Source organism: Dermacentor variabilis, chromosome 8, assembly GCF_050947875.1.
Source record: "Dermacentor variabilis isolate Ectoservices chromosome 8, ASM5094787v1, whole genome shotgun sequence".
In the NCBI taxonomy this organism is placed as follows: Eukaryota; Metazoa; Arthropoda; class Arachnida; order Ixodida; family Ixodidae; genus Dermacentor; species Dermacentor variabilis.
Window position 1 is genome coordinate 172,063,841 of NC_134575.1, and position 111,448 is coordinate 172,175,288.

The 111,448-nt window shown below is 48.4% G+C and overlaps 1 protein-coding gene, 1 non-coding gene and 1 pseudogene across 5 annotated transcripts; 2 read left to right on the top strand and 1 right to left on the bottom strand.

Moving 5' to 3' along the window:
- Positions 1 to 18,597: 18,597 nt before the first annotated feature.
- Positions 18,598 to 28,759, bottom strand: LOC142590805 (uncharacterized; annotated as a pseudogene).
- A 5,151-nt stretch (positions 28,760 to 33,910) lies between these two features.
- Positions 33,911 to 84,828, top strand: LOC142590727 (calumenin-A-like). 4 transcript variants are annotated; one of them, XM_075703157.1, is made up of 5 exons: positions 33,911 to 34,064; positions 40,806 to 40,942; positions 73,042 to 73,275; positions 77,134 to 77,420; positions 83,873 to 84,828. In XM_075703157.1, exons 2-5 carry the CDS (start codon positions 40,810 to 40,812, stop codon positions 84,140 to 84,142), a joined length of 924 nt encoding a protein of 307 aa, XP_075559272.1. In that variant the 5' UTR covers positions 33,911 to 34,064; positions 40,806 to 40,809; the 3' UTR covers positions 84,143 to 84,828. The 4 variants fall into 4 exon arrangements, with proteins under 4 accessions (XP_075559272.1, XP_075559273.1, XP_075559271.1 ...); XM_075703158.1 differs by lacking the exon at positions 33,911 to 34,064 and adding an exon at positions 36,879 to 37,142; XM_075703156.1 differs by lacking the exon at positions 33,911 to 34,064 and adding an exon at positions 40,050 to 40,198.
- On the top strand, positions 73,588 to 73,662 carry TRNAS-GGA (transfer RNA serine (anticodon GGA)). The gene has a single exon. It is a non-coding gene; the product is annotated as a tRNA-Ser (tRNA).
- Positions 84,829 to 111,448: the final 26,620 nt, after the last annotated feature.

Here is a 111,448-nt window from a genome sequence, read left to right on the forward strand (position 1 = left end):
TCCCTCAAGAAAAAAAATGTATAACAGCTGTGTCTCACCAGTACTCACGTACGGGGCAGAAACATGGAGGCTGACGAAAAGGGTTTTACTTAAATTGAGGACGCCGCAACGACCTATGGAAAGAAGAATAATGGGTGTAACGTTAAGGGGGATAAGAAGATAACAGATTGGGTGAGGGAAGGAAAGCAAGTTAATGACATCTTAGTTGAAATTAAGAAAAGGAAAGTGGTAGGGCATGTAATGAGGAGGAAAGATAACCGGTGGTCATTAATGGTTACGGACTGGATTCCAAGACAAGAGAAGCGTTCAGTGGGCGGCAGAAAGGTAGGTGGGCGGATGAGATTAGGTTTGCATGGACAACTTGGCCGCAATTAGCGCATGACCGGGTAGTTGGAGAAGTGTTATAGTGTTATAGTGTTACGTGGAAGCAGACACAACAGGGAAGCGTATTTACAATATATTTACAAAGAGAGCAAGCACTGAATCATATGGTCGAATGCGTGCATCAAAAGCGACTTCTTCATCGACGCTCCTATATAGGAATATTACCGTAACATTAATACCGACTGCTGAAGCACTGTCACACGGTGCTTGCGATGTTGTAGGAGAGCGATAAAGTTAAAGGCGGGATGCGGGAACAACGTCTATAACTGGTTAAACAGAGGGAGAGCAAGACTTGAGCAGGCTAATCTCGTATAGATAACCGGAGTATAATAACCTGGGATAACCCGGAGTAAAGATAACGTTGCGATGACGGGAATCACAGCGGTGCCTCTGGTGGTCTAGCGATATCGTAAGGCGATGGTGAGCAATCTGGCGTGCCTCTTCAGCTTTGGAAATGGCATTGCGGGTGTACTCAGTGCGGAAATGGTCGGCAGCAGGAATGATAGCGTCAAAAGATAACGTTGAGTCACGGCCAAACAGAAGATAAAAGGGTGAAAAACCAGCGGTATCGTGACGGGAGGAATTTTGGGCAAATTTAACGAAAGGCTACGCAGCGTCCCACTCTTAATGGTCCGAAGAGACATGCATAGAAAGGATGTCACTTAGTCTCCGATTGAATCGTTCAGTCAAGCCGTTGGTTTGCGGGTGGTGAGCCATCGTAACTTTGTATTTTTTGTCGAGCCGGAGTGGAAGGAGGTCATCGATAACGCTGGAGAGAAAGTAGCGGCCACGATCGGTGAGGAGCTGACGAGGGGCTCCATGATGTAAGATGACATCTTGTAGTAGGAAATCAGCGACGCCCGTAGCGCGACTGGCAGGGACGGCGCGTGTAATTGCGTACTGGGTGGTGTGGTCCGTAGCAACGGCAATCCATTTGCTACCAGTATTAGAGGTAGGGAAAGAACGAAGGAGGCCAAGACCAAATCGGAAGGGGTCAGATGGGACGTCAAAGGACTGAAGGACGCCAGCAGGAAGCATAGGTGGTTTCTTTAAGCGTTAGCACGGTTCATATGCAGCGATGTAGCGACGAACGAAGTGCTAAAGACCGGGACGACAAAAGCGACGCCGAACGCGATCGTAGGTCCGGGAAACTCCAAGATGACCAGCGGTTGGGGCGCCATGGAGTTGACCGAGAACACAAGCGCAGATGCGTAGGAACGACAAGCAACAGTTCAGCTCCCCTCCGTATGGACGATATAATGTAGCAACTTTAAGCACGTAGAGGCGAAGGAACGGATCGGGTACTTCAGCATCCAGCTTCTGAGTAAGCTCAAGATGGGATCACAGCGCTGTTCATCACGGATGTGGCTTAAAGAGGAAAGCGAGAGTACGCATGCAGGCGCGTCATCGGAGGCTTCAGGCGTATCCACGGGATTGCAAGACAGTCAGCGTCCCGGTGCAATCGGCCATAGTTATAACAGAGTAGGTGCATTCTTGGAGCCGCAATGCCCAGCGACCAAGACGCCCAGGGATCCTTAAGGGATGAAAGCCAGCAAAGTGCATGGTGATCGAAAGTGACGGTGAGATGCCGGCCATGTAAGTAGGGGCGGAATTTGCCCACCGCCCAAACGAGAGCAAGACACTCCCGTTCCATGATGGAGTAGTTCTGTTCGGCTGCGGAAAGAAGACGGCTGGCATAGGCGATAACACAGGCATGCCAATTCTGATGCTGGACCAAAACGGCGATGATTCCGTAGGCGCTGACATCAGTGCGTAGTTCTGTTGAGTCGTGGCTGCCGAAATGAGTCAGGACAGATGGTGCGGTCAGCGACGTGATGAAGGTAGGGAAAGTGGCAGCCTGTGCAGCACCCCAAAAAAACGAGACACCTTTCTTCAGTAAGTTTGTGAGAGGACGTGGGATTTCCGCGAAATTGTTGACAAAACGACGAATGTAGGAGCAGCCTTGAAAAGCTACGAACTTCCTTTGTGCAAGCCGGAACCGGGAACTTCTGCACGGCTCGAACTTTGTCAGGGTCGGCTCGAACACAGGTCGAGTCGACAAGATGACCGAGCATTGGATGCTGCTGACGTCCGAAGTGGCACTCGGTTGAATTAAGTTGCAGCCCGCGTTGCCAAACACAGAAAGAATGGATGAAAGTTAGTCGAGATGCGTTTCAGATGTCGGTGAAAATACAAGGACTTCATCAAGGTAACACAGGCAAATGGACTATTTAAAACCGCCTAAGAGGGTGTAAACTAAAGTAATGTTTAACAGTCTCGGAAGAGAACAGCAGTTTACGATAGGTAGCGAGGCACTGGAAGTGGTAAGGGAATACATCTACTTAGGGCAGGTAGTGATCACGGATCCATTTCATGAGACTGAAATAACCAGAAAAATAAGAATGGGCTGGTGGGCGTTTCGCAGGCATTCTCAAATCATGAACAGCAGGTTGCCACTATCCCTCAAGAGAAAAGTGTATAACAGCTGTGTCTTACCAGTACTCACGTATGGGGCAGAAACCTGGAGGCTTACGAAAAGGGTTCTGCTGAAATTGAGGACGACGCAACGAGCTATGGAAAGAAGAATGATGGGTGTAACTTTAAGGGATAAGAAAACAGCAGATTGGGGGAGGGAACAAACGCGGGTAAATGACATCTTAGTTGAAATCAAGAAAAAGAAATGGGCATGGGCCGGACATGTAATGAGGAGGGAAGATAACCGACGGTCATTAAGGGTTGCGGACTGGATTCCAAGGGAAGGGAAGCGTAGCAGGGGCGGCAGAAAGTTAGGTGGGCGGATGAGATTAAGAAGTTTGCAGGGACAACATGGCCACAATTAGTACATCACCGGGGTAGTTGGATAAGTATGGGAGTGGCTTTTGCTTTGCAGTGGGCGTAACCAGGCTGATGATGATGATGATGGTGATGATGATGAGGAGAAGGGTGTCCATCCATCATGCGTTCGAAGGTGGCCGGGGCGTTGCACAAGCCGAAGGGCATGACTTTAAACTGAAGGCCGTCAGGGGTAACAAAAGGGGTCTTCCCACTATTCATGCCATTGATGGCAATCTTCCAGTATCCTCACGGAAGGTCGATAGAAAAAAAATACTTCGTGCCGTGAAGGCAATCCAGGGCATCGTCTATGCGTCTCTCCAGCTGTCTCCATCGTCTCGAGCTGTCGTCTTCCTTTTTAGCAAGAACCGCAAGAGAAGCACAATGGCTGCAGGACGGCTTGATTATATCTTTTGCGAATGTCTTGTCGACTTCCTTTTGTATGATGTGGCGCTCAATTGATACCCGGTATGGCCGTCGGTGGATCGGATGGGCATCGCCAGTGTTTATGCGGTGCTTGGCAGCGCAGGTTCGATCCAGAGGACAGTCACAAAGTTCAGAGACGTCCCTATACGAGGAGAGGAGGCGAAGATCGTCTGCTTGATGGGGTGAAAGGTCTGGAGCGATCATTTTGTGCAGGTCAGTAGAAGACAGATCTGGTGAAGAAGGCTGAATATCAGCAGTGTACGAACGAGCAACATCAGTTGGAGAGAATGCCGAGATGACGTAGCCGTAGGAAGGCGTCAGCATAGCGAGGGAAATTCCCTCTGGGAAGACTTGCGAACACAGCCCGAAATTCAACACAGGAAGGCAAGCAAGATTGTCGCGTAGAGTTATAACATTGTGTGGAATACCAACACTGTGCGTCAACAGAACGGAAGGGATGGGAGCGAGCAAATAGTCACTGTTGAGTGCTGGTGGAGAGGCCGTAACAGAAACACAAGTCACGGCTTGTGGCGACAAACGGACGTGCTTGGCAGAACAGAGCCGGCTCTTGACTGCTCCAGGTGGATCAATTGCACTTTGTAGGTAAAGCTGTACATTACCAGCGGAACAATCGATGAGGACGGAGTGGGCGGATAAAAAGTCTAGACTGAGGATGACGTCATTGGAACGGTGGGCGAGGACGGTGAACAAAAAATTCGGAGGACGCTTGAGCTTCGCCTTTAAGAGTGGTACGCGATAGCATTCAAAAATCTCTGACTGCTTCTTACGCTTTCCGGCAACTCCAGTGTATGTAACCGTAATGTTTACCGGGAAACGCTGGCGGCGAACGCTATGTACGAAGACGGGCTTTCTGGCGGAAACGTGGTCTCTTGCGTCAGCCACGATGCCGCTGAACCGAGCGCCACCTGGAGGTGTTTCAAGGATCCGGGCGCGCCGCTCCGTGGCCTCCAAGATATTCGAGCGCCGGCGCGCGCAGGTGGCAGACGCCGTGGCCGATCTATGAATGGTAGAAACGGTCGAAAATGGATTTGCTTGAGTTGTCGCGTAACAGAATTATGCTTTCACATATATTCAAATTACAATGCGACTCTATCATGTCTGCATGTAGTGTGTAAGTCATACTTTAAAATTTTTTACGTAGTTTAGCTTGAGAAATTTAATTAGTTCTGTAACTTTCTTGAGCCACATGGAGGGCCTGGGTATGGGTGGTCCGAAAATCTTTTTGCCGAAACGACGTCCGACGCCGGATTTTCTGCGACACGGGGACCTTAACGCTGTCGCGTCAAAACAGGTTTCGTAGCCGGCAACACTAACACGTGCGTTACATAGACCAGCTAGGGTAGACGTACTACCGTCAGCTACACTTACAGCACGTGATGGGGCAGGCGTCATATATTAACTACTCACGAAGGTGAGAGCTCATAACAGAAATATGGGCGCCGGTGTCGATCAAAGCTGTAACAGGTAGGCCATCCACTTCAACGTCGATCAGGTTCTGATGGATAGGGAGCGTCAACCGATGGATTTGAGGCAGGTCGTAATAGCAGCGTCACCTCCAGAAGCTGCAGCCGTCAGTTCCCCGAAGGAGAACGCCGGGAGTACGACGGGGAACGGCGTGGAGAATGTGAAGGAGCAGGTCGGCGTCGCGGTGAGGGCGAGCGGCTCTACTGGCCGGCGGTCGTCGTGTTCGCAACAGATGTTTCTGGTTCAACTTGGATTGGCACCTGGTGCTGGCTTCGTGGTGGATAGCGGAAGCTGAAGAAGCTTGTTTGAGAAGGCGCGCGCCAAGGACTTCAGCAATGCTGTGAATGGGTCCGACACGCCCACATCGGAAGGAAATTGGCTTGTCGTGAGGCGTCCTTCACGCATTCGGATCGCAATACTTCGGAGTAGGACAATGGTGTTGGAGAAGGTCGAAGGTGGCTGAAGGTTAAATGTCAGGACAGTTCACAGAACAGATGATTTGAATGCCCACGTTTGCCAGTTCTAGACGAAAAGCGGATTGTATAAGTGATATGGTCGGTTGGGGATCATTCGGCTCCCCTCGCACGAATTGTGCGTGCGATGAGGCTTCGATTTCGCGTCCCTCAATCATAGTGATAGTCTCTGACGCTGAAAGCTATGGCGCTATACGAACGTCCTCACACGTTGCTGTCGCTGCCGTGTTCGGAAGTCGGGTGAAGTTGTGGGCGATGCGTCGGCTTTTGGCATCTTCGAACCGCCGACATTCAGCGAAATCTTGTTGACTGTCGAAGAGTCTTTAAATACTATCAGGTTAAACGCATTGCTTTCAGTACGTGCGCGACCTTATCGGCTTCTATCATCTCGGCGTCAACTTTTCGGCAAAGGGCCTGCGCATGCTGAATGTAGGTCAGGTACGACTCGGTAGACCTACGTCTGCACACGCGACGCAAGTTATTTCTTGGCGGCACGCTGGCAGCCTGCAGGTTGGCCAAACAACTAGCGAAGTGACGTCTTACATTTTTTAGGCTTGTGGGGCAGCTCCGAAAGAGCAAAAAAGAAAGGAAGGAGGTAGGGGTATGAAAGGGAACGGAAAAGAGAGTAGTCCACGCTGTTTTCCGGACTTTTTTTTTTTGTTACCTTTCATTAACCCTACGTCCTTCCTTTCTTTGCTCTTTCTGAGCTGCGCTACAAGCCTAAAAAAGTCGTGACATACCAACTCGCCCAGACTGCCACGCTTTTGTCTTACAAACACTCCGAGGGGGGGGGGGGGCTTGTGAGGAAATGTAGCTGAGTACGGAAGTGGAAGGGAGGAGGACGCCATGGTAAATGTTACAGCGAAGTAACGTGTGTTGGTGCATTATTTGATTTTTAAAATTGCCCAAGAGAAGTGCTCCAAAGCATTACATGCGGGCAAGGTTCAACGGAACGGTCATATATAGGCAACTTATTAACGCATGCAATATAATTACAAGAAACTGAAACTTTTGTTGCAACTGTTATAAAAATAGCACAGCTTAGTTGGAAATTGGTTTGTACTTCTCCAATGTTGCGCGATTCTGCTCTCTTTCTTTCTTGTGATTATTGGAAGTCATTCATGTTGATTGTACGTCGCAGTATGTGCCCTCGACAATACTATTACCTTAACTAGCGATACATTTATGCTGTAGACTTAAACTCCAAGTACAATTTTTCTTTCATTAATTAAATTGTTTATAGAAAATGTGTATAATTTATGTGCGTTGTACTGCTGCTACTGGTCGGGATCCGGGACCTCTGCAAGGCACCCATTTTTTTTTGTCATCATCTTAAGATTTTTTATAGTTGCAAGAAATAAATGCACGTTCAAATAATTGTTCCGGCCGCTATGGTTAACCATGTGTGATTGATAGAAAGGTGTGCGCATATTAAATACAGAAAGATAACTGACAGACGCTTTTTCATGCGCTTTCAGTTATTGTAATAGTAACTGGCAACATATATAAATATAAATATATATATATATATATATATATATATATATATATATATATATATATATATATATTTATATTTATATTTATATATATATACATTGTCACGTTGTAGTGACGGTGAAGAAGGCAGTAGCAAAACTGTAAATCACGAAGCTATCTTTTTATTGTGCGAACCTGGGCTAGAATAGCAAGGAACACTCGATAAACAACGGTATTAGAGTCGTTCGCGTTCGTCGAAATAGGCTCTGCGGATCGGACATGTTGGCTATTTATACATGACTCGTCAACGGTTCCAGCGTAATCGATGATGCTCTCGTAAGTTCTAGAATGTACACCAGTAATGCCATCGAACACAGAATCACATTACACGAGGCTTGGCGACAACACATAAATTTAGGCGCGACTTGCTCCGAGTGATAACCTTTAAAATTAGTTAGCTGCTGAAATGCGGTCACCGAATAGAGATAAAGGAGTATATATATATATATATATATATATATATGATGTTACGGGAAGGAAGAAGCGTGCGTCTATTTACAGATGGCTTTTAATGGCTGAGCCAACAAGCGTGCAGCAGTAGCGATAATGCTACACTCTTCGTCGTCTCCAAGGCCACCATCATCGTCCTCTTTTTCCCACATTACCAACTGTGACAACATACATACATACATACATACATATATATATATATATATATATATATATATATATAGACTCGTATACTTCTTTATCTCTATTCGGTGAGTGGGTGAGTGAAGAAACTTTATTGCAGGTGGCGAGGAGGCGAACTCGTCGCGCACCCGGCTAGTCCCACGTCGGGACCGGCAGGTCTAGCCCACCGGCCTGGTCGCGGGCACGCCGGACAGCGAGGATTTGTTTTTCTAGAGCGGGGCTACGCAGAAGCGAGTCCCACTCCTCCTTGATGAACTTGGGGTATGTCGACCCGCACTCCCAGAGCATATGGGCTAGAGTGGAGGTCTGCCCACAGAAGGGGCGGGCTTCGTCGCGATACACGTCCGGGTAAGCCTCGTGGAGAACGGAGAGACACGGATACGTGCTGGTCTGCAGAAGTCTAAGCGAAACGGCTTGCACGCTATTCAACTTCGGGTGAGGGGGTGGAAAGACCCTTCTAGACATGTAGAAGAATTTAATAATCTCGTTGCGAATAGCGGGAGCGTCCCTGTGGCCGTAGGAAAGAGGGGAGTCGGTGCTTCTTGCACAGGAAGCGCGGTCGGTGAGGTCACGCGCAGCCTCGTGAGCGGACTCATTGAGGTTTTGGGGAGCACCCTCGACCGAACCTCCGTGAGCGGGAAACCAGTGGATTGAATGATGCGTGAGAGCATATCGACTCGAGCTGTTAAGAAGACGAGCAGCTTGCTTGGTGATGCAACCCTTGTGAAAAGCCCTAACTGCCGTTTTGGAATCGCTATATATCTCGGACCCACGACCGTCTAGCAGGGCGAGGGCGATAGCGGCTTGCTTGGCGACTCCGGGGTCTGAAGTGCTAATGGAGGCGCTATTGGAAATCTTGCCGCTGGAGTCGACCACAACGATGGCAAAGGTCTTCCCATCGCTGTACTCCGTGGTGTTGACGAAGCTTGCTCTAATGTCTCGTTGCTTGATCTGTTTGAGGATGGCTGCTGCTCTGGCCTTGCGTCTGCCCTCGTTATGGGCGGTATGGACGTTTCGGGGCACAGGGGCCACTTCGAACTTGTCTCGAATGCACCTAGGGATCGGGGTACTGACCATCGGGAATCCCGCAGGGTGGTAACGCAGCTCTTCGAGGATGTGTTTACCTGCCGCTGCGGTGCTCAGGCGAGTGAGTTGCGCGCGTTTTTGGACTTCGGCAATCTCATCGGCAGTGTTATGCACCCCCAGCTTGAGGAGATCCTGGGCATGGGTCCTGACGGGTAGCCCGAGAGCCCTCTTGACCACTTTGCGGATGCGAGCGTTGAGATTGTCTCGCTCCGCTCTGAGCCAGTTGTGCATAGAAATTGTGTACGTAAATTGACATAGTACGAAGGCATTGACAAGTCTGAGGAGATTGTTTTCCTTCATTCCTCAGTGCCGGTTTCCTATTCTGTGAACGAGGCGGAAAGCGTTGTCCGTCTTTACGATGATCTTGCGGAGAGCCGTTCCGTTCCCGCCATTGAATTCGACAAACATTCCCAGGACCCGAATAACGTCGACCCTGGGTATCACCCCCACGTCACAAGTGCGAAGACTGATGCTGCTTTCGGAGACTGGCTTCCAATCTTTTGGTCTGCCTCCCTTCTCTTTTCTGTAAAGCAGAAGCTCCGACTTGGCGGGAGAGCATCAAAGTCCGGTGGGGCGGAGATACTCCTCGATCACGTCGATCGCCTCCTGCATGGATTCTTCGACTGTGCCCTCGCAGCCGCCCGAGCACCATAACGTGATGTCATCGACGTATATGGTGTGCTTGACGCCCTCTACGCGTGCCTACCTCTGGAAAAGATCAATCATACAGATGTTAAACAGTGTGGGTGAGATGACGGCGCCCTGAGGAGTGCCCCGCCCTCCGAGGGGCACATCGTCGGAGCGGAAGTCCCCAATGCGAAGCTTGGCCTTCCTGTCCGTTACAAAAGAGCTGATGTAGCTATGGAATCTGGAACCGAGACCCAGGTTTGAAATCGTCTTTACGATGAAGCTGTGGAGCACGTTGTCGAAAGCTTTCTCGAGGTCCAGACCGAGCAAAGCCTTGACGTCTCTGGAACGGCCATCCACAATCTCATGCTTTATTAGCTTCATTGCATCCTGCGTCGAGAGTCCGGCGCAGAAACCGATCATGTTGTACGTGTAAACCGCGTTGTCTTCGAGGTGCCCGTTGACCCTGTTCGGTCTCCTATCCTATCCTAGCATTCCCTTTTGGCTGATTTGAATATATATATATATATATATATATATATATATATATATATATATATATATGTTTGTATTGTTACGTGTAGAAAGACAGAAGGAAGAGCTATTTACAGGCTATTTACACTGTAGCCAGAGCACCAGGCCGACATTCGCTCGAGCCAAAGGCACAGACTCACTTCGTCGTTCTCGCGGCGGTTCGTCTCTCGAGCATTTCGCGAATAATATCGTAATACTACCCCTCCCCCCACCCTCCCCCCAGGTGGCAAAAGCGCCGTCACGGTGCTGTTACATATTCTAGGCGCGTGGAGAGGTGTAGGGCTTGAGTCGGGCGACGTGGACAATGCCACTGGTTGTCACAGCGGAGGACGTAGTGGGCGTGGCTAGAACGATTTCATAAGTGACATCGGTCACTTGGCGGAGCATGCGATATGGGCCTGTGTAACAGGAAAGCAGTTTTTTATAAACGCCAACTTTACGCGATGGTGACCAAAGCAACACGAGGGTGCCGGGCGCAAAATTGACATCATGGTGACGGAGGTCGTAGCGTTGCTTCTGTTTGCCTTGCGACACTTGTAGACGAGCGCGCACAAGTTGGCGAGCATGATCAGCATGGGCGATTGCATCACGGGTATAATCGCTAATTGAAGATGTGGTGGATGGAAGCATAGTGTACAGTGGTAGCGTCGGTTCTAGGCCATACAAGAGGTAAAACGGGGAAAAGCCAGCAGTTTCGAGACGGGAAGAGTTGTACGCAAAGGTAATGTAAGGTAGATCCAGGTCCCAGTTAGGGTGGTCGTCTGAAACGTATTTGGATAGCATGTATGTAAGGGTGCGGTTCAAACGCTAAGTGAGGCCGTTCGTTTGAGGGTGGTAGGAGGTGGTAAATTTATGCTGCATTGAGCAGGCGCGCATGATGTCGTCAAAGACTTTGGCCAAAAACGTACGCCACGGTCTGTTAGCAATTTAGGCGGAGTACCATGCATCAAAATGATACCATGTAGGAGGAAGTCCGCAACATCAGTTGCGCAGCTGGTCGGAAGAGCGCGGGTTACGGCGTAGCGAGTCGCGTATTCCGCCGCGACTGAAACCCACTTGTTTCCTGATGTACATTCCGGAAATGGGCCGAGAAGGTCCAAGCCGACACAATGGAAGGGCTCGGCAGGGATGTCGAGTGCTTGCAGCTAACCAGCGGGGAGCTGGGAAGGCTTCTTGCATCGTTGGCAAAGTTCGCAAGCGGCGACGTAACGTCGTACGGAACGGGCAAGGCCCGGCCAGAAAGAACGGCGACGTACACGGTCATAGGTTCGAGATATGACGAGGTGGCCTGCTGTTGGTGCGCCGTGAAGCTCTTCTAGAACGCTGGAGCGGAGGTGTTTAGGTAATACAAGTAGGAACTCAGAGCCGTCCGGAATGAAGGTTACGATGGTACAGAGTGCCGTCGCGGAGGACGAAGAGGCGTAGGGTAGCATCGGCCGGAGAGTGTTCTAAACAGTCGATGAGTGCTCTGATGTAGGCGTCACGACGTTGCTCGTCGGCGAAATGAAGCAGCTGTGATGCAGAGAATACGCAAGCAGCACTGGTAATATTGGAGGAGTCAGAGTCGTCAACAGGGTAACGCGACAAGCTGTCAGCGTCTTGGTGCAGGCGGCGAGACTTGTGCACCACGGAATATGAAAATTCTTGTAGCCTCAAAGCCCATCGGCCGAGCCGGCCTGTAGGATCTTTTAGCGATGAGAGCCAGCAAAGAGCATGATGGTCAGTGACTACGAAAAAAGGGCGACCGTAATGGTAAGGACGGAACTTCGCAGCTGCCCAGACAACAGCAAGGCATTCTCGTTCCGTAATGGAATAGTTGCGCTCCGATGGTGCTAGGAGGCGGCTTGCATAAGCAATAACGCGATCCTGGCCACGCTGACGCTGGCCTAAAGCGCGAGACACATGGTGCGATTTTGGGTGCGATCGGTCGTACGACCATTCGCATCGGCAACCGCACTCAACAGGTTCTCAACCAAATCCGCCGCACGCGGCGCCGAATCGCGCGCCGCGCGTGCGACCAACTTGCTGAATATTGTCGTGCGACTGCCGCATCGGTCGGGCGACCGCAGCCAATGACAGCGCCGGTAACGCGAACGTCACGGCCACGTCGTAGACCCGACGGGGCGGAGCCGGCGAGCGAGCGCCTCGCCGCTCCGATCATGTCTGTTATTTATCTCCCTGGTCGAAACGAAGGCCTCTTTCGCCGCTGACGGTGGCACATAAATAAGCTGCAATTTGTTTCTGACACGAAATAACTTATAGAATAAAGTGGCCTCGAAAGAGTGCATGTTATAAAACGTTGTGCGATATAGTAAATCGTTGGCGTGATTTCTAATCGGACGCGGTCAGCGCAGACGCGCCAGCAATCGTTTATACGAAGCGGCTCGCCTGACTGGCGTGTTTACTCATCGCTACTAACGGCACCGAGAAAACTAACCGTATTTTCACTTAAGAGAAACATAAATTTTCGGACATTGATTGTGCTGATGAATTTAGGCGCTTTATTACGAGCTGCGGAGGCATCGGCATGGGCCCTCGGCCTCGGATAGACGGCCGGCGAGCTAGGCCTACACAGTCTCCCAGCAATCGCAAGCTCTCCTGGCATGCTCGTTCGCATCCGTCGGCGCTAATGAAATCAAATGTGCTGCAATTTAAGCGTGAGATAACTGTGTACATGTTGTACCGACTAACATAGGTGCTTCGTTTTACGAGCTGCAAGCGATCGTGTCATAAGCGCGACCGGTGTCGGATTCGATGGCCGAGCGAGCTATGCCTGCCGGCTCCTATAGACATCGGCGGCTGTCCAAGGAGCCGTTACTGCTAACGCGGCCTTGCGGAAACACGTCTACAGTGCTTCCAATAGGCGTGTTTATATTGTCATCGTTTGTTTCAAACAAGAGAGCTGTGCAAATACGTTTGCTTTCACTTTCTGTTCGAAGTTATGCAGCATTCCGAACTTCCACCTAGGGGCGCCGGTTCTGGGCGGAGCTGTGTCTGGGAGTACCATGTGTCCCGAATCGCCGCATGCGGCAAGTCGCACACGACGCGCCGTGCGACAGATCGCACGGAAAATCGCACCATGTGTCTCCCGCTTAAGAGGGCGCCTATGACATGACCGCTGGCATCTCTACGCAATTCTGTTGGGGCACCAGGGTCGAAGTGGGCGAGAATAGGTGGTGAGGTTAGAAGAGTGACGAGACGAAAGAAGGCGGCAGCTTCCGAAGTACCCCACGAGAATTTTACGCCTTTCTTCAAAAAATTAGTGAGGGGTCTAGCAATTGCCGCAAAATCTTGACCAAAATGACGAAAGTACGAGCATAGACCTACAAAACTTCCAACGTCTGCAGCTGTCTTCGGGACCGGAAAGTCTCGGACAGCGCGTGTTTTGCCTGGATCAGGCTGTACTCCGGAAGCGTCAACAAGATGGCCCAGAAGAGTAATTTGTCGGTGGCCAAAACGACATTTGGACGAGTTAAGTTGCAGCTTCGCCTTTCGAAATACATCAAGTATAGTTGTGAGACGCCCAAGGTGAGTGTTGAACGTTGGCGAGAAGACGATGACGTCGTCGAGGTAGCAGAGGCATGTGCACCATTTGAAACCTTGGAGCAAGGAGTCCATCATACGCTCAAAGGTGGCAGGGGCGTTGCATAATCCAAACGGCATTACTTTAAATTGGTATAGGCCATCAGGTGTGATGAACGCGGTTTTTTCTCTGTCCATATTGTCAACAGCAATCTGCCAGTATCGAGAACGAAGCTCAATAAAAGAGAAATAGCTGGAACTGTGCAGGCAGTCAAGGGCGTCATCTAAACGTGGGAGCGGGTAGACGTCCTTCTTTGTAATGCTGTTCAGGTGACGGTAGTCTACACAGAAGCGCCACGTGCCGTCCTTCTTCTTAACCAACACTACAGGTGACGCCCAGGGACTCGATGAAGGCTCAATGATGTTTTTGTCGAGCATTTTGTTCACTTCACGTCAACGTCAAGAAGGTTTCGGTTAGTAGGTAACGTGAGCAGAGGATTTGAGGGCACGGTCAACAAGGCAGCTTCACCTCCAGAAGCTGCAGTGCCTAGTTTTCCGGCTGGGTCTGGGAAGCGATAGGCGCCGAAGAGAAGCGACGGGGTTGGGGCGAACGAGACTGATGGCGTCGAGGTGAGGGCGAGCGGCTGTAGCGAATGTTCGGAGCAGGAGCACCAGCGGCAGCGGGTTCACGTCGGGTAGTATAGGGAACAGAAGGTCCAAAGTTGCGGGGATAAGCGGCGGCGCATGTCCGAGGAGGTGGTGGCCATCGGGGGCGGCAGTGACGAGCGACGTGGCCGATGCGACCGCAGTGGAAGCAGATCGGCCTGTCATCAGGGGTCCGCCATTCGGACGGGTTGCGGCGAGATGTGACAGAAAAAGACTGCTGAGGACGAGGAGGGCAGCTAGAGAACTGGGGAACGCTGGGTTGAGAAGTTGAACACACGGATTTCAGATCCATGTTCTCAAATTCCTGTCTGACGACGGCCTGAATCATCGCAATTATGGTTGCTGGTGGATCGGGAGGCGTCGCTGAGAAAGCTGGCGAATAGGCGGCCTCGAGTTCGCGGCGAACAATACGGGTTACGTCGTCACAGGTCGTAGCCTGACGCGGTCCACCCTCACATGCCGACGTAACAGCAGTGTTGGGTAGCCGCGTGATGGGGTGTGAGAGATACGGCGGCTCTTAGCTTGTTCAAAGCGATGACATTCTTTTATGATGGCGTCGATAGTTGAGACGCTGTCGAAAACAAGCAAATTGGAAGCGTCGTCGGCGATGCCTTTTAGCACATGCGCCACTTTATCTGCTTCAGACATAGCATGGTCAGCTTTGCGGCATAGAGCCAAGACGTCGAGGATATGTAAAACGTACGGCTCTGTAGGTGTCTGAACACGAGATGCTAGAGCTTTTCTCGCGGCAACGTTGCGCCCAATGGGGTCGCCGAACAGTTCCCGTAGCTTTTATTTGAAATTGTCCCAACTAGTTATCTCGTCGTCATGCGTTTGGTGCCACACACGTGGGGTGTCGCCGAGATAAAAGATGACATTGGCGAGCATAATGGTTGGGTCCCACCTGCTTTTAGCGCTGACATGTTCATAAAGCTTGATCCATTCGTCAACATCCTGTCCCTCCAGGCCAGAGGACACACCAGGGTCGCGATGTTGGGCAACTGTGACGATTGTAGCAGTCGGTCCAGCCGAAGCCGTTGCAGAGGCGGGCTCGTCACCGGGAGGCATGGTGACAAGCTCGATGTACCGACCACTCCGGAGTTCCGTGGCGAGGACGGGGATCGCTCACCTCCACCAGAGTGTGACGTGTAGAAAGACACAGACGGAAGAGACTATTTACAGGCTATTTACACTGGAGCCAGAGCGCCAGGCCGGCATTTGCTCGCGCCAAGGGCACTGACCGACTTCGTTGTTCTCGCGGCGGCTTGTCTCTTGAGCATCTCGCGATAATATTGTAATACTATATATAGACCAGCATACTTATGTATCTGTATTCGGTGACCTATCCTATCCTGTCCCTTTTGGCTACTCTCATCCCCGTGGGCAATATATATATATATATATATATATATATATATATATATATATATATATATATATATATATATATATATATATATATATATATATATATATATATGTATATTGCCCACTGTCTGGTGCATTCGTCCATGCTCGGCAGAATGCGTGCTTCAGTGCGCCGCAATAGCGCGTCACATACAATCCCCCGCCAGCGAGAGCGCAGTCTCGGCGCTTAAGGAGCACACATAGCAGGATCTGCATCATGCAAGGCCTATGCATGTAGCAGCGTATACCAGGATTGCTTCGACGCCTGCTTCATAAACAGCAAGTACTCAGTCCATGAAACTAATTGATTTTTTATCTCACGTTTCGTTTATGGAATGTGTAGATGGTGTGAGTGCATTGTGGGGAAGGTGAAAAGGTGTCATCTGTGCTTTGTGCAGTCGGTATGCGTAAACTGCTCGAATCCCTTCAGCTTCTACTGAAATGTTTCTTGCTGCGATACTATAAATTGTAGTCAGGACAAAGATCTACTCAAAGCCATGTTACTAATGCATCTGTGCAGAATGTGTTTGATTAACAAGTTAATACTTCCACAGCAAGATTATGCGGATGCACAGCATATGGTGCTTGAAATGAATACATTCCGTAAAGGTGAACGACCGGGCCCACAATAACATACTTTTCAGCAGCACTGGAAGAAGTGCTGCTATACGTATCAGCCACATCAAAACTGCTGCTTGTCCAACCTATCTCCTCGGAGGCACCTCTACAAAGACGGTTCGGGCCCTTCCCATTCTGGGTGTAACATTCAGCTCTTCTCTCAACTTTTCCTCATATGTCACCAGCACTGTATCTAAGCATCGGCGCATTCTTCGGTTTATGTTCCATGTCTTCTTTTCCTGATGACCTGTGGTTTCGGAGCACTCTACACTTCTATCATTCTGTCACGACTTGAGTACTGTTCATCCTTTGGCACCACTCGCTGTGACTTGCACTTCACTGCATGTCATGTTAGCTTGGCTTGACATGAAATCCTAACTTCGCCTGCCGATAGCACATCACCACTTACACATTCAACTGGCCTAAGTGATCACGCAGTAATCCACGCCACAGTTCATCTCAAATTATCGCATCAGTAAAAAAAATAAGAAAACTATCACGCTCTACGATAAAGAAAATTACCAGGCCATCAATGCAGAACTAACAACATTCTGCAATTGGTTCCTTACAGACTTTTCGCGGCGCTCTGTTCAGTGTAATCGGCCCCTCTTTAAGAACAACATGCAAGCGGCTGTTGCAAAGCATATTCCCACCATTACCGTTATAAGAAAATTGTCTGCCCTGGTTAAACGCGTCACTCAAAGCGCCTCAGTAAGAAGAAAAAAGATTATTCCGGTCGGCGAAACAGTCAAACAAACCATGCGCATGGGACAAATATCGTGCTGCAGATAAAACGTTCGCAGCGCTATCTCAAAAGGCTAAACAATTTTTTTTCTTTTGAAACACATTGCCAGATATGTTACGAAACAACCCAAAGCGATTCTGGAAGACCATTAACCCTAGCCATCCTAAATGATTGTCGTTAACTGATGAACACAACCACCTTGTTCCAGAAGGCGATGTCGCTGAAATTCTGGACAAATCTTTCTGCTCCGTATTCACCAGTGAACCTAAAAACGAATCACCTGGCACCCCACTCTGCAACCATGACATCATGCAATCATTAACCTTAGAACCTAATGGAATTTGGAAAATTATTGAATCATTGCCACTAACTTCTGCATCTGGCATTGATGGAATCAATTCAAAAATACTCAGAAACACAAACCATGTCTCAAGCACGATTTTAGCGCAGATTTTTCAGCAATCTCTTCCATCTGCAGCAGTGCCTTGGACTGCAAGGTGGGCAGAATCATCCCAGTTGCAAAAAAAAGGTACCTCAACTTCCAATCCCAACTACCGTCCCATTTCCTTAACTTGGGTTTGTTCAAAGGTTATGTAGCTTATCATCTACTCACAGATAGTAAAATTTTTTGTCGCTAACAAATTCTTCCATTCATGAAAGAATTTGGAAGAAATGGAAGAACAACGCTTCCAGAAGGGACAATCTTGTGACACACAGCTTGCACTATTCGTGAATGACATTAGCTCTAGCATAGATACTAACACACCAGTAGATGCCCTCTTTCTAGACTTCGAAAAATCATTCGATAAAGTTCCGCACAAACGCTTGTTTTTAAAACTATTGCGCCTAAATGTAAGCCTCCCGATTTTTGATTGGATACGTGACTTCTTGACTAACCGTCAGCAGTTTGTTTACGCTAACAATACTTCTTCCCATATGTCCCCCGTTCTTTCTGGCGTACCACAGGGCACTGTCCTTTGTCCTTTACTTTTCTTGATCTACATTAATGACCTTCCTACTAACATTCAGTCTAACATCCGGCTATTCGCCGATGAACGCATTCTTTTCCGCCCTGTACCTAATCCCTCCGATTCTGCCATTCTTCAGTTAGATCTTAACCGCATTCAACCATGGTGCGAAAAATGGTTAATGAGCTTGAATATTCAAAAAACCATGCTAATTCCATTTCATCGGAGACAGTCGTACCAAACTTTTAAGTATATATATTTCGGGATCAGAAATTCCCCCAGTGAGCGCTTATAAATACCTAGGCATAAAATTAATTTCCGATCTTTCTTGGTCATCGCACATATCACATGTTACTAACTACTCTAACCGTGCACTTGGCTACTAGCGACGAAATTTAAAACTTGCTCCTTCCTCATTAAAGATCCAAGCATGCTTAACACTAGTTCGGCCTAAGTTGGAATGCCCATGTGCAATGTGGGACTCCTTACAATCTAACCATACGCATACACTCGAAGCTGTCCAAAACCGTGCGATAACATTTGTTTATTCGGATTATTCATATTACACCAGCGTATCTGCCCTTAAATATCGCGCCAATACTTCAGCCTCTCGACGCATAATTTCTCACCTTTGTCTTTTTTAAGAATTCTATCACGCATCGCCTTCCCCATCTGCTATCGCTCCCGCCCACCGGACTTCATTGCCGCACAAGCCGTGGAAGGGCAGTTTATCCACCAGCAGCACGTTCTTCGGGCCACCTGCATTCATTTTTTTGTACAAACAGCCAAACACTGGAATAACCTGCCCACCGGCGCCATGCACCACTCCGACCCCAGCAAATTCAAGGAATTCATCAATCACCCTATCAACTGATGTAACAACCCACCCCTCTTGTAGTACCCCTCAACGGGGCATTTGAGGTATAATAAATCAATCAATAAATAATAAAATAAAATAAAATAAATAAATAAATCAGTATAGTCCCCATTCCAAACACACGACGCTAACAAACTTAAGCTTGTTCAGCGCCAGACAACACGCACCCTCTACTCCCGTCTTTTCGGTTGTCAAAAGCTCATGCCAGCCTAGGAGTGTTACCTCAAACCCCTCAACTGGCACACCCTGAAAATTCCTGCTCTTGATGGCTGGCTATCAGACGCTCTAACATAAGGCATCAGCCTTTCTTTAAAGTCTAGAGTGTCATGCTACCACTAAGATTATTATTATTATTATTATTATTATTATTATTATTATTATTATTATTATTATTATTATTATTATTACTGCTACTACTACTACTACTACGACCACATTGATAGTGTTGAAGTAAGCGTGACTCATAATTCAAAGTATTTCTGGAGCTTCGTGCGCTCTCACTCTTCTAAAAAGACTGCCAAAGATGTATGTCTTCTTGATGAAAATGTGGATGCTGTCTCGAGCCCTGCTGATGCCATTGCAGAACATTTCTGTTCGCTGTGAAATGTGCTTCAACTAACCTTCCTTCTCAGTCTCGCACGGTGTGTACGCTATAAGTGAAATCAGTCAATGAAAACCTTGTTTTCAAGGGTATGAAGTGCCTCAAACCTTCCCTTTCTTGTGGTGCTGATGGTATTTCTTCCGCAGAGCTTAACCCGTTGAGACGCTGTCTACACATTTGTGCACAGCAGGAGAGTGCATCAATAGCAAAAACAGTGATGTAAGTAATGGTATTTCAAATGGTGTTTCCTACATCTCGAAACACTTGTTATTGGAACTGTGCTGCAATTTTGAATAACGTGCAGAATATTTTAGCAAAATGAGTGGGAAGGTAAACGGCTGGGTGTTTTTACTCTGTGTTAATACGTTGTATGTAGCGGATTCACTTCTTTCATTGTTTTTCACAATGTCATGCACCAGGCATAATTTCCAAGTGGCTGGATAAGTGCTTTTCAAGCTTCAAAAAACGAAATAGTATATGTTCTCATATTTGGTGTTCCTGTAGTGAGTTTTCGCATGGAGTCGAAATCTTGTAAACTTGACAAAACTCGCTAAACAATTGAAAATTCTTAATCTTTTCTGCAACTGTACACTTTCTATGATTCTGAAGATGCAAAGGATGTGGTGAAAGTAAGTTTTCAATCAACGGGATAAAGTGGTGTCTGAAAGGGTTAAGATGTATGGAAGCAAACTTGTTCTCCGTTCTCACAAGCATCTTCAATAGTTCCCTAAAGTCCAGTACGTTGTCTAGCACTCGGAAGGTAGCATGGACATTTCCCGTGCACAAATCGGCTGCTAGATGTGCAGTTACTAACTGCCGGCCTATACCTATCCTCTGTAGTGCATCAAAACTGTTTGAATCGGTATTGGATTCCTTGCTTTCTGTTAGTGCTAAGAGCATTTTAATGAATGAACAACATGGTTTTGTGTGCCGACGACTTAAAACTATTTGAGAATGTCAGCAGCGTTCACCACTGCATCGACATCCAAAAAGACATTTTTTTCACTCTAAACTGGTGCAGAAACAATAAGGTACTCTTAAATGCTTCCAATACTATGGCATTAAGGTATATGCGGAGAATACACCATGTGCCATTTTCATACACCCTACGGGATGCTCATGTGCTCAGGGTCAATGACATGAGAGATGTTGGTGTGCACGTACTACGACAAAATGCTAAGCTTCTCTTCCCATACATACGGTAGCGAAGGGCAAGTGGAAAGCGCCATGCAAGAGGCGGTACACGTCACGGAGCAGTACCTGCTACCCACCGGACTCAGATGTTCCCCGATCAAATCTGAGCTTCTCCTTTATAGAAAAGAAAAAGGCCGCAGACCCAAGGGCTGGAAACCGGTCTCGGAAAGTGACATTCACCTGTTCACTCGGAGCGGTGACCCGATACCCAGGGTCGACACCATCAGAGTCCTGGGTATGTTCATAGAATCACGCGGCGGCAACGGCACTGCGCTACGCAAGATAATTGCGAAAACCGACAATGCTTTTCGCCTCGTCCGAAGGGTCACGAACAGACATCGCGGCCTCAAGGAGGACAACCTGCTTCGGCTCATCAACGCCTTTGTGCTGTGTCACCTACACGGTGGCCATGCACAACTGGCTCAGAGCCGAGCGGGAAAAGCTTAATGCCCTCATTAGAAAATTCTTCAAGAGAGCCCTCGGGCTGCCCGTCAGAACGCATACAGAGGACCTCCTTCGGCTCGGCATACACAACACCATGGAGGAGATAGCCGAGGCTCAGGAACGGGCCCAGCTAACTCGGCTGTCCACCACGCCAGCCGGCAGGCGTATCCTCGAGGAGATCGGACTGGCACCAACCAAGAACTTGGCTGAAGACACCCAAATCTCCAGAGAAATAGGGGAGAAGATCGTGGTCGCCCCTTTGCCCCGCAACGTTCATCCCGTTCACAACGCAGGTCGTCGCATGGCAAGAGCATTTAATATACTAAAGCAAATAAACAAAGACAAAATCGCAGCAAGCTTCGTGGACGCAGCTGCATACCGAGACGGCAAGGCTTTTGCGATTTCCGTCATTGACACGCTGGGCAAAGTCATCAACTGTGCTTCCGTCCGGACGACGAACCCAGAGGTGGCCGAGCAAGTGGCCATTGCACTCGCCATGCAAGACGGTCGGAGAGACAGGGTGTATAGCGATTCGAAAGCCGCCATCAGGGCATTCCAGAAAGGCCGGGTAGCCCGGCAGGTAGTTCAAATTCTGAAAGGCGCCAAACAGGGCAACACCTCCATGCACTCGATCGTTTGGTTCCCTGCACACGTCGGGGCGATTGAGGGGGTTCCTCTGAACCTCAACGAGTCTGCCCACGAGGCTGCGCGTGGCTTTACCGACCGCGCTGCCCTCGGATCGGGCGACTCTCTCCCCGGACACAGAGACGCTCCTCTCACACACAACGAAATCACTTTTACTTACTCTTTTACTTTTAATCACTTTTACTCTTTTACTTAGAGAGAAGGGTTTTCCCCCCGCCTCACTCCAAGCTAAGCAGGCCGCAGGCGGTCACACTAAGACTTCTGCAAACGAACTCGTACCCAAATCCGGCGTCCCTTAATAGCATATATCCAGAGATTTATCCAAATTGTTCTTGCGTGGCCTGTGGTGAGGTAGCTACGTTGCCTCATATGCTCTGGGAGTGCGGGTCGCTGGGCCCGAAGTTCACCAAGGAAGAGTGGGACGCGCTCCTGCGAAGTCCTGTCTTTGAGGATCAAATCCTGGCCGTCCAGCGCGCCCGCGATCGGGCCGGCAGACTAGATCTGTCAGTCCCGTCGTGGGATTAGCCGGGTGCGCGTTTTATCGCGCTTTGCTGGACCAAATAAAAGTTTATTCACTCACTCACTCACTCACTCTTCCCATACATAATTACACAACATGCCATTCACGCTCTTGAAATTACATGCCGTATATTGCATGATTTCTATTCACCTGCTGTGTTTCTCAAATTCTGCTGTGTGCCTTCCACTACTCGAGTATGCCTCTGTAAGAGGAGGTGCAACGTGCAAATCTAATTCTGACCTCATTGAACGTGCCCAGAATAAATTGATATGTCTCTGCAAGCACCACTTTTCGCATTCTGGCGACCACAGTTAAGCCTGCTCAAATAAACCTCAACTCGCACCTCTAGGTTCAAGACTTAATTAATCAGACCTTTTGTTCCTGTATAAGGTGGTCCATGACATTATACATTCCCCAGAGCTTCTTGATCATATGCATTTGTTCGTGGCACAACAGTATACCAGGCAGCATTCCACATTCTTTGCCTGGCCTTCTTGCAAGACTGTGCTATATATGGCTCGACTACAAAATACATAAGAACTGTGCCTGTATTGACTTACTTCAGAGTTCATTTCCTGTGTTTTCTGTATCTGTAGATAATCATGTATGATCAACTCCCTTTTACTCTTCCTCGTTTCCTTTCTTCCCTATTTGTTTCTCTATCTTGCATTTTTTGTCTACCACATTCATGTTTTCCGTACATTTTTTCTCACATATTGCTCGTTAAGTGCACCAGTACGAAGGCTCTCTAGCTGTTCCTGGGCACTATGATCAACATTTGAATAATTGATTATTATCATAGTATAAAATCGTGCTTTTTAATTATGTACTAGTATACTAATTCAGTGCAGTAGCTTTTGTGTAATTAAAAAGAAGGCATGAATTAATAAAATGCAATAATATGCTACGTGCCTGATCATATGCATTGCGCTATTAATTTGTTCTGAGTTTTGATGATGGTTGGCTACTGTATCCAGTGTTGTGCAATAAAATAATATGCCACAGCAAGTATTACATGCCTCAAAGAACAAATTGAATATATCTTACTCACTCAAAACATCATAGCAGGCTGAAAACAATAAAAAGATATTTTTTTGTGGTGACGAAGTGTATAAATTGTTAAAATAACCTGTTTATGTATTTTTTCTTATATTATGCAAATGAGCTGCCCCCATACATTCGAATGAGCACTTCAATAATATAATTTGACTAAGGGCAACGAAAGGCCCCTATTAAAACCCTCCAATCCTCAAGCTTGTATTATCTGAGGGTATGTCATTCCATAAATGTCCAGAAAGACAAACTTGACATGTTGAAACCAGTTACAATAGAACATGGCCTTTATACTGCGGAAATGTTTTCTAGCAATACAATCAATGTGAAGGCCTCCCGATTCGGTGTTGATGCGCCAAAATAACTTAGAATAATAAATGAGGTGCTCCATCGGCGAGATTTGACAGAATCAAGTAGAACCGGGAGGAGACAAGCTACGAATCGCGTAAATTTTAGCTATTCTGGATTTTGTTTTTTTGCGAGTGCTACAGGTGTTTCTATTCTTTTTTGCTGATTTTCTCAGAACCCACTTTTTCACGTTTCTTTCATGCACCAACAAGCATAATTATATTGACATGGATGCTTTATCTGTATCTGGTTACGGTATTTCACCGGCTAAAAAATGTTAAGCGTTATCGCTCGGCGCAGGATGCGCCTGCACGTATCGAAAATATCGCGAATGTTATCTATTGTTCTGTCGGTTGTCTGTTGTCGAAGAACCTTGTATAATCTGATTGCATACGCGACACGAATTGTGCAGTAGTTTCTGGAAGGCGTCCGGGCACCAGCGAATAGGCTGCAACTTTCGACGACTGACGCATGCAAACCGACGCGCTTGACACGCAGATGAGATTTGCGACGACTGCCGACATTGCTCGCCGCTACCGTTGCGACTGAGTCTGCACTATTTATTTACCCTCACTGCTACGTGACAATATTTCCAACACAGATTTTTCATACTTTGCACGCCTAATTCTTACATAGTTGGCTGTGCAATGAGCTAAAAAAAAAACGAAATGGTGCAACAGTTTTTGATATGATATGGCATCGTCGTGTAGGTGTTTGCAAAGCGATCTTGTAAACAGACTGGGGGGGACGCGCGAGCGCGAGAACTGACGTCGATATTTCGTGCTCTATTGTTACTTCGAAGGGAAAGAGAAACTGTTGCGGCAGGCGTACATTATTCAAACGTGTTCTTTCATATGTGAAAGAACATACAGACCACTAACTTATTGTTTCAAGCTTAGTTTACAACAGGCTGTTTTAGGCCGGACTTTGAGGGATGAGGACAAAGTAGTCCAGCAACAGTGCGCCGCAGCCGAGGAAGCGAGCTTCGGCGCGTGTTGGAGCTTGCGGCCAGCGGTTGCGTGCCCTCCGACCGACGTGAAGCGTTCGCTTGTCGGCGCGTGCCGAAGCTTGCCGACGCGTGCCAATGGTGGAGCCTTTACTCTTCCCGGCCCTTTGGCGCCGTCTGCAAAGGTCTTCCCTTGCCTGGTATTGAATGTCTCTGCGCTTTGCGCTCGCGCTAACAGTTGCCACGCAAGCGAAGCGTAACATTAGCTATGGTGGAAATTAATGTACATGCAGAACACTTTCTGTGAACATTTTTTTTTGAAAACTTGTGTGGGATTTTGGTTGAATAATCCGATCGCATCATCGCGGATCCTGTCATCGTATTTTTCGTGATTTCTATTTTTTACTCAAACAAAGCGCACTGCTACTAATAATTTTATGTATTAATTCTGCTAGTGGTTTTAGTGTTTTCCATTGTATAAATTACTTGATTGTGCTTGTTTCGTATTTATATGTATGCCCTCCCTGCAACGATCTCTTGTGAGATCCGCAGTACTCCTAAAAAAATTAATAAAGGCTACGCGACTTCCCTTTGCCTGCTTGAGCGCATTCAATCGCGCTCTTTTCGCTGTAGGAAAGGAAATACTTTTCCACCCTTGGCCTGCCTAACAACGAGGATTCGGCGGAAGAGCCATTCGCACAATGAATGCCGAGAACTCGTCAAAACTGTATAAACTACAGCAATGTGGTACGTGCAAGTTTCGCAGGGCTGGAGAAAGTGACCTGGCTTTAAATCACTTCCGACTAGCAGCAGACAGTCAACATTATGCGACAAAAGAGAAAAAAAAATGGAGAAACGCAGATAGTCGGCAGAAATGCACTAAAATCACTTCCTTCGGTCAGGTTAACACCGCTCTGTCATTGTTTATCGACCATTGTGCAATATAAAATAGATAAAGACTCATGCGCAAACAGCGCAACTTACTATTTAATGTCTCAACTCGCGTAACTCTATCGAAGCTGATCTACGCCTCCCGAGCAAGTGCCGAAACTGGGAGGGGCGAGTGTCACGTGACGAGAAGAAGCCTGCCAGGCGTTCTGGATGAGGAGACATGTCTCTACGCTTAGTTTTTTTCAGTCCTGAAGAAACTAGTTAATTTGAACATTTTGCAGAGTGAGTGAGTGAGTGAAGAAACTTTGTTGTAAATGCCTGCAGAGCGGTTAGCCTTCCCCTGTTAGGGAGGCGTTACCGTGACGCGGCCATGACGTCTTCGCGACGTGTGGCGCCTCTTTGGTCGACTGCGCCTGCCCCTCTTTTGGGGTAGCAGCCTCCCTCTGGTTTCGCTCGGTCGTTGCCTTTCGAGGGCCGCCCAGATCTGTTGGACGGCCTGGGTTTGGACATCTTGGTCATAGCATCTCGTTGCGGCGTCGAGCCGCGGCGGTATCGTTGTCATCGTTGCAGCTTCGTGCGGATTCTTAGCACAGTGCCAAAGAATGTTAGCTGCAGTGGCTCTTTCCTTTTGGCACACACAACACAGATCCCTTTCATAAACACTTGGACACACATGCCTCATCAGCACCGGGGTGAATAACGACCCCGTTTGAAGTTGTCGATGTAAAACCGCCTCCTTACGGGTCAAGCCCGGATGAGGTGGTGGCATAGTCCTTCGCTCTAGTAGGTACAATTTCACAATTTCGTTGTAGGAACTCATATTGTCCTTGGTTTCCCATCACCACGACGGGTCGGCCGTAGTAGCAGCGGCACGGTTGGTTAGTCCTTGCGCCGCAGCGTTCGCCGTCTCGTTGTGGTTTGCGTTATCCGACACATCACTGCCCATGTGGGCCGGAAACCACTTTATCACAACACACCGACTTTCACTCGCGAGATCGACCACACGCAACACACGCGCGGCTTCACCACACACCCTTGCTCTGGCGTAATTTTTCACTGCCGTCCTAGAATCACAGAGCATAGTCGTGCACTCGGGGTCGGCGATGGCTAGGGCAATGGCCACCTCCTCGGCTTGATGCGCCCCTCGAGTCCGCACACTCGCCGCTGTTCTCGTTGCACCGGTCGATGCCCCGACGACTGCAGCGGCGAATGCCTTTCTCTCATGTGGATACTCTGCCGCGTCCACAAACACGGCACCCCTGTCTTTGGCATGGAGATCGATGAGCGCCTTGGCCCTCGCCGCCCGCCGCTCTTTGTGAAACTCAGGGTTCATGTTTCTTGGCACCGGACATACACGTAGCCGTCTACTAATTGCGTCCGGTACAGGCACTTCTGTATTTTCGGGTCCCCTTTCCTTTGGTCCCAGGCCTAGGTCACGCAGCACTTGTCTGCCCGTTCTTGTTTCCGATAGCCGCGCGAGCTGAGCGGTCCTCTGCGCCTCGGCGATTTCCTCCAGGGTGTTATGCACTCCAAGGGCCAGGAACTTGTCGGTGCTTGTGCAGTCGAGAAGTCCGAGTGCAGCCTTGTACGCTTTGCGTATGAGGGCATTGATCTCATTTCGTTCGCACTGCCTCCAGTTGTGGAAAGCAGCAACATATGTAATGTGGTTTATAGCGAAGGATTCCACTAGCCGGGTGAGGCTTTCTTCCTTCATGCCTGCTGTTCTGTGCGACACCCTCTTAATGAGGCGGATGGCCGTGGTGACTTTGGCCGCGAGACGGTTGACCGTCTCGCCGTTGACTCATTTGCGCTCAATCAGCATCCCCAGCACTCGGATCTTCTCGACAACCGGGATCATGTGACCATCGCTCGTCTTGATCTTTATTGTGTCTTGCTCTCTCGCAGGTTCGTTGCCTTTCGTCTTCCTAGCTGCTTTTTTCGGAGAAATCACCAACAGCTGAAACTTGCTTGGAGAGCAGATGAGCCCAGACCCGTCCAGCTGCTCTTCGATAGCGTCAGCCGCCTCTTGCAATGTATTCTCGATGTGTCCGTCGCTTCCTCCTGGGACCCAGAGCATTATGTCGTCGGCATAGATGGTGTGTCGGACCCGCGCGACTCGTGAGAGGCGCTAGGCCACCCCTATCATTACAAGGTTGAAAAGTAATGGTGAGATGACTGAGCCCTGGGGGGTCCCGACACTGCCGAGCTTCTTCTTTTGGAGCCGCAGGTCACCGGCGATGATTTCGGTAGTCCGCTCCGTCAAAAAATCCTTGGTGTACGCATATGTTCTCTTGCCCATGTTTAGCCGTGACACCTGGGCCAGAATCGCAGAGTGTCTCACTTTGTCAAAAGCGCTCTGCAGGTCCAAACCCAAGATATCTCGCTTGTCTTTCCTTTTGGTAGTGTCATCGAAGATTTCATTTTTCAGTTGTATCATGGCGTCCTGAGTTCCGAGCTTGTTTCGAAACCCGATGACTGTGTTTGGGTAGAGCCCTGAATCTTCCAGGTACCTCTGCCACCTGTTAATGAGTACATGCTCCAACGCTTTGCCCACACAGGATGTAAGCGAGATCGGCCGGAGGTTCTCAATGTTGGGTGGTTTGCCCGGCTTGGGAATCAAGATGGTCTTGGCTGATTTCCACTGCCGGGGTAATGATCCGGCTCGCCAGCAAGTGTTGAAGTAGGCAGTGAGGTTGTCGATGGCCGCTTCGTTAAGATTTTTTAGCGCTCTGTTCATAACGCGGTCGGGACCAGCGGCGGAGTTGCTGTTGAGATCGTGCAGGGCAACCCTTACTTCCCATACTTCAATGTCTCGATCTAGCCGTTCGTTTGCTTCGTCTAGGTAATCCGGGTGCGTCTTTGTGGGAGTGACCGGGAGGTACTTGTCGTCGTGGCGTTTCTTCACTTCGTCTTCCCCGTGCTCGATCAGCGCCCTGTGGATGATCTTGGCCAGGTTGTGGTGCTGGTGAGACTTGGTCGTGGTCGCATCCAAAAGATGCCTCAGCATACTCCACGTCTTGCCGCAGTGCATCTAGCCGTCCGCTGCGTTACAAACCTCATTCCATTGCTGAGTGCATAGCACTCGGCTGTGGGACTCGATCTCGCGGTTGAGTTCGGCGACCTTCTTGCGTAGCTTTCTGTTTGTCCTCTGCGTCTTCCATCTTGACAGGATGGACTGCTTGGCTGCGATGGGGTGGGCGAGGCGGCTGTCGACCCTGTGGACACGCTCGTCCGTCTCGACTTCCTTGGTGACCTTTTCTACCTTGTTTACAATCTCGGTGGACCACTCCTCCATGTCCGTAATTTCGGTCTGCTCCTCGGGTAACAATCCTCGAAACGCGTCCCAGTCAGTAAATTTATGTTTCCGAAAGCTTCTGCCAACTTCGTCGTTACCACTGAGCGGGGCAGTGACCTCCACAATGTAATGGTCACTTCCCAATTCGTGGCCCGTGTTTCGTCATTCAAAGTCCGCCATACCACCGCCATTACTCCTGAAGAAAGTGAGATCGGCCGTTGTGTCTTGGGTGATCGAGTAGCCGATTCTTGTAGGGTATGCTGCGTCGGGGATTAGATTTAGTCCCAAGTCGGTAGCATCTTGCATTAAGTCCCTGCCCTTTGCCAATGTTTTGGGGTAACCCCTGGCTTGATTCGGCGCGTTAAAGTCCCCGCAGATTACCAGCCTTTTGTCGGGCCCCGCGACGTTGCACGCTTTGTGTAACAGTGCTTTGAATGTATGCTTTCCGTGCGACGGGCTACTGTACACGTTTACCAGAAAAGTGCTTTCCTTCTGCTTTTTCCCGGTAACCACCTCTACCATGGTGTGCTCGATTGGGCTCTTGCTCAATAACTCGTGCCCGACGTACATGATGCCTTTTCTCTCCAAGGTGCAATCCCCTGCCGTTACTGCCGGCCGCGGTCCGGAGGCTTGGTGGGCTGGCGTGGGACCGGTAACCAGAGAGCTTTACTTCCTCAATGAGGGTCCCTTGCAACATGATAATATCTGGCTTTCCTGATACTTCTTCTAAGTGTTGCTGAAGTACAGCCTTTTTCCCAGTAAAACCCTTGTAATTCCAATGCCAGACCAGGAGGCCTTTCACTGCTGTTGTGGTTGCGGTGGTTGATGTCCTATCCATGTTTGCTGAAAGTTAGCCATTTGCGTCGACAAATTCTGTACTGTCGTAGTTAATTGCTGGCACGTCTGTTCAATTGCTATGAAACGGTCGGTGATTGTCTTGGTGAATGTCGTGCGAATATACTCTTCGAAGTGGTTGAGCCTATCTTCAAGGTTGTCTACCGTATCGCTGAGTCTTCGCTCTTTAAGATTTTCAATTGCTCTTCTCTTGGGTGCTGGGCCCGCCGAGGCCGTGTTCTCTGTCTTCGGGTTCACCGCTACTTCTGGTTCATCCTCGGTCATTGCCATCTGCTGTGGTTGTGGCGATAAATGCTGTGCCTGCTGCTGCTGTAGCTGGACTGTCATCGTTCTCTTGATCTCTGCCATTTCCTTACTGATCTTATTGACTGTCGCCTCTAGTTCAGTGTTCTTCTTCCGCAACGCCTCGTTTGCTTCTCTTAGCGCCTTCATTGCTTCACTTTCGTCTTTAAATTTCCCTCCACCACTTCTATATGGCGGTGACTGCTGCTGCTGTCACTGCTGCTGCTGCTGCTGTTGCTGCTGCTCTTTCTTGGTTACCCCCGACTTTGCTACGTCTGCCCAGGCTACTCTGTCTTTGGATTGGGATCGGCGGTGGCGGCTCATGCTTCTCTTTCGGCTTTCGCTGTTGTTCCCACGCGAGCGTGACTCATGGCGACCAGCTGTGCCGCTCGCTCCTGCTCACGTCATCAACGGTGGAAACTCTCCGGATGCTAGTTGTTGTACGCGCTGTTCCGCCATCTTGCGCTCCCACTGCCTTTTCGTTATTACGTAGGGAGTTTTGTATTTGTTCTTGCATTCTCTATCGGCCGTTGGGTGTTGTCCCCCACATAGTTTGCATTTAGGGTTACACTCGTGGCCATCGACTGGGTTATTTTAATTCACTTTGCTACCAAAGCTGTTTTGGGCGGAAATATCGCGAACATGGTGAACAGCCCAGAATACCTGTAATCCTAGAATTTACACCAGTAGGCACGTCGAACTGAGCATAACAGAATCCGTTGGCTTTTGTGTTTGTGCTATCGTTTGAGATTGTTCTTGTGGTTCTGTTAAGCGTCATTATATTTGAAAAGTAGCACTGCTAAGCTCGAAGACACGGGCTCGATCCCCGGCCACGGCGGCCACATTTCGATGGTGGCGGCATGCCCGAACCTCAGCTGTTCATTAATCCGGAATCCGCCACTGCGGCGTGGCTCTTAATCATATCGTAGTTTTGGAAAGTAAAACCCCGGAAATTATTATCTGGGAAGTTCGCTGAATCATGCGTAATGCGTTCACCATAAAGGCAAAATTTTTAAATTAACCCCCCCCCCCCAACCAGCTAGCCCCCTGTCTGGTTACGCCTACGATAACCAGAAAAGCACTTCGTCGAGTTCCAGTGGCGTGCTCGTCAGCCTGAGTCGTGAAGATGACTATTTGGTTTTGCTTCTCGCGGGCCACAGAAAAACTGGTGTCGGCGGTGTCGGCGTCTGTTGGCCGTCAGTGAAAATTTCTGATAAAGGCAGTAAATAAGTAGACGTTAACCTGAAAATAAAATTGGGTTGCGAGACCAGCGCGTTAACCCATTCAGCCACTGTCTTTTTTTTCTTTATTGCCGAATTCAGCCACTGTCGGTCGATGGTGGCCACGCTCTTAAACGGGGTTTTATATGAAGAGGCTCGGACGGGGCACATGCACGTGCATTCGATGCTGCGTCCACTTCCTCTTCGATAAGGTCCTGCCAACGACAGCCTCCCATGATTTGTGATGCGAACGGAGCACGTTTACGCTGTCGCGTTCCACTCTCACTAGGAACTTTAAATGTCTTCAGTTGTTGTGCTAGCTGTGATATACTCACCCACGTTAATACTCACGTCTACTCACGCTCATTCAGTCACCTTCGTACTCACGTGTACTAACGCTCACGAGCACTTACTCACATTCATACCGTCATTCACACTCATATTCAGAGTTACCTCAATACGCAAGCACTCAATCACATTCACACTCACCCGCACTCAATAACTCATGTTCACGTGCGCCTCCACTCACCCACGTTCGCACTCACCTGCACTCACACTCACGTTCGCACTCACCTGCACTCGCATTCACTCACGTTCACACTCACCTGCACTCGCACTCACAGGCACTCACTCACGTTCCCACTCCCACTCCCACTACTCAGCCACGTTCACACTCACAGTACTCAGTCACGTTCACACTCTCCTACGCTTACACTCACTGACACTCACTCCCACTCACCTCCACTCGCACTCATTTCCGCTCACACTCACTGACACTTACTCGCACTAACCTCCACTCTCACTCGCTCGCACTCATTCACACTCGCACTCATTTCCACTCACACTCACTGACACTTACTCGCACTCACCTGCATTCACACTCACTCGCACTCACCCCCACTCGCACTAATTTCCGCTCACACTCACTGACACTTACTCGCACTAACCTCCACTCACACTCACTGACACTTACTCGCACTAACCTCCACTCACACTCACTCGCACTCATTCACACTCGCACTCATTTCCACTCACACTTACTGACACTTACTCGCACTAACCTCCACTCACACTCACTCGCACTCATTCACACTCGCACTCATTTCCACTCACACTCACTGACACTCGCACTCACCTCCATTCACACTCACTCGCACTCACCCCCACTCGCACTCATTTCCGCTCACACTCACTGACACTTACTCGCACTAACCTCCACTCACACTCACTCGCACTCATTCACTCACACTCATTTCCACTCACACTCACTGACACTTACTCGCACTAACCTCCATTCACACTCACTCGCACTCACCCCCACTCGCACTCATTTCCGCTCACACTCACTGACACTTACTCGCACTAACCTCCACTCACACTCACTCACACTCGCACTCATTTCCACTCACACTCACTGACACTTACTCGCACTCACCTCCATTCACACTCACTCGCACTCACCCCCACTCGCACTCATTTCCGCTCACACTCACTGGCACTTACTCGCACTAACCTCCACTCAAACTCACTCGCACTCATTCACACTCGCACTCATTTCCGCTCACACTCACTGACACTTACTCGCACTAACCTCCACTCACACTCACTCGCACTCATTCACACTCGCACTCATTTCCACTCACACCCACTGACACTTACTCGCACTAACCTCCACTCACACTCACTCGCACTCACTCCCACTCGCACTCATTTCCACTCACAATCACTGACACTTACTAGCACTCACTTCCGCTCACACTCACTGGCACTCAGTCGCACTCGCACTCACCTCCACTCACACACACTGGCAATCGCTCACACTCGCACTCACTGCCTCTCAGAGCACTCGTACTCACCTCCAATCCCACTCACTCGCACTCACCTCTGCCCACACTCACTGGCACTCACTCACACTCGTACTCATACTCGCACTCGTACTTTGAAATGAGTGCGAGTGAGTGTGAGTGCACTCATGAGTGAGTGCGCCGAGCTATGGTACTAGATACACACTGAGCATGGCTATATGTAGGGCTTTTGTGTACTTGTAGTCATAGGAGTCATAGGTCGGAAAAATTATCGAAACTCGCTCTCATGGTTATATCTTACGTATATTTACGCACGGGCTAAAGAACCCCGGATGTTTAAAAACAACCCGAACCCCCCCCCCCCCTACATCGTGCCTCACAATCATATCGTGGTTTCGACACGTAAGGCTCCCAATTTAATTTATTTTAGACCCCTGATTCGTATTTTTATTTGTAGCGTCATGGTGCGTTTATATTTTGTAACAGTGTAGTTGGCGCAGAATGATGTAGTACGAAGCAACCCCCAAATTGAAATTGGTCTGCCTGCTAGGCGATTCAAACCACGCGCTGAAGTCGAGGGTTCGACGGAAGCCCGTCTGGTCCGGATGAAACATGAAGCAATGAAACGACAGACGCCGACCAAAAGAAGTGCTAAAAATGAATAAATTTAGCACTTCTTTTGGTCGTTGTCTGTCGTTTTATTGCTTCAAACCACGCGCTGTTTTCGAGAAGTTTGGAGCAACGCTTTTTGCCTTATAGTGCCATCTCTTTTTAGATGGGAAAAGTAAACATGGAACAGGCGCGCTATTTGTTTTCTCAGGTGTCCAAAGCTTGACGGAGTTCCGTAATCACTGTGTAGGCCTCAAATGCCTCAGTGCTCGAACCACTGCGACCCAGAGGGCTTAAAACTGACCGACACGCGCCGGCAAAACGGGTGGCACAAAGGCTCGATGTCACAGGAACCGGAGGTTCGGTCAGCACAAGCCGCTGACGTCACGAAGCTGTCTGACAGGTACACGTGGCTTGGCGCGGCGCCCCCCTCCCGGCGAACTCGGCCTCTCGTTGACAGCGCGGCCGAAGCAGACCGAGTTGGGCCGGTGCAGACGACTGACCCCGGAAGCGAGCGAGAGCAAGTCGTTGCAGGTGAGGCTGGGGCGCTAGCGCAGCGGATCCCTCCGTGCGGTCGCTCGCTGCGCGGTTATGCGTGCCCCCACCGTGTTGTACCGCACATTCCTTCCTCGAAGCTCTCCTTGCAGCAGAGCCCGCTGTTTTAACCCTTTCTTCGCGCGGATACGCGAAGGTGGCGGCGGGGCTTCGTGGAAAGGACACGTATCGCTAGCATGTCAGCCCTGCCGGCCGGCTCGCCACACCGGCCAAAGCAGTGTCCCGGCGTTGCAGACGGCGCGTGCGAAATGCGATGCAGACGACGCGTCCGCGAAAGCTGTGGGTCAATGGTGCAAACCTGTAGAGGCTGAACGGAGCGCCAACTGACTGGCTCATCGCTGTGTCGATTGGGCTATCCCGGTACCTGGCGGGGTCGTAACCTAGATACCCCTTGTTTTCTTTTTCTTTATTTCGGTTGTGCGGTATGTGTGGTCGGTTTCCTTTGCTCGGATGCTGTCACCTGCGATGACCGGAAGGCTGCTTGTCGTATTTTGGAAATTTCGAAAAAACAAACCGAGCATCGTATCGCAGAAGATTCCCGGTAACCACGTGGCTTTCGGCGCAGGCTGAAGGTCGTGATGCGGCTAACGGCGACTTGTTTAAATGCCATTTTAACTAGAGATAAAGTATCTGATGTCATCATCTTGTCATTCTGAGAACTAATATGTTGATTGCATTTGCTCCCCTTCTTTTTCTTAGTTTTCAAACAGTGCAGTTCGTGATGGGCGGTGGATTGCTCAGCTTTTAATTTCGTGACTTTCGGCGTCACCGCTTACGAGATGTTGAAATTAAGTTTCTGTAACGAAGTGCCTATACCGAATATTAAGATGTTATAGTAGCACTGTGCAGCTCAGTTTTATTTGCCGATTATCATTTCTGTCGTGAATGCTGCTGTATGTAGGATAAGCGATCCAACCGCAGTGCTCTCTTCCATGGGTGCCGTACCTAACAGCGATCAAAGGTGGGAGACTATAGCGACTGGCCTTTTTCGTGTCGATTGCCGCCTACCGATATATGAGTGCTTGTCGTTTCATTTTTAAAACATTATTTTTTTTTAAGGACACGAACGCTACAGCAACGTAAACGAGAAGGGATGGCCTCGTTCCAGAACATTTGCGCGGGTAGTTTTTCGGCTTTCGTTACAATTTTCTCTGAAGTATGGAACTTGCAGCGCATGCGTGGTCACTTCCCCTTTCGTGCTGCACGTGTAGCGCTGTCGCCTCGCTCGCCACGTCGTTTGGGCGCTCGAACAAAGCACGCGATACGTTCGTTTCGCGTTCATGTAAATTCGCTCTCCGTGCACATCTTTCATTTAGCGGCGCGAGGCGAGCGGAGACGAGACGTGCGGAGGAGCGCTTTGCATATACGTTGTTTCTGCATTGCGCGTTTTATCTTGCCTCGGGGCGTTTATACGTGCGTTTCAAGCTTTCAGCCGAAGTGGACCGTGCATTATGCTCCATGCGCAAATGAAGAACGCCGACGAGGGCATAGCGCCAACGTCAGGGCCGCGATAGCCGCCGAGCGGCATCGATTAGCGTCGCCAGAAGACGGCGCGGCCGAACCGGACGCGTTCCGCGCGACCGCCTCATCGAGTGCGTGGCGGTCGGGTGGGCGAGGGCGCGTCGCCTACGTGTTGCACTGAGCGGAGAGGAGGCTCGCACGTGGAAGATGTAACGGGCGCCGAATGCGCGGCGCTGCGTGGAATGCCGGCGGTGCGGACGGTTGGCGCTTCGCGCATAGACTTTTCCAGACGGCAGTGCTCCTCTCGAGTTTGTATGGCACGAGATTCGGCGCAAGCGTTAGCACGAAGTTGAATAACGGCGTAAGTTCGTCGATACGGTGGAGTAAGATGAGGGAAAGTATGGCAGCCATTCGGGGGGGGGGGGGGGGGGCATCGATCGCCAACGGTGCGTAAAGTCGCTCCATTTGGAACTCAAAATCTTGACAGCGCCTTTAATGGCAAGCTATCGAAATGGCCTCCCAGTGCCTGCAAAATCATGGGGGGAGGGGGGGGGTCGCTGCCAAGTCTGGCCTCACTAACGTGTCGTCGGTGGAGTTCTGGCCAGTGTACATCAAGCGTCATGCGATGGAACACTGGTCAGCGCTCCAGACGTGCTTTCTGCGCTGAGCGTCACGCTGTAGCGAGGAAAGGTGGCCGCGCGCACGGGACCCTGGGAGTGACGTAAGGCCGCAAATTTCGAGTACAGCAACGGCAGAACGTGTACGCTTACTTTTTTCTTTTCTTTTTGTATACCGAACACGGCAGGCGCTTCTTGCAAAGGCACGGCGAGACTCTTATACAATAGCCCGATACATTACAACGCAGCAAAGGCTGTTCACGCGACTCCGTGTTACACACGATGCGGTGCACACATGTGCGCGTGATGGGCAATTCACAAGCTCCCCCACGCGAAGCGTTCCGTGGATAAGCGGTGGGTCGTTTCGCATCTGCCGGGCCTCTCCGGGAGTCGATTTATGTCCGTGGAGTTGCGTGCGCTTCGGCTGCAGGGGCGCCAGGTCGGCGCGCCGGCATCCAGCGTTCGCGTCGCGCGCAGGGCAGACGAAAGGCGTCTGCTGCCGCCGCCGGCAGTGCCCGCGCTCTAACGCGCTCGCATCCGGAAGGCGCAGACCTTGGCGGCGCGAGGCGACATCACCGCGACCCATCGGCGCCGTTCGAATCCCCCGCAGAATCCGCAAACGGTTAGACTACGGCGGACATTTGAAACGGCGCGACTCGGCTAAGCCTTGTCGTGGGCTTCTGTACGAGCGTTGCGTTCCTTTCACCTGTGCTAACAACCGGTGGTATAACTACATTTGTGGCCGGTATCGTACACGTACGTGGAAGCGTGCGGAAATCGGGTCGAGGAAGTGAACACGTGCTCGCTGCTCTCGCTTCCCACGCGTGCTCGTCCCGAACGCAGCGAGTTGTGCTCATCCGAGACCAACGGGCTGTCCGCGTCGTGCCGGCCTCCGAGGCGGCGCTGTCCGAGTGGGAGGACGTCGCCGAAAGCTGTAGGCGATTAGCGGGCGTCGTTGGACGGCGCCGGGTTATCGATGGTAAGAAGGACTCTGTCGCGAACACTTATTTCTCGGTATCCTGTTCCTTTAGCCCCGTTTGCGTATGGCCGCAAAAAATTGACACGCGACGGTGAGGTGGAGGTCTTGGGTTGGCTTTTAAGACGCGCCAGTTTGTGGCAACCGACAATTCAGTCCGGTAACAGTTTCGCACGCTAAATAGATGCAAAATTCAATTTTAACTTGATATTGTGTTTTTCTTCATTTACTTACTGTTTTACGGTTATCACACTTTGCGACGCCGATACAGCAGTTTCGATTACAGACGCTTTCACCGCATCCGTCGTCGTTTTCCGAAATACCGGCTACTGGCATAATTGCCTCTGAACAAATATTGAAACATAGTGGTTACTATTATTCTTATGATTGCTATTATTGTCAATAGAGCCGTGCTAAACTGCTTCATCGCCATTTCCACTAACGTATGCACGGGGGCACTCTCGGAACACCGGCGGGGTCGGGCGTCCACGTAAGCCGGTGTCGCAGCTCTCCTCGTGTGCCGCGCCGGTCGGGAACCCGCGAGACGACGGTCGGCACAGCCGCCGCGCAGAGGGGGCAGCGATGGCGCGGTCGGCGAACCATCGGCCACGTCGGCCCGTATCGCGTGCTTCGTCGGTGTCGCGAGGTCTCTCGTCAACCGGTTCCCACCGCTGGCTCGCGAGACCCGACGAGTCGAAACGTCCCGATTCCACCGCTTGCCGCCGCAGATGTGCTTTTCTCTCTCGCGCGTTTGATCCCGGAGGTCGATTCCGTTTCCGATAAGCGCGGCGTCCGCCGCCATGGGCCGACTGTGGCTCCCAGCGAGCCGCAGTTTCGCTGGCGCGACAGTTCCGCCGTGCGTGTGTCGGAAAAGAGCGCCTTCTGCGGGCACCTTTTCTTTCTATTTTCCCCGAGCCAGACGGAAAGACGCGCGAACTTCCCCGAGAGCACCGATTCGTGACTGCAGCGCACCTCGGTCGATTCGCAATCAACGCGCGTCACAGCGCGCGTTGGCCCGAGTTTGCGGCTAATGCCTGGCAAAGAGTTCGGCTGTGCAGGGAGGTTGCAAACAAGTTTCGCGACTTTGGTTTCTGAATAAACGCGTAGACGAACGGAAAATACGCGTTTGACGAGACTTGAACTGTACACTTTGGCTGCAATTTTGTCCCCACGTTCCGGACCGATCTATTGACGTGTGGGGAGTATATCACTTTATTTACGAATTTATTACGCCAAGTCGCCCGATGAGCTGGCGACGAAGTGCGTTACGCGCCAGGAGAACGTTCGATTCCCGTCAAGCGCCGTCTTTCGGCGTTCCATCGCGTGCTGCCCGATTACCGCGCCATGCCGACGTGGTACTTTCGAGGGCCCCGCAGCGCCGTATACGATCTGCACACGCGCGCGCACGGAAGCGCGGTTCGAGTTTCGAGGAGGCTGCACAGGCGAGTTGCACACGCTCACAAACGTGCGCGCCACTTTGAAGGCGGAACGCCGTTGTCGGGTAATACGAGAAAGGAGGAGCCTCAGACTTGATTGCGAGGCTTGACGGGGGGATCCCGTATACTGTGGATGCATATTCGAGCATTGACCGCACTAATGTTTGAAGGCTAGCTATTTATGTAAAGGAAGGCACAAACGGCCCGTTATTGCTTAAATATTTCCAGCGGCAAAGGCCGCGCGGTTTCGGTCGAACCGGCCGCACGGTGGCTATACGGCGTCATGCTGCTCAGGTCGAGGGTTCGACTGCCGAACGTGGCGGCCGCGTTTCGATGAGGGAACGACGCTCGCGTACTTCCGGTGCTCGCACGCTGGCAGGACCTCGGCTGTCCGCGATTAGCCCGCAGCCACTCGTCGCCGCGGCGTTGGAAGCCATGCGTCGCCCGCACAGTCAGTCGACGTCGGGCTCGCATCACCGCGTTGATGGATCGGTCGCTCTCTGGCTGTAACGGCGACACCGTGGGTTCGATGACCTCGCTCCAATCGGAACGTAATGTGATTAACGTACTCGGGCTCTTTAAAGGGGCGCTAGCTGAAGCGGTGTTCACGGACAAAGCGTCCTTTCAAAGTTACAGTTCCGGTACTTTGGCGGTAATGGGTCGATTATTGCCAGTGAAAATTATCAAAGCTCCACGTTCTGTATTTGGCGCCAGCACGTCAGTGTGCCGTCGCGGATTTGGAACCGCTTCCTCGTATTCGGGCCGTTCCGACTGAGTTCAAGCGCGCCAAGTTCAGTATGCGGCTCTTGTGTATGCACGCCGATACTCGCAGCGAAAACTCCAGCCACGGGGCCGAGCAGACTGCGTGCAAATCCGTGACGGCGCGGAAGTGCTGCGTTCGCGCCCGTCTCTCCTTTTCCCACTCGGGCCGCGAGCAACGTGTCGCACGAAGAGCGGACTTTCGTTGTAGAACGGTGATTGACTAACGCGGTCCAAATGAGCTTTCTGCTCGCCGACGAGTACGTGCATGCCCGGGTGGTCTAAATTCATTCGCAGGCACTGATCTGCATAGTTATCTTGCAGTGAACAGATGACGTTAGCTGCTCTGACCGCGGCGACCAAATAGTATTTTCAGTCTGCCGCGAAAACAATTCCTAAATATTATGTGGCAATTGAATAATGTCGAAATCGCCGTTCGCTTTTTCCTGGCGAAGCTAACGTCTCTTGCGTCCTGAAATTATGTGCCGGTGTGCGACTCTCGCTTCCATATTGCACGAAAAACTGCCGTGCACAATAGGACACCTCATTCTTTTACACTGTATTTATTATCGCACAGTTTATACTACTTGCAGCTCCACCTCGGCGAAGAAAAAGAAATGACTGTATGCTTTGTTGCACACCTTTTCTTATGGTCCCCCTGCCCCCCGCCCTCTAATCGGCACTGAACACGTCGACAGCCGCGTGACGTCACTGCCGCGCAGCAAATGGCGCTCGTCCACGTCGCCCTCTGTCTATTGCTCGCGTATTTCAGTGACAGCGCGACCGTGCAGTCGCAGCAGTGCCGCACAATCGCCGCGGCGACGCGATCCTGAACGCCGAGCCCGCAGCCTGCGCCTTTTGTTTGTTAGTCCACGCTCCCTGGGATCGAACGTTTTATATTTATTTATTTTTAATACCCCCGACACCCCCTCGTGGTGTCCTTCCGGGACTATCGTCACATCGCAGAGATCGCCGGAAAGGAAAGCCTTTGTAGCAAGTCGCGATTGGATACCGGATTCGCGAAACATAGTTGGTCCCGTCATCGCGCTCGCTGCTACTTTTTTCGCTGGCATTTAAGTATTTCCTTTCGGTGACTCCGTGTCGGTCCGCTATTTGCCCTGCCTTGTTTCGAGAACGTCGCCTGCTGCCTGCATGATATACTTCGGCTAGCTGTTCCGTGCACGGGCAAATATCAATTCTTGGCAAGAGCACGTGAAACGTGACCGTAGTTAACTAGTCGTCTTGGTAAAACAGAGGCGCTTAATCCTTCGTGCTGTTCACTCCTTCTGGTGAATATGTCCTTCACGGAAAGCATTTGCTCCTTCGAAAAGCCTACTGAGCATATGCTGCCAGCGACATGCAGCTTTCGCGGTCCGCGGCTTTACCGTAATAACAGCATTCCTCTCTTCTGCGCGGAGTTGAGACAATGCAACCCGCTGACGTTGTCGTGTATTTCTTTTTTTTTTCGCAGGAAGATGCATACGACACTGGTTACGTTGCTGCTGGCGGCTGCGGCCGCCACGTTGTGTCTGGCAAACGACGCCTCTAAGACGCCGCCTACCGGTCAGCCGCAGCAGCAGCAGCAGTTCTACCAGCCACCCAAGCCAGGTAAAGATCACGTGTGCAATCCATACGCGACCGGCGCAGATGGAGAAGCTCAAGCGAACAGGCGCGCACTTTTGCACACGGCACAATGGACGACGAGCGTGCGGACCATTTCCGAGTCCTTGTTTTTTTTCCCCGTCCTTCTCGCGAATGTATTGTTCCTCGTCGTTACTTTTTTATTTCCCTCGCGCGCCATTGTTCATTGTCATAGCTGCCGACGTTGCTGCCAAGCGGGCACAGCGCGTTTAGTGCAATGCGTTTGTACACGATATCAAAGTTTTAACAAACTTGGCTTAATGTGGCACGCCGTGGACATCAGCGTAGCTTGAGCATAGCACGTTCCGGTTAATGATTGTATTTTGTTGACAATTCAGATTTATCCCGCGTGTTCGTGTTCTTCCGTTATGTAAGGCTATCTTATTCGCGAGTCCTATGCTGACACACGCGTAGCTGACGCCGACCCATGCGTCCAGTTGAAAAACTTTCGTCGCCTTCAAGACGGTGTGCTAAAACAAGACGATACGTTCCTTATAGGATCCAGTCTACTGCCGACTATTTTTACTTTCCAGTATTGGATACTAAATATAAAACGTCGTTTTTCTTCTTTTTCTTTTTTTGAGGAGGCGTCAGGAGTTTAGAGATTACAATTTTTTACAACGTTACAAAGGCCTTGGTTATAGACTGGTTTATCTCGGTTCCTAACTCGACAGCAAACAGACGCGAGAAGCTGCACTAAAAAGGTTTGCTCTCTGCGGTAAACACATAGTTCAGCGTTGTGTCGCTTTCACAACACAGCTTGTAATCAAGCGACATAATCATCGTTACGGCGCTCACTAATATTCTGAAATGTCGGGTGCGAATAAGCATGCGCAAACTTTGGCTTCCGTTGTCTATAAGTACGAAGGACGTTCCGAAAGTAAGTGCCGTAATTTTTTTTCGAAGAGAGGATGGTGCACCAGGTAAAACAATCGCATTGACAATCCACGCCGTTGCCGGTTCAACGACGGAAGGAGCGTCACGGTATGGGTTGTAACAGCGCACACAAGACAGGGACAACAAACGACGACACAGCGCTGGTGTCGTCGTTTGTTGTCCCTGCCTTGTGTGAGCTGTTACAACCCACACCGTGAATCCCAACCAACTGGCTTAACTTGCCGTTCTGGTGAAGGAGCGTCAGCGGAGCAGAACTGACGCATGCGCAGAGCGCCGAAGAAGAGAGAGCACAGCAGCAGACCGGCGTGCCCGAGGTTATTCGAGTACAAATCACGGTGGCAGACAGACGCGTGCTGACAACGTGGTCGCCAGTGAAACTGCGTGCTGTTATTCGGTACGAATGTTCCCTGCATTGAAAGCCCTACTTTCGGGACGTCGCGTCCAAAACAGTGCCGAGGTGGTGAGAATATAGGATACGTTGGCAGAGCCCATCATTCACCCGCCGTCAGTAAATTACGCTCTCCGTACAACAGTGTAAAAAAAAAAAAAAAACTTTTACGGTGAGAAGAAAGTTGATGAACCAGAACAGACTGTACCACGCCACACGGAACGGCGACGAAACTTCACTTAAGGTAAATTGGTTATAGATGTGTAGTGCTGAGCCAATTTTGTTAAAGCCGTACGGGCTGGTAATTCCATGGTTTTCTCGTTGCCACCCTCTGAAGAAGCGGGCGGTCGGCGGCGGTGACCGGAGCCCCAGCCCCGGATTTGTCGGCACGCCGCTACCGCGGGCGGCGCCCCGTCTGGCCACTTCGAGAAGCCGCGAGTTATTTTCGGCAACCGGTACAAGGCGCTGTTGTATTTCATTTATTCGATTACTTATTTCAGCAGCTGCACTGATTAGGAGGTTTTCGCGACGCTTCCACGCACATTTGAAGCAAATTATTTCGGACGGAGCCTGCTCTGTGCCTACGCTAGCTCAAACTAGGCGTCTTTCACCGTCCAGTGTGTCATTGCAGGTGGTCCCTTAGCGTTCCCTGCGTGATCGAGATGACGCAATTAATTTCGTCAGCATCTGCTAGGGCATTGTCACGTGTTTTTCGCTGACTATAGACAACACCGCATTCTGAGGGAGCCAAAGGCTGAACTTCCCAACTATCGAGAATATTTTCTGAGCCACAGCGTTCACAATGTAAAAGGAAACGAAAATACTTGAACTTTATTTTCGTATCTATACCACGTACACATGGACACGGGTGCAGACAAAAAGCCATAAAATCGCCTTGACTGCGTCTGTGTCCCTTATTGGTTTGTTTGGCAACACGTAGCAATGCGTGCATACTTACAATGAGCACAAGTATTGGGAAAAACAATATAAATATAAACAATGTGTCGATAAATGGGACCATTTATCCAAAGCTACTTTCGCACAGCGGCGAAAAATTGACATGAATGTAGAAATTGTAATTGTCATACAAGTTACGAAAAACAGGAACAGGAAAACAACAAAATGCAGACAACATGAATCACGTTTCATTTACGGGTAACATTCACAGAAATACAAAACTAAATAAGCCACTGTGCAGTTACAGCTTAGAATGCGTGTTCATCAGAACAAAACGGAACGAAAAGCACTAAGCATCCACGTGAATGCCAATATGAGTGGCAAGTTTAGGCACCTAATTGAAATAAGTATCCCGATTAATCAAGATAGTTAAGTAGAGATGGCAGTGCATGGCGCAGCATTTGATTCCCGTAGTTAGTTCTTGAATGCGGAATATGCCAAGCTTCTTTGTGACGTGTACTGAAACTGCTTCTATTTAATGTTAGCCTTGACAGGTAGGTGGTCGACAAAATTAGTTCTACCTTTTCTTTCTGCTAAAAAGCGTTTTAGCACAATTCTATTGTAGACCGATTTTATCGGTGCTATATCTGATTTACAAATAAGAGGATCTGTATGGCCATCAAATGAAGAGTTTGAAATTGCACGGATGGCTTTTTTTGCAATAAATATAAAATGTTGATGTTATTGCTAGTCGTGTTGCCCCATACGAGGTAACAATAGTTAACATGAGATAAAAAAAGAGAATTATAAAGTAGGAGCTTTACTCTTAGTGGTAAAAGGAAGCGTAATCTTATTAGTATTGCAACAACTCCTGCAAGTTTATTAGTAATATGTTAACATGGCCGTTCCATAGCATATTCTCTTGGAATATGACACCTAAGCTTTTAACCGATGGTACTATGTGTATGAAAGGAGTACCTATTATTAGATGTCCGTCATTGCTATGCTTCTTGTTTTTTTGGCTGAAAAAGCACGCCTTTTGATTTGGTAGTATTAATAGTTAATGAGTTGAATAAGCTTATAAACTTATGTATTTGGACTAGTGTATCATTAGCAACACATATCAATTCTTTCATGTCCTTAGAAGTTTATGTATACATAAACTAGTGTCGTCGGCATAGATAGCAAATTGCGCGCCGGTATTGATATTAGTTATGTCATTTATGTACAGGTTAAACAATAGTAGTCCTAGTATGCTTCCTTGAGGAATTCCAGCGAATATAGGTAAATTTTTTGAACAGTTGTTACCTACGACAACGCTCTGATACCTGTACTGCAAGTAACTTCTAATTAAGTTCCGGAATGTTCCCCTAAAGCCATAAATGTCAAGTTTTTTAGTAGAGTGTTGTGATTAATGGTGTCAAAAGCCTTCGAAACATAGACGCCGAGAGTAACTAAATGTGTCGCAAAGCCTCGCAAAATTGTGTTTTTTGCATCATTAAAGCTATTTCTGTTGAACGACCTTCTCTAAACCCGTACTGGTAATCTGTCATCATATTGTACTTTTTGCAAAAAGAGGTAACTCTTGTATTAATCAATTTCTCGAGACATTTAGAAAAAATAGGCAGGATCGATATTGGCCTACAATTTGAGAGCTCGTTTCTGTCGCCAGATTTGAAAAGCGCTGTTGCCTTCGCTATTTGCATGCGCCGAGGAAATATACCATTCGCCAACGAAAGATTGTACACGTGCTCTAAGGCAGGACAGATTAGGTCTAGAACGTGCTTAGCTGGGCGAATTCGCAAATCATCGATGTCGCAACTTTTGCTATTTGGGAGGCTAAGAAACGTACTGTAGGGAGGGGAGGGAAGATAAAAGTAGAAAGCAGGGAGGTTAACCAGAATAACGTCCGGTTGGCTACCCTACACCGCGGGAATGGGAAAGGGGTAAACAAAGATCACAGGGAGAGAGAGGAGAGAAGGAAAGAAGGAAATTGCGGCGAGTTCACTGACGCGTGTGGTCTACAGGAATTGCATTAAAAGTCACAGATGGTCGCACAAACCCGTCGTCCTTAAGAAACACAAAACGATGGGGGCGGTGTTCCAGCAGCACTTGCACAGAAAGTGGCCGATTGTCCAGTTTTTGGAAAGCTTTGACAAGTTCTTGTCTCTCTGGGGCATATCTTGGACAGTGGCACAGCAGGCGGTCAATGTTTTCTTCGGTGCCACAGACCTCGCATGCTGCGCGGTCAGTCATTCCAATTAATGTAGAGTATGCCTTTGTGAAGGCCACTTTGTGAAGCGCAGCTTCACGTCGAGGAAGTCCGAGTGGAGGTCGGAGTTGCAGGGAGGAGTTTAGTCGATGCAGTCACGTAAGTCGTAAGTTTGGCGAGTTCCACTCGGTCACTGTGAGACTGCGTGCCAGGTGTCTAAGCTGCCTTGCAGCGTCAGTCCTCGAAAGCGGAATTGGAACGCTGTTCTCTTCTTGATGTGCTGTGCGAGCAGCGTTATCGGCAGAATCATTGCCAGTGATGCCACAGTGACCAGGTACCCATTGAAAAACGACCTCGTGACCTTTTTGTTGGACATCATGGTAAAGTTTCACGACTTCGTATGTCAATTGGTCATGACATCCGTGTCGGAGAACTGACTGCGTGCACTGTAATGCCGGTTTTGAATCGCAGAACACAGCCCATTTTCTAGGTGTTTCAGAATCAATGAATTCCAGTGCTCGACGCAGGGCCGTTAGTTCTGCCGCCGTTGAGGTCGTCACATGCGATGTCTTGAACCGCAGTGTAATTCCTCGCGTTGGTATAACCATGGCACCAGAATAACTGCACGACGTGTAGTCGATCCATCGGTATAGATGTGCACGTGGTTGCTGTACTTTTAATGCAGAAGAAGTAAGCTCAGCTGTTTTAGAGCAGGTGCCGGTAGATCTGTCTTCTTCTGTAGTCCCGGAATCATGATATATACTTGTGGACGGCTCAAACACCACGGAGGAAACGCTGGCTTGGCCGCAGGTGCGTACCCTGAAGTAAACGACGCATGATGTGCACTGAGAATACCGCTAAATGTCGACCAGGGCCTTGTAGCAGTGAGGCTCGCCAAGTGGTGGGAAGGAGTCCTAGCATAATGCCTGAGATGCATACGCATTGTCTCAACGGTTAATGTGCGTCGTGATTGGGTAATCCTGCGCAAGGGAAATGGTTTCAGCCGTTGATGCACTGCGTGGTAAGCCAAGACATAGCTTAAGGGCTTGGGCTTGAATACTTTGAATCGTACGCAGGTTAGTCTTGCAGGTGTTGGATATTGCAGGCAGGCTGTATCGCAGGAATCCAACGAACAACGCCATGTACAGCTGTAACATAGCGTGTATAGATACTCCCCAACTTTTTCCTGCAAAGAACCTGAACAGGCGACAGATAGCAGTCAGCCGCTTTTTCACGTAATTGACGTGCGGAGTCCAAGGCAGGTCTCTGTCAATTACGACTCCCAAGAATGTGACTTCTGCTGTATGGTATAAGTTGTCCGTTAATAGATACGCCGTAGCCAGACATTTGCTTCCTCGTGAATGCCACCATTGCGCACTTTCCGCATGAAATTTCAAGTCCATGTTCACGAAGGTAGCAAGATGTCATTGTGGCTGCCTTCTGAAGCCGAGCACGAAGCTGAAGTCGTGTCACACCTGATGCCCAAATGCAGATGTCGTCCGCATAGATGGAAAGTCGTACGGTGCTTGGCAGGTTGTAAACTAATCCACTGAGGGTGAGATTGAAAAGAGTCGGGCTAAGCACTCCCCCTTGAGGGACTCCTCGGCTACCGTAATGCCCGGACATCGGCCATTTTCTGTGTGCACGTAGAATGGTTTCCTCTGTATGTAGTTGCGAACCCACATATACATCTTACCACCCAGTCCAACGGCTTATAACGTGCTAAGGATGGCTTCATGGGTCACATTATCATAAGCTCCTTTAACGTCTAGAAACAGAGCAGCAGATAGTCGCTTACAGGCCTTTTGGTGTTGCACAAATGTTATCAAGTCAACAACGCTGTCTGTTCACGAAAGGCCCCGTCTGAATCCGGCCATAGCATGTGGATAGATTTCATAGTACTCTAAGTACCATTCCAGACGTGTTGAGATTATTCTTTCCATTGTTTTTCCGACACAGCTGGCAAGTGCGATCGGACGGTATGAGGAAATGTCCAAAGGCAACTTGCCAGCTTTGAGAAGTGGAATGAGGCGAGTTGACTTCCACTCTTGCGGAACCGTACCCGTCTGCCAGGAGTCGTTGTAGAGGAGCAAGAGTGCCTTCCGAGCTTGATCTCCTAGGTTACACAGGGCACGGTATGTAATGCCGTCAGGTCCTGGCGCTGAAGAACGCCTGCACAAAGCCAGCGCAGCTTCTAGGTCTTCCGTAGAAAAAGGGCATTCCATGCGGGGATTGCGTGAGAACAGTGGGTGGTCGAGCGTTCCTGTACCCGTTTCTTCGGAATTGGCCTCACCAGCAGTCTTTCTGTAGAAAGATTCAGTGACATCAGTATCTCTACATTGTAGATAAAGTGCCAGAGATTTAAACGGGTGACGCTGACCAAAGGTTGTGCGAAGGCCACGAACAGTCCTCCATATAAGCGACAGAGGTTTTCGCGGATCCAGGGACTCGCAAAAGGATGCCCATTGTCGTGAAGCCAGCTTGTTCATGTGACGCTGTATTTTCTTTTATGTTCGTCTAGCCAATCTCAAATCATGATTGGACTTCGTGCGTCTATATCTTCGCTCCGCACGACGGCGAATTGCTCGAAGTTTTGCTCGTTCGATGTCGAAATCAGTGCGGGAAGAACTCCTCGAAAGCAAATGCGTGGTTGTTTGTATGGCATCCTTTATCGCGCCCTGTAGGTTATGAGAGGTGCCGTCACGACAACAGTCTTCCATTATTATTTTATATTTAGGCCAATCGGTGCACTGGACGGTTCTGGAGGACTTGGAGCTAGTCAAACCTTCGATCTTCAGATAGGTTGGGATGTAGCCACTACCCCGTGTTTCTAAATCCTAAAACCAGTGCACTCTTCTCGAAAGCAAACGTGAAACGAAGGTTAGGTCCAAGCAGCTGCTATACGCTGATCCACGCAGATAAGTAGGGCTTCCATCATTTGACAAGCAAAATTCGCGTTCAGAGGCAAAGGACACCAACGTTCTGCCTCTAGAGTTAACTTTGGAGCTTCCCCATAGGTAATGGTGGGCGTTAAAGTCACCAGTGAGCACCCACGGCTGTGGAGTCGATGGTAAAATTCCCCGTAGTGCTGTAGATTTCATGAGTGTTAGTGGGGCTTATGAATGCACTTTCGACGACTTTTGATTTTGTGTATTCTGTGCAACGAGGATCGTAGGAGCTATGCACCAGCGATACAAAATGATTGTCAAAAACGTCAGCCGTGCCTGATGTCGGCTGATTGTTTATTTCTAACTCTGCTGCATTCTCTGGCTGATTGTTTTCACGAAGTAAACTGTTTAGTTTTTTCCAGGTCATATCGGTTCGCATTATCGTTTCTTCATTAAATAATTTCTCGAAATATTGCGCTTTTGCTGCCCTTAGAGTACCATTAACTTTATTCCAGAATTTTTTGAACTCTGCTAAATCTGTTGCGTCCCTTATGCCTAGGAATTGCTTGGAAAGAGCATCTTTTTGTTTGATCAGCTTCAATGTACTGTCACTAATCTAAGGTTTCCTTGCTTTTTGGCTTTTTTGTTTTGCGTTTAAATGACTTTCTGTAAGCGCTCTGAAAAAAGGATAAAAACAACTAGTACGCTTTGTCAGTCTTTCTCGTTATGCACGTCTTGCCAGTTTATGTGCAATATTTTGTTGTGAAATTTCTCAAGGGTGAATGGGTTAATATCCTGAAATGTGAAGTGTTGATCTTCGTCAAGACGCGAGGGCAACACAGGTGAATTAATAAGTAGAAAGATAGGCAAGTGGTCACTGACGTGAGCAGTGATGACGCCTGATTCAATGTTTTGTGTGTCAAAATTCGTAATGAAAACATCGAGTAAACTTTCGCAGTTATCTTGAATACGAGTAAGAGCAGTAATTGTATAATAATGCAAGCATTTGATTCAAGTACCTGCAATGTGTCTCTGCGAAGTGGGCTATCGTGCAACATGTTAATGTTAATATCGCCACCCAAAAATAAACTGTAGTCGTTACTTTGAAATTAGTGACATCGCACTGACCCACTGGGGCTGAAGTTTCTGCATGAAATCCACAAAATACAAGAAGCCGACCAGTGCGTATGTGGAATTTTCAGCTCCCGCTTCTGTACACGTTTTCGGACTGATTTCTGTGGTTCCTAGCAACGAAATGTGCACTTCGACGCAGTTTCTTCTAAGGAACACGCCGATGTCCGATTTTTCTTCCCGTCAGTGAACTCTTTTCAATTTTCGAGACATTTAGCTCGGACCGCGCCGCGGCTCAGCTAGCCCTACCCGACTAGGCCTATCGTCGGGGGCGAGGAGCGAGCAGGCCCAGGCCTCGCTCGTACGTGTGCGCGGCAGCATGCCCGCTATGGAGACCGTCGTGGAGGGAGAAGACATGTCCCAAGAAGAAGCGAATCGCCCAGGCTGGACGACGGCCATGGGCAGAAACAAGAAGGCCAAACCGGGACCGACCGTTCCTGACCGAGGCAACGAGGGACGAGCAGAGACGAAGGGCGGCCGCCGCACGGCCGGCTCGCAGAGCGCGGTCAAGCGCCTCGTCGCCACATCGAGGCTCCCCCGGCTACCGAGGGACCACATTCGCATCATAGTGAGGCCGAGAGACGGCCTCGACGTAAAAAAAGTGAGTCAAAGTCGCCTGGCGCAAGCGCTAGCAATGGCGGCCTCACTCCCGCCGAACGAGACCGAGGAAGACATTGTTTGTCCGAACGCAACCCAGAACATTCTCGTCGTGTCCACGCCAACCGAGAAGAACGCGAACGCATACGCCGGAGTTCACAAGCTTCACCTAAGAGAAGGCGCATACAATGTGGCCACATACATTGCGGCGCCGGACAACACGTGCAAGGGGGTAATCAGAGGAGTGGACCCCGAAATCAACGAGGCCCAGCTTCAGGCCATGATCGTGAATCAAAGAAATCCCAAGGCCTTGGAAGCGAAGCGGATCAAAAACACCTCGACGGTGGTAGTGCTCTTCAACGGCATGAAAGTGCCGAACTACGTCATGTGTGGCGTAAGCCCAATACGCTGCACGCTATACAGGTGGCAGAACGATGTGTGCTAATAATAACGAAGGCGGCCTCAATGGCCATGGGGGCCCCGCTAATAGTGGCAGGTGATTTTAACGCGCCCCACAGAGCCTGGGGTTACGCAAGGACAATGCCTAAGGGAGAGCGGCTATTGGAGGCAGTCACTACGTGCTCGCTAGAGCTGGTGACGGACCCCCGCTATCCGACTCGACTAGGCAGGTCGGTGGCGCGGGACACGATGCCCGACCTGACCTTCGTCAAGAAAGTGCGAGGGGCCGAGTGGCGCAACCTGCACGAAAACCTCGGCAGCGACCACTACATATTGGCGGTCACGATCCCCATCAGGGCGGCACCACCGAGAGAATTTAAGGTCACCGACTGGGACGCCTTCCGCAAAATAAAGAAGGAAGACACAAGCGAATACGCGGATCTAGTCTTTTTAGAAGGCTCAAAGAGGATGTTAGCACCGCGACGAGGGTTGTCCAAACTGAACTGAACGTGGAAAGGATGGACGCGAGATTGGCATACCTATTAGATGCAAAGAATTACATCACGGCCAGGTGGAAAACGCAAAGACTGAATCGCAGACTGCGAAAGAAAGTAGCGGCACTAAACCGGGAAATCGAAGCGCACTCGACCGAGCTTTCCAAGCAACGGTGGAACGAGGTGTGCGCATCGGTAGACGGACAAATGCGAACCGGGCGCAAATGGAACCTCCTAAAGCAACTGTTAGACGACAGGCAGTCCAAAGGCAACCAGAGATTGACAATCGATAGGATTTTACAAAAGAAAAAGGAGCAGGGCAAAACGGAAAGCGAGTTCCTAAAGGAGCTGGCGGAGACGTATCTCCCACTGGGTCCGTCAGGCGACGGCATCTATCCACAATACGCCGGGGCAGAGGTCGAAAAACTCGACGCGCCCTTCAGGGAATCGGAAATTTGGGATGCCTTACAGGGCCTCAACAGACGCTCCGCTACGGGCCCGGACGGGGTCTCGAACAAACTGTTGAGAAACCTAGATGGAAAGTCGGTCGAGAAGCTCACCGAAGAAATCAACAGAGCGTGGGAAACGGGACGAGTGCCGTTTCGGTCTCGGTCATACTAATACCGAAACCCGGTAAACCACTTGCGGCGGAGAACATGCGGCCAATATCGCTAACCTCGTGCGTAGGAAAGACGGCCGAACATGCCATACATAACCGAGTATCGCGGTACATAGAGAGAGAGGGCCTCTTCCCACATAACATGATGGGCTTCAGACCAAGCCTCTCCACACAGGACGTAATGTTACAACTCAAAAAGCACATAATCGACGGCGTAACAAGAGACACCAGGGGCATACTGGCCCTGGACCTAACGAAAGCGTTCGACCCGGTGAAACAGATTTCTAATGGAAACGATCTGGGTGGTGGGGCTCGGCCGGAAATTCCACTCTTACATAGGCTCCTTCCTCAGAGACAGGAAAGCCACGATCAAAATAGGACAGGCCACGTCCGATTGGTACACGCTGGGCGCGAGGGGCACCCCACAAGGGGCGGTGCTCTCCCCACTATTATTCAATCTGACCATGAAAGGGCTCTCGCACCGCCTGACGAGAGTGACCAACGTCAATCACGCCCTGTACGCAGACGACATTACGGTGTGGTGCCCGGGAGGGTCCAACGCAGAAGTCGAGCGGGCTCTTCAAGAGGCGCTGGACACAACGAAAGAGTACCTGAAGGAAACGGGACTCCGTCTGTCACCCAGCAAATCGGAACTGTTGCTGTACAGGCCCTCGAAACAAGGCATGAGGAATTTGACGCCGATTGATCAAATACCGATCAAATTACACACGAGTGCCGGTCAGCCGATTTCCAGAGTGGACACTATAAGAATCGTGGGGCTGCTAATTGAGGCTAAAGGCGGTAACACGCAAACTGTCATGAAACTCACGTCCAAAACGGAGAACATGCTCCGGCTGATACTCAGGGTGACGAACCGCAGGGGATGGCTAAGCGAGAGCAATCTCATCAGACTTTACCAGGCCTTCCTCATGAGTCACGTCAATTACGTAGCCTCAGCGCTAAAATGGACTAAGAGAGACGCGGCCAAGATAGAGACACTGATGCGCAAGAGCATCAAAAGGGTGCTAGGTTTTCCGATCACTACAAGCACGGAGCGGCTCGATCGGTTAGGGGTCCACAATTGACTATCAGAAATCATCGAAGCGCAGACCAAGGCACAGTTCGTGCGGCTGTCGACCACCAGGGCCGGCAGACGCATCCTAGAAGAAGCAGGGATAAATGCAGAGGCAGAGTGCAACGCGCGCAAGGTTGCGCTCAGCGCGGCGTTCAGGGGCACTTTCAAGGTAGAATCGCTTCCGAGAAACGTCCACCCGCAATTCAACGAGGGGCGCCGAAAGGAGAGGGCCCGAGCACTGCTGAAATCGACCGCCAAACTGCCCGGGGCTGGCGGCATTTGTAGATGCGGCCCAGTACGGGCGCAGCGACCGGTACGCGGCCGTCTCGATACGCTGGGATGGTGCGATAATTAACGCAGCATCGGTTAAGGGGGTAACGTCCGAAGTGGCCGAACAGGTGGCAATAGCCATGGCAATGAGGGACCCCGAACGTCCTTACATCTACACCGATTCGCGATCGGCGGCCAGAGCATTCGCCTCGGGCTCGATATCGCGGGAAGCGGCGGTCGCCCTCGGCAGCGAGGGAGCCGCGGGTCATCACATCGTCAAATGGTTTCCAGCCCACATGGGGGCCGACGTGCACCCCGAATTTCCCAACGCCAACGAGCTGGCGCACGGACGCGCGCGAGGACTCGCGCGCCGCGGCGATCGTGGCGAGCGAAGTGGAGGGGAGGGAGGGGAGCGCCGAGACCCGCTGCTCACCTTCAACGAAATAACAACGCACTATCAGCTGTCGAGGAGAACCTTCCCGCTCCCCCACGCTAAACTCACTAGACCACAGTCATCGATATTCAGAATGCTTCAGACAGGGTTGTTCCCCTCGAGAGGCAGACTGAGCCGTTATTCACCAGAAGTAGAGCCGCAATGTCCGGATTGTGCCGAATCGTACTGCTCGCTAGCGCACATGCTCTGGCAATGCTCCGCGTTAAGCGGCACCATGTTCACTAAAGACTGGGTGGACGCCCAGCGAAGCGACGACCACCAGACCCAGCTCCGGGCCGTCCAGAGGGCTCACGAAAGGGCGGAGGCTCACGGGCTTCCCGTCCCAACGTGGGTGCGGCCCGCGACCCCTGCCGACCACTAAACCAAGAAGGGTTCCTCAGGACCCAATAAGGTTATTTCCTCCTCCTCCTCCTGACTTTTACTTGCTCGCGCAGTACTCTACATCTTACCGCGAAGTTAACGAATATAAGAGTTTGATTGAATATAGTTTATCAGCTGGTTTGGTGCGTCGCTTTGCTCTCCCATTCAAAGTTAACTCGACCGACCCTTGTACGGTGTGCTAATATTCCAGTAAAAATGTTTTGCCAACAGCTTAAGAAGCCTTAACGCGGCGCCGACTCCTATTTCCCTGTTTGAACACGTGCAAAACGCGGAAATGTTCTTGCGAGGCGAGCGTTGGTTGGAGCCCGGCTTTGGCAGCAGCATTCTGGTGGGAGCGGATTGCGAAAACGCCGGTGTAACCTGCAGTGGCTGTGCCGTAAGGAACAGCAGCTGGGTGGTCAAAGCTATGCGGGAGTCTTCCACTACATCGTGCGTCATAAGCATATCGTGGTCGTAGCGCGTAACAGCGCAGAATTTATTTTACAAATAACTTAAATGAAAAATCTCGTGCGAAACCTTCGACTTGTTCAGGTTATTGCAACAGTGTAATGCACTCATCACTTTTTTCGCGGTGACGGTAGCGTTTCCGCAAAACTATTACCTCAAGGAATACACACGTTCACGCTAGTTTGTTTTTTGCTGTCTTTCTCGGTGCATTATGGTGCGCTCGTAAAGGCGGATGGTATTAGATTTATTTTGCATATTTGATTCGAATATTCATTTTGATTCTGACAGTAAATTACATGCCACCATTGACATGGCGCTGGGCCTAAAGGCAAGGGAACGTGCCTGGCATGGCTCCTAGAGCCTGCACTCCTGGCAAAAGTACACCCTTTGGTGTGTATTACTGCCACACAACTATAATCATCTGCCTTGCTTGCGTTTCCTTTCTTGAAAACGCCGCGCCCGCGACTTTCCTGTCGGGAATGCCATGCTGATAACAGGCATGCCGTTCATTACTGGGAAGTACCGGGCTCGCCGCGTTAAAGAAAGGAAATGCGGACAAGACAGATGATGATTCTCGTTGTGTGGCAAAAGGGTTTACTTTGCTTAAGAGTGTGGGTATTGCATAACGCAGCCACGAATACGAAAGATATAACTTGAAACATGGCCAATGGCACACGCCGCACTTCGTATGTAATGGGCGACCTAACAATAATTGTTTTTAAGGTGCACAGAAGAAACTACACATTTCACAGCCAAAGTACGCTGTACTATATCCAACATCATCATACACTCTACACTCTTAGAAAAATTTACACCCTTTGGGGCTTATCTTGTCCCACAATAATCGTCATCTGTCTTGCCTGCGCTTTCTTTCTTTAACGCTGCGAACCCGGTACTTTACAGTCACGAACGGCATGCGCGTTATCAGTGTTACGCAGCATTCCCGATAGGAAAGTACAGAGCGCCGAGTTTTCAAGAAAGGAAACGCAAGCAGGGCAGATGACGATTATTGTTGTGGCAGAGCTACACCCGAAAGGTTGTAACTTTGCCCAAGAGTGTAGCTGTGTCGCGGATATGCACCCCAAAGGGTGCAACAGTTTAAAGAGTGTATAAATACAATGACGAGCACATGGACACTCGGTAGCACATTTCGGTAGGATTTCGTGTTCACTGAGCGACGTTCCATATTCGCGACGTCTCGAAATTTACGTTCTTATTTGGCCCCGTTTTTCGAGTTTCCCGAAGCCCTTCCGGGCTCAGCAATATCCCTGCGAGAGCGCGGCCCGAACGGCAGTCAACCGGGGCCGCGCCGCCAGCACTGTCTCCCGGCGTTCGCAGCTGCCGGCGCACCAGCAGCCGCGGTGCGGGCAGCCTCTGTTGGGCGCCTGCTCGGTTGTTTATTATTCGGCGTCATCCGTGAGAGTTGGACGGGAAGAGCGTGCGACTCACAGGTGCGCCCTTCGAATGGCCCCTTCCATTCAGCTAAGCCGCGAGAGATGAGCTCTTTCATTCGCCGCTTTTCCCAGTTGCTTCACTTCTACGTCTCTCTCGTTTACCCTCATCTAGCGCCACGAAGATAGCTTGCACGGGTGACGTAAAGCACACGCAAGGCGTCCCCGCGCGAACTCGGAATGAGACGCGAGGCTGGGCCGTCGTCTCCGTGGTGCTTCACCACCACGGTACGATCAGGCGTTTCTCGTTGCTGTATTTTTTTAACGCGACAGCGTTAATAAGAAAAAAAGGCACCGTGTCAAGAAAAATCCGGCGCCGGTGAAGTTGTCCGCGAGCGGAAAATGCCGTACATATTTAGGTATATGTATATGGCACGCCATAGCGGCTCCACAGCCACCTTAGTCCTCCATAAAGCAAGCAACAAAATCCCAATAAAGAAAGGCGCCAGGCAGGGAGATACGATATCTCCAATGCTATTCACAGCGTGTTTACAGGAGGTATTCAGAGACCTGGATTGGGAAGAATTGGGGATAAAAGTTAATGGAGAATACCTTAGTAACTTGCGATTCGCTGATGATATTTCCTTGCTTAGTAACTCAGGGGACCAATTGCAATGCATGCTCACTGACCTGGAGAGGCAAAGCAGAAGAGTGGGTCTAAAAATTAATCTGCAGAAAACTAAAGTAATGCTTAAGTCTCGGAAGAGAACAGCAATTTACAATAGGCAGCGAGGTACTGGAAGTCGTAAGCGAATACATCTACTTAGGGCAGGTAGTGACGGCGGATCCGGATCATGAGACGGAAATAATCAGAAGAATAAGAATGGGCTGGGGGTGCGTTTGGCAGGCATTCTCAGATCATGAACAGCAGGTTGCTATTATCCCTCAAGAGAAAAGTATATAATAGCTGTGTCTTATCAGTACTCACCTACGGGGCAGAAACCTGGAGGCTTACGAAAAGGGTTCTACACAAATTGAGGACGACGCAACGAGCTATGGAAAGAAGAATGATAGGTGTAACGTTAAAGGATAAGAAAATAACAGATTGGGTGAGGGAACAAACGCGAGTTAATGACATCTTAGTTGAAATCAAGAAAAAGAAATGGGCATGGGCAGGACATATAATGAGGAGGGAAGATAACCGATGGTCATTAAGGTTTACGGACTGGATCCCAAGGGAAGGGAAGCGTAGCAGGGGGCGGCAGAAAGTTAGGGGGGCGGATTACATTAAGAAGTTTGCAGGCATGGCATGGCCACAATTAGTACATGACCGGGTTGTTGAAGTATGGGAGAGGCCTTTGCCCTGCAGTGGGCGTAACCAGGCTGATGATGATGATGATATGGCACGCCATGCTATACGACATGCGGTATGTGCGGGTTATACTGCCGCACCACTCTATCATTAAAGTTGCTCACACCTTGTATCCCATTCTTGACAAAGTTATTCCTCGGAATTTTGAGAATAACAGCCCACAAACAAATGTCACGAAGCACACACCGACAGCGGGTTCCTTTTATGTTAAATCTTCTCAGACTTAAGAGGAAGCTTTAGCTCGGGTGCTCCTATCTAAATACATGCAAAAGGAGAATTCGTCTTCCTCGGCAACCACTGCAGCAAATTTGACTAAGTTTGTTGCATTTAAAAGAAAAACTTAAAATCTAGTGACTGTCGGGTTCACATTTTTGATTTGGGTCGTCAATGTTTTATTAAAAATTGGCAAAGATCGAAAATTTTCAAACCACGAAACTATGAAGCTTACAACTCTGTAACTCAGCAAGGAAAATTGATAATACAATTCCGTGAATTGCATATAGTAGTACATTTACAGCGGACAAAATTGACATGTTACACATCGATCTCAAAAATTTAATATGGAAATACAGCTTTTGCAATACCCTCGTACACAACGTAAGAAATTCACGTAAGGTATAAAATGACGTATCAAATTTGTCCGCTTTCAATGATCTAATGGATTCCGTTTGCAGAACCGCGATATGTGTTTTTTATGCAGAGATATGATTTTAAATCTGTAAACTTCGTGCTTCTATTCTTTTTTCACACTTTCGAATTTCTGAAAATATTTTTAACAAAATTCAGCACCTGCATCAAAATTCTGCTACAACAGTCACTAGAATTAAACTCTCTCTCTCAAATGCAACAAATTTCATCAAAATCCACCCAAGGGTCATATCAGAAAAACGTTTTTTGCGTTTTACATGTATTTGAATAGACCGCGTCGCAGTTGGGCCCGAGCTAAAGCTTCCTCTTAAATATGAAGGGTGAGAAACAGTAACGGAAGCCAGAAAATAATGTAAATTTCTGGCTAGGCTGTTTACAACCTCCGGGATCGGCCCACGCAAGCGGCCGCGTTTCTAGCAGAAAGCTTGGCTTCGTACGTAGCGTTCGGCGCCAGCGATTCCTGGTCAACACTACGCACTCTAAGAACAGTTTACACCCTTTGGCGTGCCCCTTCTGCCACACAACGATAATCGTCATCTGCCATGATGCGTTTCCTTTCTTTAACGCTGCGAGCCCGGTACTTTCCAGTAACAAACGGCACGCGCGTTATCAGCATGATCGGCAATGATATCATGCTGATAACGCGCGTGCCGTTCGTTACTGGAAAGTACCGGGCTCGCAGCGTTAAAGAAAGGAAACGCATCAAGGCAGATGACGATTATTGTTGTGTGGCAGGAGATGCACTCCAAAGGGTGTAAACTGTTCTTAGAGTGTACGGCTACATAAGCTGCAGACGAGCGCACAGCAGCGAGCGTGATGCCCCAACCACTGGCACGCGTCGGAAAGCTTCGGCGCGCGCCGACAAGAGAACGCTTCGCTTCGCGTTGGTGGGAGGAAGAGGGCACGCAACCACTAGACAGAAGCTCCGACGCGCACCGAATCTCGCTCCTCGGCTGCGGCGCACTGTTGCTGGACTATGCCGTCTTCATCCGTCAGAGTCCGGCCTAAAACAGCCTGCTGTAAACTAAGCTTGAAACAAAAGTTAGTGATCTGTATGTGCTTTTAGATATAAAAAACACGTTTGAATAATGAGTACACGCCTGCCGCAACAGTTTGTTTTTATTTTTGAAGTAACAATAGTGTACAAAATATCGACATCAGCGCTCGCGCGTCGTCTGTCTGCAAAATCGCTTTGCAAACACATGCACGACGATGCCATATATCAAAAACTGTTGTACCATTTCATTTTTTGGTAGCCTATTGCACAGCCAACTATGTAAGAATTAGGCGTGCAATGTATAACTGAAAAAATCTGTGTTGGAAATATTGCCACGTAGTAGTGACGGTAAATAAATAGCGCCGGCTCAATCGCAACGATAGCGGCGAGCAATGTCGGCAATCGTCGAAAATCTCATCTGCGGGTCAAGCCAACACCTCCTATACTTGATGAAGCGCGTCGGTTTGCATACGTCAGTCGTCGAAAGTTAGTCTATTCGCTGGTGCCCGCGCGCCTTCCAGAAACTACAACACAATTCGTGTCGCGTATGCAATCAGATTAGCAAGGTTCGTCGACAACAGACAGAACCATCGATAACATTCGCGAAACTTCCGATACGTTCAAGCGCATCCTGCACCGAGCGATAACGTTTAAAATTTTTTAGCCGGTGAAATACGGTAACCGGATACAGATAAAGCATCCTTGTCAATATAATTATGCTTCTTGGTGCATGAGAGAAACGTGAAAAAGTGGGTTCTGAGAAAATCAGCAAAACAGAATTGAAACACCTGTAGCACTCAGAAAAAAAAAACTTGAATAGCTAAAATGTATAATTCGTATCTTGTCTCCCCCCAATTCTTGATTCTGCCAAATCTAGCCCGTGGAGCACCTCTATTATTCTTGGTTGTTTTGATGCATTAACACTGCATCCGGAGGCCTTCACATTAAGTGTATTGCTACAAAACATTTTCACAGTGTAAGGGCCATGTTATAGTGTGTGGTTTCCACATATCAAGTTTGTCTTTCTTTACATTAATGAAGTGACATACCGTCAGATAACATAAGCTTGAGAATTAGAGGGTTTTAATAGGAGTCTTTCGTTGCCCTTGCCAAGTCGTACTATTGAAGCACTTATTTGAATGCATGGGAGCAGTTCATTTGCATAGTATAAGAAATATATAAACAGGTTATTTTCACAATTTATACACTTCGTCACCACAAAAAGAAAAATTGCAGTTTATTGTTTTCAGCTTGCTATGATGTTTAGACTGAGAAAGATATATTCAATTTGTTCTGCGAGGCACACAATAATTGCTGTGGCATATTTTATTGCACAACACTGCATACTGTAGCCAGCCATTATAAAAACTCAGAAGGAATTAATAGCACAATGCGTATGATCAGGCACATAGCATATTATTGCACTTTCTTAATTCATGCCACAACGACGACCACAGGCGTCCTTCTCCAACAAGGTCAGCATCCATCGTGCCTCCTTACCATCGGGCCTCACACCCTCAGCACGTTCAACCTCAGCTTTGTAGTGTTTAAAACAACCTCAAGTGCGTCTTACGGTTCCAGGGATAAGAAAGAAGACTGACCTGCCTACCTTGGCCTTGAAGCAAGCAGCTCTGGATTGTTTGCACACTTTCTACTTTGATGGAGTGCACATATATACGGATGGTTCTTCCACTCAGACCAGCTCCACCAGCGCAGTGGTTATACCATCACGATCACTACGCATCCAATACAAGATTTCTCACTTGACAACATCAACCGATTCGGAGATTTTTGCCCTCCGAGGTGCCGTTGATTATATTAATAACCAACCGGCTAATCGGTGGGCAATATTCTGCGATTCAAAGGTGGCCCTACAATGTCTTCTCTCATCTCTTCGTCGCGGGTCATGTGAACAGCTCGTGTCGGAGATACGAGAAATGCACCATCACATGATCACGAAAGGACCCGACGTCGTGTTTCAGTGGCTGCCTGGTCATTGCGGTATCTCCGGCAACGACCACAGGAAATGAACTCTGAAGTATGTTTTGGAGTCGAGTCTTATTAGCACAATCTTGTAACAAGCCCAGGCAATGAATGTAGAATGCTATTCGGTATTGTTTGAATCCCACCGATGGCAACGGTTGTTGTGGTCGCACCGATGGTACGACCTGTTGGGAACTCGGCGCTGACGCCCGTAGTTGCACCTGGGTCGCAAGCCCCAAGGGTAGCGTTGGCCTGGCGGCCTGGGGTACAACTGGAAGCATCCGAAGGTCCCGGCAAAGCATGAGTCGACTGGTAACAACAAAACAACTTGTTTATTTTAACATCGCAAAGAGTTGGCGGTCAGGTTGACCGAAGTAGAGAGACGGGAGAGCACTTTACTCAACAGAAGAAATCGGAGCCCTCTCCTTTTTCGTCCGGGGGCAGCTGTTTTTATACTCTCGCAGTTGAGGGCAAGAAGGAACACCTCAATAGACGAGCACGTGATTGTACAATGAGATAAGGTGACGCATACTGTCGTAGCGCCGCCGGTCGGGCACAAAGACTGGGAGAAGAAGGTAACTCCTACTGTCGTATCGCCTCCGGTCGGGCACAATGGCTGGGAGGAGAAGGTAACTCCTACTGTCGTAGCGCCTCCGGTCGGGCACAATGGCTGGGAGGAGAAGGTGACTTCTACTGTCGTATCGCCTCCGGTCGGGCACAATGGCTGGGAGGAGAAGGTGACTTCTACTGTCGTATCGCCTCCGGTCGGGCACAATGGCACATACACTCACACACGCACATGAAGACACGTGGCATCGGAACATGCCTGGACGCGCTTGGCGGGGAGCGTAGCGGCGACGCCGAACGGGCCAAAATGTCTGCCGCTTTGTTGCAGTCGCGCCGGCTAAACCGCGCGTCGTAGGCGAAACGTAACAGACCGCCCCGCCGGGGGAAGGAGATCCCGATGGACAGGGGACTGCATCCGCTGTCCGGAGGGATGTCGCTCGATGATGCTCATAACCGAAGTCGGGCGTCCCTCGACGTTTCTTGAGCGCAGCGCACAGAGAAGGCCTCGTTCTCTCGTTCAGGTTCGCACAGGACACTGCAAAGTGACTTCGGGAGAGTTCACATTCTTGTTCCCGTTCCCGGCAAGCGTTAGAACTACGCTGAAACTCAACCGCTCAGTCAGCAAGCACGGCACAACCCTCACTAAGCCCTGCCAGGCTCTTTCCCCTTTTTATACCACTGCCTAGTTCCTTACAGTAGTCTAGCATCACTCAGAACGCGTCCACAAATTGGAAAATTGCACTAGAAAGCATATCATCACTTTGAAACACTAAACAAAAGCAATATGTTAAAAAAATCCTGCCTCAGGAAGAAAAACATCAGTAACAAACAATTTTGAGGCTGATTCCTACGTTAGGGGCTTCGACTTAAGCCATCGGCGTTACCGTTGAGACTCCCCTTTTTGTAACGCACCTCAAAGGAATATTGTTGCAAAGCGAGGCTCCAGCGCAGGAGGCGGCCATTTTTGGGAGAGATGGTCTGCAGCCATTGGAGAGGGCAGTGATCCGTCTCAATGATAAACCTCGAGCCGGCTAGATAGCATGACAATTTCTGAACGGCCCACACGAGACACGCACACTCTTTCTCGGTGGCGCTATACGCCTGCTCACGACTGGTCAGCTTACGACTAGCATACAGGACGGGGTGTTCTACTTCTCCATTTTCCCGTTGGCACAGTACAACGCCCATGCCTCGCTCACTAGCATCGCACTGAACTACGAACCCTTTTGTATAGTCTGGCGATCGTAGCACAGGCTGGCTTGTTAAGGCGCTCTTTAGGGCGCTAAAAGCTCTTTCCTTTGTCTCGTCCCAGACGACTGTTTGGGGCTCTGTCTTTCTTAGAGCATCCGTCAGGGGAGCCGCGATATCAGAGTACCTGGGGATGTACCTCTGATAGTAGCCGGCGACACCTAAGAATGACCGAATATCGGTCTTCGTGCGCGGTTGCGGGAAGTCTCGCACAGCGGCCACCTTTATTTCAGAGGGGCGGCGACGACCCTGACCAATCACGTGACCGAGGTAGACAACCTCGGCCTGTGCTAACTGGCACTTAGGAGCCTTGACTGTCAAGCCCGCTTCGCGCAGGCGGGTTAGTACTGCCCGCAAGTGTGCCATATGCTCAGACCAGGATGCGGAGAATATCGCTACGTCGTCTAGATACGGTAAAGCGAATTCTTGCTGTCCCCGCAACACTTTATCCATGAGGCTTGAAAAACAGTATGGCGCGTTCTTCAAACCAAAACTCAACACTTTAGGACGGAATGTTCCCATTGGTGAAATGAACGCCGCATACCTACTAGCCTCTTCTGTAAGTGGAACCTGCCAATAACCCCTGACAAGATCTAGGGTGGAAATAAACTGAGCGCTACTAACTTTCTCGAGGCGCTCCTCGATGTTAGGGATCGGATAAATTTGATCCTTAGTGATGGAATTAAGCCTGCGGTAGTCGACGCAAGGACGAGGTTCCTTGCCCGGTACCTCAACTAAAATCAAAGGGGAGGTATAATCACTCTCACCTGCCTCAATAACACCGAGCTGTAGCATTTTCTTTACCTCAGCCTCCATAATATCGCCCTGGCGGGGTGACACCCGATACGCCTTGGATCGTACTGGCTCTGGGGAGGTAAGTTCTATATCATGAGTAAGGACAGAAGTCCTACCAGGCCTCTCAGAGAACAGACCTTGAAACTCTTGTAATAGCTGGTGTAGTTCGGTTTTCTGCTCAGGCGACAGCGGTGCTTTACTGATAAGGTCACTAATGACTTGACCGGTGTCTTCCCTGTTCGTCACTGAGCCTAGTCCCGGAAGCTCGACCGGAAGCTCTTCAGGAACCTTTACCATCATGCACACCACTGCTTCCCTTTGTCTATAAGGTTTGAGCAGATTACAGTGGTAAACTTGCTGTGCTTTCCGCTTTCCTGGCAGACTTACCACGTAGTTAACGTCCGACAGTTTCTGAACAATTCGTGCTGGACCCTCCCACTGCACGTCTAGTTTGTTGTTTAGCGATGTGCGCAATATCATGACCTCATCGCCCACCTCGAAACGACGGGCCCTGGCTGTCCGATCATAATAAACCTTGGCCCTCTGCTGGGCCTTTGCCATTGCTTCACCTGACAACTCCTGTGCCCTTCTTAAGCGTTCGAGGAGCTTAAGCACGTACTCCACCACGACTGGGTCGTCGCCCCTGCCTTCCCACGATTCTCGAAGCATGCGAAGCGGAGACCGAAGCGAGCGACCGTACACCAGTTCAGCTGGCGAAAACCCCGTAGCCGCATGCGGCGCGGTCCTTAATGCAAACATCACCCCAGGCAGACACAGCTCCCAGTCAGTTTGATGTTCAAAACACAAGGCTCTCAACACGCGCTTCATGACGGAGTGGAGCTTCTCAACGGAATTCGACTGTGGGTGGTACACTGAGCTGTGTAGCAGCTTTACCCCACACCTTTCGAGAAAAGTTGTCGTCAAAGCGCTAGTAAACACTGTGCCCTGATCTGATTGGATTTCCGCAGGAAAACCAACTCGCGCAAATATGGACAGTAGTGCATTGACTATCTCAACTGAGCTGAGTTCTTTAAGCGGCACTGCTTCAGGGAACTTTGTCGCTGGGCAGATCACAGTCAAAATGTGTCTGTACCCCGTGGCTGTTACCGGCAGAGGTCCCACTGTATCAATAACGAGCCGTCTAAAAGGCTCCGTAATGATAGGTACCAATCTCAACGGCGCCCTCGATTTGTCCCCTGGTTTGCCCACCCGCTGACAGGTGTCACATGTCCTCACGAAATGGTCTGCGTCCCGAAAACACCCTGGCCAATAGTACTCTTGCAAGAGACGGTCCTTAGTTTTCTTAACTCCTAGGTGTCCGGACCACGAACCCCCATGCGTCAAGCGCAACAGATCCTGACGATAGTATTGAGGAACGATCAGCTGATCGAACTCCACTCCCCTGCGGTCTAGATACTTCCGGTACAGGACTCCACCTCTTTCCACAAAACGCGCATTTTTCCTGGCGATACCTTCCTTGACATTGCAGCGTATGTTTTCTAGGCTACCATCCTTCTTTTGCTCGGCTATCAAAGCCGACCGGCTGACTTTTAGCAACCTATCAAGTCCATCTGACGTAGGCGCGATGAGCAAATCTGCAGATAGCTCTTCTAACTTTCCCGCATCGGGATTTGCCTCTCCAGTATCGGGTGCCTTTAACGTTACATACTCAATTTTATTCAGATCAGGCGTGCTCTGAATATCGGCTTGCTGCGCCTCTGACCCTTTTTCATTGTTTGATAACGTCGGCCTTTGCAGCGAGCTCCCGAACCTTCGATCTGGTTAAGGCCTGAACGCTAGCCTCACCAAACAAAAGCCCCTTCTCGCGCAGGAGGTGATCGGACCTGTTTGAAAATAGGTACGGGTACTGGGGGGGGCAGCATAGATGACACTGCCGCCTCCGTCTCAAGCGCTCCGAAAGGTCCTTCAATAAGCACTTTTGCTACTGGCAGACACACGCTATGAGCTTCCACGGCTTGCTTGATCCATGCGCACTCGCCCGTGAACATATGGGGTTCTACGTAAGAGGGGTGAACTACATCCATCGTAGCTGCGGAATCGCGAAGCACTCGGCACTCTTTCCCGTTTACAAGGAGGTCTCGCATGTAAGGCTCGAGAAGCTTCATGTTCTCGTCAGTGCTGCATAATGAAAAAAACACAACTTTTGGTGTTGTTTCCGGACACTGCGCCGAAAAGTGACCCGGCTTCTGGCACGTATAACACACGCGCGCTCGCCTCTTCTCGAACCGCTTTCTGCGTTTGGCTGCCGCCGTCTCCTTACGTTCTGTCGGACTGCTTTCGCTCGCATCCGCACTACGCGTGTCCCCCTTTAATCTCATGGGCGTGAACTTCGGCCTCTCAAACTTGGAGCCAAATTCACCCTTTTGACCGTCCTTAGCTCCGCGAGCCCGACGCGTCACAAACTCCTCGGCTAGCTCAGCGGCTTTAGCCACCGTACAAACGTCTGGCCTATCCAAGACCCAGTACCGCACGTTCTCAGGTAACCGACTATAAAACTGTTCTAGCCCGAAGCACTGCAGAACTTTATCGTGGTCACCAAACGCTTTCTCTTCTTTGAGCCACTCCTGCATGTTTGACATAAGCTTGTACGCAAACTCTGTATATGACTCACTCTTGCCTTTCTCACTTTCCCGAAACTTCCGACGGAACGCCTCCGCTGACAGCCTGTACTTTTTTAGCAGACTCGATTTCACTTTGTCGAAATCCTCTGCCTCCTCTCTATCCAAGCGAGCGACTACGTCGGCCGCCTCGCCGGGTAACAAAGTGAGCAAGCGCTGTGGCCACGTTTCCCGAGAGAACCCCTGCTTCTCGCACGTTCGCTCAAAGTTAACCAGGAACAAACCAATGTCCTCTCCAAGCTTAAACGGCCGCATCAGGTCAGTCATTTTGAATAATACTCGTTCTCCTGCACCGTGTGCCTGACTTCCATTACGAGCGCGTTCCATCTCAATCTCGAGACGCTTCATTTCCAACGCGTGTTGACGGTCGCGCACTTCTTTTTTCTCTTGTTGCTCTCGCTCTTTTTGTTCTTTAAGTTCGCTCTCCTGTCTTTTTGCCGTCTCCCTCTCCTCAATGGTCTCAAGGCGTTCCGACAGCTCGTCATCCTCAGCTTCTAACTCAAGAATAGCCCTTAGCAGTTCTGGTTTTCTGAGTTTGTCTGAGACATCCAGACCCAACTCTCTTGCAAGCTCCAGCAATTTCGGTTTGCGCAACGACTTCAAATCCGTGGCTGCTCTGAATGCTGCTTTCTCTACTGCCTATTATTGTCTTGCCGCAATCTAACCCGGCAGCAACGACAACCACAACTACCAGCTCTGTTTCTGACACTAACAAAAGCCTGGCAAAGCTCAGAAGAAGAAAGTCCCGCACTCACCAAACCTCGCAGCCAAGAGTTCAGCGCAGTCGTTCCGCTGCAGGCAACCAGTCATCACACAGGGCTCGTTGCACTGCTCCCGGATCGTCGTTGAGCTGCTCAGCATACAGTCAACTGCATCTCTTCGCTGCTGGCCTCCGTTGTCGCGATCTCACCGCTGGCAGACAGTTGTTTGAATCCCACCGATGGCAACGGTTGTTGTGGTCGCACCGATGGTACGACCTGTTGGGAACTCGGCGCTGACGCCCGTAGTTGCACCTGGGTCACAAGCCCCAAGGGTAGCGTTGGCCTGGCGGCCTGGGGTACAACTGGAAGCATCCGAAGGTCCCGGCAAAGCATGAGTCGACTGGTAACAACAAAACAACTTGTTTATTTTAACATCGCAAAGAGTTGGCGGTCAGGTTGACCGAAGTATAGAGACGGGAGAGCACTTTACTCAACAGAAGAAATCGGAGCCCTCTCCTTTTTCGTCCGGGGGCAGCTGTTTTTACACTCTCGCAGTTGAGGGCAAGAAGGAACCCCTCAATAGACGAGCACGTGATTGTACAATGAGATAAGGTGACGCATACTGTCGTAGCGCCGCCGGTCGGGCACAAAGACTGGGAGGAGAAGGTAACTCCTACTGTCGTATCGCCTCCGGTCGGGCACAATGGCTGGGAGGAGAAGGTAACTCCTACTGTCGTAGCGCCTCCGGTCGGGCACAATGGCTGGGAGGAGAAGGTGACTTCTACTGTCGTATCGCCTCCGGTCGGGCACAATGGCTGGGAGGAGAAGGTGACTTCTACTGTCGTATCGCCTCCGGTCGGGCACAATGGCACATACACTCACACACGCACATGAAGACACGTGGCATCGGAACATGCCTGGACGCGCTTGGCGGGGAGCGTAGCGGCGACGCCGAACGGGCCAAAATGTCTGCCGCTTTGTTGCAGTCGCGCCGGCTAAACCGCGCGTCGTAGGCGAAACGTAACAGTATACTGTTGCGGCACGAACAAATGCATATGATCAAGAAGCTTTAAGGAATGTATAATGTCATGGACCACCTTATACAGGAACAAAAGGTGTGACTAATTAAGACTTGAATATAGAGGTGCGAGCTGAAGTATATTTGAGAAGGCTCAACTGTGGTCGCCAGAATGGCAAAAGTGGTGCTTTAAGATAGATATCAATTTATTCTGGATGCGTTCAATGAGGTGAGATATAGATTTGCTCATTGCACCCCCCTCCTACAGAGGCATACTCTAGTAGTTGGAGGCACACAGCAGAATTTCAGAAGCACAACACGTGAGTGGAAATCGTGCAATATAAGGCATTCAATTCCAAGAGCATGAAGGGCCTGTTATGTGATTATCTATGTGAAGAGAAGCTTAGCATTTTGTCGAAGTACACACCAAGATCTTTCATTTCTTCTACCCTAAGGGGTGGAGCATCACCTAGGGTGTATCAAAATTTCACATGGTGCGTTTTGTGCATACAACTTAATGCCATAGTGTTGGAAGCATTCAAGAGTACTTATTGTTTCTGCACCAGTTTGAGAGTGAAAAAATGTCTTTTTGGAAGTCGATGCAGTGGTGAACACTGTTAACAGTCTCAAAGAGTTTTAAGTTGTTGCCACACAAAGTCATGCTGTTCATTCATTAAAATGCTCTTAGCACTAACAGAAAGCGAGGAATCCCATATCGATCCAAACACCTGACGCACTGAATAGGATAGATATAGGTCGGCAGTTAGTAAATGCACATCTAGCACCTGATTTGTGCATGGGCAATGTTCATGCCCATGCACAATGTTCCGAGTGCTAGAAAAGGTACTAGACCTTAGGGAACTATTGAAGATGCATGTGAGAAGGGGGAACAAGTATGCTTCTATACGTCTTAACCCTTTCAGACACCACTTTATCCCGTTGATTGAAAAGTTGCTTTTACCACATCTCTTGCATCTTCAGAATCGTAGAAAGTGTACAGCTGCACCAAATATTAAGAATTTTCAATTGTTTAGCGAGTTTTGTCAAGTTTACAAAATTTCAACTCCATGCGAAAACTCACTACAGGAACACAAAATATGAGAACATGTACTATTTCGTGTTTTGAAAAGCTTGAAAAGCACTTATCCAGCCACTTGAAAATTATGGCTGGTGCACGACGTAGTAAAAAAACAATGAAAGAAGTGAACCCGCTACATACAACATACTGACACAGAGTAAAAGCACCCAGCCATCTACCTTCCCACTCATTTTGTTAAAGCATTCTGCACGTTATTCAATATTGCAGCACAGTTCCAATAATAAGTGTTTCAAGATGTATGAAACACATTTTAAATACCATTACTTTCTTCAGTGCTTTTGCTATTGAAGCACTCTCCTGCTGTTGCACAATTGTGTAGACAGCGTCTCAAAGGGTTAAGCTCTGCGGAGGAAATACCATCAACACCGCAAGAAAGTGAAGGTTTAAGGCACTTCGTAAACCTGAAAACAAGGTTTTCATTGACTGTTAGCATACACTGTGCCAGACTGAGAAGGAAGGTTACTTGAAGCATATTCCATGCCATATAGCAAACAGAAATGTTCTGCAAAAGTATCAGCTGTGTTCGAGACAACACCAGTATTTTCATGAAGAAAACGTACATCTTTGGCACTCTTTTTAGAAGACAGAGCCCACAAAGCTTCAGAAATATCTTGACTTATGTGTCACGCTGGCTTCAACACAATCAGTGCGGTCGTAGTAATAATAATAATAATAATAATAATAATAATAATAATAATAATAATAATAATAATAATAATAATAATAATAATAATAATAATAATCATCTTTGTGGTAACTTGGCACACTAGACTAAAAAAAGGTTGATGCGGGTATGTTAGAGCATCTGATAACCAGCCAGCTAGAGCAGGAATTTGCAGGATGCAGAAGACACTTCCTTCCCCTCCACGTGCACACACACTTGCTCAATAACACAGCACGGCACACACGCACACATTCGACAGGTGCGCAACACACAGGAGTGCCAATTCAGTCTGGTTCCAAGGAAGGAGAATCCAAATCGCCAGGGGGGTGGAGAGAACGCTCCGTATGCCAGGTATAATCATGGAGATGTGGTGTCGGGCCATAGAGGCGCGATGAGGGCTCAGGCTGTGCTGACCACTTGTTCAGACGAACTGAAGAAAGATTAGTGCTGTCCAGAGAGTCGTTAAGGACCCTGCAGTATAGACTAGTTCAATATAGCGCTGGTATTGCAGGGTGTGCTACTAGAGGGGTTTGAGGCAATCCTCGAAGGCTGGCACAAGCTTGTGACAACCGAAAAGACGCGAGTAAACGGTGCGTATTGTCCAGCGCTGAACAAGCTTAATTTTGTTAGCGTCGCGAGTTTGGTACGGGAACTATACTGATGAGCAGTACTCAAGTCGTGACAGAATGATAGAAGTGTAGAGTGCTAGGAAAACCTTAGATCATCAGGGAAGGGAGACACGGGACACAAACCCAAGAATGGGCCGGCGCTTACATAGAGTGCTGATGACATATGCGGAAAAGTTGAGGGAAGAGCTATATGTTACACCCAGAATGGGAAGGGCCCGAACAGTCTTTATAGAAGTGCCTCCAAGGAAGAAGGTTGGACGTGCAGCAGTTTCGTTGTGGCTGATACGCATGGCAGCACTTTTTACGGTGCTACTACAAAGTTTGATATTGTAGGCCCAGTCGTTCACCTTTACGGAATGTATTTATTGTAAGCACATATGCTGTGCATCGGCATAGTGTTGTTGTGGAAGTGTTAACTTGTTAATCAAACACATTCTGTGCAGATGAATTAGTAACTTGGTTTTGAGTCGATCTTTGTCCTAACTACAATTTATAGTATCGCAGCAAGAAACATTTTAGTAGAAGCTGAAGGGATTCCAGCAGTTTAAGCATACCGAATGCACAAAACACTGATGACACCTTTTCACCTTCCCCACAGTGCACTCACACCATCTACACTTTCCATAAACAAAAAGTGAGATAAAAAATCAATTACAGTTTCATTGACTCAGTACTTGCTGCTTCTGAAGCGGGCATCGAAGCAATCGTGGTACACGCTGCTACATGCATAGGTCTTGCATGATGCAGGTCCTGCTATGCACTGCACACAGGGCACACGTTGCAAACAGATAATTTCTTTTTGCAGTGCTCAACTATAAGGACACACTGACTCAAACATGACTGCGTTGTCACGTATGCTTCAGTAGTGCGTCAGTGTTCTTGATTGCTACACGAGCGATTTATCCCCAACTAGCCAGAAAGACGGACGCACTTGAAAGAAGTGAGTGAATGAGTACAGTGAACTTGTACTGAAGTAGATTCACATGCCGAGTAGAAGAGCGCAGTGTCAGCTGAAACAGGCGGCACGGCTGATTATGTACTGTCTTTCGCTTTCCGAAGTTATTTTTACCACTGGAAACAGCGCAGAGCTTGCCCGTTAAACTTGAGTCAACCGACACCATACGAAACACGCAGCGGTTGACCAGCCCAACTTCCACACGGTTCATTCACCACATCACGGGTCACACGAAGCCAGGAGTGCCATATTTTAAATCACTGCGGCACCAAGCGGACCTGAAAATTCATTTCCTTTGACAGTTTCTCAGGTGAGTTCGTTCACTCGCCAGTTACGAAATCGATGGACGCGCTAGGCGTACGCGTAACGTAAACAACATCGGCGATAGGCGAGTGTTGATTATCCAGACTTCGGAGCTTGTAAACATGTTTCCATTCGTTTTGAGCACAACAAAATACACATACAACAAGCACAGACATTGCGGCAATCGTGATTCGGTTTGCTGTTCTGGCAGATGATCGCACTGAGCCCGGCGGAACCCAGTGGGCAAGTTGGAATAGTCGGCGTCGTTCGAAGTCGCTTCGGATCCACGTCGCACTGTCACAACCCACGGTCGTCGGTCGGTCGGTCGTGTCGTTGTCGGCCTACTATTACAACACTATCTTTCAGGAACACTGTCGCGCGCGTCGTGCGTCCAAAGAACTCGGACGATCGTTGGTGCCGGCGCCTTCGCATGGTCGGCCATTACAGGCATAGCAGGCGGAGGCTCCACAGCCTCCGATTGGTTGACGCCTGCGACGTGTCGCAGCCTCTCATTGGTGCACGCCGGCGCAACTTCGCCACGCGTCGGCAAACTTCTAGCTTCGGCAGTAGACAAATCGCTGCGCGACGTTCCGCTTCGCCGTGTTCCCGACCGACGCTTTTGACGCATTTGACTCTTCGGCGCGCGCCAGTGGTTAGGGCATGAGGCGAGGAAGCGTTGGAGGAAAGGAAGAAAAAAAAATGTTCCGTGGCTTATCCTTCACATGCGCCAGAGTTGCTGCACATGAATGTGCCCTATATACTCGCGTGAGAGCTCGCCCTTGCGTAAGGCCCGCAACTGCAATTTGGGGTGCGAAAAATTTGAAAATATATTTCGCTGGGCGTGACGCGCATTGTAGCGCTCTGGTGAATTCCAGCGAGCCGCTAAAAGATGGCACTAGTCCGTGTCCGCAAAATCGGTCGGCTACCCTATACGTGTCTACAATCAGCCCCCAGTTCTATTTTAGGTATTTGCGTCCCGGTAGATCTGACGGCTGTTCGAGATTTTAGTGGTTAGCCATAAGCCTGCCTTGTGCAAGGTCCGCGCCATATAAATATATCGAAACAGAAGTGCGTGCCTTACATGAGTAAATTATATATATATATATGTATATATATATGTATGCATATATATATGTATGCATATATATATGTATATATGTATGTATGTATATATGTATGTATGTATATATGTATGTATGTATATATGCATGTATGTATGTATGTATGTATGTATGTATGTATGTATGTATGTATGTATGTATGTATGTATGTATGTATGTATATATATGTATGTATGTGTATATATGTATGTATATATATATGTATGTATATATACATACATATATATATATATATATATATATATATATATATATATATATATATATATATATATATATATACGTCATGTATATGTATATATATGTATATATGCATAGTGTGTGTGTGTGTGCGTGCGCGCGCGGCAGTTAACGATACCAGACAGCTTGTTATCGATAAAGGTGGACTAAATTGTATTCCACAGGAGGCAACGAATGAAGTTAACAAGCTTCGGTAACTTTTACTCAAAATCGATGGCCCAAATGCGAGCAAATGGGTTAAAATCCGCGACGACACACTCACAGACCGGCTCTGGGGATTCGGTGCAAAATTTGCAGAATGCAGCGCAGAACTTTGTTCTCGCCTTATAATTAGCCTATTACCGGGAAATTGACGACAGTAGTTTTCAAATTGTACTTCAGCAGTGTAAACTGATTAAATGTTTCTCTTTAGTGGAATAAAAGCATTAGTTTGTCTAGAGTTGTAATTCCTTGCGATCGCTCATAATTCTTCTGCAGCTTTCGGACGAAATTGTGACGTTTATTTTTATATTTCATTGCGGTTCCGCATTGCTCCTTCCCGATGCAGAGGTCGTGCAGCAGCACCTGCACAAGCTCTTTGACGAGGAGCTGGACAAGGATGGCGACAAGTACGTGAACTCTGCGGAGCTCAAGCAGTACCTGAAGAAGTTCCACAGCCGCCTCATCCTGGACAGCATCGACAAGCAGTGGCTCTACTTCGACAAGGAGATGCAGGAGAAGGTGCCGGGTGTCAAGGTGCTCAAGTGGGAGACGTACAAGAAGCTCTCCTTCCCAGACAGAGGTCAGTGGCGGAGCTTGCTCCTGTTGATGTGTCTGACCGAATCTGGTGAAGCTATTTTTCCTTCGTTGCGAAGGAAGGGGCAGCGCGTAAAAGCTGCTAAGCTAAACGCCTGTCTGAAAAGCTCAACTATGGCCAGAGGGAAATTTGAACTTTCTGAACTTCGCGTTAGCGCATTTTGACAATTATTTAGAGTTTATGAATTTATTCATTACTTCTCTCCACCTTGCGGGTTTCCGCAGAACTACTACGTCAAACTCTTGCCTTTGCTTCGTGTTGTTGACAAATTCGACTTCGCTCTGCCATCTGCTAGCCGCCTGGTTAGCTCAGATGGTAGAGCGGCTGCCCCGGAAAGGCGGTGGTCCCGGGTTCGAGTCCCGGACCAGGACGAATTTTTCTTCAACTATGAGGCTTTTCTTTCGAGGAACCCGTATGGGTTTCCTTTGTAGCAATTGCTACGAACGGGTGGATGTCTCATTTTCCCTTTATTCATTACTTCTCTCCACCTTGCGGGTTTCCGCAGAACTACTACGTCAAACTCTTGCCTTTGCTTCGTGTTGTCGACAAATTCGACTTCGCTCTGCCATCTGCTAGCCGCCTGGTTAGCTCAGATGGTAGAGCGGCTGCCCCGGAAAGGCGGTAGTCCCGGGTTCGAGTCCCGGACGAGGACGAATTTTTCTTCAACCATGAGGCTTTTCTTTCGAGGAACCCGTATGGGTTTCCTTTGTAGCAATTGCTACGAACGGGTGGATGTCTCATTTTCCCTTTATTCATTACTTCTCTCCACCTTGCGGGTTTCCGCAGAACTACTACGTCAAATTTAGAGTTTATGTTAATATTCTACATCGTTTGTTTGAGCCAGCCTATCTTTGCTATATACCGTTTGCCTAAGAGGAGTAACGAGCATCACCGATGATGCAAACTTCTGCACACGCATTTAATAGTAATAATAATAATAAAGGAATCGATAAGGACGTCGCAGAACTGTCAACGAGTCCTTCACCTTGTGTTTAAGTTTAGCTGTTCAAACTCGCCTTGTACAAGAGCTCGGCTTAATACCATTCTAAACTAAGCAGCTTGACGACGCCACCCACACGAGTGGCAGCTTGGGACATCAGTTACGCCAATAGAAATATATGCGATCACTGCTTCATTATCGGTGAAGGTTGACATAAATACGAATAATGAAAGTATACACGCATAGTTAGGCATAGAAAATCACGCAATCGGTTATGTGATGGTAAACTGTGCACACAAAGCACAATTGTTTACATAAACAAATGGGCAACATAAACACGAAACAGCACACTTCCACTTGACATATACCAGGAAATAATGCTCGGAAGACTGACTCGTAAAGAAAGGGCACAATACGCAAGGTAAAGTCTTATGGTATAAAGAATGGTATGGTACGGTATGGTATGATGAACTTTATTCAGGTCCTGAAGATGAACCCTTAGGTTGACGCACGCGGCTTCCACGTCGGGGCAGTAATGCTTAACCTTACGGCCGTATCGTGGGCCTCCTGGACAACCTGTATACTTGATGTAAAAGAACTCCACTGTGAGGGACTCGTCGCCACCAGTCTCTTTCCTTTCCACAGTCTGTGAAAGACGCAGGACAATACCAAAGCATATGATCCAGAGTAATGATGCCATTACACTTCTCGCATTGGATTGGTACCTCTCTTTCTCGATATAGCTTGTTAATAAAGTTTGGGCTCAGATAAGTTCTTGCCTGTAACAATCTCAGTCGCCACTTGAGCTCTATTGAGATAAGCGTGTGACACTGGGAATTACCTTCTGTTCATGTGGAAATGCTTTGTGATTTCATTGTATGTAATTGGTCCCAGTTCTCCTCCTGTATATTATTGAGGTCCTGGTGGCGAAGCGCACGGAGAGTAAGTCGGCGTGCAGCTGCGTTGCCGATTCACACGCAGGATGGTAAATTAATGAACCTGGGGCTCCGCAACACAATAGGTAGCCGAGATAATTGAAGCTCAGCAAATTGCCCACAGAGAGAGGCTCTCTGGAACAAGGTCAGGTAGAGCAATACTCGAAGAGGTAAGGTGGTGCCCAACCGAATACAAAATTTCAGGTGGAGACACAGTAGAACTAAAAGATAGCATTAGAGAGATAATCAAGACGACTTCTTTCCCTAGAAATATACACCCGGTGCACAACCTGGAAAAAAGAAAGGCAGTGGGCCAAAGCCCTCTTGTAAGAGATGGAACTCGACAGAAAACATGCGGCTTTTGTAGATGCTGGATGGATGAGAGGAAAGAAAGCCTTAACGGCAGTATTAGCGGATACAGATAGTCTCACTCGGGATGCTATTACAATCATAACTAAAGACACAACAATCGCGGAACAAGTAACGATATCATTGGCGTTAAGGAATAAGTGGACGCGAATTTAGTGACTCTAACATGGTCATTAGACACTTAATTTACCAAAGGCTTTGTAACCAAAAGGGCTGCCCAGCTGATCGGTGAGATGGACAGCCAAGGGATCGAAATCCGCTGGTTTCCTGCACACATCGGGTCTGTCAATCCATCTCAGAAGAATTTAAACGTGGTAAAGTCGTGGAAAATTTAAATACGAAGATAACTACGTTCTTCACTTGCTATTTGCACCAGAATGAGCAGTATCGGCAGTGTTTCGGATGTGAGGCGAATTTAATCTTTAGCGACTGGAGAAGTAGCGGTGCGAAATTAGTACTTGGAAAGTGCGTGTCTTCTTCGTTTCAGTTTTCTGTGTGGGTTTAATACATGACTGTTAGATCGGTGCGTGTTTCTGGGTTACCAAGCATGGCGCCTTTGGTATCAGGTCTGTTATCGAGCTCTCTAACGTTACCCGCCGTGGTGGCGTTCGTGGCTTTGGTGTTGCGCTGCTAAGCCTGAGGGTGCGGTACCAAACGCATTACGATCGAGGCAAAGTGCGAAAAGGTTCGTGCACCTCGCATTAGTCGCACGTAAGGAAGCCTCCGGTGGTCAAAATGATTCTGGAGACCGTCCCCCTACGGCATGCTTTCTATCCTGGTTGTGGCATGTAAAACCCGAGAATTTAATTTTTATTAAGGGTGTCTAATGTTGTTCATTTATTTTGGTTACTCCTCGATTAGGTTGATAAATAATTACAGGGCACAGTGCGCTCCATGTCCTGCGTGCGGTCTTGCAGTGGTAGTTCGATATACGAGTCATTCTGCTTATAATCACCTGTTGACCTTAAGCACTGTTGATGCAGTTAGAAACGTCGACAAAGCATCGCCGACACAAAAGCTCGCGCGTTAAGCGCACGCGAAATGCTTGTCTTGTTTGCCAAAATAATTTTATTTTTAAATATCAGGCAAGCTATTTTCCGCGGCTCCTCACTCATTTGTGCCCCTTGATACAGCACAAACACACGTGGTTCCTTTCAGTACACAATTCAGTAGTATTTCATTAAACAATATTGTCCAATTTTGAACAACATTCCGCTATAGCTTCGTGTGTTCCCCCCCCCTTTTTTTTTTCTGTTGCTCTTGAACGACCAATGTACATGGGTGCAATCGATAAAAATTTTTAAGTTGAATTCTTTAACTCTATTGATGGCTGTACGATGCGTGCACTTTGCACGACCAACTGCAACTATATATATGAGGACGCTTGAAAGTGTCACAAGGCCACTGAATTCTCTGTTCTCCTTAAAGCCCGCGTACCGCTGCCGAACAGAGTAGCTCACTTGGTCCTGTTATATTTCCCATGTGGTTGCGGTCCATACGTACCAGTCGTGACAGTGCTCGCGCATGCTGAACGTTTCACGCGCGTTTTACGGGACACCGGCCACGCTCGCTGGCGCCGACTGATTGCGCCTCTCGCAGACCTCGAGAAGGCCGGCGAAGAGGGCAAGGCGGCGAAGGCGATGCTCGAGCGCACCGAGCGCCGCTGGAAGCTGGCCGACTTCGACAACGACGGCGCCCTGGACAAGGCCGAGTTCAAGAGCTTCCTGCACCCCGAGGAGGACGAGCGCGTGCGCGGCGTGGTGGTCACCGAGGCCATCGAGCTCATGGACACCGACAAGAACGGCATCGTCTCGTTCGAGGAGTACATGGACCACCTGAAGCGAGTCTCCGGACCGGAGAAGGACAAGGACAAGAACTGGGGACCGGTATGCGCTACCATATGTCCCTCCCTCCCCTCTGTCTCGTTCACACGAGATCAGTATACGCGCTGGGCGTTTCACGTGTAGTTTGAGTCGATGATCAAAATCGTTGCTTTGCCGCAATGAATGAGAACGGTAATGAGAGGGCCTGACTTTTGTTAGGCACAACTATATGACGGCAATCGAAGCATAGGGGATGTTGTATGCAGCTTTGACTCAAGCGTGGGCAAAGAAACTACTTGATGACGGTGGGAGGCGGACCACAACCTACGCATTACGTGAATCGCTCTGGTTTTGTAAATAACTAGCGACAATTTGTTGACCTAACTTCTCGTGTATGTATCAAGAGCAATTCGAATGAGACCACGGTAAGCGATCCTATGACACGAATGATTCGGTAATTTGTCATTCGATATCCGTTTCCAACGAGTTATTTCACCGTCAAAAGAGCGCGTGAAATTCGAGTAGTTGCTGAAGCCGAGAATCACGAAGGTATTTGTTACCCCACGGAAATCGACCGAACCGCACGGGTAAGTGCCACAGAGTAGCTGCTAGGGCTGAATGCGAAACATACCTTCATCGTGGGAAAGGCTCCCCCCCCCCGTTTTTTTATTTTGTCGCACAACCTGAAAGGAACGGCAGAAGGTGGCAGGACAGAGCGCTACTACGTGTCTGTAAATTTATCCTTTGCACTATTTCACCTGTGGCTATAGATTGCTTCGCTAGCAATGAAACTGGATGGTTGTTGGTAGCGCTCCGTCCTCTCGCCTTCTTTTCCTTGATAAAAGTAAATGCTATTACTTGCGGCGAGTAGCTTGCAAACTACTAACTCGTATTTTTGAGGGATGCTCTGCACTTTTATTGCGATAACGATTATATGAACACTCCGGGCGAATTCCTGCCGTCATCGCCATGTTCCGTGTAAAGTCCAAGCGCGATTAAACCGCGGCCGTGCGCCGCACGCTGTAGGTACGAAGGAAAGCATGCGAGGGTGAGCCTAGGACGGTGGGCTGGTGGAGCGGCGTCTTGCGCAAGCGAGGCAGATGGGGACGGCGCGCGCCAACTTTGCGCGCGTGCAAGGGCGGGTGAGAAGGGAAGGCGTGAGCAGCCCACGAAGGGGGGACCTGCGTCTCCCCCGGCCTCGGCTGCGCATGGCGCGGATGCTCGCTTCCCATGTTTGTGGTAATCTGCGGTGGGTTCGAAGGCTGACCGACCTGAGGTAGCTGATGGCTCCGTGTGCGCTGTGTCCTCGCGCGCCTAGATCGCGTTGAAGCAAGAGGCTGCACGAAGAGAAATTCGCTCGCCGCTGCTGCCGCTCTTCATGACGCCAGCGTTCTGACAGCTAGTATCCGCGGTCATCGAGTGATATGTGTTCGTGTTTGCCTCTACGCGGGTGACACAGTAATTATTAATTTAGTTAGTAAGCGAATGCTTACAGCTTATAAATGTAACCGTGCTGCGTGAAGGCGTCTAATAATTTGCTATCGCAAGCAGTGCTTCGCCTTTCAGGCGAGAATACTTTTTTGTATGAAAAATAGTTTAATTTAAATACGCTGTCACTTCTGAACTCTTAACTTAAACTTGTAATGTAATGTGTTACTCCACACAAGATTAACAAAGTGTAGTTCGGTGTTGTCTCCCAGACTGCCGCAGGGATATTAAAGCGCCCGCTTAAAGGGACACTAAAGGTTACCAGAAAGTCAAGTTAAAGTGGTAGAGCAATGTTCTAGAACGTCTAAGGCGTCAATCTAATTGCGAAGAGAGCTTTAGTAACCGAGAAATTGAGGTAAATGCATGACACGATTTGAGACCCCCCAGCGACATTCCGGTACTAGCCCGATGACGAAAGCACTCCTCATAATTTCGTTACTAATACTCAACTACTCGTATTAAAAATATCATTTCATTCGATTATAAGACGAAAGAAAATGCTGCTTGTATACGTCTATTCGATTCTACGAAAAAATAACATTTTGACGTTTCCCTTCAGTAGTATGGGTGGTCGAAAGGTTTCGTTTTCGCTCGACACTGCGCGCTCGACTCTGCGCCGCGCACGCTTTCGAGTTTCAGTAGCTTCGTTATCGCGTCGTGCTGTGCGCGTTCTGCTGGCTCGCGAAACTTTCATTTGGAACAAGCAGAGAGAGTGTCACGTCCTTGTGATGTCGTGGGAAGCCCTCGTTGCTTTCCCGCTCCGGAGAGCCGGTGTCGAGGCCGCCGTCGTAGTTCGCAACGACGCCGGCAGCGCGAGCCCTCAGCAGCAGGTCGCGCTCGTCAGTGCTCAAATCGCTGAAGTTGAGCCCAGCATCGCGAGCCAATCTGTCGTTGTCAGGGTCCATTGCGACGAGCGCCGAAGTTTGCGTCATAGAATAAAGTACCAGCTTATGGTCGCGCGTTTCTCCTTCCGCTAGCCACCATAGAGTTTCTAAATAAATACCCTAGAGGGAAATGTGGCGCTAGTGTCTGCGGGGGTTCTCATGAGCGTTGCCTCAACCTACATGGGAATGATGGGAAGTACAGGCTTCGGATTGACTTCGGTCTTCAGACTAGTGGCGTTTGCTTGTGGCGCAGTAAACAAAGCTATACTCAAATATTATCGCGTAAAATCTAATTCTATTTCTGCAGTATGTTATATAATGTACAACACGCTACATAAACTTTGTATGACTTTGAGATGGAAGCATGGTTTACTATGGTTTGTCACCAGGACACACCAGGGTATGCATACTTGTGCGATTCTGTTCCCGATTTAACGCCAAAGAATAATCATTTATTCATTTTTGCAACAGCAAAACAACCGTGCATGTACGTATATAAATATACTCATCGAGTATTTCTGGAAATAAAACAGTTGTATTGTGACAAAGCATTGCGCCCTTGAGCGGAATGCTGCAAGTGTCGTCTGCTACGACGCCCGCTCGCTGCAAACGCGAGACTTTTCTCGCAGACGACAGGCACTTGCGAACTCTCTCGCTCTTTCGAAAGGTTGCGTCGGCTGTCACGATTGCTGAACATCTTCAAGTACTTTTAAGCACATCTGCTGCAGTGCTAGCTAGGGCGCTAGTGGCCTCCTACGAGTATGCCTCATCAAATTTTATATTGGTGTACCGCTTCCGAAGCGTTACAGCGTGGCTTTGCGGGTACCCATTGTGCGACACCAAACTACAGCCAGGAAGGAGCTATCTTTCCTACCACAAGTAAGTTTGTGTTCTCAAAGTCCTAAAACACGCATTTCAATGAGCACACAGACGAGCAATGCATAATGAAGCTCTCAATAAAATTTGATTGTCAAGCCACTAGAAGTACAACTGTATATGTCCTGTATCAGCAGTGCCTTCTTTCTCCTATTCTGAAGTTTCATAAAGCACGTAACGCTACAGTTCCAACCTAACACACTTAACAAACCAAGGTCCAAACGCTCAAAACATGTTCTTTCAACGTTTACGATGCCGCCGCTTTCTCGTCAGGGCTTCGACGCCATACCGCGACACAAGCATCGTCCCAGTCGCTGGCCCAGCGCGCTATCGCCACTCCGAGCAACATAAAAAAGGCAGAGAGCTTTGCGTTGCACTGTCCCACTGCAGGTTATAGCAATTGCGCTTGGAGCGAAACCAAAACTGCCAAAAAAATACTTCTAGACTAGTTCGCCAGTCAATAGAATGCCAATCCGAAGCCTGTACTTCCCATCATTCCCATGATGGTTGAACGATCGCAGCGCCAGATTTGCCTCTAGGTATACTAATATGAAACTCTATGGCTAGCCACCATACTCCCGCTTTCGCTCTGCTGTCGGCTCTGTCTTGGCTCTGTTTCTGGACGCGCGTTTGCGTTTTGCGCAAAAAAGCCGTAGCGCCGTCTGCGGACGCCATAGAGTTTCTCACTACATTACCTAGAGGGAAATCTGGCGCTGCTGCGCTGTGGTATGCACAGGAATGCCGGTATATTGTGGATTCGGATTGGCATCGTTCTCGTAGAGACAGGACACCTTGAAGACGCCCTTGGCAAGTACCGTTCCGTCTGTCACAATGATTCATTTTCTACTATAACAGCACGTGAAAAGCTGCTTTAGCTTTATTATTACGCGAAAACATGTTTTGTTTAACTATGAGAACTTGTTATTGTGTGTACGACTACATGGTACGTAAGAAGTATCAGCGGGCCGCTAAAGTTGGAGGACAGACGACAAGGTTCGCGCTCGCTTTGAAACATTTGGTCGTCTGTTCTTGCTTTTCTTCGCTTGGTCTTGCATCGCGGATGAGTAAAGATGTACAGTGAACTCTCACTTGAGTGAACTTCAAGGGACCGAAGGAAATAGTTCACTTAACTGAAAGTTCACCAAACTGAATATTCACTAGACTAACATAAGACATGGCATAGAGAGTCAAAAGTTTGAAGTGCAATTCATAGAGCAATAGACAAGGCATCCATAGTTTTAGAAATCTGTGAAATTGAATTTGTACATATCAACAAGCACAAGGTTCTTAACAGTTATAATGCTGCCTTTCTCACTTAGAAAAGAAATCTGTAATCTTCTTCTGCACTTGTACTTTTAAAGCACAGAAAGTAACAAAACTGTCCAATGAGTCAATTTTTTTGTACACTTCTTCTGGCACAGCTTGCTGTTGAGACACAAGGTCTCTCAACTTTCCAATGTACCCTACAACTTCAGCTACAACCTTATCCCTCCAGGTTCTCGCTGCCGCTTGGTCGGCATCCTTGCTTTTTCCGCAAATCGGTTTCCACGCGATCCCATGCCTATCCCGAAATCGTGTAAGCCATCCACTGCTTGCTTCGAAGCCGCGAACGTCCAGAAGAAGAGCAAATTACTTCGCTTTGCCTTGTCTCATCGGGCCGGACACTGGAATGTTTTGAGATCGTAGGTCGCGAAGCCATACCGCAACGGCATCGTCCACTTCTTTGAAGTAGCCCGCGCAGAGTGGTTTCCTGGCGGGATTCATCAAAGTTGCTTCTTCAAGCTTCGATTTTTGTTTCACAATCGTTGACACCGTCGACGGTGAAATTCCATAGTCCTTTGCAACGTTTACTTGCCTTTGACTGTTGTCCAAGCGCTGAAGGATTTCCAGCTTGTCCGAGAGAGACAACCGCTTCCGTTTCATCGCACTCATCTCGAAAGTGGGCACGCGAATTGCCGTTGTTACTTAAAACTGGAAGGCTGAACGGAGCCGATGAAAAACACACCACGTGGGTCGTAAAAATAAACCTTGGTCCTCTGAGCGACTTCGTTAAACTGTAATATTGACTGTTCCGAAATTCGTTTAAGTGAAACATTTTTGCGTAGAATCTATAAGAAAACTGCCGGGGATCTTTAAAAAGTTCGGTATTCTGAAATATTCGATAAACCGACGTTCGTACAACTGAGAGTTTACTGTAATATGCGTGAATGGAAACATTTTTTGAAGATTTTACTTTGAGAACGCGTTATTTGCGTAGCCATATCTACGTTTTAGACGAAGCCTCTTACAACACCAGCCAACACGAGCCTCGCAGACACATATCCCGTCATTCCCATGACGGCACGGTGCCCCCTTAAGAAACTCCCATAGACGGTGGCGCCTAATTACCCTCTAGGTGTTATAGTGAGAAACTCTGTGGCGGACGCTGTCCTACTCCCCGAGGGCGCAACGTCACTATGAGATCATGATGTCAGTACTCCTCGATCAGAGGGCGGGCGATTTGAACTGCGCTAGAGGTACGCGGACGTTTCAGAACGCATTTTCTCTTAAAATAAGTCTCTCCTTCGCATGAAACAAGCGTTTCGTGGCTTCTGGGATGGTCTTTCAACAGTGCACGTTCACTTAATAGTAACCTTTAGTGTCCCTTTAAGCCACGTGGGACATCGGGTACCTGCGGCTTTGTTACGTTTTAAGTGCTTCTGTGTGGCTCTCTTAGGAGCACTGAACGTGCATTCTCAAACACTCGCGTTGACGTCCTTTTCTTATGACAATAGAGAAGCTATAAAGTCTATGCAAGTGTAGTGTTGCGTACTGCTGACCACAGCCAGACGTTGCCTAGAACGTTTCGGTGAAATAATTACATAACAAACATGAGATATGCTTACGAAAGGTTTACTCTTTATGAGTAACCTAGTCGTCCGCGGGTTGTCTTTCTTGAAAGCGGCTTGAATTTGTCTCGACACGCCACAAATGAAAATGTCGCAGCTGGCTCTTATGCCTTGCGTTGTAGTAATCTTAACGTTGATTGGCAGTATCACGTAGTAAACTGTTACGGTCACAAAGGACTAGTGTTCTTGCACCGCCCAGCCCGCTACGGTACTAATCTTGCACTAACCAACGCCGATGTAGCCATGCCTGTGTGCAGTAACCGAGAGAGAGAGGGTGACTTGTCGGGGAGCTCAGAGGCAAGCTCTGGCCTCCACCGAGGGTGATTCCCTCTTGTGCGTTTCGCTAACCCGTCTTCTTCTATCGCTCGTCCGCGCGCAGGCGCAGCAGAGACATTTTAGCACGTACATGGACAAGGACAAGGACGGTGCGCTGAACGAGGCTGAGATGCGCGACTGGGTGCTGCCCAGCCACGACCGCGAGGAGGGCGAAGCCTGGAGACTCATCTCCGTGGGCGACGTCAACCAGGACACCCGGCTCACCAAGGAGGAAGTGGCCGCGCAGCCCGACTACTTTATGGGCATCCTGCCGCACGAGTTCTGGCAGCAGGAGGGACACGCGGGCAGCGTCAAGCAGAAGGAGGAGCTGTGAGCAGGACGCCTGCGCTGCTCCTGGTGCCACCTTTCGGCCGCCACATGATGTGATACGAGTCGCACGCGGCGGTGTCTTGCAACGCGTACTCGAACCGACGGTGGCCCGTCACCAGGGGTGTGTGGAGCGGCGGCGACGTCAAACGTGTCGCAGACAATCTCACGCGCTGCGCGATTCAGTCATTGGGGGGGAGGGCTGTCTCTACCACTCTGTCCTGGACTCGTGGACCTAAGGGGAGGAAGTCGCTGTCCGTCCGCAGCTACCAAGTGTGCTTTCGGCATAGTTTGCTTATGTTTGGAGCTGTTACGCGAATCATTAAGGAATATTTTCGATAGACTTAATCCGCTGCTCTCGGCATTAGAAAGTGAGCCACGTGAGTGTTGATGATCCGCGATGGTTTCACCCCAACTCAATAGCATTATTCTTGGAATACATCACAAATGACGACCTGAAAGCTCCAGGACTAATATATATATATAGCGTCTGTGTTCAATTCTTAAGCACCCTCATAATGAACCTTATCTGTATTTTGTGTAAAACCAGCGCAATATTTATATTCCTCCCACTTTAGGCTCTCGACATCTTTCTGTATCCGGGACATTGTACAAATTTTTTGCTCCATGTCATCACAACGAGACAAATAAAAGACGAAACTCACGGGATTTTTTTTTTATTTTTCATCCTGACATCTTTGGAAATATTTTCTCGCGTATGCGGTGACGTGCTTACACGATAGCGTTCCAAAAGCTGCTAGTTGTGGGCGTCTGTCTCTCCGCGAGTTCAGTCGTCACGAAAGCACTCGGCTGCATCACTTTCTATGCGCAACAAGATACATTCACAAAAGCAGCACACAGCTCAGTTCAAATTTGTTGAGTCAGCACGCCTTCATGGCTGACTTCAAGAGCGCTGCCTCTTACGGCTGTATGGTGTGCGCGGTTACCTCGCTTGTGCTCACCTTTCTCTTTCCTTCGGCTCTGTTCTGTTTATCCCCCTCCCGCAATCAGAACTGGGTAGTCAATCAGGGCTGCCTTGGGTCAACCCTATCTATACGACCTTTCCTTCTCTCAGAAGAGCATCGCCGTCAATAACAGAAAATGGAGGAAAACAAGAATCAAAGTTCGCCATGCAGTAGGCTACATAAGCATGCAGGAGGGCAGAAGAAAGGAAAAGCTGGTAGACATTGATGAGCAGTTTGGTATAGAACAAATAGGGATGTATGCGAGAACAGAAACGCACCTTAGAGACTCTGAAGAGCCGCCAGTTATTGAGAATTATGTTTGGGAAGGGGTGCAACAGAACTAAGTCGGACAGAAAGGGAGGGGGAGTTGGAATGCTCATCCATCAGGGAGCCAAATGAAAAGAGTAAATTCAAAATGTCAAGAGCATCTTTGGTTATCATGCAGAATGAGTGGAAACAATACTTGGCTGGACGTAATCTATATGTGGACCAGGAATAATTGCAGAGAGAAGAATGAAGAGTTAGTGGAATGCCTAAGTGCTGATATTAAGGGTTACGGGAACGATGTCGAAATTATCGTATTAGGTAACGTGAATGCCCACATACAGGATCTATAGTCGGATACAACTTTAGAAAAAAGGGGACGCCCCGCTGGCCCCGCCCAGACGACCGAAGCGCGACAGTCCATTGCCTCCGCGACTAAAATAATCCCGCTAAAAAAATCGTGCTTCTGAAACGCGCAATTCTCAGTATAAACAAAGACTTTTGTATTTTGATGACTGGTTTAGTAGAGCTCTCATGTGCTACGGCACATGCCGGATCACGACAAAAAAATAACCCCGTGCCTTCCACAATGCTTCCTGTCGTCTGCTCTTTCGCTTCATTGCAAGTGACAAAAGTAGAAAGAGCAGCTCTGCATGGCTTTTGGGCTTGTTTACATGTACACGGCACATTTACTACTCTTTTTTCCTAGCTTAAAGTGAATCAGTTGCTATTGGACGAATACTTATATAAAACAATGCATTTATCGCAACCATTACAAACCTGGGGCGTGAATACTCGAAGCAGGAAAGGTACAAAAATGCTTCATTCATCGTATTAAACAAGCACGCATGGTGTTAAATAGCATAAAATTTATATTTTTTGGTTTTGTATTTCACAAATTTTTTCCTTTTTTTTGCGAGCGTGAAATCTCGCCAGTTCGCGCAAGGCATTCCGTGGGAGTTTTCCGGCATGGAGCCCAACGGGGTGACATCAGAATGCGATTCTTTGTTGCCAAACGAGCCTTGTGTAGCCTCGATGTCCGCACCACCAAGGATCCTCGACAAGAACAAGAGTGGCCACATCCTGAATAGTGATTCACGCAATATGATCCTCCACTGCTACACCTATTGGCGTAACAGAGAGCCTGAACACAGCGTGGAGGCCACGGCCAAGTTTGTCGCCGAGATGCTCGGTGTCAGCGAAAGCACAGTGTTCAAGGTGAGGAGGGAGGACAAAAAATAAGCATCGCATATTTCGGGTGGAAAACTGCCGACGCCCTCGCGAAAGCGCCCACGAAATGCGGAGAAAAGAAGACTCAGCACGAAGTATGACAGCTTCACGTTGTGCGCGCTGAGGTCACGTGTGGACGATTTCTTTCGCCGCAACGAGATACCGACGGTCGAGAAGATAACTAACGAGTTCTCGAAGCGTATGGATCTCTCATCACTCAAGTGGTGTACTGTGCGTCGTCTGCTTGTCGAGATCGGATTCAAGCACGAGAAGAGGAGCCGCAATTCGCTGCTTATCGAGCGGGACGACATAGCTGAATGGCGGAATCGCTACCTTCGGGACGTGGAACGCTACCGGGCGGAAGGCCGAAAGATCTTTTTCCTGGACGAGACATGGGTGACGGCGGGACACACTCCGTCGATCGTGTGGACCGACACCGTGGTGCAGAAGCGCGGACGCCTATATGCGCGAGCAAATGGTCTGTCGACGGGTTTGAAACAATCTTCTGGGAAAGGCCAGCGCCTGATTGTGACGCACATCGGCAGCGAGGATGGCTTCGTCGACGGGTGCTTAAATACATTCCGAGGCCAAAAAACGGGCACTACCACAAAGAAATGGACGGCAGTCGCTTCGAGGGATGGTTTAATAACGTTCTGCAGAAGTTGCCTGCTGGTAGCGTCATTATTTTGGGCAATACACCTTACCATTCCCGGAGAGAAGAGAAATTGCCGATGACAGCTTGGAAGAAGGAAAAAATACAGGAGTGGCTCAAAAGTAAAACCATCACCTACAGCGAAAGGATGGTTAGAAAGCAGCTGCTTGAGTTGGTAGCATCTGTAAGGTCACGCTTTCTGAGCTACATCATAGGCAATGCAGCTGAAAGGGCCGGTTGCATTGTACTTAGGCTCCCACCTTACCACTGCGAATTTAATCCTATTGAGCTCGTGTGGGCAAAGGTGAAAAATGGCAACGCTGCGGAAAACAGATTTCAAGCTGTCCACGGTCGAAGACGTCTTGAGGGAAAAAATCAAGCATGTAACGGCGGAAGACTGGAAGAAGAACCACGTGGTGGATCTGAAGGCAAAGTTCAGGCTTGATACATCTGGGAGTGACCATATCCAAACCATCATCATCCAGCTGGGTGAAGATGACAGTGAAGAAAGCGACTCCGACTGCGAGCTGTCCGGCATTGAGCCACTCAATGATGAATAACAGCTTCTTATTAACGAAAGAACAGCCCTTATTAGGGTCACCCAAATTTTGCCGGTGGTTTCGCAGCAGCCAACCATTCTCCCGTGACCTCTCAAATAAATAAGCAGTTCATTTGGTGACACATTCCTTTTATGGAAGCTCAATTCTGAAAAAGCAATGTCCTGTACAGATCGTGCTCAATATAAGTTTTGGCATGGAAACGTGCTGAAATGCTGGAAAATCTGAATGCAAATACAATTATTAAACCTGAATAAATATGTGGGGCCCAAAATGCTCGTTCGGGCAGCAATTATCCAGCTTCACACGAAAAAGCAGTAGTCAACGTGAAATTGACAGCCACTCTTAGCAGCCTGCACGCGAAAGCACATTCATGTGTTTGCATTGTTTATTTTGCTTATCTGGCCCAGGCAAGTAATGCGAAGACAACAATTATCAAGCATCATTAGCTTAGTGCGGCCCAAAATACTCATTCGGGTAGCCATTCATAGCAGCACACTCTAAGAAAAGTTAACACCCTTTGGAGTGCCCCTTCTGCCACGCAACAATAATCGTCATCTGCCTTGATGCGTTTCCTTTCTTCAAAACGCCGCGCCCGCTACTTTCCTGTCAGGAATGCTATCATGCTGATAACGCGCATGCTGTTGTTACTCGAAAGTACCGGGCTCGCTGCGTTAAAGAAAGGAAACGCATCAAAGCAGATGACGATTATTGTTGTGTGGCAGGAGGGGCACTCTAAGGGGTGTAAACTTTTCTTAGAATGTAGTCGAGGGCACGCTTGAAAGGCACCATTAGCAGTCGGCACGTCAAAGCGCAGTCACGCTTTTACCACTGTTGGTGAAACGGCAGCAATCAACGCGAAAATGACAGCCACTGTTGGCAGCTTGCATGAAAAAGCACGCTCATGTGGTGGCATTGTTTAACCTGGTTATCTGATCCAGGCGAGTAATGCAAATAAGACAAGAATTATCAAGCATCATTAGCTTAGTGAGGCCCAAAATACTCATTCGGGTAACTATTAATAGAAGTACTCGAGGGCAAGCTAGAAAGGCACCATTAGCAGTCTGCACGTCAAAGCGCAGTCAAGCTGTCACCACTGTTGGTGAAACGGCAGCAATCAACGCGAAAATGACAGCCACTGTTGGCAGCTTGCATGCAAAAACACATTCATGTGGTGGAATTGCTTATTTTGGTTACCTGGCTCAGGCAAGCTTTGTGAATAAGAACAATTATCGAACATCATTAGCTTAGTTAGGCCCAATATACTCGAGTAGTTCGGGTAGCCATTTATAGAAGCACTCGAGGGCAAGCTTGAAAGGCACCATTAGGAGTCTGCACATCAAAGTGCAGTCATGCCGTTGCCACTGCTGGTGAAACGGAAGCAATCAACGCGAAAATGACAGCCACTGTTGGCAGCTTGCATGAAAAAGCACGTTCATGTGGTGGCATTGTTTAACCTGGTTATCTGACCCAGGCAATTAATGCGAATAAGACAACAATAATCAAGCATCATTAGCTTAGTGAGGCCCAAAATACTCATCCGGGTAACCATTAATAGCAGTACTCGAGGGCAAGCTTGAAAGGCGCCATTAGCAGTCTGCACGTCAAAGCGCAGTCAAGCTGTCACCACTGTTGGTGAAACGGTAGCAATCAACGCGAAAATGACAGCCACTGTTGGCAGCTTGGATGCAAAAACACATTCATGTGGTGGCATTGCTTATTTTGGTTATTTGGCCTAGGCAAGTTTTGTGAATAAGAACACTTATCAAACATCATTAGCTTAGTTAGGCCCAATATACTCATTCGGGTAACTATTAATAGCAGTAGTCGAGGGCACGCTTGAAAGGCACCATTAGCAGTCTGCACGTCAAAGCGCAGTCATGCTGTCAACACTGTTGGGGAAACGGCAGCAATCAATGCGAAAATGACAGCCACTGTTGGTAGCTTGCATGAAAAAGGACGTTCATGTGGTGGCATTGTTTAACCTGGTTATCTGACAAACGCAAGTAATGCGAATAAGACAACAATTATCAAGCATCATTAGCTTAGTGAGGCCCAAAATACTCATTCGGGCAGCCATTCATAGTACTCGAGGGCAAGCTTGAAAGGCACCATTAGCAGTCTGCACGTCAAAGCGCAGTCAAGATGTCACCACTGTTGGGGAAACGGCAGCAATCAACGCGAAAATGACAGCCACTGTTGGCAGCTTGCATGCAAAAACACATTCATGTGGTGGCATTGCTTATTTTGGTTATTTGGCCTATGCAAGTTTTGTGAATAAGAAGAATTATCAAACATCATTAGCTTAGTTAGGCCGAATATACTCATTCGTGTAACTATTAATAGCAGTAGTCGAGGGCACGTTTGAAAGGCACCGTTCGCAGTCTGCACGTCAAAGCGCAGTCATGCTGTCACCACTGTTGGGGAAACGGCAGCAATCAACGCGAAAATGACAGCCACTGTTGGCAGCGTGCATGCAAAAACACATTCATGTGGTGGCATTGTTTAACCTGGTTATCTGGCCGAGGCAAGTAATGCGAATAAGACAACAATTATCAAGCATCATTAGCTTATTGAGGCCCAAAATACTCATTCGGGCAGCCATTCATAGTACTCGAGGGCAAGCTTGAAAGGCACCATTAGCCGTCTGCACTTCAAAGTGCAGTGAAGCAGTCACCACTGTTGGGGAAACGGCAGCAATCACCGCGAAAATGACAGCACTGTTGGCAGCTTGCATGCAAAAACACATTCATGTGGTGGCATTGCTTATTTTGGTTATTTGGCCTAGGCAAGTTTTGTGAATAAGAAAAATTATCAAACATCATTAGCTTAGTTAGGCCCAATATACTCATTCGGGTAACTATTAATAGCAGTAGTCGAGGGCACGCTTGAAAGGCACCATTAGCAGTCTGCACGTCAATGCGCAGTCAAGCTGTCACCACTGTTGGGGAAACGGCAGCAATCAATGCGAAAATGACAGCCACTGTTGGCAGCTTGCATGCAAAAACACATTCATGTGGTGGCATTGTTTAACCTGGTTATCTGACCCAGGCAAGTAATGCGAATAAGACAACAATTATCAAGCCTCATTAGCTTAGTGAGGCCCAAAATACTCATTCGGGCAGCCATTAATAGTACTCGAGGGCAAGCTTGAAAGGCACCATTAGCCGTCTGCACTTCAAAGCGCAGTCAAGCTGTCACCACTGTTGGGGAAACGGCAGCAATCAACGCGAAAATGACAGCCACTGTTGGCAGCTTGCATGCAAAAACACATTCATGTGGTGGAATTGCTTATTTTGGTTACCTGGCCCAGGCAAGTTTTGCGAATAAGAGCAATTATCAAACATCATTATCTTAGTTAGGCCCAATATAGTCATTCGGGTAACTATTCATAGCAGTAGTCGAGGGCACGCTTGAAAGGCACCGTTCGCAGTCTGCACATCAAATCACAGTCATGCCACAGCCATTGTTGTATTTGTTTATCTGACCGGGCAAGTAACACCAATGTAAGCACAATTATTCACCCTGAATTGCTCTGCTAGCATTGTTTCTACTAAAAAATGCTGAGTGAAGTTGAATGTGTTTTATTGAGGCAATTATTTAATTCACAAGCCATCGGCATAGTGATGGACAGCCAGGTTCAGACAATGACATTTGTGAAGTAATAAATGGTGAAAGTTGCAAAAGCTCACAGTGCATGCCTCGCTGGGCTCCATTCACAGAAAAATGCATTTGCAACGAGGAAAGCGTCAGATAGGAACTGACTCCCCACTGCACAATGTTATTCGTGTTGAAAACTTTTACCATCATATGTGATGGGCAGCGAAACCGTCTGTTTACTAAGATTGAATGCATGAAAAATGCAACAGCATAGAAAGATGTTGCTTCGCAATATACAGCCTTTCATGTGCACTTCTGGCGAGCTGCCACATGTACTGAGGCATAAACATGAACAGAGGTAAGAGGCAAAGTTGCTGTGCAACCCACATGACGCTTTTAAGAAAATGTATCTCTAAACCTTTCTGTTTTCATAGGCGATCAAAATTTGTTTTGAGCAAGTTGGTTAAACACATTGAAGCAACAACACAAGAAGGAAGGACAGAAAACACAGCGAGTAGGCTGATTGAGAAGACGAGGTAGACCAGTGAGAAAGGTTTTGAGATGGAAGAGGCCAGCCCTGCAGTGTACAGGAGTTAGTACTTTGAATGAGATTCGTTAATGAAAATGTGTAAAGACTTTGCTGAAAGAAAACTAGCAAAAACAAATGCTTATATAAAATAAAAGGACAGAAATAAGAGTATGCGCAAACATGCATGGAATCAGGCACACAAATGCGAAGACTAAGAAAAACTCAAATATAAAGAAATGTGGGAAATAAAAAAAAAATTGACATACGCAAGAAAACATACACACATTTAGAAACAGGCCTGGGTAGAGGTATTATAGGAGCGGGTTCACAAGCTGCTGTGCCTACCTTCTCGTATGTTTTTTTTCTACCATTCTCTTGACACTGTCTTGGGAATTTTTAATTGCAACATATCACAAGAACTGAAAAGCAGCGCGAATCTATGTTGTGGGAAACCATATCGAGCGCTGGCAACACAACTTATGCGTGACTGTGCCGCACCACGCATTCTACAGCTTGCGCGTGCGGTGAGCGCTGGTGGAAAGCAATCAGTCGACGGTGCCACACAACGCACGAGCACGGCCGTTAGATGCTCGGCCATCTCACTACTGAAAACGATCGTTCACGCTAAGTTGACGGCGACAAATCTTGCGTTGGAGGCTTCTTTTGCAAATATTTTCTGTTGAGACGCTCGTAGGTTTGTTTCATGGGCGCACACTTATCTCATTTCTCCTGAGAATGGTTTTGCTCCATCACTTCACCCCGTCCGACGAGAAACGCAGCGACGCAGTACACGAGCACACCCACCGCTGACAGTAGGCGCCAGACTTTGGCAAACTTTTCTCGTCGTAACTTCACTCGGGAGCGAAATAAAACAGACATGGAACAAACAAGCAGGATGTGTGTTTGCAGCGGTCGCCGTGGGATCCTGTTTCCAGGCAAAGCGTAATGCAGCGTCAGCGATGCCCGCTTCAATGTTTCTTCGCGGGATCATGGCTTAGAATAAACGCACGCGGCACAAATGCCGCATCGTAAGCTCGCAGTAATATTTCCGGCATGATAGACAATCACAAGCAGTTTGGGAATTCACTGTGACGAGGCGTTGACGCGCACAGCTGACGCGACTTCGCCCAGTTGGAAGCCCGGGCGGCCATCTTCTCCGATGGCGGGGTCACCGGCCGTCTGACGCATGACGTCGGTCCAGAGTGCGCGCCCATTGGTGGATGTTCGTGTGCATCCGCCTCGGAGGAGTAAACGCCCCCTTTTTTCTAAAGTTGTATCCGACTATAGATGGCTATACCGGCAATAACGGGAAGTCTATGCTAGATCTTTGTGAGCAACATAGCCTCATTAAAGTGAATACAGTGCCTAAGTGTGATGTGCAGGCCACGCAGGAAACGGGAAACTGGCAATCGACCATTGTTTACTGTCTGATGGCAGAAGGAATTCATGATAAGTTGAGAGAAATGGTCATTGACGAGGACGGATACAGCAGCATAGAAATTGACCATAAACGCATCATTTTGAAATGGGATATGTAGTTGGGAAAGAGGGCAAGGAGCCAAGAATGGCCAGTCCAAATTTGAACGCTTTACAAATAACAAATGTGGTCACAAGAGTCGACGAAGAACATGGCAAATGGCTAAACAAAGAGTGGGAATATAATGAGCTTCTAAGTGTAATAAGTGCATAAATACGGAAAGAGAAGCAACATGCCCGCTGGAAACGAAAAAAACTGAAAAGCTGGTGGAACATCGAGAGGCGAGAAACGATCGCCGAACGACAGAAGGCATCACGATAGCACAGGCAGGCAAAAAAAGAAAAAAAGACAGCGCAGTGCCCGCTGGATGAAGTAGCCAGAAAATGGGAAATATGCCGGGAGGAAAAGTCTATGGTTCAAATACTGGTGCAAGCAAAGTTAAAAGGCGAAAGATAACGTTGGTTGTCAGAAATACGTGAGAAAAAGAAAGCCGCACCTGTAATATTTTGAAACCGCATCAAATTATTAGGCAGGAAGTCAACAACAATACAACATATCCTAGATGAAGATGGAAACAAACTGGAAGGGGACACGGTATTAAATTACATCCAATATATAACAGCCGAACCTTTCCAAGGCAATAACGAAGTTGTACTTGAGAAAAAACAAAGATTATGAAAAAGAACCAGATGGAGAAGGAGCTGGTGCTGAAAAATTTCAAGCGGAAGAAAGCCGAAGAGGAAATTCTTAAGCGAACAGCGACAAGGCTAGACGAGGTTCCCGTTACGCTGATTAATGAGTTATGACGAAAAAGTAAGGAAGCTCTGTTGAACGCAGTAAAAGAAACCTTAAAAGATAGACGAATACCAGACAGTGGCGACAAAGTAGAATGAATTTAAATTATGAAGGTAAGAGGTAAAAAGAGAAAATTCACTCATATAGACCGCTGACCATCACATCGGTAATGTGCAGGTTAGCAGCAGAACTGATAGTTGGGCGAGTTGGTACGAATTCATAGTAAAATATTTAGCGCGCTGGTTTAGTAAAATCTTGTTGCCATCGAGTAAAAGAAAGCCTTGCCAATCAGGTAACAAGACTAGGTTCAGTGGGATTCCCGGAACACATTATAGTCAGAGTGGCCGAAATGCTAATAAAGATAGTAAAGGGTGTACAACCCACAGATTCAAAGTACAGACTTAGCACGAACAGAAAGCACCTTGCGGTTGTACCTTACGTCCATTATTTTCCCCATGGGCTAAAGAATGTTGCCAGCCGGTATGGCGTTGAAGTGGTTTTCAGCGCTCCTAACAATGTGCAAGAACTGTGCCAAGCTATTTCCAAAAAGTTTGACAATAGGGTAAAAAGTGCAGCTGAGGTCTAAAAGATGAAAATTCACGAAATGCAGAATAGGTGTTGTGTACCGGCTTCCGTTAACCTGTGGCAACATGTACATAGGACAAACCAGTTGGTGCATAAACACCCGTCTAAAAGAACATGAATGTTCTCTCGGTAAAGAAAACTATTCGCACATATCGAACCACTGTAATCTATGTCATTGTGATCCGGTATTTTTTACCCTGACATTTTGTTTTCAGATGAAAACAAACTAACACGTGAAATCGCAGAAGCGTTTCATATCAAAAAGTGCGCTAAAAATGCATAAGCCAACCACCGGTTGCAACCACTGAAAATGAATTTGCTTTTTTTAAATACTGGTTACTGGTTTTTTAAATCTGTTTCTGTTTTACTGAAGACTCTTGTTGCACATGCTCAGCGCTGATAGCTGGGGTATTTATGTTCTGCATCTTTCCGAAAATAAAATAGTTGTGAGTAAGCGCTCGTGTGTCCCCCTTCACTGTGTCATTATCAGTTGTGCGCGCTTAATATTTTACTATGAATGCAGCTTAGCAACGCAGGCGATTAAATGAAAGTTGCAAGAATGGGCACTGAATAATGATATACTTGGAGAACTTCAGAATGCCTTCAGAATCGGTGGGTGTCTGGATGATAACTTATTTGTCCTTACTAAATGTATTGAAATACCCACATAGAAAGGAGACTGTTATATATGGCTTTTTTTGCACATTACAGGAGCGTATGACAACGTGGACCACAACATCTTGTGGGACACTGGAAGGGGAAGGCTTGGGTAACGATTGTGTAAAGCATTTGGAGAGAGATTTACCTAGAAAACACTGTTTGCGTTGAATGGGAAGGGATGAGAAGCGAGGAGAAAGTTGATATCAACAAGGGACAGAGGCAGGGATGCCCTTTATCCCCTCTGCTGTTTATGATGTACGTGGCGGGGATGGAGAGGGCTCTGGAAGGAAGTAATATCGAGTTTAATCTCTCATAGAAACAAGCGGGTACAGTTGTAGAGCAGCAACTTCCAGGTTTATTCTATGCGGACGACATTGTGTTGCTAGCTAACAAGCGAAGTGATTTGCAACGTCTGGCTAATATCTGTGGACAGGAAGGCGAGAATTTAGTTTTGAAATTTAGCGTTAGAAAAACAGGTGTTATGGTATTCAACGAAAACAGTGAAGAGACAGTCGCATTACAGGGCCAGGAAATACCTCGGGTAACAGAATATAACTACCTTGGTATGTGGATAGACGAAGGCAATAGATATATGGAAACACAGGAAAAAACAATAACAGTGAAGGGGAAGAGAAATGCAGCCATAATGAAGCACAGAGCGCTATGGGGATACAATAGGTACGAGGTGCTCCGAGGTATGTGGAAAGGTGTAATGTTTCAAGGACTTACCTTTGGAAATGCGGTTGTTTGCTTGAAATCAGGGGTACAATCAGGACTCGATGGGAACCAAAGGTCAGTAGGTCGCCTCGCATTGGGCGCTCACGGGAAGACTACAAATGAAGCTGTGCAGGATGATACGGGCTGGACAAGTTTCGGAGGTAGGGAAGCTCACAGTAAAATTGATTATGAAGAACGACTGAGGAATATGGAAGAAAGTAAGCGATCTGGGAGAGCTTTCAGATATTGGTACAGGAAAAACACTGAGTCACAGTAGAGGAAAAGAACTAGGAAGCTTACCAGCAAGTATGCGACCGGAATGGTGAGCAACAGGGCAACAAAGAACGTCAAGCAGAAAGTCAGAGGGGCTGAAATAATATCATGGGTGGCGGCAATGGAAAACAACGCTGCCATGAGTAACTGCTTGAGAGAAAAAAACGAAATCAGGAAAAAAACAATTTATGATAACTCATAGGGAAGCTCATTAATTTTCGCACTTCGAACACGCACTTGTAAAGCGATATACAACGAGGAAGAAGCATGCGCTTGCATCGGTAAAGCTGCGGGATCGCTGAAGCATTTTTTATTAGAATGGCAAAGAAATCTCCCCAGTGGTCGATTTAGGCACCGCTGACCTCCTTGAAGCTCTTGGGTTCAGCGAGAGCAGGGGTAAAGTAAACACGTACGCACTAGACATTAGGAAGAGGCTATTGGAATATTGGTGGAAGAAAAGGTGCCAAACGACAATCAGCGGAGGCCTAGCAAATCAGAGTTTTGGAAAGAGGTTCAGAAAGTTTGGTGATGAAAACTCTTCGTGGCGTGTCTTCTCCCTTTTCTTTCTTTTTAACAGGTAGAACATTAGACAACATAATAACAAGAGCTTGGAGGGCTACCCACCGCCGCGTCCCAAAGGGGACGTTCATAACATCCGTCCATCCACTGTGCGCCAGTGGTGCGGAGGAAATAAAAAGAACCAGAAAGCGGACCTTCGCAAATAGCGTTCGCCGCAAGCGTTTCGCGGTCAAGGTTGCACGAGCTGCCGTTGGCGGGAAGCGGTGACTGCGTGGCAGGCGTGTATTTAGCGCTGCACGTGGCGGCGCTGCCAGGTGATTTCGTTGGCCGACAGATGAACCTTAGACTTCTCAGTCAGCGCGTGGCTACTCCAGGGACGTCCACGCAGGTACGCGAACGAGGTATCATCGGAGAGACGTCGCAGTGCTTTCGCATTCATCCACGTAGGGATACCTAAGTGGCCTTTGCATTTACATTGTTTTCACTTCCCCCGCACGGGCGGCGCCTCCGCTGCCGAGAATGAGAAGAATGAGCATAAGAATGAGCGGAAGCGAGCACCATCTGGCGGCGTTGCAAGGAGCCCAGTGGCGTGCGCGGTGCGCGTACTCCACGGTGACTTGTTGGCTTATTCGGCGACGGGACAGCAAGGCTACGGTTCCCGAAGATAAGCTTCGTTCTTAAAATTCAATACGAATATAATCAAGTGCATATTTTTCAGTTCATATTGATTCAGTAGAGATACCAGCAGTCATACAGGCATCACGCAATCATGGAAGGCACACGTGAACATCTTGAGAAATGTCTAGAAAGATTCGACAGCTACCTTGGTTCTCTAAAGGAAAGTAGAAGCATATCCATTAATCAAGGCGTCAGAAAAGGAGACGCAATCTCTCCAATGCTGTTTACAGCATGCTTGAAATAAGATTCAAGCCATAGGCGGAATGTTTTAATTATTCCGGGGGGAAGGGGGAGGGTGGCTGACGCCCCACCAGCTTTCCGAATATATATATATATATATATATATATATATATATATATATATATATATATATATATATATATAACATAAGGAAGTATAATATGGATAGAATTGAACATGCTCTCAGGAGCGGAGGAAGCCTAAAAACAGTGAAGAAGAAACTAGGAATTGGCAAGAATCAGATGTATGCGTTAAGAGACAAAGCCGGCAATATCATTACTAATATGGATGAGATAGTTCAAGTGGCTGAGGAGTTCTATAGAGATTTATACAGTACCAGTGGCACGCACGACGATAATGCAAGACAAAATAGTCTAGAGGAATTCGAAATCCCGAAGGTAACAGCGGAAGAAGTAAAGAAAGCCTTAGGAGATATGCAAAGGGGGAAGGCAGCTGGGGAGGATCAGGTAACAGCAGATTTGTTGAAGGATGGTGGACAGATTGTTCTAGAGAAACTGGCCACCCTGTATACGCAATGCCTCATGACCTCGAGCGTACCGGAATCTTGGAAGAACGCTAACATAATCCTAATCCATAAGAAAGGGGACGCCAAAGACTTGAAAAATTATAGACCGATCAGCTTACTGTCCGTTGCCTACAAAATATTTACTAAGGTAATTGCAAATAGAATCAGGAACACCTTAGACTTCTGTCAACCAAAGGACCAGGCAGGATTCCGTAAAGGCTACTCAACAATAGACCATATTCACACTATCAATCAAGTGATAGAGAAATGTGCAGAATATAAGCAACCGTTGTATATAGCTTTCATTGATTACGAGAAAGCGTTTGATTCAGTCGAAACCTCAGCAGTCATGGAGGCATTACGGAATCAGGGTGTAGATGAGCCATATGTAAAAATACTGGAAGATATCTATAGCGGCTCCAAAGCCACCGTAGTCCTCCATAAAGCAAGCAACAAAATCCCAATAAAGAAAGGCGTCAGGCAGGGAGATACGATATCTCCAATGCTATTCACAGCGTGTTTACAGGAGGTATTCAGAGACCTGGATTTGGAAGAATTGGGGATAAAAGTTAATGGAGAATACCTTAGTAACTTGCGATTCGCTGATGATATTGCCTTGCTTAGTAACTCAGGGGACCAATTGCAATGCATGCTCACTGACCTGGAGAGGCAAAGCAGAAGAGTGGGTCTAAAGATTAATATGCAGAAAACTAAAGTAATGCTTAACAGTCTCGGGAGAGAACAGCAATTTACAATAGGCAGCGAGGCACTGGAAGTCGTAAGGGAATACATCTACTTAGGGCAGGTAGTGACGGCGGATCCGGATCATGAGACGGAAATAATCAGAAGAATAAGAATGGGCTGGAGTGCGTTTGGCAGGCATTCCCAAATCATGAACAGCAGGTTGCCGTTATCCCTCAAGAGAAAAGTATATAATAGCTGTGTCTTACCAGTACTCACCTACGGGGCAGAAACATGGAGGCTTACGAAAAGGGTTCTACTCAAATTGAGGACGACACAACGAGCTATGGAAAGAAGAATGATAGGTGTAACGTTAAGGGATAAGAAAAGAGCAGATTGGGTGAGGGAACAAACGCGAGTTAATGACATCTTAGTTGAAATCAAGAAAAAGAAATGGGCATGGGCAGGACATGTAATGAGGAGGGAAGATAACCGATGGTCATTAAGGGTTACGGACTGGATCCCAAGGGAAGGGAAGCGTAGCAGGGGGCGGCAGAAAGTCAGGTGGGTGGATGAGATTAAGAAGTTTGCAGGGACGGCATGGCCACAATTAGTACATGACCGGGGTTGTTGGAGAAGTATGGGAGAGGCCTTTGCCCTGCAGTGGGCGTAACCAGGCTGATGATGATGATATATATATATATATATATATATATATATATATATATATATATATATATATATATATATATATATATATATATATATATATATATATATATATATATATATATATATATATATATATATATAGATTGTGCGCGCGACCCATGACTTACTCTTCTTCATCTCTAGACATCATCAGCACTTGTACAAATTCCTTATATGTAATTATCATCATCAGCCACGCAGCTTGTTCTTCGTCGTAGCTCGAGCTCAGCTCGGCTGGATTAAACGGTTCCTTATAAGTGGTGGAAGGTGCTTTTCGTTCCCCGCGAACTCTCGCCATTCTCACTGAAGCTCCGCATACTACCGCATACTACCGCCGCATACTACCTATTGCCATGCTTGATCAAGACAATCCGAGCACGTCCGCTACAACCACCCCAGCACAGCCTTCGCCGTCCGTTGTGGCCATCCACAACCATGACCGCGACCTACCAGTCTTCGCTGGTCTGCGGGGTGATGACGCCGAGCAATGGCTCGAAAATTACAACCTGGCAAGCGACTTCAATAAGTGGGATAACTCACAGAAGTTGCACATTGTCTACTACTACATCGCCGATGTCGCGATAATCTGATTTTGAAACTATCAGCCTGATCTGCTCGACTGAGAAGCGTTCACGCAGCAACTTCGTCAGATCTTCGTCGCTTCCGCTGTCCGCACTGAGGTCGCGAAGAAGGAGGTCGGTGAGCACGTCCATTTCCTTGGGGAATCGTGCACATCCTATATTCAGGATGTGCTAGCTTTTTGCAAACGTGTCAACGCCACCGTGTCCCAGACCGACCGCATATGGCATATTATTAAAGGCAAAACACCGTCGCCTTTAACGCACTCGCCACATAAAATCATGTCACCGTTCAAGATAGAATAGCCACTTGCCAGCGCCTAGAGGAACTTTAATCTCTACGGCTGCGCACGGATAAGACAGACCTTCGTTTGCTTTCAGCACTATAATTGCGCACGATCATACGTGATATCGTTCGGGAGGAACTTCACGGGCAGTGCTCTTACTGTGCGCCAAAACGTGGCGTCGCCCCTTCTCCGACCGGCATACGCGAGGTAACCAAACAGGAGATCGCCTCTGCGTCGCATCTAACGTGCACCGACAGCCCCTGTGCTCGACAGGTGCCAACATAAGGCGACGTCGCTGCACTCCCTCCGGTCAGCGCGGCCCCTCTACAAACGGACCACTATGTCCCTGTGGCTTCATTGTCGCCGCCAATGCGTGTACAGCCTGACCGCTCCGCTCCGCTTCCTGCTCGACCCATTTGCTACTACTGTGGCTACCGCAGGCATATCTCCCGGTTCTGTCGACGGCGTCAGCAGGACGAGCAACGTAGTTATACACGCGAAGAGCCAACAGGCGTCCGTCCAGCAATGGGCTACCAGAGAACCTCCTACCGCTCTTCATTCCACCGATCCCCCTCTCCTCCGTACCCTACCAACGCGCCACTGAATTCTCGGGAATCTCTTTGCAGGTCGCCTTCTCCACGTCGTCGTTCCGTATAACCTCTCTCACCTGCTTCACGTGTCTCCAACGCTCACTCGTAAAACTTTCCGGTGCTGCTTTAGGAGGGGAAACTGCATCCACTGGACAGCGTACAATTCCTCTAAAGCGACCGTCGAACTTGTCAGTGGTTGCGGTAGGTGTGCCCGTCGAAGCTCTCGTTGACACAGGTGCCGCCATTTCGATTATTCGGGCAGACTCTTCTTCCCACCTCCGGAAAGTGATGACGCCTTATTGCGGCCCGTCGCTTCCTGCAGCGACCAATGCGCAATGTAGAGTTAGAGTATTCATTGACGGAATACGTCATCACATTGTTTTTGCTGTGTTTCCCGAGTGTTCCCACGAAGATATATTAGGATGGGATTTCCTGTCTTCGGCGTCTGTTGCATTCTCTTGTCGTGAGCGGCTCGTACACCTGAATGCCACCGATTACTCTCTTCCTGATTACGAAGAACGCATGAGCCTCGTCACCTCTTCCGATTATGTTCTTTGGCCATCAAGTGAAGAAATTGTAAGTGTCACTCCATTAACATTCAGGATGGCGACGTTCTCATTCTTCCCTACGGTCATACGCTATCTCGAGGAATTCCTATGATTCCTGGCCTTGTTCGCTTCTCTCATTGCTTTGCATTCTTCACCGCGTTAAACCAAACTATCGAAACTCGGCTGCTACCCCGTGGATCAAGTGTCACTTGCGTTGTTGAGCAAAACGAGAACAAGGTGAACGCAGGAGCCAGCGTTTCGACAAGTGGACTTGTCTTCTTCAAGGCGACATATGCTTTCCTCGCAACAGTATGCATAGGTGGGGTTCTTCTAAAGGGGAGAGGGCGTAAGACGGGTGTGTGCGGCAACGAGCGAAGGTGTGTTAGCGGCCAGGGTGTCGAATTGATAACAAAGGAACACGGCCGTCTGTCAATCACGTGTCAACGCCCGTGTGCCAGCCGGCGCGTCAACGGCGTGCATAGCGGCCCTCTGCTACCTGCTTCGCTGGTGGTCGGGGGCTATCGTGTCTCAGAGCGGCCGAAACCAGTGCTCGTGGGAAAAAATAAATAAAGAAAGAAAATACTGAAATGGCATAAATAAATAAAAGAAAAAAAGGAAAAAAAAACGGAAAGAAGACGGAAAAAAGGAAGAAAGAACAACAACGGAAAGGAAAAACACGCTAAGAAACCAAACTAATACCCCTGTCACACGGAAAGATCTAATGTCATTCGAATCGAATGGCATCGAATGCCATTCAGTCTCTTGCGGTGCTACTCAGTAAAATATAATGGCATTCGCAAATGATAGCAATGACGATCTGGAACAAAATTTATGAAATTGAAATAAATATCGTGCATATTAAACGCGTTTAAGAACTCTTGCGAGCGCTTTTAAAACGGACGAAAACATTTTGTACGCCCATTATTCTTAACTAAAAGCATTTCGATCAACACATCCAATATGGCCGACCGCCGCAACAGACTCCTGATGCAAAGAGTAATAGCACTTGAGCACAGCCCGTGGTGAAAATATCATCGCGGCAAAAATAATTATTTCTATTTATAAGTCTAAAAAAATATCTTCTGACTTTGCTGATGCACGCATTATTTTTTTGCGTTGCGTGTCACCGTTGTCTATCTGGGGTCAAGAGTATGCATTCGGTTCGAAATCGAATGCGAATGAGTTCACCTTTCTCATTCGTTGGCAAATGTCATTCCATTGGAAGGACATTAACTTTTCCCACGTAAATCCCGATTAGCGGAATTATATGCGATTGTGATTCGATTCGAATGACATTAAATCTTCCCGTGTGGCAGGGGTATAAGTGTTGCCTATAGCTTGAAGGATATTTCTTAAGGAATAAGAACAGAGCAGATTGGGTGAGGGAACAAACACGAGTTAATGACATTTTAGTGGAAATCAAGAAAAAGAGATGGGCAGGGCATGTAATGAGGAGGCAAGATAACCGGTGGTCATTAAGGGTTACGAACTGGATTCCAAGGGAAGGGAAGCGTAGCAAGGGGAGGCAGAAAGTTACGTGGACGGATGAGATTAAGTTTGCAGCGACAACATGGCCACAGTTAGCACATGACCGGGGTAGCTGGAGAAGAATGGGAGAGGCCTTTTCCCTGCAGTGGGCGTAGCCAGGCTGATGATGATGATAGCATGAGATTTAGCATTGCAAAGATTCTAAAGCTCCCTTTGAAAAGTTTATGCCTATTGTTACACTGTCTTGAACTTATGGATAAGGTATGATTCTCTGTATTTTCTTTCTCGTTCAGAAGACAAATTTGGCTTTAAGACGTAGAGTTTAAGTTCATCAAAGTTCTGACCTGGTTGGTAGAAATCCTCGGCGAAGGCTTCGGGAAGCTTTTTAGCTGTGTCCGAGCGATGTCCGTTTAATCGGACGTTCATTGATTGTCACGTTTCACGGATATATTCTTTCTTAGAGAAGGAACCTTGAAGCATATAAATTACATCCGAACTTGTACAAGTTACGCTAGATTTGACTTAGTTTGTATAACTATTTGCGGTGCTTTTAATTTTAATGTCACTTAGAAGGTGCCTGCAGGTTTTGCACCAGGGGCGACAACATGCTTTTACTACGGGGGAATGTTGTTGGTTGACATTTGCGTGCACTATCATGTCTTTAAAGTTCCTATTGCCGCGATAGGTAACCCTTGGTACATCCGGTTACGCTTTTCTCAGACGCTCGTTACTTGAAAATACTGGGTGGTATTTCCTTAGATTGTTGTTTAAGTTTCGGAGCGCATTAGAATATTTTGTTATAAAGGCCGGCACTCTGTCAGATTCCGGTGTAGGCTGGTTCTTCGCTAATTCCAACTGTCTCTTCAATCTGGACGCAACATCATACGCTCTATCGAGAGCAAGTTGTTTAAAGTTTCTTTCTGTTAGCGTTGTTTTAAGCTAGGTTATTTAGGTGGTGGGTATAATTGTGGTCTTCGCTGCAGATTCTTCTTGTTCGTTTCGCTTGTCCAACAAAAATTCATTGCTTGCAGTGTCGCGGGTGATGACTGTTGCAGTCTGAATATTGCTGGCTATCCGTAGGTTTCCGGTAAAGTGTCGTTCTCAGTTTTCCGTTTTCTATGTAGACCGTCGTGTCGAGGAAGTTGATCTGACTAGGAGAGTGGTGAGCAGTAAATTTAATACTCGGGTGAAAACGATTGAAATGGCTTATTAAGTCGGTTAACGCTCTTGCACCGTGTTCCCATATTATAAATATGTCGTCAATGTTACGAAGATAGGTGTGGGGTTTTAAAGGGTAGGATTTCAACAGGACTGGCTCAAGCTATCCCATGAAAATGTTCGCATACATGGGAGCCAATGGTGTTCCCATGCTAGTGCCAAAAGTTTGCAGGTAGTGAATAGAATCGAATTCGAATTAGTTGAGCGTGAGAACTAACCTAAGGAGCGACAGGTAAACTTCAGGAGCGTGCGCTTGGCGATTGATTGCGAGGGATTTAGAGACGGCTCCAATTCCTTCACTCATGGGTCATCATCGTGATCATCGTCATCATCAGCCTCGCTACGCCCACTGCAGGGCAAAGGCCACTCCCATACTTCTCCAACTACCCCGGTCATGTGCTAATTGTGGCCATGTTGTCCCTGCAGATTTCTTAATCTCATCCGCCCACCTAACTTTCTGCCGCCCCTTGCTACGCTTACCTTCTCTTGGAATCCAGTCCGTAACCCTTAATGACCATCGGTTATGTTCCTTCCTCATTACATGCCATCCCATGCCAATTTCTTTTTCTTGTTTTCAACTAAGATGTCGTTACCTCGCGTTGGTTCCCTCACCCAATCTGCTCTCTTCTGATCCCTTAACATTAATCCCATTATTCTTCTTTCCATAGCTGATTGCGTCGTCCTCAATTGAAGTAGAACACTTTTCGTAAGCCTCCAGGTCTCTGCCCCGTAAGTGAGTACTGGTAAGACACAGCTGTTATACACTTTTCTCTTGAGAGATAATGGTAACCTGCTATTCATTATCTGAGAATGCGTGCCAAACGCACCCCAGCCCATTCTTGTTCTGCTGATTATTTCAGTCTCATGATCCGGATTCGCGGTCACTACCTGCCCTAATAGATGTATTCCCTTACCACTTCCAGTGCCTCGCTACCTATCGTAAGCTGCTGTTCTCCTCCGAGAATGTTGAACATTACTTTAGTTTTCTGCAGATTAATTTTTAGACCCACTCTTCTGCTTTGTCTCTCCAGGTCAGTGAGCATGCATTGCAATTGGTCCCCTGAGTTACTCAGCAAGGCAATATCATGAGCGAATTGCAAGTTAGTAAGGTAGTCTCCATTAGCTCTTATCCCGAATTCTTTCCAATCGAGGTCTCAGAATACCTCCTGTAAGCACGCTGTGAGTAGCATTGGAGATATCATATCTCCCTGCCTGACGCCCTTCGTTATTGGGATTTTGTTGCTTTCTTTATGGAGGACTATGGTGGCTGTAGAGCCGCTATAGATATATTTCAGTATTTTTACATACGGCTCGACTACATCCTGATTCCGTAATGCCTGTATGACTGCTGAGGTTTCGACTGAATCAAACGCTTTCTCGCTATGTATAAGGGTTGGTTATATTCCGCACATTTCTCTATCACCTGATTGGTAGTTTGAATATGGTCAATTGTTGAGTAGCCTTTACGAGATCCTGCCTGGTCCTTTGGTTGACCGAAGTCTAAGGTGTTCCTGATTCTATTTGCGACTACCTTAGTAAATACTTTGTAGGCAACGGACAGTAAGCTGATCGGTCTATAATTTTTCAATTCTTTGATGTCCCTTTTCTTATGGATTAAGCTTATGTTAGCGTTCTTCCAAGATACCGGTACGCTCGAGGTCATTAGGCATTGCGTATACAAGGTGGCCAGTTTGTCTAGAGTGATCTGCCCGCCATCCTTCAACAAATCAGCTGTTACCTGATCCTCCCCAACGGCCTTCCCCCTTTGCATAATAACTCTATCTTGTTTTCCTACGTCTGGCCTATCGAAAAAGTACTCCTTGATGCGCATGCATCTTGAAAACTCTGTGATATTTTTGTGGAGTTCATATTCGTTTGCTGTGTTGTTCGTGGGACAAAACGTTAGACCACGTTTCAGGAGACCCACTTCCTCGAGGCTTAGACTCTGGGATATGTCTACTACATTGCTGCAGTGCTCTGGATGCTCGCCTGTAGGACTATCGGTGGAGCTGTCTGCTGCAGGGCTTACATTATTTTCTTTGGGTTAATTAGCAGCTCTAATATTTTTGTGCTGGTATTTATCTAGTAATTTTTCTTCCCTAGTTTGGACGAATTGTTCAATCATTATGGCAATGCCTTTAGCGCAATTCAAAAAAGACAAGGACGTGACAGAGACATAGGAGAGCCCTGTCCTGTGTCTCTGTCATGTCCATGTCTTTTTTGAATTGCGCTAAAGGGTTTGCCATTATGAGTAAACCGTACCAATTAGCCCAAGAATCAGCCTTGTTCAATTGTTCAAGTTGTCTTCTTTCCGGTTCAGACAAATTTATGCTGTCGAGTTTATCAGCAATTATCGTAAGTTGTTCCTTGCAGTGTTCTTCGGGAATTTCAATATGAGAGAGTGATGCATTTATTAGGACGGTTTGCTCATCGTCTTGAATTTCCATGTCCCGCCTACCCCGTGTTTTCACTTGCGCTGTTCATACACAGCCTAATGCAGTTGTTGCGCTTTCGAATATGCTACGATAGTCAACGTCGTCGCCATTCACTGCCTGTTCCACGCCGCTGTCGGCAACCATAAGCCCTGACCTGACCCCTGCCCAAAGTCGCGATCTCCTCGCACTATCAGAAAAATACCGCTCCTGGTTCGACATCAATTCGCCAGCCCTCGGTAGGACGGCTGCTGCGACTCATCGCATACACGCTGACAGCTCCGCATTGTTCACCGGTGACCATATCGCGTGTCTCGTAAGGAGCGCGAAATCATAGAGGAAAATGCATCGGGCATGCTTCGACGGAATATAATACGACCTCCCTCGAGCCCCTGGTCCTCTCCAGTTGTTCTAGTGCAGAAGAAAGATGGTTCAGTGCGTTTTTGTGTCGATTACCGCGTGTTGAACAAAATCACGCGCAAGGATGTTTATCCTTTGCCACTGATCGACGACGCACTTTACAGGATGCCGATTATTTTTCTAGTCTTGATATTAGATCCGGCTACTTGCAAACACCGGTGTCAGATTGCGACAAGGAGAAAACCGCTTTTGCCACCCCGGATGGGCTATACGAGTTGAATGCGATACCCTTTAATTTGGGCTCTACAATGCACCTGCCACCTTCGAACGCATGATAGGCGATGTTCTGCGTAGCTTAAAATGGAAGGCCTACCTTTGCTATGTCGACGACATCGTAGTGTTTTCAACCACGTTCCCAAACACCTGCAGCGTCTTGAACAAGTGCTCACTTGCCTCGCAAACGCTGTCCTACAACTCAACACGAAAAAAAAATGTTTTTTCGCAGGAAGAACTATCAAAGTTCTGGGGCATTTAGTCAGCAAAGATGGCATTCGACCGGACCCTGAGAAACTTTCCGCCGTCCTTGAGTTTCCTCGTCCTATACGCCCAAAAGACCAACGCAGTTTTCTCGGACTGGCTTCGTAATTCCAGCGCTTCATACGCAACTTCGCTGCGCTTGCGTATCCGCTCCATCAACCCTTCTCAAATAACGCGCCCTTCGTTTGGTCCGCCGATTGTGAAAGTGGCTTTTTGACGCTCAAGCAGGTCCTGAAATCGCCACTTCGACCAAAGTGCAGCTACTATCATTCACACTGACGTCAGCAGTCATGGTCTTGGTGCTGTTCTCCTGCAGCGTGACACCACTTTGGGTGAATGAGTCGTTGCTTACGCCAATCGGACGCTGACTGCTGCTGGGGAAAATTACACCATCACCGAGCAAGAATACCTTGCTGTTGTTTGGGCAGTGCAAAAGTTTCGGCCATACCTCCACGGCCGTCACTTTACAGTCGTCACCGACCACAATGCACTGTGTTGGCTATGGCCGCTAAAGAACCTATCGGGTCGCCTTGGTCGCTGGGGGATCCGTTTACAGGAGTATGATTTCGATGTTACTTACAGGTTTGGTAAGCGTCAACAAGACGCAGATGCTCTATCTCGTTGCCCTTTGCGGAGCAATAATGACTCGATTCCGACGACCTCGATAGGCGAAGCGGGACAAGAAAGAGCTTGCAAAAGACCAGAAGGAGGAGTCGAAGGTCGTTTGCGGCGTCGATAGAGAGCGCATGATGCGACGTACCGGGCTACGACAGAAGAGAGGCCAGGCCAAGCGCACCGACTTCGTATTCTGTCGTATGTCTTGCGGTAACCGATGTGACCTCCCCCAGATCATCATGAAAGGCTTCAAGCACCTCACGTTGCAGAGAACTTCGTATGATGGGCACCTATTTGTTGCCATCGACGTGATGAATATAGCGATGCAAAGCGCCATCGTGAAGCTTGAATTGTTTAAGGTGTCGACGGAGTCGGTCGTTCGGAGATGAAGCAGAGCCTTGCATGCGGTCCAGAATATAGTGCGCCAGTATGGGTTGGCACGTTGGTAAGAAACAAGAACAGATTGGTGATTAGGTTTCAGCCAGTCGAGGGTTGAGGCGGACAGGGGTGATGAAGGCTGAGGCTGTACATCAGTACGATAGGCCGATGATATACTTGCACGGTACTCTTCCCAAGACCGCCAGTGCCAATCGCTGGATTGTTACGGCCGTAGACCATCTGACACGCTACGCCGAGACAGCCTGTATACAATCTGGGAGTGCCGTTCAGCGGCACTCCCAGATTGTATACAGTCGCCGATTTATTTCTACACAACGTCCTCTTACGTCACGGAGCTCCGCGCGTTCTCCTCAGCGACCGCGGCAAAGCCTTCCTCTCGCATCTTCTTACCGAAGTTCTGCACGCCTCAAACACCGTTCACAAGGCCACTTCGAGTTACCACCCGAAGACCAACGGCTTGACAGAGCGTTTTCATCGTACTCTATAGGATGTGATTGTCAGCTACATCAGCCCCGACCACACCAACTGGGATGCACTCGTGCCGTTTGTGACATTTGCGTAGAATACGGCTTTACAAGACACCATCGGTTTTCTTCCTTTTTCCTCGTCTATGGCCGCTCACCTAGTTTCGTCCTGGACGTCTGGTTCCTTACGGCTCCTGTGTCCTCGGCAACGCCCTTGTGAGAACAACTTTTATGTCGCTTCAAAGACTGCCGTCATCGAGCCCACATTGACACCGACATCGCGCAGGATGTGCGCGAGGATCGCTACGACTCGACTCGCCGTGTTGTCACTTTTTCCCCTGGTGGCGAAGTTCCTCTATGGACTTCATGTGCGCGTTCCCGGTTTATGCGAAAAATTCGCCAGTCGTTTTATTAGACCCTACACGGCTATTGAGCAAACATCTCCGGCTAATTACCGCGTCTAACTCCTTAGAATTACTTCCGACCACCGTTGCCGTGGTACAGAAACTGTGCATGTATCGAGCCTAAAACCGTACCCAACCGGGCGGCCGCTTCCACCGCGGGAGGGAATTAGTGTGGGCGCGACCCATCACTGACTCTTCATCTCTACAAAACATCATCACTTGTACAAATTCCTCATCTTCAGTTATCATCATCAGCCGCACAGCTTGCTCTTCGTCGTAGCTCGAGCGCGGCTGGATTAAACGGTTCCTTATAATATACCTACATATTTACAGGGTGTCCCAGCTAACTTCGACCAAGATCTTGAAAAGCCTATGCATTCTTCAGAACAGAAATCGCGTGGATGTTGTTAGCGTTTATCTAAACTTACAATATCATTTTCTTGTTCGTGTTTTGAGTAATTAGACGACATAAATGAATTAACTTTTTAACTATAGCTTGAAACGTTCAGGCGTCAATAGGAAAGTTGTGGAGCTCCACAAATATTGCCCAACCCAGGCAGTTCCAACGAGATAGACTTAGCATGGCCGCTTTTATTCGGGAAAAACGAACCCCGCCGAGTTAAAAAAATACCACGTGACAGCGCGCTCTGTGCGCCCGAATGCGCCACGATTACAGCGCTCTCAACCGTGCTTTGTAAAAAAAACATCGCTCGCTTCGCGCCTTTCGTGCTGCCCACGACAGAGCTTCGCGTTATGCTTGGTTCCGAGAAAAACGCCAGTGGGTTCGGGCGGCAGTTGAAAATACGGTTCCTGTTTCTGCGGCGATAATTGCACTCTCACGCTAGCAGATGCATGCGGAAGAAAAATTGCAAGCTCATGAGTTCAAATTTGGGATCAAGACCCCAACAAGCAAACACGCATTATAACAAACTTGATAACGTCTTTTGAATTATGCTGGTTGTCACAAAAGGAAGAATTGTAAACTGACACGAAAGGTAGGTTTTTAGCTTCCTGTCCATGCCTTGTAGGCAGAGAATTTGTAATTTCATATTAGTTACGTGCCTTTTCCACGTCGTACAAAAGTTTCCCACAGATGGCTCTTTTCATGGATAACGGTTGTATAGATTTATTCCCTGTGATGTCTCTCTAAACAATCTGTTCAAACAAATCGCCCTCTGCCAGAATGCAGTATTGGCACCTCTTCAGCGCATTCGATGGAGCTTTTTTGATGACGCAGGACGGTATCTCGCTGCAGGCCTCAGCAATCTCTGCCTATAGCGCTTCTAGTGTAGTTGTAGGTTTGCGGTACACTCGGCCTTTCACATGGCCCCACAAGAAGCAGCTAAGAGGTGTCAAGTCCGGTGACTTTGCAGGCCATACCACTGGTCTATGCCGCCCGACCCAATGGTGTTTGAAGGCTTCCTCAAGCCAGGCTCGGGGAAGGCTGCTGTTGTGAGCTGGTGCAGCGTCGTGCTGATACCAAGTTCGCTTTAAAAACGCAAGACGAAGATCACAGCGAAAATCTTCGACTGGGACCTTCCAAGATGTCGTTCACGTACCGCTGAGCATTGAGCATGTGGTCAAAACATATGGGGCCAACTATTCTTTCGTCAAAGATACCGCACCCCACACTGAATGACCATTGGTACTGGTGTCTGGTCTGCGCCACCCAATGCGGGTTCGTATCGCTCCAGTATTGCGCATTATAGATGTTGACGATTCCTGGAGAAGGT

Bases quoted from the DNA above. Each gene is read 5' to 3' on its own strand.
- LOC142590727 (XM_075703157.1), top strand. From the start codon at position 40,810: ATGCATACGACACTGGTTACGTTGCTGCTGGCGGCTGCGGCCGCCACG. The intron at 73,276-77,133 runs GTCAGTGGCGGA...CGCCTCTCGCAG, and splicing joins GCTCTCCTTCCCAGACAGAG to ACCTCGAGAAGGCCGGCGAA. The intron at 77,421-83,872 runs GTATGCGCTACC...GTCCGCGCGCAG, and splicing joins AGGACAAGAACTGGGGACCG to GCGCAGCAGAGACATTTTAG.